This window comes from Homalodisca vitripennis, chromosome 7, assembly GCF_021130785.1.
Source record: "Homalodisca vitripennis isolate AUS2020 chromosome 7, UT_GWSS_2.1, whole genome shotgun sequence".
NCBI lineage: Eukaryota > Metazoa > Arthropoda > Insecta > Hemiptera > Cicadellidae > Homalodisca > Homalodisca vitripennis.
Genome location: NC_060213.1, coordinates 129,495,925 through 129,606,617, shown reverse-complemented (window position 1 = coordinate 129,606,617; position 110,693 = coordinate 129,495,925). Strand labels below are relative to the sequence as shown.

The following is a 110,693-nucleotide window of genomic DNA, read 5'->3' as shown; positions in this document are numbered from 1 at the left end:
AAACAAAAAAACTATTAAACGTATTACTTATTTCGATAGGATCAGCAATTGTTTTACCATTATAGTCAATTTTAATGTTTGAATTTTGATTTGATTGTTTTTTTACTTGTAATTTTATTAAGTCCCATACAATTTTAGCGCTATTTCCAAAATTTTAAATTTTACTGTCAAAGAATTTTTTTTTTGTCCCTCTCTATGCATGATTTTAAATCCTTTTTCTGGTTTTTAATAACTATCTTTAATTTTTCATCTTTATTTTGTCTAAACCTTTTTTCTAACTGAAAGATGTTATCCTTTTTTAATCTTATCTCATCTGTCATCCATTGGTTTGTATCACCTTCCCTCAACGAAGTAATAATTTTGGGAAAACAGTTGTTAAAATGGTAAAAAAAGGTGTCAGAAAATTGATTATACTTAGAATCTACTGGTGCCTGATAAACATTCAACCAAGAAGACTGTCTCTCCATACAGATTATTCAAGAAAAGGTCTATATTATTCTGTGTAAATTTCCTACAGTATTTCTTTAAGATTTTCCTACTATTGTTTACTAAACCAAATATTTCAAAGAGTTGAGCATCATGGTCTGAGATATGTGTTATTAGCCCTGTTACCTTACATTCTTTATCTTTAATGTTACTTACAATATTGTCAATAGCACTCTCTGCCCCCATATATACTCGAGTTGGAAAGTTAACTCTGTAGGTTAAGTTACATAATTTCAAAATACTAATAAATTTGTTATATAGTCTATCCCTTTTTAAAATATTAATGTTATAATCTCCTACTAAAATTATATGTTTGTACTTATGGGTTAAGATACTACACATTGCTTCAAATTTAGACAGAAATCCGTCAACAAGGTTTTGTAAGGGTGATCTATAGATACATCCTAAAACAAATGTAAAATTAGGCAAAGAAATTTCAGACAGACAGCACTCAAATTCTTTTTCGATTAATAATGATTGAACAGAAGGCATTAAAACTCTTTTGCATTTAATATTTTTATGTACTAAAATCATTACTCCGCCCCCTGAAAAGGAAGATCTTGTAAAATAGGAGTTTAACTGGTATTCAGGAATGTGTAATAAAGAAAGCTCTGGTTCAGACATTTTATGCTCTGACAGAGCTAAGACGTCAGGTTTTATTTCAATCAAATTTAGTTTTAAAATTTCAATTTTTGAACTTAGGTGTTGAACATTTTGGTGGAATATGGAGCATTTAATTTGAGGGCTGTCTGAAATATTTTCCAAGTCTGTTACAATGGTGGAAACAGGCTTAGATCCCTTAAAAAAGCAGTGTCCTGTTGATTGGTTGAAGTTTGCTCTTCAGAATGTGGATGAGATGTGGGTTCAGAGTCTAAGGAGTCATCGATTAGGGCTGGTGAGGCAGGGATTAAAGTTCGGTCTTGATCACTGACAGGTGAAGTGTTCTGAAGGTGTTGAACAAGGATGATGTTTTTAAGATGCCCAACAAAAGAGTGATGTGATAGTCCATTCCACAGAGTCCATTCCACTTAAGATGCAAGTATATCAAAGTGAGTTTATAGCCATAATGAGCAAATATATTTTACTGAAAATTCTAAAAAAGGTACATTTTCCTGCTACTAAAAAGCTAACTGACTGTCTTGCAATTCAACTTAACAAAAGAAAAGATTGTTGCAACACTATAAGAGATTTTAGATTTTCAGAAATTTCCTTGAAAAATATGAACTTTTCAGGAAAAAACTTTGGCTAAAGGCTACTCAAATTATATAGATAAAAATAGTTTTGTTTTGGAATGCCAGCATTTCAAAATGAATGTGAATAAAAAAAATTATGCATCCACTATTATATGAACTTGTATATATATATATATATATATATATATATATATATATATATATATATATATATATATATATATCACAAAATTGTATATTTATGAACTATTTTAATCATATATTATTTGTTTCATTTAATTTGAAAAAAATGAGTTTGTATATGCCTGCAATAAAGAGAGTTTTCTATTCAATTCTAAACACAAATAGTGTAGTGTAAATGTTCATGGCTTTGCCTGTAATAAACTGTACAGCACATTGGGGAAAATGTGCTACTAGGACCTCAAAACTAAAAATTAAAAGTCATGTTAAAGGAATATGAGAATGAAAATATTATGCAACAGCTAATAATTTTGTTGATCTAAATACAAAAACCCAAGCACAATTATTATTAATTGACTATATTTAACTCACCAATTGTTATTGCTAAATTATTTATTTTGGCTTAAGTGTTGTAATATTTTAACAGTTTTAATTATTATTATTTAATATTTATTTGTTGAAAAATTGTTTTAATCTTATTATGAAATACACACACATGCTACATAATATTGTTAATTATGTTATAACTTTGTTAGGCTGAATTTTTCATTTTAACTAAGGTGTTAGAATAAAGGATATCACTTTAGAAGTGTGTTTCATTTAAATGGCAATCCGGAGGACATTGTACTCGCTCTGGAATTAAATAGCCTTACTGGCAATAATCCCGGAATTTATTTTGAAGTATTGTCTGCACACTTTATAAATTTGCTTCGTTTTGTGGACAATTTTAATGTGGAGTCAATCGCAAGGGAAGAGCTTCAATCTTATGAGCAGAAAAAAGTGCTAGAATCGCAATTTTATCTAGAGAAAGACATTAAACAATTTATCTGGAGGAGATGGATACGTCTTCAAATTTAAGACCAAACAGCACGTGAGATTCAGTCATTAAACGAGCGCATGGAAACACACAGAGTGGCACTGCAGCAGCGAGACTAGCACATTTCATCCCTAATTGCTAAAAAAGACTCCTTTAAACATATTAGTAAGCTAGATGATATGCACACTAATATTAGGGATCTAAATTTTGACAATGAAAATAAAAAGAAATAAATAGAAAATTTAATAGTTAAGTTCTGATTTGAAAAATAGAGATTATCAATCTAAAACATGTTCATTGATAAATTGCTGGAATGATATCAATGAGTATTTTCAATCCATACAAAGTACAGCTAGGAATTTGGGTAATCGTTTGCATATTAGTCCGGTCATTTCACTTTCAATAAAATTTGGAAACAAACCGATCTTATCTATGTTTTCCAGCTCATCAGTCATGTAAATATTTGTTATGGCTGTTAGTGATAGAACTAATGAAATGAGCTGGGAAAGTGGCTCACACTGGTCTCTTATCTTTGTAAATAAATCTAGAAATTAGGCATATCATCTGTATTAAATTTAAATACTGCCCCTGCTCTAACTGCAGCAAGTAATTTTAATATTCCTGATGAGAATTTTTTCAATAACAATTGCTTTCAGCAGAACAAGATGTGATTGTACATGCTAAGCTAATATTTTAACGATTTTTTTTGTCCTCAAGTCCAGAAAACGTAATATATTGAATGGTTTTATGGTTATTCAATTTCTGGTCTTGAGCCTCTGATAACTCTGTAAATAATACTGTGGCTAATAAGTGCACTGTAAATAGGGAATCTACATGTAATGATGTTGATAGCTTTAGCAATACAATTTGCAATACAGGAAGTCCTCTCATAATTAAGAAGTCTCAAGTGAAAATTGGAATTTAGTTAATTCCAAAGAAGTTATATCTCGTCAAATGTAATAATAGATTCACTGGTTGAAGAGCCACAAGACGTGGAGGCATCTTATGAAAAATTTCTCTGGAATATGAAAATAAAAAAGTCTAATCATGAAAAAAGTTAAAACCAAAGCTCAGTCTGTAACTGAGAATAGAGATTTGCGTTGTGATGTTCCTGGTAAAATGCTTGTGACATCTGGCGCAGTGAATGAGAATGATTGTAATCCTCTCCAATCTGACGAAGACGGAAAGGTCGCCGTAACTAATGGACCTAACTTCAGTAATGTACTATTGATAAGTCAATTTTTAGTGATAGGTGACTCAATCATTTGTTTTGGTGGTGAAATGAGGTTTATAAGAGGAGCTATGTTAGAACTTTGTCCTGGTGAATAAAATAAAGGGTATCAAAAATAGACTGTGAAGTACACTAATAAAACTTTTTCAGTTACTTATTCCCATGTAGATAATATCTTAAAAAGTAGTATAAGGGCCGAGCGGGTTACAACGGAGCCTAATGCTACGGTGTTTTTAACAGTATATTGACAAGATCGGGCACATTGCACACAGCTCTCTTTGACTTTAATGAACAAGTAGAAGTGATAGGCAATAGTTTTTGTAGAGGTAAATTGTTGGGTAAAAAGATATCATATCGAGCTAGGGATGGAAGACATCTGAACAGAAGAGGTACCTGTGAGCTGGGGAGGTTGTTCTCGGATGGATGTCTTTGCTACAATTCTTGATCGAGAGCAGAATTGTGACACTGGTAGTTTAACCTGTAGTAATGAAAAGGATGTTTCTGTCTGTAATGAGCCGTGTTCACTAACCGAAGCAATTCAATCTGAATATTCCAATACAGAAAGTTTTTTTTTAGAGGAAAGAACGTCTCAGGAAATACTAGAGCCACCCGCAATTCTCTATGCAGACTGAAGGTGGTTTATCATAATGTGCAAGGCCTTACTAGTAAGCTTGACAGTTTCCAAATTTTTGTTAATTCTGAGGATCCGGGTATTGTATGTGTAACAGAACACCATTTAAGAGATTTTGAGTTTGAAGTTACATCCTTACACGGTTTTAATGACATCACAGCCTACTGCCACAAATATATATGCAGACCTTCAATTAAATCCGAGTTACTGTAATTAATGTTTCACGTTTTTGCCTGGAGGGTAAGTGTGAGCCTGCTGTTTGCTAGGTTTAACGTTAACAATACCACGTTCTTGATTGTCACATTTTATAAGCCTCAGCCATTTTCTTCCTCAGTGCAGGATCATGATGTCTTTCAGGTTGTCTTGGAAAGATTATGAGTCCAGAGGTTAAAACAATTGTCGGTGACTTTAATGTCGATTTGTCGGTTACTGATGTTAAGGTTGGCATCATGTACATCATGGTTTCCCATCATTAAAAAAAATAATGTAATATCTTATATCAGGGAATTTAAAAGCTCTATGTCCTTGATAGATCATCTATACACTGATCTTCCTGATGACATGTACAGGTGTTTTGTTTTAATAACTTCATTGTCTGATCACCATTCACAGGTTGTGATGAGAAATTTTTCAAGTGATGCTAAACACACTGAATTCTTATTTATGCGATTCTTTTTGAATGACAATGTTCGCACCTTCAGAAATTCACTGAGTAAAGAGGCATGGTCCAGTGTCTACTAGGTATATAGTATGAATGATAAAATGTGTCTTTTCTATTCCTTGTTATCATTTTGTTTTGAGCAGGCATTTTCAGAGAAGAAAACATGGATTTGTAAGAGTGCCTATCGTGGCAAGATGTTTTTAAGTGATGATGTGATGATGTTTCATGATGATGAAGTTGCCCAGTGGTATTATTTGAATAAAGATTTGGATTCTTCTGATGTAAGAATACAACATTATTTATCCTTAAAGTGACAGTATGTCCAGTATTTACGGTCGCTAAGTCTTCCAAAGTGCTTGGTGAAATACAAAATTCTTCTAATAAAGTAAAAACCATGTGGGAAATAATAAATTAAAACTTAGCAAGAAAGGACCTGAGGGGTTTTTGTGCTTCACAGACCATTAAAAATTAAAAGGCCTTGTTATTAGTGATCCAGAACAAGTCTCAAACTTGTCCAATAATTACTTTATAAGTATTGCTCAAAATGGTTTGACCTCCTCAGGCACCATTAGTTCGTATTTACGTGGGAGTTACAACACTTCGTTATTTTCATCACCTATTTCCAAGAGAGAGAGATGCAATATATAATCAGGTCTCTTAAACAAAAGGTATCTTCAGGTTGTGATGAAATGTTATTTAAACTGCTGAAACCATGTTGGGAATTCCTAATCGATCCACTTGTTCACGTAATTCATTTTTCTTTTGAAAGTGGAGTTTTCCCAAATGCTTTAAAATTGTCTATCATAAAACCCTTGCACAAAAAGGGAAAATGGATTAAATGACAACTTTAGAACAATCTCTATTACATCGTTTGCTACAGTTTTTGAAAAAGCAATTCTTATTAGATTGTGGTATTTTATTACTCGAAACAATGTTGTGTTCAACAATCAGTTTGGATTTGTCAAGCGTGGGTCAACTGTTAGTGTGATGTTCATACTTCTCGATAAAGACAAATTTGTTTCAGGTGTATTTTTGATCTACGAAAGGCATTTGATGGGAAACCACCATGATCTTTTGATAGATACACGAGAGCATTGCAGTGCATGGTGCATGTAAGAAATTGATTTATCATATTTGAGGCAATATGACAAGCAGTTGAGATATATTTCGTTCATGGTTTCAATTTAAGGCGTTGTTATTCTGATATGCAAACAGTGAAGGCGGAAGTCCCCCAAGGCTCCACTCTAGGGCCTCTTTTGTTCATTTTATTTATCATTAGCATCAGGGGTTGTGTTGCAGATCTGATGCCCATTTTTGTTTGTTTGCAAACTACCCGTAAATTACTTTAGACAGTCAAAGTCGTGAGAGACCTTGGACGTTAAAACATGTGTGTAATGTAATATTATTGTCCAGTGGCTTAAAGAAAGATGTTTGACTATAAACACAGATAAGACCAAATTACTAGATTTCATAATCATAGGGAAGCGCTATGATGGTCTCGGTGTTTGGGTTGATGTGGTGGAGGTCGTTTCTAAAGACAATGTTAAGTTCACACACGCACACAGAGGGAGAGAGAGAGAGAGAGAGAGAGAGAATTCTAAAGACATTTTTAAAACACGTTTTCACGACGACCAATATTTACTGCAGTTTCTAATATGACGACGCCATTTTAGGTATAGTATGACCTGTGGACGAAATTGAGATTTTCGCACAAAGAGGCCTTTTATGACTATATAAAAGGCCATGCGTCATCGAAAACTAAAAATATTATTGCAAACATATGATTTTCAAAATTTTTTTGCGTGACCCACACCGGTGAGTCACGCTGTATTTCAGCTGTTCTCATAGCCCACGTGTTCCGCGCTCCGTTTCGTGCTCAGCCAGACTGCTTGGCGCCACAAATAACACGTGAGCCAATCGTTTTTGCTCTATTTGTTCCAATCGTTTTGCTCCATTTGTTTACAATGTAATTTATTTGTTCTAACCTCACTTACACCAGTTGTACTTCGTGGTCTCACATCGTTTACATTTATTTTCGTTTGTGAACATTGTAGGTGCAAAGTGACTGGTAAAAATGGATGACTGTGATATAGAAGACGCGTTTGTTCTCTGACATTTCAGAACTTAGTAGAACTTCAATACTCTGGAAGTGAGTATGTTCCATCGGATTCTGTGAATAGTGAATCAGAAGATGAAGTTACGATAAATACAACTGCACTATTGTCCTCTGTAAGTAATTGTGTAAACAAAACACTGTAAATAGTTTAGGTGCCAGTATTCAAAACTATGGTCAGGCTAATGATAACCGACCTGGACCATCACATACTATATCTCCTGCATCTAATGAATTTACTGTGGATAATGCAAATGATGTAGGTATTCAAAACAATGGCAGGCCTAATACCAACGAACCTGAACCATCACGTACTACATCTCCTGCAGTTGATGAAGCTACATGGTAGTGATAACTGGAGTGACTGTACATTAACTGAGAGGATTTCCCTTTCACTGGAGAAGAGGTTTGATGTATGACTATGATAGAAAACGATCCCATGACAGTTTATACAGGCATTTTTTTACTGATGAGGTTTTACAGTTAATAGTAACTGAAACCAACAGGAACGCTCGTAATTACTTATCAAGTCATGAGGTAAGAAGACGATCTCTAATGAGAAACTGGTTAGACTGTGACGAGATATAAATTATGAAGTTTTTTGGAATCATTTTGATAATGGGAATATGCCCTCTTCCACAACTCAGACTGTATTGGTCCAAGAATAAACTTTTTGAAAATGAAGTAATTAAAAAAAAAAACCATGAAAAGGGGACCGTTTTGAGGCAATTCTCAAATGCCTCCATTTTTCTAACAATGAGGAAGTAGCAGAAACAGAGCCAAGGCTTGCCAAAATTAAGAAAATTGTTGATATGCTGAACAAAAAATTTTCAATCAGTTATGAAGCCAGGAGAAAACATTGTCATCGACGAAACAATGGTGCCTTGGCGTGGGCGCCTTCATTTTAGGCAATACAACCCCAACAAGACACACAAGTATTGAATCAAAGTGTACAAGTTGTGTTCTGGTGAAGCATACACGTACAATTGTAAAATTTATGCATGTACAAATGATATTACAGGAATGAAGGACATGTCCAGAAAAATAATACTTCTGTTAGCTTCTGATTTGTTGCTTCAGGGTCGCACTATATTTGCCGACAACTTCTATAATTTCTGTTCCTCTCGCAGAATTTCTTCTCCACAAAAGAACATACTTATGTGGCACCCTTCGTGCAGACAGGGTCAATAATCCAAAAGAGCTCGTCAAGAAAAATATCAAAAGAGGCGAAGTATCTGCTCTTCAAAACGAAAGGGGAGTCAAAGTTATACTCTGGAAAGATAAAAGGCGTTGTCCTCATGATTTCTACCCGTGCAGAAGACCAAGGGATTTTAAAAGACACTGGTAGAAAAATAGCAAAGGACAACCTATTTTAAAGCCGTCGGCAGTGCTAGTGCTAGCATACAATGGAGCCAAAAAGGGAGTTGATGTTTCTGACCCAGCTGTCCGTCGTATTATACCCCTCTCAGAAAAACCATTCGGTGGTACATGAAAGTAGCATTTGAGCTTCTTCTTGGCACATGCGTGGTTAATTCACTTGTAGTATACAACCACGGTAAACCTAAAAAGGACCATATGGACATGTTAGGCTTCCGGTTTAGCACTTATAAGTAAAATGATTGCTAGCCCAGTGACCAACAGAATACAAACACCGGCTCTGCGTGCACAGATGGAGAAGTAAGAAGGCGGCCTTTGTTGACCCACAAAACTATCTCAGCGGGAAGGACCTGCCCGGGACTTCTCGCAAAAAGATGTCTGCCGTGTTATAGTGAACTGGCCGACAGACTTGGAACTAGTGAAGGCGAGGAAGAAAGCAAGAAAAGTCACTACTACATTTTGCAATGATTGTCCTAATTCTCCTTCTATGTGTATCTTATGTTTTAACTCTAAGCACAAGTAAATTGTAAAAACATTACTCACTCTTGCATTGTTTGCCATATAGTTATATATCTTACTATGTTTTCAAAGTTAATAACGTTTTTTTAAATCCATGTTCTGATATTACACATGCTGCATTTTATAATAAACCGTTGTCCATATGGCAACATGAAAAAATACTAGTGTTTATATTTTTAAATCCTATAATATCACTGTGTTAGTAAACGTGTTCCTGATATACCTACATGTTCCCACAATCTTCCTGGTGGACGTGGTTAACATTAAACGGCCAAATTCTTTGGACTGTATAAAATCTACAGCCATATAGAAAACGCATTGTTACGTGACATCACCGGTGGGTCACGTCGTCCTTTACGAATGGGCTCGTGACCCCACCGGTGGGTCCACGTCGTCCTTTACGAATGGGCCCGTGACCCACCGGTGGGTCACGTCGTCGTGAACGTGTTAAATTTCATTGCTTGCCAATAGGTGATAGCTAACCTAGTTCACTGAAAAAGGCATTCCAACTTATGCTAACAGAGCCAGAATTCACGCGTTTGAATTGCATAATGTGACACAACTAAAAGCCTGCGTTTTTCGTCACGACGCGATGCTCGACGACTCTGACGCGGCGATAAATACTCGTAGTGTAACATTTGCCAATTTTGTCTTACCGAGTGAACACTAAACGTAAATGTAGTAAAAAAAAAACTTGACTTGTTTTTAGTTATGATATATTAATTATTTTTTATCATAAACTTATTTGAACCACTATAAGAAGTACTAGGTGGGGCACAGTTGCTTGAACACTGTAGACCACTGTTTTCTCAACACCAAATTATGATAGTGTACAATGTATATATACATTGTTGTGTCACATTATGCAATTCAAACGCGTGAATTCTGGCTCTGTTAGCATAAGTTGGAATGCCTTTTTCAGTGAACTAGGTTAGCTATCACCTATTGGCAAGCAATGAAATTAAAAATGTCTTTAGAATTCTCTCTCTCTCTCTCCCTCTGTGTGCTTGTGTGTGTGTGAACTTAACATATATATAATTAAGCATAAAGAACATGACTACATCACTAATGCAGGTGTACATAAGTATGAAACCAGGAAATGCCTTGATGTACATGTAAATAGATCTATGTTACACAAGATCTCAAACTGCTTCCCTATATAGCCACTAAAATGTTCAACTCCATACCCCTTACAGTTAGACAGCTCCCGGTACAGAATTTTTGGGCCTGTCCTAAAATCCTGGTTGTCAGATATCCCTTTCTACAGCCTAACTGAATATTTGGAATCTGACCATTCCCTTCTGCTTGGCTATTTAAATTAATTTGTTTTTAATTTCTGCATGTGTTTAGTGTTATTATCTGTATATTGCATGACCCAGTACTCTTTAGATTGATATATGTACTTGAATTAATGAGCCCTGATTAAATAATGGTTCTTAGTCATATCATGACTGTTTTGTATTCTTAGATGTAGTCTTTCACAAAATGTATGACTAATTTTAGTTTTAATATTCACATTTTATGCCTAGTTATATTTATATTTGTATTAGTGCAGGGCCTGTTATATATTAATTAATTAATTAGTGAATTGACATGAACTGATGCACGCTGTTTGTAACTATTAGTCAAATCTTTATTTTCTTACATGTAGTCATTATTTTAAATGTTGGTTAGTGTTTAATTTTAATATCTGCATAAATGATTAGTGTTATTTATATTTTTAGTACATGACCTGATGGACATTTATTGGTGCACGGACTCTAACTATTTCACGGACTCTAATTATTGCACGCAGCTAAGTTTTGTAGTTGAATGTTGTTTTCACTAGACGTAGCCTATTACAATTTGTAGATCGGCTGGATAAATCATTTGAATCATTTGAATTTACAAGATGGTGCACATTTTGTAAATTTGTGATCATTTTAAAATAGTTTATTCCCCCACCAGCCAAATTGTTGTCAACTGTCAATTGTTGTATGATTTTGCAGAGTTTGGCGGCGCTGATGGACAGAAGCTACCATTAATTTTTGGACGAAAACGAATGTATAAAAAAAATCTTCGATGTCTGACATTATTTTACAGCGCACAAAATCAAACAGTTTTTTTTTTAACTCATTATACCTATTTACAAATTATTTGATATATTTTGCCATTTCATCTGAAAGTTCTATTGTTGGTGTTAATAATAGGACATATATATATATATATATATATATATATATATATATATATATATATATATATATATATATATTATATATATATATGTCCTATTATTAACACCAACAATAGAACTTTCAGATGAAATGGCAAAATATATCAAATAATTTATATATATATTCTATAAAATCTGGTTATCTTCAGTTCAGTTTAAAATGTTACTGTACTTAAATTTGGTTAAATTTACTTAATTTTAATATATTACTGTTACTGAAAAGTTGTTAAATTTATTCGGCTACAACCTTTCAGTAGAGTACGTCTTGTAGTATAAAAAGGGAACTGAATCTTCTAGAAAGAATTATAAAATTTATTTCTACCTCTTTGCTTGATGACTAATTTTCAGCTCTTTTAGCCCGCCATGGATGAAAATAGACAGAGGTGCTGGAAAAGAGATTGAGAGAGTATTAGTTTGGTGTGAAAAGTGACGGGAATGTATGATTTGATGACAAGACGATGGATAGCCACTAATTATTTTAAGTATCCTGGTTATCAATTTAAGCTGAAATAGTTCTTGACTATTCATTTATAGTAAGTAATGCTATGAATTTTAAATATTAGTCTTCTTAGTTATTTACAATTAGGTTATGAATTTTAAAGCTGTAAAGAAAGATACGTCACAAGTTCTTGGTTTCAGCCAATTTATAGAAAAACTTTAATTTTCCAAAAGGAAAACCTGTAAGTGCTAAATATATTCACCTGTAGTACTACGGGTTTTAGGAGTTTTACAAGGATATGTTAAAAGTAAGTTAAACAATAAGTATACAAAAATTACCGTACTATATATTTGTATTATAGGAGGCCACTATTTTTGGAAAATATATTTTTTTCTTTCTGGGGACCATAAAAATTACATTATAAGAAAGAAGAGACTATGTTTGATTTAGTTACTGTGAAAACTACATGCCATTATGACGATCCATCTGTTCTTTTTTCTGCCTCCTAATAGAAAGTTATGTCGAGGAGGAGGCCACTCTTTCCCTGTCTACTATTTGTTATTAGGCTATATAAGTATGTTTAGATTAGGTTATCATAAATATGTTACTAGTTGTACAAAGTTATAAGATAATCCTTATGATCGTATACGTGATGTGAGCTTGAATTTGGTTAGCCTACTAGCCTATCTCAAAAGAGGTTTTTAATTTTTTTGTGTTAAGTGCGAGGTTAGCACCAACCGAAGTCCTTACTTATTGGCTGAGGAATTCCTGATTGTTACTTTCCAAACCTCTAAACATATCCCAAATAGTCTAACATCAGAAATTTGTCTTTATTTTGTATATTACGGATTTTTATTTGAGTACTATGCTGTGTCAATTGTAATAACTTTTTAACATGTAATTGTAATTATTATTTTGGTACTTTGGTGTTATCAGAAGGCCGCTATTTTTGTAGGAGTTTGTCTTACCTGAGACCTAAAAAAACTATTATTAGAAAGAGCAGACTTTATTTGACTTGCTGTGAAAATTACATTTCATTATGACGATCAGTTCCTGTTTTCTGCCTTCCAAAAGGAAGCAATGTCGCTGAGAAGGAGACCACTCTGTCTATATTTACTATTTATTGTCAGGCTATAAATAAAGTCAGTTCTTTACAATAATGTAGTTTTTTAAGATCTCCGGTAGGAAGAAATGTTCCAAAAATAAGAGTCCTTCAGATAATACCAAAGTACCTTATACACAAGGAAAGTGGAAGGGACAGAAAGCAGTTGTTCAATATGATGAAGAAGCTAAAGTATTGAAAGAGAACTTTTTTTCTGCCGTGCACAGACAGATATGAGCTTACTGGAAATGAAAATGATAAAACACTGATGGTAGATAAAAATAAAACCTGCAACTTTCAGCTTAGCAATCTAAAAGTGAATACTGTAGCAGATTATATTACAAGTGCTGCTAAATCCAAAGTTATTTGGTAAATAATCAACTCAGAAAAACATTGCAAGCAGAAGAAGAAGCCAAACCTACAATAGGAAATATATGAGAACGTAGTAGTAAATAACCCTGCTGACATTGTTGAGTACTTTAACCGATACTTTGTAGAGATATCAAATTCCATTTTGGAGAAAAACAGAATTCAGTTCAATAACAATAATAACCCACCCAATGTACAGCCTTTAAGTGTACCACCCACAACTATTAATGGAGTACTAGCAGTGATAGCCTCACTAAACCGTAAGTTATGTGAAGTGGACAAAATTCTATCAAAAGCTGTAAAACACTATGATAAAGAAGGAGCTGCTCCACTCTTTGGTATAATAAATAAATCATTCAGTCTAGATCAGTTCCCCTCAACTTTAAAAATAGCAAAAATATATCCAAAACACTAAAAGAGGCTATACAAGAAAATTACCATCCTATCTCATTAATATCAACCTTCTCAAAAACAATAGAGAAGGTTGCATTGTCGAGAATGCTAAACCAACTGGAAATGCATGACCTCATTGCAAAAAAACAGCACAAGTTCCTCAAAGGAAGGTCCACCACCACTGATGTGCTTAGTTGAACATGTTATTAACCATCTAGAAGCACGAGGCAGCAATCTTACTAGATTATAACAAGGCATTTAGCTGCTTGGACCATAACCTTATTTTAGGAATCTTTCAACTCTGGGAATAGACAGACTGGCTAAAGATTGGGTGTCAGCTACTTGAAAAAAGACAAACAAATAGTTGAAATTCAACAAGACACAAATGGAAAAACACTGTATACAGGTCCACACAACTCTGTCAGCAGAGGAGTGCCTCAGGGCTCTGTCCTGGACACCTCCTTTTCATTCTGTTTACTAAAGATTTCTCCAAACTTTATTAAGGATGACAGTATCGAAACCATAATGTATGCAGATGATACAACTCTTCTGTTTACACATGATACGCCACAAGAATTACACGCAAACATTTTATCAACAGATGAAGCATTGCAATGCAGTCTTCAAAATTATATTTCCATTTATCTGTCCAAAAAAAAACACTGACAAATTTCAGCAGAAAGCATGACAGAAATCACAGTAGAAAAAGTGCAAAACTGTTTGATCTAACAATTAATCAACTAATGCTGACCTCTCTTGTAACGATCATATAATTGACCCGATCAAAGAGCTTTAATCCGGCATTTATGTAGTAGAAGATGAAGTGAATAGGAGGTTTGGAAACAGCCAAGACCGCATACTATGCAGTAATAGATTCACATATAAGGAAGGTATGGGCTGATGTCATGGGGAAGAGCATCTGAGGCAAACTTAGCAAAATCCTCGTTCTCCAGAAAAAGGCTATAAGGGTACTCTGAAGACTTGGTCCTACAGATAGTTCAACTAGAAACCCTCGTACATTGGCCGTACAATCCTAAACTTGCTCCCAGGCAGTCTCAAGAACACAACAAGGAGTAGACTGAAAATCCCGGATTGGTTAGTGGAATGACCAGTGTATACTCAATAACAAGTTAGAAATTTTTCAATTTTAATGACACCATTGTATTTTTTAAGAAATTGCAAATAAATGTTATATCTATTGATACATTATTGGAAATAAGAGAGAATATTTTCAGTTTCCACACTGGGGCTTGATCTTACTTTATTTGAAAGGCGTGTGCTGCTGCAAATAACTCCGCCCGTGAGGTGCCACACTAAGGTTTTTCACTGCTCGCATATCAGGTTAATGTTGTACTTTTTCATCTGCTCTTATGAAGCAAATATTACCCTGGTGAAATATCAGTTATTATGTTAACTTTATCACTACTCCATGTATGTGAGGCTTTCCTCCCAAGTTATCAATCAACATTTCTGACTCGGAAGACTTCACAACCTTGTTACTATTTATGCATCTTTTTACATTAGATAGTTAACAAAATGACACGAAAAGAATTTATAAAAATACTACCTTTAAATGTTATAAAACATTTAAATTTAGTTTCAGGTGCAGTATCTTTTGGTACAAAGATTCTTAAAGCTGCTTAATTAATTGTCAAGTTTTTATTAACTTAATCTTCAGCCCACAATAAAGTTTAAAATAACAATTTTTAAAGTTAGTTATTTTTAAGAATGTACCGAAACCAAGGGTATCTAAACAGCATCCCAGTCTGTTATTGGTGCAAAAAGTACCATCTTCAAGTATCAGTAAGTTTAATGCTACAGCTAAAGAATTCTCATTAGAATATAGTGATACAAGTACAAATCAAAAGCTTGTTTCTGTATGTATATTTGAGATACAGTTAAACGTTATTAAAATTGATTTCAATAGCTTAGCATTTAATAAAGAAATAAAACCTCTTTTATCTGAACCTACTAAACTGTATCTGATTATAGATTCACTGAATCCAAAATGTACACAGTATATTGTTTACATTAAAATTAATAAAAGATTTAAAGGTGTTTTATTTTTGTAATTTCCATTAAATATGTGTTGAGGCTACACTAACATTATGGATCAAGCTTTTGGTAAACCTAAATAGTGGCTTTATTTTCACGATTTTTGAGAAAAAGAATTGAAGTATTAATTTGTAAAAAGTAATTAAATGTTATCATTATAATTTTACACAATGTGGCAAGGGTGTTGGGAGGCTTTTGTCAAATTTTATTTTTAGTAATTCTAAAAACCTCATTTCATACTAATTTTAATAGCTTTGGCAAGCTGAAAGGTTACTTGTATCTCTCTTAATCAATGAAGATAAAACTTTTTTTAAGGTGTAAAATTAATAAAGTAACCATTAGTATGTACTTTATAAAGATTAGGTTTAGACATGCAAAAAACGTGTGAACAGGATGTTCCATATCTGTGGCATGGAATACAGTATAATAGCCTGAAGTTTCAAGGCTAACGAATAATAGTTCATTAAGACTATAATACTTAACTAGTTTCAAGGCTAATAATAATATATCATTTACAAGCTGGACTGAGACGTTCAAGTGCAGGTACGAGGGTCATTGGTTATTTGTCAATATCCAGAATAGTGACCTATGTCATAGTGTTTCTATTTTACCCTGAAAATCAGGCCTTGTCTTCAGTCTGGACTTAACTTATCCTGTACTCTAGTTGATAAGTAATTTTCAATGTGTCTCCTGATGCTAAAGTTGAAGTGAAATGTGAGTGATTTTTAGTACAATTTGTTTGTTTCAATTTGCGAAAGAAAACAAAAGCGTGGCGAAAATCATTATCCAATTTACAACTTTGTTTTTCAGTACATCAATGTTTCTTATATAGCTACAATAAAAAAAAAAAATAGTAGGTAATTCTGTACGTCTTTGGAAGTCCCATTGAAGAAGTGCAAATTAACTCTGCAGATCAAAGTTATATTAGGCAAATTGATCTTCGTCCTATTATGGCGTAGCATCCATAAAATGTTATGAAATTAAATGTTTACTCTGACTATGGAAAAGCTTAAAGAAAGATTTCAGAATGTCTTGCTTTATACTATGGGGTGCATTATAAAATAAAAAAGTATTGGATATAATTTCAAGAACCTGGATACAAAACTAGATCTTATACAATCAATTTATGTTGCTTTCCCTCCCTTTGTACATATTTGGTTAGGATAAGCTTTATTGAAATAATATTTTTGTACATATTTGGTTAGGATAAGCTTTATTGAAATAATATTTTTGTACATATTTTGGTTAGGATAAGCTTTATTGAAATAATATTTTCATATAGTTAATGCACAATTTGTTATTTTTTAATCTTAAATCCTCGTGCAGTTTTACTACGTTATATGTGATTAGGCATATGATACATTGTTATATTCTTTTCACTTACCACCAAGTGTCCTGAATTTATAATGCTTATAAATTTATATTTCTGTTCTCTTTATTACATTTTTAATCTTAAAAGTTCTTTACATTCATTTATAGTAAAGATAACATGAAGAAATAAAACTTGTTTCCAAAACAACAATGAACTATTAAGATAGCGGATTTGCCTTAAGTAATTTATAACCTAGGTGTCTAAAACTTGTATGGCAGTTAATATTCACACAGAAGTATTATACAGCTTTTACATTGTCAGCAGAAGAAGGTGAAGCTTTTATATACGGTACTTGTTTTCGTCCTGTAGACAAAAAAGTCATTGAATTTGGTTAAAAAGATTTAACTGTTATCTAAATATTGAGAATAAAACAAGATTTTCTTTGTCATTAATTTGTGGTATTAAACTTGAACAAGTGGGTTTTTTCATGTTGATTCACATAAAAGTTATACACTTTTTGCATCAGTAATATACTTACCAAAACTTTAGTTGTGTGGTAAATAATGAAATACAGTATTTTGTTGATAAAAAAAAACGAGAACAACTTTTACACTGTTGTTTAATCTGTTAGCTTAAAGAAAGAGGGTGTTAATTAATCAATAATATTTTATTGCCATTAGGCACAAAATTGTTCATGCAATATATAAAATTAAAATATTTTCTTTTACTTATACACATTATATCTAGAATATGTTTCTATTAGTGAGGGTACTGAACATAATAAAGTATTACAGTCTAATATTTACTAAGCAACAAATAGTAATGAACAGGAATATAAATTTGTAAATTAATAAGAATCAATAAAATATTTTTAAAATAAATTAATAAAAGCTTAAAGAACTATTACAGGCCACGTAATCACTGACAAAATAAAATGTTTTGTCCATAAGCCATTTTTCTATACTTGTTTTAAATTTATTTCATGTAACATTCCATGCCGTTTGAAGTAAATTATGAAATAATTTAAATCTTAAAATAAATGGCTAAGTCTGGTTTTTCCAAGTCATATGACTAGATCAAGCAAATATTTTTCCTAATCCTATAGTCTTTATTATCCTGCTTACTTATAAAGCTTTCTAAGTTTTCTTTTAATTGAATCAAACTGTAATAAATGTAAAGACAGGGTAGGAACATGATCTTGAATTCTTGTAACACGTTCGCCACACTATTTGTCACGGGTGACTCGTGGCTTTAAAGCCTTAACACTAAACATGGTGGCACTCCCCAATTGAACACAATTTGCTAGTTCCACCAATTTCACCTAGAGCACTCTAGCACTGATTTGCTCTAAACTATCAGATGCCAAAGCAGGTTGAACAATGACAGATCATCTTTCCCAATGATGGAAATAGTTGGACGAATTGTTAGTGGTCAGGTTTAAGAGTCCTTTCTCAGATTATAAGTTCCTCTCTCATTTATTTCCTTTTCCCATTAAAAAATTGTATTGCTGATATTGTAGTCATATAAAAAATTATTATTCATTTGAATAATCTAAATCAATACAAAGTACAGTTTTTATCCTCCCAAATTAATTACAACAAATATTCTTATATTTTGAAATATGCCATAATACTATTTTTGTATAATGGCCTTATTTGGAATTTCACCTTTAGTAGTTTTTTTTTTTTACCAAAAATATGAACTTATAACTGCAAATAAAAATCACAGAAAAAAGTAAGTCATAAAATAAATTCCTCGTAGACAAACAAACCAATGATTTGTAAACAAGTCTAGATTTGAGACTATTCATGTCCCAAAATTACTTGTACTTAAATTTGATGGAATCTTTCTGATTAAATATTGATCATAGAGTAAAACATGAATCAAAACCCAGCAGTTAAGAACAAATTTATCAATAATACACTTAGCCAGTATTTTTATAAAATATTGCAATTATATTATTTGCCATAGGTGGAATCATTTTTGTGGAATAGAATATTGCATTTTTCTAGCTATTAGTAGTATTTTGATATAATCTGAAATAAATGTTTAAGTTGGTTTTATTTTAGCATTTAAATGGCTCAGAAAAGATATTTCACAAATAGGTGAAAATACTTGCATATTTGTTTCTGTTTTACATATAATTAAAGCATTTAATATTTTTAATAATAATGCAAAATGTACATCCTTTTCTCTAAACTATCAGACGCCAAAGTCCACCATCTTCATGAGTCATTCATACAACACAGATACAATGCATCTTTTTGATATACATACATACAAAGGTCTATTTCTATCAAAAGACAACAAAGATGGATTTTTATAACAGTTTTTAAATTTATAGTTGAGTTATAGTTTAGATAGTAACTTTGGCTTTGATATCTGCATTACAGTACTGACCAAGCATTATATACTTAATGTTTACAAAAATGTACAGTTAAAAGTATATTTTTACTAAAACTTTTAATTTTTTTATTTGGATATTTTCTTATTGTGCTCAGCAGCAGTTACAGAAAAGGTTGAAATAAGTTGTTACTATTAAGCTTACTCTATGCTTTCAAGACTATAATTAATGTAAACAAGCTTTAAAATAGTGGTTAAATTAATTTTATTTAATATTTTCTGGTAATACTACATTAAATAATTAATGTATTAATTACAATTAATAACAATGTTAATTACATGGTAATAACAATGTTTTCTGTCTGTCCTGATAACTCAGAACTATTTTACATACTACTGTACATTCACCTGACTCTACTAATCTGACTATGTCTGGTTTAAAAAGAATGAACATCAGCGTACTTGAAATACCTAATAGGTTATGTTCAATGTACAGGACAGTATACAGTACGTAAATGGATGGCTGAGTAAGAATCCCAGGGCGGTTTACAATGTACATCTACCGGAACGCCTGAAATTAATCGTGCAGCTCTTCTGTTGGACAAACGCTAATCCAATAACACTCCACAACAATAAGTCCAATAATTGTGAATATTAACGTAGTAGTATGTTTTCAACGCAACATCAGGTGTAACACTATCTAAGATCTCCTTAGCCAAACAAGCAGTGACATGTTAACATGCGAGGTATTGTAGGACATGAGAAGATTGACTAATGTTCTTTTAGTGTATAAGCAGGGTTGCACATAAACACGTGTTACAGTCTAAAGGTATTATGATTTTGTAATCGAACTGACTTATTGTGCTGTTTAACACCCAATAACGTATTAATCTTTCCACAGTGACTGCGTTCAGAAGGGACTGGAAATGGAAAAGAAGGACAGAGATAAAATCTTATCAAATATGACTACATTGGTGAAGCGTACACATAACTTTGATGCTGTGTTTGGGGCACTCAGAGAAGAGAGGGGAATGTTCAATGACTTTATGGTGAATGAGATTCTTGTAAGTACTCTTCTTGTTTTGTGTGCCCATATTGTGATTACCCAAAAGTTTGGATTTTATTATAAATAAATGATAATTATAAATGTATGTTATAGAACCATCCGAGAAAAGTTATTTTCACAAACATTACATGTATGTGTGTAGTGGTAATGCCGACTACTCTGCAGGATCTATTTAGTCACTAAAATATACTTCCTGTATTTTTTTTTTTGAGTTAATTGTTCTTGAGTGCACTAAGATGTTTTGGACTAGATCTCAAAGCATAGTGGAGCATCCGAGTGTATACAAGATCGTGTATAAAACATCGTAGTGCACCTGATGGGACAATGAGAATGCTTATTCATCTAGTTTACACTTGATTTTGTAGTTTAGGTGTCTCTGATGTTGAAACAATATAAAAAGTTCGTTTTGAGCTTTATCATTGCCGACTTGTGGATCTCTTCAGGCAGACGTTGACTCCAGATTCCAGGAGTCAAGTCTGTGACAGCGTCAGGTTTCAAACGATGCACTAATCGGAGGTGAATTGGAACTGAAGTGAACAATCGTAATGAATCAATCATTCCCACCTTAGCTACGGTGTTTGTTGTACTTTTAATTGTATAATTTGATAACCAGTAATAATCTGTAGCTTCGGAGTTTAAAACTTGTGAAACATCAGTTCTCTTTTAAAGTAATGTCTGTCCAATTAAAAGCGGTTGCAAGTTTTACACTTAAGTTTTATTTCTGTATTCGGAATTTAGCTTGTTTATATGGCACTCGCTCAATTAGTAAAGTAACAATGTGTTCTCTAGATCTTACTGTTCCTCAGAAATTTTGTTATTTTCTTGCTTTGTAATGTCCCATTTTCAACAGTAAAACGTTGTCTCTGAGGTAATTATTGGCACTGTTTATATAAAATTTATGATCTCTGTGTTATGTATGCACCTCTTTTCTAATATTCTTAATGGTGTCTTTATTGTCAATCACAGTTTCTAAAGTACTCCGTCGCTAAAAGTAAAATCTTACTAGTAATATTTATTGTCAATCACAGTTTCTAAAGTACTCCGTCGCTGAAAGTAAAATCTTACTAGTAATATTTAAGAAGTAAATAATAGAGTTTAACCCTTTGGACGGTAATCCCACAACGAGGTCGGGAGCGCACTTCGTTTCACTTGCAGTAATCCTGATAGCCGTGCAGAAGAGTTACAGGATGTTTGGTGACGAATAATCTCACCTAAATATGTATGCGATCTCACGGAACGGATAAGAAACACTTTCTTCACGTATTTTCCATCGATCCTACTAGATCGCAGTTACTCTTTAGTTTCTTTCTTTTCAGTTCCAATTTACCGCCTTGCAACGGTGTTCAATAAGTTGTTCCAAGTAATCAACTTATTTTAGTTCTATTTGTGTACAATTTTGTTGGTATATCTGATATATGTTGAAACCTCATTTTTAAGCTGCCGGTTGCGGAATGTTTATAAGAAAATGATTACAATATTTTATTTTATATTCATAATTTGTAAATAGAATACATTTTGTCCATAATTATAATAACACAACACAACTTCAAAAATGTTAAATTGAGTGTTTTTCATATTGTAAAAATAATAAAAACTCACTTTTTAGGGCACTCTTACAGGGGAAAACCCACCAGTCAAATGTTAAAAGTAATCATTAGCATTTATTCATATGCTGTATAAGACATAATAATAATAATAATAATACGTACTTTAGAACATAATTTACAATTACAATTAAAATAATAATAGTATACAAGATAACTACCTACCCCTAGTGTAAAACAACCTTAACATAATATTGACTTTAATTTCCTTTTAAAGCCAGTGTAAACCCTTTTAGGCTACAAGGAAGTTCATTATACGATGTAGGTCAAAATAATGAAACCTTTCCAAGTTTGATAGAGGTTCTTTGACAGAATAAATTTTTTTTTTTTTACCTTCCTGAGGGAAGAGGACAATTTGTCCCTGCACTTAGTCCTAAAAGGACCTTTGTGCCTCCCTTACTTTAATTTATGCCCTCAAAAAACCTGGGCTTTTGGAAAAAGCCAATCAGATTTAAGGGCTCCTGTTCTCTAATGTCCTTGGGACTGAGGAGATATGCTCCCAAGTATCTTTTCTTAGTTTCTACGATGGCAGGACAATCCATCCAAATGTGCTCTGCTGACTCCTCCTCTTCTCCACAGAGTCTACATTCGCTGCTCTGACTAAGGCCTACCTTCAAAAGGTGCTTCCTCAGAGGGCCATGTCCTGTCAACCTTCCTAATATCAGTCTTATATCCTCCTTATTCTGGTCTAGGAGAGCTGTCCACCCTTTTGCATAAGGAGAGATAAACGTTTTGGATATTCTTAAACCCGAGGCTCTACTCCAATTCTTGTGTCTTGTCCTCTTTTCCCAATCTTTGACCAGAGCTTTAATGTTGGAGAAGGCTATCCCACAACCTGGCTCAGGCCCCACCAATGTGGATTCTGCTCCCTTTTTGGCGAGGATGTCCGCTTTTTTTCATTCCCATGAATACCTTCATGACCCGGCAACAATAAATTAGTTATAACTAAAATCTTAGTTTTCCTATTCACAACATCGAAACCGTGCTCACTTGACATAGTTGTATGTTAGAAAAGCTATAACTCAATGTTTCGAGGATTGGAATCAACACAACACTTCGGGTATGTTTGAACCCTTTTCTTCCCTTTTTTTCTTCTTTCTGTTCTTTATTTCAGTACGTATTAATACCTCACATCCCCTTGACGAAGAGGATAGATTCGAATCCTCGAAACTTTTGTAACATATAACGATGGCAAATGTCCGAAATCCTGTTGTCCTTTCTGACCTTCCCCACCCTCAGTAACAAACTTTAAACAAAGAATTGCTCGCACAATTTAATTCTTGTAATAGAGTTTGGGTTTAACATCTGTTGAAAGAAGGTGGCTCTCCACAGTGAGACCAACATATTCCAAGAATTTTAAACTGTGTTAGCAATGTTTCTACACAGTGTGAACTGGGAAACTCGGATGTTATGATATTGGTGGCACAAGCCTGAGAACTATATAAAAAAAGTGTTATTAAATTTTTCAGCTGACAGTGAAATTGGTGAAGGTAATTGTTCCTGTGTTGAATATTGGTCAAATTATCAACAGTTTGCGGAAAGCTTCGTTTTCCATTTCATCTTTACAGTTTTTTTAGACAATCGACAAATTTCTTTGTTACATATTCATATAGATCAGCAATAGTGTCATAAGCACAGTGTAATATAATTATGCTACAAATGTGAATTATGATGATTGCATTGTAGGTCATCTTCTCTTGCGCTTTAAATTGTTCTAGTGTGTATGCTGGTCTGCTCACGAGGAAGTCGTGTTGTGTTTTTTAAGAGCTGTCCTTTAAGCTGCTTTATTGATGTTGGTAGAAGAATGATTCCACAGTTGCCAGCCATTTTAAGTTGGACTCTTTCCATACAGGGCTGTGCATGTGGTGCATTGGCAAGACAGTTTTTGTACTATATTTGTGGTGGTCTATGTTAGTTTGCAGATTTAGCTTGTCAATATATAAAAACATTACCATTATAACTGTACAATTTTACAAAAAATTACAATTTGATCATGATATTTTTGAAAAGAAGTCAAACCCTCATGGTAACAGTTATTGCTTGAAGGTTTTCTTATGACTTTGGACATATTTTTTCTGCACTTTAAAAGTTCAGTTTAAAAAAGTTCTGATTAAATTTCTGAATATTTACGTTTTTGATATTTAATTGATTTCAAATTAGTTTTATTTAATTATATTGTAAGTTAACAGAGAGCTAATAAAAAAACTAAAGCTTTGTTAAATTGTGATACCACAACATTATTTTTTTAATTTTATCTCTCATTGAATGTATTTATTTATTTCTGCTATTGTTGAGTTTTAAAATGTTATCCTTGTTAAATATGTCAATATAGTGTTATTTAGTTATTATTGTCAATTTATATAGATCTGTTGGATGTTTGGTTACTGTTGTTATTAATTGTGTAGATCTATATATTTACTGGTAGGCTGGATTGAGTAGGTAGAATCTGAATTGTTTACTTTTAGTTTTAGCTTAGAATATTTTAGTAACTTGACGAAGTCTATTGCACTGTTGAATGTGTTTAAAGAACAACAAAGATCTTGAATCTTCCCTTCTTGTTCCCACAACTCTGGCCACTACTAATTAATACAAATGTTGTTCAGTCCGTGGAAGAGAGCAACAGGACGGAGTATCTGTATCGTTACGTGACAACCCGGGGTCCTCGTGCTTTCCGCCATTTATTGAACGCCTTCAATAAGACCGACCATAACGAGTTGGCAAGCCTGTTGAGCAGTGGTGACAAGTAAGATTTGTAACACATTATTTGTTTTAAATCTATTTTAGTTCTGTTAGTTTAGATATATATGAAGTTTGCACTGATTAATTTATTCACTTAGAACCAAACATTATTAGTAAAATTAAGGAAATTTACATTAAGGTATAAACAAATACTTATAGTTTTGTAACTTCAAATTATAAGATTACCAACTGTATATATTTATGTCTGTATGATGGAAATCTTATTTAGGTAACTTTCAATACCAGCAGGATGTATGGATACATTATAAAAGGCCGAAATATACGAGAGTCATCTAGAAAGTAATTTCCAAGTTTAAATAAAAACTCAAGTTTCACACATTAAACTATTTTACTATATACAACTTGAAACTACAGATTTTTAATTTTTTCTTATAATTTCCATACAAATTAAATTATTTATTAATATATTAATGTAATGAAAAGTAACTAAAACCCTTTTAAAAATCTTTTTATTGACATACACGTGTTTCGGTTTTTAACCATCTTCAGTGTAAATTAACCTCTCTAACATGTACATTATAATAAATAATATAAATTATTTATTATAATGTTCTACGTCTTTCAAATACCCTCTGCATAAAAATCTGCCACCAAGGAACATACCCAACAGGTGGTATGTTCCCATACCATTGCTTGCTGCTTTCTCCCAGCATTCACATTTGCCACACATGTCACATCACCAATAACAACATCCTGTTCAAGAATTTTCACTTGCATACCACAAAAAAAGTCTATAACAGGTATCGTTTTGTTGTTATTGTGAATATTGATTAGCACTTTTGGTACCCAACAAGGACAAAACGTTTGATAGCCTGTTTTCTTCAACAATCTCGTGTAAACTCCGAAAAACTTGGAAAATTGTTCGGAACGTTCCGAGTTCATGAAGCAAGAGTTCTTATGTACTTCCTCGTGGTCATCACAGACAAGAAAAAGCCTACCACTTTTCTCTTTGTCAACCCATCACACGTCACTCTGAATGTTTGGGCTGTAGGCTACCTTCAATCATGATGGAATATCGGCTGCAGAGTGATATTCAGCCTATACAAATCGTAGAATGTCTCACACACACTTCCCATTTGGCGGGATCTTCTATGGTGGCACTCATGGTTTTGATATAATTATGTATAAGTAAAACACACAAGACATTGCAATGTTCTGTCTTACACAGATGACAGCAAAATGAACCACTGTACACCCCAATATGAAAATGGCAATGGGTCTTCCATCACTTCTTGTGCTAAGTAACAACAGAGAACACAATTTAAGTAAGCAAGCATTAGTGACCAATAAAGTATCAAAGCCGGCTGTAGTGAGACAACCTTTTTCCCTGTAATAACAATGTTCCATGCCCTTGTTTTTTATCGTAGGGTTATGGGTAATGACTGATGTTAAAAATATTATTAATACACATCCAAACTTTGTCATTATTTTTTTTGTAGTAAAGTGAATACGTTTTTAATATTTAAATGATTAAGTGCACAAAATTTTGAAATTTATTTTTGGATAATTAATATTTCCCACCAAATTGAAACCCCCTACGTAAAAAATATTCTTGGTGTTAAAACTTGGTTTTTTGTAGTCTCAGATTATTTATAGTTTCAGTTTGTAAGTGGACCGAGTAAAAACTATTGTTACGGATAACTTCAGCACCACTGTACACGTAAAAAACCTTCACATATTTCAGTTGTCAGAAAGAATTACATCTTAATACTTTTATCTTAATAATGAAATAATATCTGGAAGAGGGAGACTTCTCAATATCTTCATTATAGTCCAATCTTCAATATCTTCTCTCACTGAAAATAGTCCAATTCATCCAGGAATTTAGATTTATAAATGGTTCCAATTTTATAAAAACATCCATTTTGAAAAAGTAATAAAACTAGTGTTGTGTAACAGAATGTATAATACAGCTTGACGAAGGATTTGTCTGTAATTATTTTAGACCTTTAATTTGCCTATTTTTAGTGGCTTTATAATAGATTTGGTTGTTTTTTGGGTTTTTTTTGTTTGTTTAGTTAAACTTGGGTTTTTGCTTGAACAGGGCAATGTGTTCAGAATGCATGCATGTTTTTGTGCAAGTTAAACTCTTATTCTTTCAGTCTTCCATAGTAAATCTGCTCTTAAAATTATCGTTGTTGTTATTGAAAGTATACATTGTAATAATGATACAATAGTTTTTAATCATGACAAAACTGTTATGAATTTATGCTCTAACAAAGGTTATGTTTGTTTAGCTCCACCCGAGTTTTTATAAATGGAAGCGCATCCAATGAACTCTCATTAGAAGAGGAGTATCCTTATGGCGCCAATTACTGGGAGGTGAAGAAGAACAATGTCACTCGGAAAGACTGGGACTTAAAGAAAGTGAGTTCTTTTCTTTTGGGCTGGAAATGCAACGATCAGGTGGAACATCTTTCAGGCAAATTATGATAATCGGATCTGGTTTTTATATTACCCAATATAATCATTGATACTTCATATATCGATAACCGAACTATCAGTGTATCTAAAATACTAAACAAAGGTCATGTATTTGAAATTTTTAAAATTCATTTCATATTCACAGTTACATAACACCATAAGCAATTAAAGAGCCATTAAACAAACCCATATGACAGGTAATAAGTAAAATGTAATTTAAATATTATAAACATCGTAACAATAAAACAATCTCGTGAGATTAAGAAAAACGCAGTTAATCATGTTCCAGTGCTCAAGTTTTCTAATGTTAACTATCTTTCTCATTTATTTGAAGTCATTCCAAAAAAGAGATTTTGTTTATGGTGTGGAAACGTCTTTGCAGTTGGAACCGATGATTTAAGTAATTGTTCAAATTAATTAATCAGTATCGGTTGATTACATTGATGGATGTAGTTATGCAATATTGCTTGTTAATATTTCTATTTAAAAAAAAACCAATACCGCTTATCGAACTGTATCCCAAAATTCTCCTCCATCACCAATATCACTTAAAGATGAACATTAGAGGTTAACCGATTCCAGCATGTACTAGAGTATGAGCTGACCAGACATGAATTTTGTATAATTTGCCCTGTTAGAACTACTAAGTGAAATCTTTCAGTGTTCACTTAGCAAAAACTTGGGTTAAAGTCACATAAATTACAATGTCGAGTATTTTGTGGAAGTCCTCAATATTTTAAAATGATGCATCCCACTAATATTATAAATGCGAAAGTTTAAATGTTTGGATGTTTGGAGGTTTGTCCTCGAATCACGCTGAAACTGCTATATGGATTGTGCTGAAATTTGGAACAGGTATAGCTTTTGGTCTGAATTAACATTTAGAGTGCTTTTTACCACCCATAACACATTCATTTCGTCATATAAAGTCGAATTCAAATTGAAAAATTAGTTTGTTTACATTCGAATGTTATGATAAGAACGAAACGTATTTTTACAGCTATAGTTCAAAAAACTTTCTGAAACATCTGTTTAAATTTGAATTTGATCAATTATAAGTAAACAGTGCTTGATCGGTAGTGTAATGCAGATAGTAAATAAAACATTAATATGTACATTTTACTCCAGATTGCGCCAGTGACGAATTAAAATCATCTAATGCATTAAAATACTGTTATAAAACTAACCTTAATGAACAAAATTATGAATGTTTTCACATAAGTTACTTTAACCCTCCAAGTGATACTCATATTACTCTACAGTGATAGGCCTTTTTATGATGATGCGCAGTGTTTTTTGTTTTAATTCATAAAACATATCAAATATACCTGAAATATAACATATTATATATTAAAATGTTCACTATAATATGTACTAAATGGTAATGATACAGAAAAACTTAACAAGAAAATTTTTTCATTGTATTATTTACTAATGACCTTGAAAAACAAATTTTTCCAATAAAAATTATATTTTTGAGGCTATTTTTCACAATTTCCATAGTAACATATTTGAAATTCATTATATACAAAAGATTCACAATTTAAGTTTGAACACAAAGATGTATAACACTTGTAGTTTATATTTACATGAAAAATTGATTTTGAATATGTTTTTCACCAGCATAAACAAATCGAAAACTGCCAAAAAATGTACTTTTCAACAACAAGTTCCATATAATGTTAATTTGTATCTGCTTGAAAATATACGACATAGAGTATCAAGTAAAGGAACTCTTTCTAAACCGTTTAGTATAAAATATAGCTGAATTCCGATACTAGTTATTATTTTACATCGTTTTTCACGAACGGCTCGGACCGAGCCGTTATCGATTGAGACGGGGTCCCTAACGGCTCGGTCTGAGCCGCTATCACTTGGAGGGTTAAACTGGCGGGCTTCCTTGACATTATGATATTACATTTTAACAATGGCTAATGGAAAAACAGAAAAATGAATACTAACATGCCTTAACGATTCATTCTTTCCCTGGCTACAGTCCAAAAAACAAGTGTAACGCAAATAATGATTATTTTGGAAAGTTGCAAAACCTTAATAAGAATTTCCCTCTTATACCGAAAGTACATAGTAAGTAGGTAGGACTCTCCCCTAGGTCGTAGTAGGCTTTTCAGTCCTACTTATGTGTGTATTTTCTTCGTCAGGACAAGGTAAACTCAACTAAGTCAACACGATTTTGACCAAAGTAGATTTCCGAGAACTAGATAATTGAACGTATATAAAATTTTATCGAGGCAATATGGCAAGTTAAACTGTGACATAGTAGGTAAGTGAATTTAAATGGTCTTAAGTAGGCACTATTTAACCGAAGAAGGCATCTTGGTCCTACATAAATATATATATATATATATATATATATATATTTCTTCTTCGTCAGAACAACAAGGCAAACCCTACTATAGTACTGGAAATATCTTAAACCTGAAATATATGACAAGGACTGGAAATATACGCTTTTTGACCGAAGTAAGTTTCCGAGACCTGTTGATCTGAGATTTGTGTTTTCTTGATCGGGATGACAAGGCAGCTTCAGCTGTGGCGTTATGTACATAATTAATTAGAACCAGAAATGCTCCAACACTTGCCAAACATGATATAATAATTAAGTTAAACTCTGATACTATTTACCACAAACTTAAATAATATCTACCTGATGTATGCCTACTTACGTTTTAACATTTTTATAGGACTTCCATCATATTACATCATAATTGCTTTTACTAAGTAATATAAGGACTTTGGTTCTAAGATTGCGTGCGAAGCCATGGGTAGCTAGTATTTAAATACATTTTCGAATAATAACAATATATGAAGTATTTTAATTTGCTTCTGGGTATGAGGTTAAACTGCCTAAGAGGACATCTTTTCCAATCCTCAGGTAATAGAGAGGCTAACACAGCCTCTTCTATTGCAAGACCTTGGTGCATGGTGAAGAGCCATGACTGCCAAGTGCAGGACACCATGGATCTAGACTGGGAAGTCAATAAATATCCCTGGGTGGGTGAAAGTGCGTGGGGCCCACTCAATACGGGGCTGGAGCCGAAGAGGAGTTCTCTGGAAGGGTCCAGTACCTGATGGCGGTCGGCGAGTACACGTTTTCAAGACAAGGACATCGGCGGGCGCTCCCACAAACAACTTAGGATGGTGGTGATGAATTACAATATTGCAGGATCAAAACAAATTACCCCAGGAGGGTAGCCAATCAGGTGAATCCCTCTCTGGTGTCTTGACACCAGGCTGTCTCACGGATTCTGGGGGAGACAAATTCTGTGATGGAGGAAAGAGTGGGAAGCGGGTGGTAGGCAACCAGGCCTCCGCTTTTCAAAATGCTACTGGAAGAAGCCAAGAAGAAAAAGACATGGAAGAGGGCGCAGTTGTGGAAGTGGTTTAGGCTTTTGCCAGGAGTTCCAAGCCGCAGCGTTCCCCAGTTCGGCAAAAGAATTCCTTGCCAGAATACATTTGGAAGATAAAGCATCACAAACTACGCTTTTCAAAAAAGTGGACAAGGGGACTGAAATGCAGAAGGCAGGTCCTTACACCAGGAAAAAAGAAGGGAAAAGAAGAGAGATGCGGGATGAGATGAATCCTGGGATCAGACTAGATGATGCTACGTTTGGGCATAAACCCAAGCACAAGCGGTCTCATTCCGGGACTGATAGTACTCCAGGTATTTCAAGGACTGAAGAGCAAGCCAAACCAAATCTGACAGAGGTAAAGCAGGGACAGAGGTCTGATAAAGGACATACGCAGAAAGAAACGGACGACGAAGGCTACCGTATCGTCACTAGGAAAAGACAGCCGCGGCAAAAAGTTGAAGAGATTGTGGTGGTGAAGTCAGATACCAAAAGAACCTATGCTGCTCTGGTGAAAAGCCAGGTGGACATAGAGGAGACTGGTGCTAATGTAATGTCTCTTCGAAAATCTAACAATGGTGATCTAGTCATCAGGCTGGGGAAAAAACAGACAAGGCCGAAGCATTGCGAGAAGCAATCACAAACAAAAACATCGAGGGAATTCATGCAGTGGCTCCCAAGAAAAAAGCAGTGCTCCATATAAAGGACTTGGAGGTGGATGTCAATGAAGAGGAGATAATGACTGCACTTGCAGATTCGTTGAAAGTCAGCATCTCAGCCATGGATGCAAAGGTTTCCTCATTAAGACCAGCATATGGACGCAGAAAGCAACAGTCATCCTCTCTAAATCTGCAGCAAATCAACTCGAGCAGATGGGGAGAGTGAAGGTAGGATGGGTCTACTGCAGAGTGAGACTTCGAGAAGAACGTCTACGTTGCTACCATTGTCTTGAGGAGGGACACATTGCTTCTGCAATGGAGCTGACTGTCCAGAGAGTAAAAGAAATGTTTTGATTTGTTCAGCTAAACGGAATGAAGAGCCAAACTGCAATAGATTTACTGCAGGCCGTGGCCAGAAAGAAAATGCTGGATGTCATCATGCTCAGTGAGCCTAACATCTGGACAGCGCATAATGGAACTTGGTCAGTTGATGCACATCGAGGGTCGTGTGTGAAGAGCTTAAGCCAAAGCCAGATGGTGAAAAGTCGAGGACATGGAAACACATTTTCATGGATTGAATTTGAACGTTTCTACGTCTGTAGCTGCTACCTCCCTTCTGGAAAGGCAATAAGAGAGTTAGAAGAGGGATTGGAGGAATTGGCAACTTTTAGGAGAAACAGTAGAAAGGGAGTAGTGATTGGAGGTAACTTCAATGCTAAGGCCGAGGAGTGGGGGAAGACCGTCTCAGGAAGAAGAGGAAGATTAGTCATTGACTGGGCTGCAGAAAACAACCTCATAGTGTTAAATGAAGGGAGAGTGCCAACTTTTCGGAGAAGGGAGCATCATTCCATCATTGACCTCACTTTTGTGACAGAGGACCTGGCCGAATATGCCAGTGGTTGGCATGTTAGCGAGGAAGAAACTCTGAGTGATCACATGCAAATCTTTTTTGAGCTAAACATTGATCGCAGGGAGCAGAACCGAACATCATGACCAGCAAAAGGATGGAAAGTACGGCCAGATGAAAATAATGGAAGCATTAGAAAAAGCTTTGAGACGGCAATTCAATTGTGTAAAAGGTAGAGATACACAAGAATTGACCCAGGGTCTGCAGAAAGTGTGCGAAAATGTACTTGGGACAAGGAAACATTGCAGGAGAAGATCAGTTTACTGGTGGACTACAGATATGGCATCTCTTAGAGCATCATGCATGTCCTTGCGAAGGCGAGTCACCAGGGCAAGAGGGAGATTGGGACCAGATGCAGGTGAAGTCCAAAGGCTGGTTACACTGCTCAGACAAGAACGCCAGAGATACAAGAAGGAGATCCTGGGAACCAAGAGACTAAAGTGGCTTGCTTTGTGTGACCAACTTGAAGAAGACCCATGAGGAAACGCTTACAGGATTGTTATGAAGAAGTTTGGATGCAGTTTGCCAGTGCTGGACAAAGACACACTAACACAATGTGTTGATGCCCTTTTCCCCGAGCATCCCCCTGTAGAGCACGAGGAAATCGCTGCTCTGGAAATCCCACCCTTTACAAAGGAGGAGCTAAACACGGCAGGCAAAAAGATAAAGCCAAACAAGAGCCCAGGGCCTGATGGTATACCGCCGGAGGTGGTAAAACTGGCAGTGGCTATTGTCCCAGATAAGGTTCTTGCTATCCTAAACACAGCCTTTAAAGAGGAGATTTTTCCTGCAGATTGGAAGACAGCGAGACTGGTACTCATCCCTAAAGTTGGTAAGCCAGAAGGCAGGACAGACTCCTACAGACCTTTATGCCTACTAAGCACAGTGGGTAAGCTGTTTGAGCAGTTACTGGTAGGAAGACTCCAGGAAGAGCTTAAGAGGTCTAATGCTCTGTCAGAGAACCAGTATGGATTCAGGTCGGGATGCTCGACAGTGGACGCAGTGAATGCAGTTGTCAAACTGGTGCAGCATGCTGTGAGTGGAGGTCAACACCACCGATAGATTCCTGCTGTGATTCTCCTGGATGTGAAGAACGCTTTCAACAGTGCGTCGTGGCAAAAAATCCTGCAGCGTCTGAAACAAATAGGAATTTCTACATATCTCAGACGCATGATTCAGGCCTACCTAGGGAATAGAACTCTTGACCTGGGAAATGGAATCTCAAGAAAAGTCACCAGTGGGGTCCCACAAGGATCCGTACTTGGCCCGACCTTGTGGAATGTCTTGTATGACACTGTGTTCCATCTGGCTCTCCCACCTAACGCAAAGGTTGTTGGGTACGCTGATGACCTTGCACTGGTTGTGATTGGAAGCACAGAACGTGTTCTAATGGAAAGAGCAAATGAGGCCATTTTGCGGGTCGGCTGCCACTTGGAGGAACTGGGACTAGTATTGGCCCCACAAAAGACAGAAGCAATCATTATGGCTGGAAGGAGGAGACTTCACCCAATCACCTTTTTGGTGCAAGGATCAAGTATCACACCTAAGACCAAGGTAAAATACTTAGGTATTTGGTTGGACAAATCAAGGACCTTTATTCCCCATGTTGAGGAAACCGCAAGAAAGGCCTCTGTGATGACAGTAGCTATAAGTCGAACAATGAAGAACATTCGAGGCCCAAAGGAGGAAAAAAGAAGACATATTCTCAGCAGCTCGGTCTCTGCTTTTGTATGGAGCACCGGTGTAGCAAAGTGCCATGCAGTTTGCAAAAGCAAGGGATGTGGCTCCCAGGGTGCAACGGAATGCAGCAATGAGAATAACATCGACCTACAGAACAATATCTCTGGATGCGGTTCTAGTGCTGGCCAGTACTCCACCTGCCCACCTACTGGTGAAGGAACGAACAGACCTGTACCAAGGCGAGAGGGACAGGACGATGTTACAGGAAAGACTGTATGACAGTTGGCAGCGGGAATGGGAGGTTTCAGCTAAAGGCGCCTGGACAAGAAGGCTCATCCCAGACGTAAGAAGATGGGCAGAACGAAGGCACGGAGAGGTAAATTTCCATTTGACACGGATTCTGTTTGGTCATGGATGCTTCCGGTACTACCTTGAAAAGATTGGAAAAAGCGAATCAAGCACCTGTCGTTACTGCAAGGAGGAAGACACCGCAGAACACACCTTCTTCCACTGTGAGAAGTGGGCAGAAGCACAAGCAAACTGCTTTGGTACTACCGGACACCTGATACCTGAGACACTAATCGTCTGTATGTTGGAGTCTGAAGACAAGTGGGCTGCAATCAGCAGGATGGCCTTTTCCATAATTCGACGAAAAATGGAAGACGAAACAATGCGGCAGTAAGGTGGTAGCACAAGGCACTCACTTAGCTGAAGCGGTGTCTGTCTTCACAGCTGAATGCTATGAAGCGGTTCCGGCTAGGTGGGCAGAAAAGAAAAGGGTGGGTTTTAGCGGGTCGGCGATCTTTATAACGTAGTCAACCCAGCATAACCTGGAGTAAAGGCAAGAAGAATAACCTCCAGGGTATCTGGCTGCAGATTCCCCATCCTTGCCCCCCCCCCCCCAAAAAAAAAGTATTTTAATTTGTATATTTAAGATTTTCTAAAATTGTGTGTATTTTTTATAAATATGAAGAAAATATAAGTCCCATTTAAAATAACTGTATTTTGTTAAAAGTATTTCACTAAAATGCGTGGAAAAATCTTCAAATGTGTAGGAGATATTGGGTTTATTGTATTAACTTACATGTACGGCTTATAATAGCACTAACAATACATACGAAAAAAATGTAAAGACTACAAGTTTTTTTGCTAAAAACCATATACGTATATGCAACAACCACAAAACTATTTTCCGGTATATTTTAATTATAGTGAGTTGTTTCACTAATAGTTTCAAAGTGTTTGGAGGATCGCAGTGGCGTAGCGAAGGGGGGGAGTCCAGGGGGTCCGGACCCCCCCCCCCCCCCCCCCGAAATTTTAAGACATTGAAAAATGAAGCATGGAGCAGGAGAAAAAAGGAGAGTTATCATTACTCTTGTCTACAAACATTAAATTGATTGATTTAATTGATCAAAGTGACCGTTGTTAAAAATATAATTGTCCTTTCGTTTAAATCATAAAGTATCAAACGATACTTTTGGGCTCGGCTTTTCGGATAGTGTAGTGTAATCACAGTATTTCTATAGGGCGCGGTCACGTGACGTGGCAAAGTAACCTGAACCGTAACATGGCAAACAGTTTAAATTAGCGACCACTTCGTTCAAATTCGTCTTGGGGACGAAAAATGACTGCTTAGAATTAAGTTACGACGTTGATTTTAGGTGTCATTAAACTGTAGACGTGTATATAATTATCGAACAAAATAAAAAAAAATCACTTTTGGTCGGAAAATACATTTGAAAAACTCTACTGATTAGAACTTCAACTAATTTGGACTTCAGTGATTGAGGTAAACGTGGTGTTTTCGGTTGAGTTAGGACGACGATTTTTGTTATCATTAAACTGTACACTGTACCTGTATAATTATCGAGAATAAAATCACTTCCGGTCGGTAAATACCAAAGAAAAGCTATTCAAGTTTTGATGATTTTGGATTTCACTGGTTGAGTCGTTGAGATAAAACTGGTACTTAGAATTATGTTAGAATATTGATTTTGGGTATCAATTGAACGCCGACTAATAACTACTTAATTATCGAAGAAAAATTGAAAAAATCGCTTCCGGTCGGATAATACACAGGAAAAATTCTACTGATAAGAAGTTCCGACTACTTTGGATTACACTGACTGAGGTATTATTTCATTTTCCTTAGTATATTCCGATCGGAATTGATTATTTTTGTTTTTCTTGATAATTATATATTTATTAGTCGGCATTGAATTAATACCTAAAATCAATGCCGTAACATAATTATAAGTACTACTTTTACCTCAACCACTCAACCAGTGAAATCCAAAATCGTCAAAACTTGAATGTGTAGAGAGCTTTTCTTCTGTATTTACCGACTGGAAGTGATTTTTTCCTCAATATATATATAGTTAGTCGAGTACAGTTTAATGATAACAAAAATTCGTCACCCTAACTTAATCAAAAATACCACTTTTACCTCAATAACTGAAGTCCGAAGTAGTTGAAGTTCTAATCATTAGAGTTTTTCATGTGTATTTTATTTCCGACCTAAATTGATTTTTTTTTTCCGATAATTATGTACTCGTCTACAGTGTAATGATACAAAAAATCGTCATTATAACTCATTCATAAATACCTCTATCAGTGAAACCCAAAGCAGCCGAACTTCTAATCAGTAGAGTTTTTCCTGTGCATTTTCCGACCGTTAGTTTGATCTTTACCCAAACAACGCTAGAAAATTGACCACCTTTTCTAAAGGGTTTTCGGTCGTCAGTGGCCCAATGTCCCCGAAGGGGTATTTCATTTTCTCCACAGAATATAGTTGTGTCAATTATACACTTGAGTGAAGCTCTGTTTTGTTCTTCTTTCTTATCCAGTGAATGCAACATCACATTGGTGCCTTCTACTCGGCCAGAATCGAACTTCGTAAAGTTTCTGTAGCTATACAAGAAAATTTGTGGTAAATAAATAAATAAAAATGCCTTTATTGCAAGCATTTCTCAGTATAACAACTGCTTTACAGAACAACTCTTGTCATATCTTACACTATTCATAATACTGGGAAATAAAAATAAAAACTAAAACCTATAGACTAAAGAAAACACCCAAACAAGACAAATAAATTACTGTACAATCATTTGTCACAATCATGCCACATGTCACGATCCTGCATACATTTTCCATGGGGACAAACTGACAGCATCTCGGAAGGGTGACACATGATCAAAGCCCCTCAAATTGAAAATGAATCGAACTGCAGAATTTTGCAGTCTTTGAATCCAATCTATGTCTCCCCTAGAGATACTGTTGCCATATGCAGGATAGCAGTAATAAAATACAGATAGAACAAGGGAACTCATAAGCCGGAGCTTAGCGGATTTTGGCAGCAGACTTCTAAATCTGTACTACTAAATCTGGTACTAGAGTTGCTGTAAAAGTTGAATTTGCCTATTACATCTTTCCACTTTCTATAAGGCATAGTTACTAAAGCTCCACATTTTTACCTTTTACCAGTGAACTCATTGGCAAATAACACACAGAACGTCCCCCGGATCCCCGGTTTCGGACCCCCCCCCCCCGAACGAAATTTCTGGCTACGCTACTGGAGGATCGGAAGAAAAGTATATATTGAACAGTCGGATGTATAGACTGTGCCATCAAAAGCATTAGTAGTGGTGTCAAGTGCATGTAGCTTAACAACCATATATTGTGTGTATTAAATTTTTTATGTTACTGAATTTTTACTCAATAATATACCTTACTTATTGCTATGAGCATAGCATTCACCAAATGAAGGATTAAAATTTAAACCTACCACATTTATAACTGTGACATTGACTATGGATTATATTGGTTTTGTTTATATTCACATCATTAGTTTCCATTCCATTCTTTAATAAATTTGTAGTTCCCATTTATTGTACTTTCCATAATAATATCATATAGGTCATTATAATACATAATTTATCACAATTGTGACTCTTGTATTACAAAACAATAACAAATGTAACAAATTGACGTTTTTTGTTATAAGACGTAGTTTAAAAAGGTATTTTATGTCGACACCTGTTACATTAACTCTCCATCAGGCGCTTAAAATTAGAAACACCATCAGGCGCTCACGGAGGTTTCCTCCAGGGTAGCGAATAATGGATATCATAGTCGTTTAAACTGTTTTTATTTGTTTAAATATTCATACTGATATAATTACAATGTAGTATATTCATTTTTAGAAATTAAATAAAAATTACTCTCTTATGTAATTAATTTTCCAAATAAGAAATTCAAAATCTTAAAAAATGTTATTTTATAATAACAATATGATTAATTTTAAGGAATAATGCAATTAATTCTAAAAATGTTTAACCTACTGTAATAATATATGGAAATTAACTTAGTTTTTAACTTCTTACAAAAACAACTTACTTCAATTTTTGAGATAATATACAATAATTGTTGTATTATTGTAATGTCAATTATTACTCTGAAATCAAAATTTATTCTTTACTAACAATTTTTTTACACACTACATAAAGTTTCAAAACATTTTCCTTCTGGTTCTTATAACGACAATGTTCACTCCATAAAGAGTACTGAAATTTTTCCTATCACCCTGTTACTGTACTGACAAGTATCTCGTCTTCATTCTCCATTTCACAAAATTCAAATAAAATATATTGTAAAAGTTAAAAAGAAACCATCACAGGTCACACATTTAGGCGCACATGGATTATTACTCCATAAAAACTAAACACAATAAGGCGCTCACGGAGATTTCGTCCAAGAACTACAAACACACCATCGGGCGCTCACGGAGGAATCGTCCAGTCTCGCACGGAAGTAGACCTCACACTGACAGATTTTGACAAAGATAAGCGGGAGGCTATTGTTTCGATTCCCCGAAAGATGCTCGTGAAGTACACTGTGGGAAACGACTGCCAACATCAGAAAAGTAGTACTATTTTTAATAATAAAAAATACACGGAGGAAAACTCCGATTAGCGCCCGATGTAGGGTTAACACCAAATGAATATTGTACCATTGTTCTTATTAAATCAATAAATTCTTTAGATAAAGTCATTCCATATAAAACTAATTATTGTACACCTTGACCAAAATATAATCATACAACACAATGCAGAGCGCTAAGTTTAAATGTATTATGATCGTACAGGTGTACAGAATGGGCTCCAAACCCAAAGGATTGGCTTTGATCATCAACATCCGAGATTATGTGAATAAAATAAAAGATCTCCGTGAGGGATCGGAAGAAGACGTTCGCAGACTAAAAAGTACCCTGGAACAGCTGGACTACAAAGTCACTATCTGTGAAGATCCTACAAAAGTGGTGAGTAACAACTTGAATATTTTACACTACTCTGTATATTTGTGAAGCCATAATAGCATTAAATTAGCATCAGTTATATCCGCTGTAACAGACATTTTAAAATTAAGACATTTTTAAAGTCTTTAATTAAGGAACAAGTTTAAAGCCAGGTAACTACCAAGCAAATGTACCTGTTGTCAATATCTGAAGATCATTTTGATATGTAAATACAGTAACGTTTTGAGATTTATTTTATTTCCGTGCACATTAAAGTCACAATAATTCTAGTCTCGTGAGAACAAGGAACTGTGTATTTAAATATGCCTCTTGAATAAATACATTTTTAGTTACAAAGACTGTACTGCAAGCCAAAGTACATATTAACGGTTTTCTTATTTATTGATTGCCTACTCGGACTTGTAGGCGTTGCACGACAGTTTCTGCCATCTATAACTAATTTGCACTGTTTATTAGCATAATATTTTCAAAGTTTTTTTTTAAGTTTTAATACCGTCAGCTCTACAGTTAACTTGAATGTTTTTGACTTTATAATATTAAATTATTATACTGGCTTTTTGAAAACACATTGATGTTCTGGAGAAATTGAGCAAACTATAAGTCCAAAGTTGTATTTAAAGCTTACCTATTGCCATCCCAAGTAGATGAGTGTATCACCTGAAGGACAAGTTCAAATCTTGGTATAGCCACTGTATTTTCATGCATTAGCAAATAATGCTTGGAACTTAGTCTGAAGTAGTGTGTGAATAATTCCGAGGTAAAACTATTAGAAATAACTATTGCCATTATTTGTGGAATGAAAATAAAATTGTGTGGAAGATTCGAGAGTTTCACATTTATGTTTTATTTATTCTCGAGGGAAAGAGACGGTTGTTTCCGCACATGGTCTTGAAAGGACCTTTACGCCTCCCTTACTTATGTTTGCGCCCTCAATCTGAAACATGTTCATTGCCCCTGTGATGCTTACACAAGCTAACTTTCAAAGACTCTGTAGCTTTGTAGCGCTGTTTTTTGTTCTAATTTCGGCCACCACACAAGAGCAGTGTACGTGACCGTTGGATTTATGATGGCTTTGTAGATCCAATAAATCATTTTAGGTTTCAGTCCAAAGAGTCTTTTACAAGCTCTGAAGGCCTTTCTTGCTTTGGGTAATATGTTCTCAATATGTGGGTTCCATGTTAGCCTTTTATCTAGGACTACACTTAGATATTTGTCTGCATCAGAGTGTTATCCTGATTATCTTCTGGAAGAAGTTGAACAAGCTGGAACTTTTTTTTCCTCTTGGAGTAGGACTGGGAAAACTCCCTCCGTCCCAGGATATTTAAATGGTTTGAAGGATCTTATTGCCCATTTAATACTTTCAGATTAAAAAATTCTTTTTGACTGTTGTCTGGTTTTTGCAACCTCCTGACAAGATCTCTCCTCCGCCAGAGAATGAAAATCCTCATTTCAAGCAGAGAGACCACCCGGAAAGTGTGTGTCCAGCAAAAATTCTAAAGTCTCTTTGTTCACCCTAAGGCTACCATTAGCCTTTAATAAAGACTCCAGACGGTTAGAGTGATCAGTTTGGGGAGTTTTATGAAGCCTGGCAGCCTCTGGTAGGCTTTTTATGTTTTTGCAAAAGTTTTTCAAGTTTTTATTTTGATTTTTCTAATTTTTTTAAATTTGTTTAGGGCATTTTGATATAGGAACCAGTCATCTGTCCTATTTGCCCATTTAAGAAGTTTTCTTGTTTTGTTTTTTTAGTGTTTCTAGCCTTTGAGTCCACCAAGGCATCTTTCTTTAGTATATTTTGTCTGAGGGAGCAGTTCTTCTCATAGGCCTTTATGATGGCAATCTCTACCAATTGAGCCGACCTCTCTAATTCAGATTCTTTTTCTAATGGGGTTTTATTTCCTCCAACTCTTCTGCTAGGGACACTTTGTATCCCTCCAGTTGGTGGATTTTGGAACCCTAAAAAATTTCTAAAATTTCTAAAAAAATTAAGGAAACTCATAATGGTAAAAGGCAAAAGGTGCTTATATGTTCTGACAGCCATGGACGTGACTTAGGCTATTCAAGTGAATAGTTATTCAAAAACATTGGATGGTGTCGGTTTTGTGAGGCCAGGTGGTTTTAGCAGAGGAAGTGTTAAATTTTGCAAACATTGATGGTGAAAAAACTTGGGACCCGAGGATGCCCTTGTTGTTATATGTGGTGCCAACGATGTTGCTCGCAACGAAGCAGAGAGAGCACTCAACGTAATCGACAAGGTCACTTTGCAAACGTATTGTATTCCCAAAATAGTTTTGGTGGATTTTCCAATTAGATTACGATTTAAAAATGTGGTCATGTGTTAACAAAGAAATAATAAGGTCAAATGCAGCACTTGAAGCTCTTAGTAAAAAGTACCCAAATGTCTTGCTGGTCAAGTCAAGTATGGCTGGGGCAGAAACTTACACACACAACATGGTATGCACATGAATGGCTTGGGAAAACACTGGCTTGCAAGAAGAATCTGGTGAAGTATTGGTGGAGAGTAACAAGGTCAGTCTTGATCCATAGATCAACCAGCGGCAGAACACATCAACTCCAACATCACCCCTCAAAGATGAGTATAGGAGCAATGAACAACAGTTACCAGTCAATGAGTCCAGCTCGATATTGGGTCACCCTAGATACAGGAATCCACTTCAAGCTGCGAACTGTCTGTGGTTGCAGAGCCGGTGAAAAAGTTAGCTTCGGGAAACTTCTCACCCCTCTGTCACACTACACCACCGTTAAAAACTGCAAGTCCTATCAATAGTAATTTAATTTCATGTTATACAAAGTCTGTGGTAAGATACATTGGTGTGAATGTAATGCATTTAAATATACAGTCAATAAGGAACAAAGTAAATGAATTGTCAGTATGTTATATGAAGCCCAATGTGATGTTGTGTTAGTTAATGAACACTGGCTTCTTAATGATGAGGTGACTCTTTATGTGCCTGAGGGTTTTTAAATTAGCTGCAGCATACTGCAGGAATGAGCCCTACGGGGGTGCCTCTATTTTAGTAAAGTATATATATTGCATACGAGTTTATTGATATTGCCCACTTAAACTATTACTAGCATTTTTGAAGCTGTCTGTATTTATGTAAGTACCTTTAATGTATTATTTATTTCATTGTACAGGACTCCAACCTCAAGTTATGATATGTTTTTTGATTACCTTGAAATCGTTACTCATTTTTATTAATAATAAGAAACCAACAGTTAAAGTAGTACTTGGGGCAGATTTCAATACAGATTTTTTTAAAGTAAAAAAAAATAGAAACAGTAACTCTCATTAATGTACTGAAATCTTTTAATTTGTATCAGGCAAACAACCTTCCAACCAGACAAAATAGTGGTTATAGATAACATAGTCACTAATATAGATAAAAACTATTTTGAGTGTAGTTTGTGGAACTACGCTATTTCTGATCACAAGGCAATTAACTTCAAGTTCTCAACCTCCTCAGTTTTTTCCCATACAAAAATATCTCTTATAGGAAAGTAAATGATAAAATATGTATTTGTTTTTACATCGCTTGTGTCTCAATTTGACTGGGATCCCCTATTTAAAATGACTGATACACATGCTGCTTTTGAATATTTTGTAAATACACTCTTCATCTGTGTATAATCAGTATTGTCCAAAGAGTACAAAAATGTATAAGGTACAAGATAGAAAGAAACCCGACCTGTTCAAAATGGTTTGACGATTCACTAAAGAAAACTAAGAAGTTTTGTAAATATACTAAGAGATATGTTAAAATTACCAGCATATAAATATGATTGTAAAATTGAGAAATTGTTATAGTACACAAAGGAGGTTGTATAAGGCAAAAATTAAAGAAGCAAAAATTAATCACAATGATGAGTTTATGAATAAAGCTAGTAATAAGTGTTTAGCTGCTTGGAAAATTATTAAAAATGAATCAGGGAATTTCAAATCAGATGTATCTCTTCCTCCTATAACACCAGATCAGTTCAATGACCACTATATACATATTGGTAAAGAAATATTGCAGTTTAAGTCAGTCTACTAGTAGTAATAGGTTTAAGTCATGAAGTGTTTTTTTAACAAGTGCTTAAACGTCTTCCTCCGGTAAAGTTCTGTTGGAAAAGTGTGGATGAGGGAGAAATATGTGACATTGTAAATTCTCTGAAGATGTCAAAATGTGAGGATATTTATGGATTTTCAAAACAAAATTGTGAAACAGATGTCTCCATTCATAATTAAACCTTTTAGTGTATATAGTTAATCTTTGTCTGTCGTTTTCTGTCTTTCCAACTGCTTAAAAACATCCAAAAGTTATAACTCTGTTTAAGAAGGGTGATAGAATGTGTATTGATAACTATAGGACCATAACAATTGTATCAGTATTTTCAAAAAATTGTAGAAGAAACTTGCGTTTAAAAAAACAATTATTAGATTATTTTGATAAATATCAAATTCTTTCATGTAGCCAGTTTTGGTTTTCGTCCAGGATACTCTACAGTTAAGGCCCTAGATATTGCTGTGACAAAGATTTTAAGGAGCTTTGAGGATCATGAACTTGTGGGAATGACCCTTTTAGACCTAAGCAAGGCCTTCGATAGAATTTCTCATGGTGTTCTTTTGAAAAAGCTTGAATATTAGGGAATAAAATAACGAGCAATTACAATTTTTTTCAGACGTATCTGTGTGGCAGATTGCACATGGTATCGGTTGGAAATCAGATTTCATCTGCTAAGGAGGTTCTTGCTGGAGTTCCACAGGGTTCTGTCCTAGGTCCCTTTGCTATTTGTACTATATACTAATGACTTGCCTGCTTAATTTAGATTGTGATACCATATTGTACGCAGACGACACCTCTATCTTAGTAAATGGAAAATTGTTTAAATAAAGTGCTCAATCAAACTAATAGAGTAATTAACACAGCCAATGTATGGTTTGATTCTAACTATCTTAAAATAAATGAAAGTAAAACAGAACATATAGTGTTTACTTTAAGACAAATGCAGATAGATAGTAAAATGACAAAGCCAATAAAACTCTTAGGTGTCACTATTGATCAGAAGCTTTTATGGGAGGATCATACAAACAACTTAATCTCAAAATTGGCACGTGTTTGTTTTTTATTGAGAAAGTTAAAGACCTGTGTAAGCCAAGAGTTGATGAAAATGTCATATTTTAGTTTTTTTCATGCTCATTTATTGTATTCAAATATTTTGTGGGGAGGTAGTAACTGGTGCGGAAAGAGTTTTTTTTATGGCAAAAAAAGGCATAAGAATCCTTTTTGGTTTAGGGTTTAGGAGTAGTTGTAAGGCTTATTTTTCTTACTACTCATAATATAATGACTGTACCCTGCATTTTCCATTTTTCAAAAATTTAATATATGTAAAAGAGATATTAATGACTTCCTCTGTTTTAATGGTATCCATAGTTATCAAACAAGAAATGTAAACAACTTAGTCCTGCCTATTTTTATTCCTAGACTAGAAAAATATGCAAAGAGTCATAAATATTTACAAATAAAATTTTTTAACAAACTCCCTGGAATATGGAGAGTATTAGATTTTAATTCATTTAAGAGGCAGGTTTCTGGTTGGCTGTCAAGTCGTGCATTTTACTCCATAAGAGAATTTTTTAGAATTATAATATTAGTGACAGTTAAATGTGGGTATTTTAAAGATTTTATGTAATGTAGTATTGTATTATATTAGTATTGGTGTTTGTGTTATTTTATTGCACATAATATGTTATTGTTATTTTATGTATTAGCAAGCTGTGATATTTTTATTGTTGGAACTGACGAAGCCTATTGTAATTTTTTGTATTACTTAATGGGTCAATAAAGATCTTGATTCTTGATTCAACCCTGTGGGTCATGTTTGTCTCTACTCCCGCCTCTATGTCGCACCTAATAAGACAATATTCCGAGAGGGAGGCCTCCTGTGAGGCATGCCACCTTGCAATGTTAACGCATTTAAGGCCTTTAGATAAGGTAATATCCAAAACCTATTGTCGTACTCTAGTTATAAAAGTGGAATTAGACCCCCCTATTTTCCTCAAGATTCAAACATTCTTTATTCATATTATGTACAAAGGTGCAATAAATAGCGTCAAATTACAAATGGTCAATACTTAATACTAGATAGGACTTTAATATAGATTTTATTTATATTAAAATATATTATGTTATACCAAACATAGAATGGCCCCTCCTAGATTCTTTACAACAGTTAGGTCAGAATTGCTTACTTCTAGCTGAGAAAATATTCATCTAGCGAATAAAGAGATAAATTTATTAAATTAATAATCTTTCACCTCTTGGGTTAGCTACCCCACTAGGTGTGGTGCGTGTTGTAGTCACTGCCGAGGATGAGGGCTACACCTCTTTCTCCGCAGTATTGCAGTATACTTTCTACTTCCACTGATGGGCAGTGTGTTGAAGGGTTAGGGAAATATGCTGAAGCAAAAATTACACCTTACCCCTTGTTGTGAGGCTACTTTCACTGCCACAACCACCAGGTCTTTTGTAATTAGATTTGTAACAGGAAAACCAGTTAAATATTTTGAAAGTAAAACATATGCTCTTGGGTTTTCATTTGATCGATCATATATAAGATTATCAACTTGAGTCGTTAGGCCCTTGATGTAACCTTTGTTGATTTAAGGTTTCTGGATTAGGGTGATATCCAGGCCTGTTGTGATAATCCTCCTTCCCAAGATGTCAGTTGCACCCTTAGCATGGTGGATGTTTATCTGAATGAGGCGTATACTTACGCCTTTTTACTATCTCCCCAAGGTGGTCCACCCTTGTCCATCTTGGTGTGTTTGGGGACGAGGCCCACTTTTCTCCCTCTGGTGAAACCGATGGTCATTTCAGAGTGGGTCCCTTCTTCTGGAAAAGAGGTCCCATTTCTAATCCCTCTTTTTTGAACTTGAATCCACTTTTTGAGAGATTTCTCTGGTTTGGTTTTTTTTGTCAATTCATTGGTACTCATTGTGTTCCCACGAGCAGTGGAGATCAAGCATTGTCCCGTTCTACTTGGGAAAGGCAATGTTTAAACTGGAGATCGCCAGGTATCCAGAGTTCACATAGAGATCAAGTTCTCCCTTGACCACGCAACCCTCGGTATATGCTGTTCCACCTTGGAAAGACAGATAAAATAAGTCAGATGTAGAAAAGTATAGTAGAAGTTAGATGTTTGGGAGTAGATTTTCCCGAAAGCTGAGGTTAGACTGAAACTAAATGAGAGCGTGAAAGGTGATAGAAAAGAAGCCAGTCAGTTCAGCTGAGCCTGATCGGAGTTTGGTAGAAGGTAAGAAGTGGATCAGACAGTTCCCAGGTGTGTGTGCACGGAAGTACAGCACTAGATGAAGAGAGAAGGTGTGATTGTGCTTCGGGAACCCAATGACTTACTCATATATTGGGGTGTGAAGACCCCGCCACTTCAAACCCTTCACATATTTTATGTTATACCAACTATTAAATTTTTATTTGTACTCAGATTTTAAAATCATCTTAAAACATATAAAATTGTAAAATAGCCGATTTGTTGGCATAACCGATTAGAATAGAATCTTAGATATTCATATCATTATTGTATATAAGATTGTGAACGACTGATTTGGCTCACAGGAAATCCTGGATGCAGTGACAATGTTTGCGAAGAATGATGAGCACCGACAGTGTGACTCGTGTATTATGTTTGTGATGAGTCATGGGGTTGACACCAAATACACACAGCTGACTCACACAGTAAACATCGCAGCTTATGATGGCCAGTATGTCAACTCACAGGATATCATCTCCCCTCTGATGCCCAAGAGGTGTAAAGCACTTGTTGGCAAACCAAAGTTGATATTCTTTCAGTGTTGCAGGTAAGCTGAAAATTTACAGTAAAAAGTTTTGTACAGTAGTACCTCGATTATCCTTCACCTCCGGGATGAGAGAATGGTCAAAACGCTAAAAAGATCAGATAGTCAGGGAAGAATGAACTAAGCCGTTTACAGGGATACAAACAATTTATTTGAGTCAAAAATACTTTTTTGTAACTTATGAATACATCAAGAATAACCATTTGTTTAAATTATAAGTAAAGAATGGAAACATGTTTCAATCATATTTTAATTAATTACAAAATCGGAAATTCTTTATTTTTAATTTTTAAAACCTTAATGTGGCTTCTGTGTTATGCCACCTCTTTGCCCTCATAATGTCCATGACTGCTGATTGTTGTTCCAATTATTTAGGGCAGTCTCAAAGGCATCCTTTGCTGCAGAGTGGCTGATTGATCTTTTTGTCTTCCTCTTTTTCTTCTTCAACTGAATGCTCTTCAATGAAAGCTACATCTAGCTTTATTTAATTTTAATATGAATTATAACCTGTACCTGTACCATTAGAATTTAATGTTATTTATATATATATACATACATACATACATACTAGATCACTGTTTGTGCCCTTTTAACCCTTGTATTAACCCTTTGAATGCCACAAGGCAAAAAATTTAGTACAAAAGAAATGCACTTGCAACTATATTGCAAGTCATATGCGAAAAATGCCAGGGAATAATAAGAAGTATTACCGGGCTTCCGGTTAAAAACAATATATTTTTTTTATTTTTCATACTATTTTTATGAAACAGGTATTAAAATGTTTGTAGAAAATTGTATTACAATAAAATGTTACAAAACAAATGAAACAACATAAAATAATATTAGTTTTGGCATGTCAAAACCAAAAAATGTATAAAGCAATTTTTATTTTTTAGTTTTTATTTTTTTTTTACAAATTAATAAGAAACAATTTTACTATGGGAAGAATTTTTTAAATATTCTTTATAACATTGTTAATGTGAAAAAAAATAATGGTTAACTTTTTTACATAATTACTATAGTTACATAACAATGCTTGAAATTATGTACATAATGAAAAAATCATTTTTCAGTACCGGTAACACAACACTAAAACAAAAATTATTAATGCATTACTTACATTTATCCTTTGGTTCTAAAGTATATCTAATATATGTTCTTCATATTTTCCCAAAAAATATGTACACACACACACACACACACACAAGCGCGCGCACGCAATCACGCACGTGCACGCAAGCACGCACGCACGGGAGATACCAATTTAACAAAATCATTTTAGAGATCCTAACCTCAAAACGATGTAAACACAACCATGTGACCGAACGTTTTATTTTAGATATTACGCATACTATACGTAGCGAGTTGTTTACGCGCCAACGATGTTACGCGCCCGGTTGATCACCGCCAGCTGTTGTTGCTTCTATTATTCTGTGATTTTTTTAACTTCACTAATATAAAGTACCATGTGAACTATTATTTATCTATTGCAGGATAGTTAACAAATAAAACAATATTGGTTGTGAAAAGAATTCATGAAAAATAAAGCGTTAAAAATTACGATAACAGACGGCGACGACGGATCGTCGCCTGGCACTTTTCGCACAGTAAGTCGGCGACGATCCATCGTCGCCGTGGCACTTTTCGCAAGGGTTTTTGGCGACGATGTATCGTCGCCGTGGCACGCAAAGGGTTAATTATGTTTATAACTTTTTTGTTTCTGTTAGAATAAGTATATTTTAAACTATATTGTTATGTCCACGTCAGCTATCTGAATTGAATTGAATCATAATTTATTTCAAAAAAATATTTACATGCGTGCAAATTTACTTTCAAATTTATATTATCTTATTACTACACTAGTTAAATGTTTACATAAAAATATTATATACATCAATTTAAAGTGGCCTAGGAAATGAGCTTACATGGGCAGAAAAGCCTGTGCGTAGGCTTGAGTTGCTTCCCTGGAGATTTTGGACGAATTGAATCTGGTGATTAATTATCATATAACATCAACACACATACAAGCCAAAAAACCGTATTTAGATAATGTGGTATTGAAATTTATTAGCATAAATACTACAAATAGTTTACAGGAAAGATTTAAAGAGATGAAAAAAGTTAAAGAAAGATGTATTTTAAGGATCAAAAAGTCAACATGCAGAACAGCCTAACATAGTACTAGCAGATCTTTTTGAACAGATTGCTGATCACGGACTAATTGCACAGTGTCCGACTCAGGAGTGTCTGCAGTTTCTGAATCTGCAAAGATGACATGTTAATATTTTAAAAGCCCTATAATTTTTAGACTTACGGATTACAAGCCATAGCAGTTGAGATCACCACTGGCTACGCTAGTCTGTCTTTCGCTAGTTTTGTTCTCGAGACAGTTTCATTCAGTGAAGCAAGACTTTTTTGCGGTAGCGTTTTATAGTTGATACCTCAAACAACAAACTCATAAATGTTATAGAGTTCATCTGTAACAAGTTTATTTTCTGACACAAATTTGTTGAACTTTCCAACAAAATTTTTAGCGGCATCATCATCAGCTGAAAGTTTTTCATTAGAAATAACAACTTGCCTAATGCCATATCAATTTTTGCATGGCCAAAGCCAACCCTTACTTGCTGCAAACTCAGTTTCTTCACCGGCCAAATTTGTGTGTAACTGAATTGCTTTTTCTTTTAAAATAGGCCTTGAAAATGGAGTCCCTTTACATCATTCCTGACAAAACCAGACCCATACAGCTTAGTGTAAGGGCTCAAGTTTTGGTTTTTTTAGATCTTTTCTGGTTTTTATAGCATGTTAATTTTCTTCTGTTATTGAAAAACTTCTAGATCTTTGTGTTATTTTCCTGTTTTTAATGGTTGTTACGCCAACATCTATTTTAGATGCTATCTTAGCAGCTGACTGACCTTACTCCAGCCTTTGTAAAACACAGTTCCTGCTCAATTGTGCACAAAATATGTTTTTTGTCTGTACTTAAAGCCATTAATACGCTTAAAAATTGACATTCACTTCCACTACTGAAATTTTTAAAACAATGTCAACATGAAACAATACTGTACACTGAACAGGTCAGCAGATATATGTCAACTAATCGATAAAATGGGCATGACTCAGATAAAGAAAAGAACTACTCAGACATCTGCTTGTGACAGGGAACAACAGATTATGCTGGTATGTCGCTCGGGTTGAAGCCAAATATACATGATCTGATGACCCGAGGTCAGATAATCAAGGTGCTACTGTAATTTTATTCTCTCATATCTGGTAGATGGCCTCATATTCCAGAGTTTACTCTCTGATTAAAAATTACAAACATGTTAATTCAAGTATTAGTACAATCTTATCTCTTTATCAATGGAATTAATAATTTATTTAATACCTGATGTAATAGTAGATTTATTAGATTTGAAACTGTGTAGTTGTTGTATTCCATTAGTTCATTAATTTTTACTCAATGAGAAAAATTATTAACCCTATGACAGGTGGGTTTTTTCTCAGTAAGCATACCCTAAAAAGTGAGTTTTTTTATTTTTGATTTTTTTGTGTGATTTGTGTTTACTGTAGTAGATGAGTTATGAAAAACACTCAGTGAAACGTTTTTGAAGTTTTTCTTTGTATTTACATTAATCTAATCATGCTCAAAAGTTATTATATTTACAAAATATGAGAATAAGATAAAATATTCAGTATTTTCTTATAAACATACTAAGGTACAAGTTAGTGACAGTACACAAGTCTCCTCAGAAACTTTTGATGATATGAAAGGTGCGAAAACAGTCGGACACACAAAGCGGAACGCCGAATTCCCGGCAAATCGTGTCCTGGCACTGCTGCTCATTGAAGCAGGTCTATCCGCATACTCTCTTCAGCCTGTCCTTCTTATCTGTAGCATAGATGGTGGCGGGAAAATGCCGAGCAGTAAGTCTCAGGGTAGCATCTTAACCAAAAATTCTTCTGTAAGTCTTTCTCACACCATTTTACCTAATCAATAATTACAAACAGCGACGATCATTTAATTCACAGTAGACACAACAAAACGTTTACAATCAGGGCAACCGGTAACGTAAAAGTAAGTAACATTATTGTGAAAACTGTTCAGCACCATAGCGCTTCCCTTATGGCTATCGGGATTACTACGAGGTTTGTGTAGCAAGCAACCCTAAATAACCCTTTTTCAAAATATAAGTCAGTAACCTTAAAACCTTCAACTGTGGTCATTCGTCATTGGCCAGTAGTAAAGACTGGGACTGTGGTTGGTCGTCACTGGCTAGTAGTAAAGACTGGGACTGTGGTTGGTCGTCACTGGCTAGTAGTAAAGACTGGGACTGTGGTTGGTCGTCACTGGCTAGTAGTAAAGACTGGGACTGTGGTTGGTCGTCACTGGCTAGTAGTAAAGACTGGGACTGTGGTTGGTCGTCACTGGCTAGTAGTAAAGACTGGGACTGTGGTTGGTCGTCACTGGCTAGTAGTAAAGACTGGGACTGTGGTTGATCGTCACTGGCTAGTAGTAAAGACTGGGACTGTGGTTGATCGTCACTGGCTAGTAGTAAAGACTGGGACTGTGGTTGATCGTCACTGGCTAGTAGTAAAGACTGGGACTGTGGTTGATCGTCACTGGCTAGTAGTAAAGACTGGGACTGTGGTTGATCGTCACTGGCTAGTAATCAAAGACTGGGACTGTGGTTGATCGTCACTGGCTAGTAGTAAAGACTGGGACTGTGGTTAATCGTCACTGCCTAGTAGTAAAGACTGGGACTGTGGTTGATCGTCACTGGCTAGTAGTAAAGACTGGGACTGTGGTTGATCGTCACTGGCTAGTAGTAAAGACTGGGACTGTGGTTGGTTGTCACTGGCTAGTAGTAAAGACTGGGACTGTGGTTGATCGTCACTGGCTAGTAGTAAAGACTGGGACTGTGGTTGGTTGTCACTGGCTAGTAGTAAAGACTGGGACTGTGGTTGATCGTCACTGGCTAGTAGTAAAGACTGGGACTGTGGTTGATTGTCACTGGCTAGTAGTAAAGACTAGGACTGTGGTTAGTTGTCACTGGCTAGTAGTAAAGACTGGGACTGTGGTTGATCGTCACTGGCTAGTAGTAAAGACTGGGACTGTGGTTGATCGTCACTGGCTAGTAGTAAAGACTGGGACTGTGGTCGGTCGTCATTGGCCAGTAGTAAAAACTGGGCCCGTGGTCGTTTGTCATTGGCCAGTAGTAAAGACTGGGACTGTGGTTGGTCTTCACTGGCTAGTAGTAAAGACTGGGACTGTGGTTGGTTGACATTGGTCATTATTGACAGAGGTGGGGATGACTTGTCTTGAGTAAGACGTGGTACAGTTCGGCTCCGTATTTTAGTTAATTTTTGGTGGTAAACTCGTTAATTTCTTACGCAAATCTTACACAATTGTATTCATTATATTTTTTTCTAAACATTGCAAGTAATATTTTCCCAATTCTTAATCTTTTTTGTTTCTATTCTTACGATAAAACGATCATTATTTCATGTTCCGTTCTCCGCCTCATCTAAGATCAGGTTCAAAGGGTAAACCGGTTCTCTTATCTTCAACTGATAAGCCCGTACTCCAGCGCTCGCTCTCCGCTTCTTCTGCTTCAAGTCCTACTAAATCGATAATGCCAGCTGATAACAAGCCCTCCAACACACTTGGACGCTGCCTTCGTAGAGAAGTGTGTCAACAACTACCTGTCAGGCGGTGAGGGACTGAGAGCGCTCTTCGCCAAGCTCACCGAAGAAGTCAAGTCTGCCCGTCGAGTCTGCAGTGACGAATGCCCTCGCCAACATGCAAAAAGAGGTTAAGAAGTTGCAGGATGAGGTGATCATCCTAACAAGGCGTGTGGGTGAGCTTGATGAGAGGCTGGGAGAGAGGTCAGATGAGCTGGAGCAATACCAGCGCAGAAACAACATCCGGATATTTCGGCGTAGAGGAGAAGACCGCTGAAGACACAGACCAGCTTGTGATCGATCTCTGCCGTGACCGACTAGGCCTGGAGATGACCCGAGAGCAGTTGAGTCGCAGCCCACCGCGTCGGGAGATCTCAGCCTGGACCAGCACCTGACGGCCGTAAGAGGAGTCGTGCCATTATTGTTCAATTCTGCAGCTACAGGGACCGGCGGAAGGTTTTTGATTCCAAGAAACGACTTTAAGGGATCTGGCGTCACAATCAGAGAAGATCTGACGGCCCCGGCGGACGGAGGTGTTGCGACAGGCGACGGCGCGTTTCGGGGCCAGGAGCACTTGGACCCATGATGGACGCGTGATGTGGGTCGACCATCAGGGCGCTCGGGGGTGTGGCGACGAGACTGGCGGACCTTCCTGTGGTGAAGATTGGACTGGCTGCACCTACGCCTACACCTATTACCTATCAGCTAAGAACCTCCTTTTACTTCTAATATTCACAATTATTTTGAAATTGTTTTATATTGCTAAAATATGTTTTACTATTATTTAAAATACTTTTGTCTTACGTATAGAATAGAAGTAAACCTTTTTATTTATTTTTTTATTCGCCTAAGTTGTGTATATGTGTTTGGCGTGTGTGTGTATGCGTGCATTGTATGTATGTATGTGAATATGTAATGTATACCCTTCAGCGAACTACATATTTTAGTTCAGAGTCTCTTACCTCAAAGTTGGAATACAGCCATACTATTAGTTACTAGCCTAATGATATTTATACTTGATTTGAAATTAACTACATTCGTTAATACCCTATTATTTTGTCTTAATAAGCATATGCGTGTCGTATATATGTATGTATACTATATATATAGCATACTTAATTCAAATATTTATAATTTTATGAACCTACTGTATTAGAGATTATTACTATATGAAAACAAAATATTTGCTCGGATCATATTAATTCATTACTAAATTAAATATTATTTATTACATATTTGTTTTATGAGCTAATCGCCTTAATTTTTAGTCCAAGTCGTTAGAACAGTTTTATGATCCCCCCCCCAAATTTACTTTTTGCCACTATTTTAAATTATTTACATTATTGGAGCTGACCAAGTGAGTAAATGAAAACTATGTCAGTACCACGTTTTCATTGCGTGAATGTTTAAATAATAAAAAATATTATCGATTTTTTACTGTCAGAATATGTCTTTTTTTATTAAACCGTATGAGTGTGTGTGGTTTGAGTGTGTAGCCGAGTCTTGTGCCTGTGTCCGCGTGTCGCTCCGCCTCGTCGTGGTCTTGTCACGGCTAGCCGTGCGGAGTCCTGACGCACCCGCCCGTGCTCGACGCGCTGTCGGTGCCTCTGCCTCACCTCCTCTTCCACCATGCTCTTCGCCAATCACTGTCATCTTTCCGTTCTTTTCTTAAATTGGCTCACGTCAACGCTCAGTCCTCTTCTGCCACATAGATGAATTCCGCACTATTTTCGATTCCATTCAATTTGATATCATTTTAGTCTCTGAAACTTGGCTTAAATCCCATATAACTGACAAGAGCGTTGAGCTTCACGGGTACAATATTTATAGAAACGATCGCACTTCGAAGGGAGGCGGTGGAGTGGCCGCTTATGTAAAATCTCATCTTCCTGTATCTGTCCTTTACTCTTCCGATAACTCCAGGTTAGGGTGTCCTGAGTACATGATTATCGATATTAGTTGTAATGGGATACACGTTCTAGTGGCTGTGTGCTACAGGGCACCTGGCCTGGATTTTCATGTGGAATTCGAACACTCACTTATCAATTTTATGGCTCCTTATCGACATGTCATTGTGATGGGGGACTTTAAACTGCAATTTACTGGGACCTGATAACTACGACAAGACCAACTTGACTAACCTCTTCCTTTCTTGTAATTTAATTATTCTTCCACTAAACGCCACTCACCACACAGCTACTGCCGACACATTGCTGGACGTTATGGCAGTTGCTGACCCGGATCGCGTTGTGCATCATGGACAATACCCTGCCCCTGGCCTTTTCTCGACATGACCTCATCTTCTGTGTTTACAGACTATCCATTCCTAAGGCGTGCCCCAAATTCGTATCCTTCAGAAATTACAAATATATTGATTCAGATGCTCTTCTCAATGATGCGTGGGCTTTTACCTTGGAATGAGGTAATTCTAGCCCCTACTGTTGATCTTATGGTCAAAAAATTTAGCTCTTTTGTTTCTTCACTTTGTGACCAGCACGCTCCACTGGTGACAAGGAGGGTTACTAGGCGGCCAGCTCCCTGGATCACAGATGATATACGTAATTTGCAGGGCTCAAAGAGATTCTGCATTTCGTAAAGCAAAACGTACTAAGTCACCTTCTGATTGGCTAATATATAAAAGACTAAGGAACAGAGTCAAGCAACAATTTCGCAATGCCAAAATAAGATTTTACTATCTACAATTTTCTGTTCAACAATCAACAAAATCGTTATGGAAAAAAGTGAAAGAGCTTGGCATAGGTAAAGTTAACTCTGATAAACCTATCTCAATTGATCTAAATATAATCAATAACTACTTTGTGGATATCCCTATTGATCTATCCGGGGCCCGTGATTATACCAATGAGTTGAGTGTTTGTTCCACTTAATCGTGCTCCGGCATCAGTTCTCTTTTGCTAGTGTGACTGAGACTGACGTTATGAGTGCGATCTTGAGAAATTTCTAGTAACGCAGTTGGAGCCGATAAAATACCTATGAAATTGTTGAGATATATTCTTCCCGTAGTAGTTCCTATTATTACAAATATTTTTAACAGATCTCTTTTCTTCTTCAAATATTTCCGTCTGTTTGGAAACTCGCTATTGTTCGCCCACTTCAAAAATGTTCATGCCCTGCTGACCCCTCAGACTTCAGACCTATTAGCATTCTATCAGCTTTATCTAAATGCCTTGAGAGAGTGGTGCATCAACAAGTATGTTTCTTTTCTCGAATCCAATAAACTTTTGTCCAACTTTCAATCAGGATTTCGTACTAATCACAGTACAACGAGTGCTCTTTTAAAAATCACTGAAGATATACGTTCGGCAATGGACAAAAGGCTTGTTACTATTTTAACGCTTTTTGATTTTTCTAAGGCTTTTGACTGCGTTTACCACCCATTGCTTCTTTTGAAATTGTCTAAAATCGGATTCTCTGATGGCTGTGTGGAGTGGTTTGGGTCGTATCTGTCGGATCGTCAGCAGTGTGTTAGGTCTAACGACAAAGACTCCTACTGGAAACCTGTGAATCGAGGGGTGCCACAGGGCTCTGTCCTTGCCCTCTTCTTTTTTCAATTTACATCGACGATTTGACTGCTATGATCAAACACTCATTTTTTCACCTGTATGCCGACGATTTACAAATTTTACAACCACTTTTCCATTTCGAACTATCTAAAACATTGTTGCTGACATGAACACTGACATTGACGCTATTGCAACGTGGGCCTTCAAACACGGACTGAAACTTAACGAAAGCAAGACTCAAACTATTCTTATTGGAACTTCCAGACTTCTGAGCGGTATCGACTTGAACAACACTCCTACACTCATTTTGAACGGTCAATCCTCTTTCATACAGTGACAAGGTCAAAAATCTTGGACTGACTATTACAAAAACTCTTAGTTGGGCCAATAATGTTACTGAGACTTGTGGCAGGGTGTTTGCTGGTATTCATAGTCTTAAGCAATTTGCTATTTATTTACCTTTGAATTTGAAAGTAATGCTAGTGAAGACCCTGATTTTCTGCCATTTCAATTACTGTAGCGAAGTTATAAATGACATGACGGTTGAGCTTTCGGACAGATTACAACGTGCTCAAAATTATTGTGTTCGCTTTATCTTCAACCTCAGACGATATGACCATATAACACCTTCATCAATCAGTTACATCTGTTAAAGTTGAATCTACTCCGTCAGTTCCACATTCTCAGCATGTTACATTCTATTTTGTATAACGATCATTCCCCTTCCTATTGTCTGAACGCTTTTCTTTCATTTCTGAAACAAGCAATTGGAATACTCGACGTGGAGCCTCTCTGTTATCTATTCCTGTTTCATAGATCCTCTATTTACAGTAAATCATTCACAGTCTCTGCTTGTCGACTTTGGAATAATCTCCCGGATCATATTAGAGGTATTCGTAGTCGGGAACGGTTTTCGGGGGGTGCTTAGGGGACCATCTGTTTTGGGCCTCTTCGGGTTGACGATATCGTGGCATAGGGTATGGGACGATGGCTTTGTATGAATGGTGATGGATGAATGTCTGTTAAATTCCTTGTAAGTTTTATTCTATGTATTTATTTTTAGTTTCATAGAAAACCTTTGTTTCATTTTATTACCTTATATAAATAGATATTATAATTTTCGATTGTAAAATAGTAATGTAAACTGTATTGTGGCTCTTATTTTACAGTAATAGTAGAGTTTATTAATTTATGGTTAGGTGTAAGAGAGGACTTAATAGTCCTAACCTCGCCAATTGAATATGTTTTTACGTTGTATTCAATAAAGTCATTTTTCATTTCATTTCATTTCATTTCATTTCATTTCATTATTAAAATGACAACTGTGGTCGTTCGTTACTGGCCAGGAGAAAGATTGTTGAGGAGTAGAGTTCTCAATAATGTCTCTCTGTATCTCAGTATAATTTTGTATATAACAGCAAACTTATAAGTACTTGGATAAATGTATTTGTACTTGAATATTTTATTTTCCAGGGGTGATGAACCATCGTACAATGTGGCTAAAGAGCAGGAGGAAGCCCCTGATCGGAACGATTCTCTCAGCCATCATGACAACTATACAACACATACTGATGGAGAGATGAAAAAACCTCCCATTGCTGAGCATGTCAAGGTTATTTCTGATTTGTTGATCGGCTATTCCACTTCTCCAGGTAAGGCACTTTGTCTCACAGCATCTCCTTTATAGTTTGTTTTACAATTTTGCAAGTATCTTCGGTTTTCAAGGCAATAGAAAAATACGTTTATTTAATCAAATGTATATACAACAAATACCGATCGGTAGGCCGTACTGTAAACTGCTGAACAAGTATCACACTGTGGAACAGGAATGAACTTTTAGAAAGAGTTGAGGAATGGCGTTTTGCCTCTATGTGTGCATGCGTGTGTGTGTGTGTGTGTGTGTGTGTGTGTGTGTGTGTGTGTGTGTGTGTGGGAATGCATTAGGATCCAACCAGAAACACATATGACCTAGGGAAAAGACCTGTGGGAGGTGAAAGGAAGGGAATTGGTTGTTGGAGCTGTAACATCAAAATGGCTCAAAGATACAATATTAATATTCTTGTGATGATTTTCTTTTACAAGGTGGAGAAAAAATTGATCAAGTAATATATTATGGATATTTCTTTTCTCGCATGAAATATGACTTATTGGCATGAAATTCTTCCTCCAAAGCAATTCAAATGTTTAAGTACAATAAAGAATAATATTTTAGATTATCCTCTACTGTTTCACTTATAGTAACACTTGTTATATAATTATGAAGGTTTTAACGTATACTTAAAAAAATTTACCCACTAATACCACTAAAGAGATCATATTAATTAAACTAGAATGAGAGACAATCTTCCATATCCAGCCAAGAGGGTCAAGTTATTTCAAATATTTCTTTATTTCTAGGAATTCAGTTATATAATTAACTTCCAAGATATTTATCTTCCAGTCTAATTAATAACACTTTATTAGAATGTGCATACTGCGTTACATCAGCTTGCAATGTAAGTATGTTTTTATACCTTAACTAGTTTCTGAGTTATAATTTTTTTCATATTCAAAACGACCAACAATCTATGAATGACCACTTGCATCAGGATTAAACTATTAATTATTGACAAGTCACATGTTTACTATAGGTATAACATTAATTTAAAAACATTCTTATTCAAATTTATGTTCTTTTCCATTTTGGATTTAAAAGGAAATTTATTTTATTGAAATAACTTTATTCCTTGGGTCTTTAGGTACAAAGTAGAGTAAAAAAGGTTCTCTGAATCAATATCGAGCAGTAGTACACTAAAGGGGAAAGCTTACTTCCTACAATTAGAAGCACTGTTGACTAAAGCACAAGCTGTTTTGCATTTTTTCCTCTACTGCTATGTATAATTGTAGGACTTTTTAAATTTCATTTCAGATGAACATCTTACAGATGTTTTCTTTGACAGAAGAAAAAAACTTGTTTTAATTTGTCCCATCCTAAGACAATTTTCTAAAAAAAGTTGATCATCTTAGTCAGCCTTGTAACTTTTTTGTTTCATTTTCTGATTTATGCGCAAACATGATGGACGGTAAAATCTTCATATTCTATGAAATCAAATTTTAAGAATTCTGTTAACACTTTTACTGCCGGCCATTTTTTTATTGTACCAGTCAAAATTGACAAGGAGGAAAATCGCTGTCGTGCATTCATTTACAAAAAATGCTGTATCTTTTTTATTTTTCATTAGATTTGCATGAAATTTTTATTTTATTTACTCTTATTTAAATTCTGTTTTTAAAATAATAAAAAGACATTTTAATTTGAAATAAACTCATTATTTAATTTTAAAAATGATGTAAATAAGAAATAAATAAAAAAATAAAAATTGTGTTTGGCATCTGATAATTTATTTTTCAAGTTATACTAAAATTATGAGCATGATATCATTATAAACTAGAGCAATTGCTTAGAACATATACCAAATTGCCTTGAAACATAGCTGCACTGTTTAAAACTGGTAGGCCTGAAAAAGGGTTAAAACTTCATATGAGATTTCAAGTTCTGAAGCAGTTCTGATAGTGGACTGTGCATGCCCATAGTTCTCTCAAATATGATCAGCATTGTTGTCTGAAGTGCAAGGGAGCACTTGTAGGCCAACTCCATTTCACTGTGAGACCAAAACTGTTTTAGACCAACTCCACCTCAGTTTAGATTCACTGTGCAGACCAGTTCACTGTGGCAGACCAACTCCACCTCACTGTGCAGACCTGTGCCAAATCCATAGTGCAGCCCAAATCCACCTCACTGATCCACCTCACTGTCAGACCAAATCCACCTCACTGTTTAGACCAACTCCACCTCACTGTTTAGACCAACTCCACCTCACTTGTTTAGACCAACTCCACCTCACTGTGTAGACCAACTCCACTCAGTGTGTAGACCAACTCCACCTCACTGTGTAGACCAACTCCACCTCACTGTGTAGACCAACTCCACCTCACTGTGTACACCAAATCCATCTCATGGTGCAGACCAACTCAACCTCACTGTGCAGACCAAATCCACCTCATCGTGCAGACCAAATCCACCTCACTGTGCAGACCAAATCCACCTCACCGTGCAGACCAAATCCACCTCACTGTATAGGCCAAATCCGTCTCACTGTGTAGACCAACTCCACCTCACTGTGTAGACCAACTCCACCTCACTGTGTACACCAAATTCATCTCACGGTGCAGACCAACTCAACCTCACTGTGCAGACCAAATCCACCTCACCGTGCAGACCAAATCCACCTCACCGTGCAGACCAAATCCGTCTCACTGTGCAGACCAACTCAACCTCAATGTGCCTAATAACAAAAAATTTGTGTTTGGCTAATAACAATAAAATCTTGAATTTTGGTGTGGTTCGATTTCAGGTTTCGTGTCCAGAAGAGATCCAATCTTCGGCAGTTACTACATCCAGACTCTCTGTCAGGTCCTGTGCAGACATGCCCAGGACTGGGACATCAGTGAAATCTTGACGATGGTGAGATATTAAATCATCATTGTGTTTGAACTGTTTGGTTCTGAGAGTTTCAAACGTGCATCACAGTTATCACTCTAAACAATAACGTACGCAGTGTGAAGGTTGACCACAGAGAAGTGTTGTATAGTTTTATACTGAAACATCAGTTTTAAAAAGAATTTATTTTACATTTGGAGTAAAACCTCTTTTATTGTGAATATTTGTTTTACATCAAACATGATGTATCTATTTTCTGAAGCCATACACCACATATTACATTACCATAACCTGGGTATTATATCTATAGATATGAATGAAATAATCACTGTGTTCTATATGGTACACACGCATTGTCCAGCCTTGCTTTAAGTACAAAAAATGCATTTCTTCTAATCATAACAAATAAAGATTGGTATCATAAATATTTTATCTTATGGGCATTTATTTATTCCTTAAAAATTAAGTGAAACTTCCAAGTGAAACTAGTGAGTAAATTTCTTTGTTTGTATGATTCTATTGAACTACTAGGAATCTTCTATGTTGATACCATTATACGAAAGACCTCCGTTGTTTCCTGTGGTTAGTTGGTAGGAAAGCGCATCTATTGCTAGTCTTAGGAACTGAAACGTGCTTCTCAATCTGTGATGATTCTAGTGAACTACTAGCAATCTTCAATGTAGACACCATCGTACGAAAGAGCTCCGTTGTTGTCCTGTGGTTAATTGGGGGAGGGAGAGCACCTAATGCTAGTCTTAGGAACTGAAACGTGCTTCTCAATCTGTGATGATTCTAGTGAACTACTAGCAATCTTCAATGTAGACACCATCGTACGAAAGAGCTCCGTTGTTGTCCTGTGGTTAATTGGGGGAGGGAGAGCACCTAATGCTAGTCTTAGGAACTGAAACGTGCTTCTCAATCTGTGATGATTCTAGTGAACTACTAGCAATCTTCAATGTAGACACCATTGTACGAAAGAGCTCCGTTGTTGTCCTGTGGTTAATTGGGGGAGGGAGAGCACCTAATGCTAGTCTTGAGAACTGAAATGTGCTTCTCAATCTGTGATGATTCTAGTGAAATACTAGCAATCTTCAATGTAGACACCATCGTACGAAAGACCTCCGTTGTTGTCCTGTGGTTAATTGGGGGAGGGAGAGCACCTAATGCTAGTTGGAATGGGCTTCTTAATTTGGGATGATTCTAGTGAACTACTAACAGTCTTTGATGTTGACACCATCGTACGAAAGACCTCTGTTGTTGTCCTGGGGTTAGCTGGTGGGAAACCTCATCTAATGCTAGTGTTGAGAACTGAAATGTGCTTCTCAATCTGTGATGATTCTAGTGAAATACTAGCAATCTTCAATGTGGACACCATCGTACGAAAGACCTCCGTTGTTGTCCTGGGGTTAGTTGGTGGGAAACCTCATCTAATGCTAGTCTTGAGAACTGAAATGTGCTTCTCAATCTGTGATGATTCGAGTGAAAAACTAGCAATCTTCAATGTAGACACTGTCATACGAAAGACCTCCGTTGTTGTCCTGTGGTTAATTTGGGAGGGGAGAGCACCTAATGCTAGTCTTTGGAACTGGAATGGGCTTCTTAATTTGGGATGATTCTAGTGAAATACTAGCAATCTTCAATGTAGACACCATCGTACGAAAGACCTCTGTTGTTGTCCTGGGGTTAGCTGGTGGGAAACCTCATCTAATGCTAGTGTTGAGAACTGAAATGTGCTTCTCAATCTGTGATGATTCTAGTGAAATACTAGCAATCTTCAATGTGGACACCATCGTACGAAAGACCTCCGTTGTTGTCCTGGGGTTAGTTGGTGGGAAACCTCATCTAATGCTAGTCTTGAGAACTGAAATGTGCTTCTCAATCTGTGATGATTCGAGTGAAAAACTAGCAATCTTCAATGTAGACACTGTCATACGAAAGACCTCCGTTGTTGTCCTGTGGTTAATTTGGGAGGGGAGAGCACCTAATGCTAGTCTTAGGAACTGGAATGGGCTTCTTAATTTGGGATGATTCTAGTGAAATACTAGCAATCTTCAATGTAGACACCATCGTACGAAAGACCTCTGTTGTTGTCCTGGGGTTAATTGGGGGAGGGAGAGCACCTAATGCTAGTTGGAATGGGCTTCTTAATTTGGGATGATTCATGTGAACTACTAACAGTCTTTGATGTTGACACCATCGTACGAAAGACCTCTGTTGTTGTCCTGGGGTTAGCTGGTGGGAAACCTCATCTAATGCTAGTGTTGAGAACTGAAATGTGCTTCTCAATCTGTGATGATTCTAGTGAAATACTAGCAATCTTCAATGTAGACACCATCGTACGAAAGACCTCCGTTGTTGTCCTGTGGTTAATTGGGGGAGGGAGAGCACCTAATGCTAGTTGGAATGGGCTTCTTAATTTGGGATGATTCTAGTGAAATACTAACAGTCTTTGATGTTGACACCATCGTACGAAAGACCTCTGTTGTTGTCCTGGGGTTAGCTGGTGGGAAACCTCATCTAATGCTAGTGTTGAGAACTGAAATGTGCTTCTCAATCTGTGATGATTCGAGTGAAAAACTAGCAATCTTCAATGTAGACACTGTCATACGAAAGACCTCCGTTGTTGTCCTGTGGTTAATTTGGGAGGGGAGAGCACCTAATGCTAGTCTTAGGAACTGGAATGGGCTTCTTAATTTGGGATGATTCTAGTGAAATACTAGCAATCTTCAATGTAGACACCATCGTACGAAAGACCTCTGTTGTTGTCCTGGGGTTAATTGGGGGAGGGAGAGCACCTAATGCTAGTCTTAGGAACTGGGCTTCTTAATTTGGGATGATTCAAGTGAACTACTAACAGTCTTTGATGTTGACACCATCGTACGAAAGACCTCTGTTGTTGTCCTGGGGTTAGCTGGTGGGAAACCTCATCTAATGCTAGTGTTGAGAACTGAAATGTGCTTCTCAATCTGTGATGATTCTAGTGAAATACTAGCAATCTTCAATGTGGACACCATCGTACGAAAGACCTCCGTTGTTGTCCTGGGGTTAGTTGGTGGGAAACCTCATCTAATGCTAGTCTTGAGAACTGAAATGTGCTTCTCAATCTGTGATGATTCGAGTGAAAAACTAGCAATCTTCAATGTAGACACTGTCATACGAAAGACCTCCGTTGTTGTCCTGTGGTTAATTTGGGAGGGGAGAGCACCTAATGCTAGTCTTAGGAACTGGAATGGGCTTCTTAATTTGGGATGATTCTAGTGAAATACTAGCAATCTTCAATGTAGACACCATCGTACGAAAGACCTCTGTTGTTGTCCTGGGGTTAATTGGGGGAGGGAGAGCACCTAATGCTAGTCTTAGGAACTGAAACGTGCTTCTCAATCTGTGATGATTCTAGTGAAATACTAGCAATCTTCGATGTGGACACCATCGTACGAAAGACCTCCGTTCTTGTCCTGGGGTTAGCTGGTGGGAAACCTCATCTAATGCTAGTGTTGAGAACTGAAATGTGCTTCTCAATCTGTGATGATTCTAGTGAAATACTAGCAATCTTCAATGTAGACACTGTCATACGAAAGACCTCCGTTGTTGTCCTGTGGTTAATTTGGGAGGGGAGAGCACCTAATGCTAGTTGGAATGGGCTTCTTAATTTGGGATGATTCAAGTGAACTACTAACAGTCTTTGATGTTGACACCATCGTACGAAAGACCTCTGTTGTTGTCCTGGGGTTAGCTGGTGGGAAACCTCATCTAATGCTAGTGTTGAGAACTGAAATGTGCTTCTCAATCTGTGATGATTCTAGTGAAATACTAGCAATCTTCGATGTGGACACCATCGTACGAAAGACCTCCGTTCTTGTCCTGGGGTTAGCTGGTGGGAAACCTCATCTAATGCTAGTGTTGAGAACTGAAATGTGCTTCTCAATCTGTGATGATTCTAGTGAAATACTAGCAATCTTCAATGTGGACACCATCGTACGAAAGACATCCTTTGTTGTCCTGTGATTAGTTGGTAGGAGAAAAACTGGTTTTGCACCGAAATCAGTCACACAATCTTCGGATATCTGCGATACAGCTCACTTGATTCTAGTTACAAATTCCAGAGCAGTTACTATCCCACTTAATAATACCTTAAATGACATATTTTAAACCTAAATAACCTAGATTTTTTAAATTTTTACAATTATTATCTTTCTTATCCGATTCTAAAAAATATTTTTATGTTCATTTCCAATGGGTGTCAGTGAATTCTTTTGTTTTAATTTTAACGCTAGTTTGGAGGATGGTAAGCAATTCTTTAGGTACAAAATATTTAAACACATAAAAAATCTATACTGGCATGCTTATTGTAAAAAGCACTTTTAGAGAAAAACCTTCCTTTAGGCATGAGATTTTTATTGCTGTATTTGTGTAAAAAGTTCTGATGTTTGGAATAATAATAAAACTTTCCAGGCACCTAATTCAAATAATAATGTTAAGTATTACAATGCTCGTATTTTCCAACTGATAATTTCATGTTTAATTGTTTAGGTGGACAGTGAGATTAGTGAAACAACTCGCAAGCTGTCTGTAAACCAAACTCCAACCACATCCAATTGTTTAAAAAAAAAATTCTATTTCCAACCAGGAATTTACCATAGTTAATTTTAACAGTAGACACAGATTTAAGTGGAGCTAGTCTTGTAACATTCTGTTCTGTTATGTTATCACTGGTATATCATAGTACGTTATTATAAACAGGTTGGATCAAAAATATTACAGGGCTGTGCGAATAGTTTGGAAAACAAATCCAAATCTTGAGGAATAATATATGCAACCAGATAGTCAAATTGAGAGTAACAAAATATCTCGTCACTTTTAAAACATCACAAGGCTTTTAGATTCCTACTCATCCAGTCAGTCAATCAACTGAGAATCAGATGGGATATCAGCAAAATACCTGTATTTGAGTTTGATCAGTAATCTGTTTTGATTTGATTATTTTTCAAATAGAAGATGCCACTTGAACTTACGTTTGAACATCTGACGGATGGGAATGTTGAGTTAAGCTCCAGTTCACCTTCCTCCTACGTGCAGCATCTGAAATCTGATACTGTTGCAGACTTGACTTCTCATGTTTGTCTGAAGGGGTCCAAAAACAGTCGGCGATGAAGAAGCTCAAAACAAAACTCCCTGCATCGTTTCAGCATCAGAACATTACTTCAGTTTTCAGAAGTCAAGTCTGCAACAGTATCAGATTTCAGATGCTGCACGTAGGAGCAAGGTGAACTGGAGCTAAACTCGACATTCGCATTGAATCAACTCTTTCCACTGTAGCTGCGTTATCTGACAGAACTCTTGTAACCACAACACCTCATTCATGTTTGTGAAACCGAGAAAATACAAGATTTGTTAGAAAAGTATCCGACTTTCCACTGCTGGTCAATTATTAAGCAACTCTTCTGAGACCACTACCCAGTCTTGTATTCTTGTTTTCATTATGACTGAATATCTTGTAAATAGCTTGAAGTTTTGCCAGAAACTTGGCTATTCTGCTGTAGAGACAGTCTCTGTGATACCCAAAGCTTTTTGTGATGAGGTTATGAGTGACACTCAGATAAAAGAGTGGTTTGGGCAATTCAAAGATGGTCACATTTAAATGGAGAGTGACCGACCGCCTGCACAGCCAGACGTCTTGCAAATCGAAAACCATTGATTGATTGCAGGGAGTCTTGGCGTATCGAAATATTCAGTTTGTGAAATTTTACTTGAAGATTTGAAAATGAGCCATGTGTCTGGATTTCTGGTTGTTGCTGGCCTGTCAGCTTGTGGGTCACCCTCAATTGAAACGTGCCTATCTTGAATTGCCCTTGAAACCACTATTTTACCTTAGTATCACCCATAATGTCCCTCAATTGACTGAGTAGAATGCATTTATTTGTTAGAGGTAGTGTATATATCTATCCAAAATTATCCTTCTAGACTCAAACATATATTCCTTCTAGACTATAAACAAATGGTTTTGTTGGATAGAAATGAAATGTTGCTAAAAAATATTTGAATTCTTATTTATAATTATTTGTTATCTTATAATTTCAAAATGGATCTTAAAGTCCGGGTGGGCCTAATTTATTGTAGGCATTGATTAAAAATTAGAGTTTTCTCTTTTAAATAAAATAATGTTTTAAACTCAATTTTTAAATCAAATACTAAACACTAATAATTTGGTGTCAATAAGGATCCACCTAAAACGTAATCTTCAAGTTCAGTTTAAAAATTGAAAAAATGTAATATTGGCTGTAAGAGTTTTTCTATTTCCACGATTCATTCAGGTATTCCGTTCGTGATCGTAGCATCGTGTTCTTCTTTACGCATCTGATGAGAGATAGTAATCTTGAAGCGCTTATAATAAATGCGAACTGGCGACTGGAAGGAATAACAGCTGCTAAACACTCAAATTTGCATGTTTTTTCAACGGACCGAGAAAAATGACGATTTGGATTCACACAAGGACATGAGTGTGATTTGCTGTCAGGTTGTGCCCGACGCACAATTTTCTTGTACATGTAGCCTGTGCTCTTGGGAAGTGTGAACTTCCTGTCTGGTTGTGATCAAACAGTTTCTGCTCACACTGTAAGCTGAATTCAGAGCGTTGTACTCTCTGTGGTTTTCTGTATGGTGCATATTTCCTTCTCTTCACTCAAAGATACCACCTGTCACTGTGTTAAAGTGGATTCAGATGAAGATTGAGAGCTTGTTCTCTCTCTTTGAGTACAATACTAGCTAGTCTAAGAGAAAACTATTATTGTAGAATTTTCAATAATAATAAAGTTCATAGTAATATTTTTTAAATTCAATCGAAAAAAAGTATTTAGACTGGCTTGAGGTTGCTTTTAGATTTGGATTTTACTCAAATTTCAGTTTATCATTAAATCTAAGGATTCACACAGCTCTGGTTTTTTTTACTTGTGTTTGAAATATTATGTATTACCGTTATTGTGACTGTAAGAAACATCAGTTTTTTATTATTATTAATCCATTGGCGACTTATCATGGGAAGGTTCTCTTATAGCTGGGATGGTACAATTATGAGTATTACGATATATATTTCAACCTATAAAGTTTAGGTTATTCGAGTATAAAACCAAATTATAGTAAAACTCTGGTTAACCGAAATAAAGAGTTGCAGCTATTTCAAATAATGTACTTTGGTTTTTTAAAATCTCATCATGTACAATAAACAGTCTTAACAAGTTCAAGGAGGTCAAGTGAAAAAATAATAAGGCTCCAATGGGTTAATTATGTAGAAATTGGTACATTAATTAACAGATTGTGTAGAAGAGCAAAGGTCGTCTATAAGTGTTATTATTTTTGTCATTAATATTAATGTAGAGATTAATATTTTTTTAGATTGAAATCAATTTGGGAGCTTTATTGGTTTCATTCCTTTTTTTTTTTTTATTTAATCAACATTTTGTATGATACCTAAAACTATGATATTGCATAATTTTCTTGTGAGTAATCATATTTTGAAACCATATTAATGCTTGTTTTAAATTATTCCAAGATACTTTTACAGGCTGTATAAAGTACCTGATCTCAATCCGTAGATGAAAAAGTGTTGACAATGGTGCACTATTTTAATTATTTTATAGTAATATTTTAATTAAATTAAATTATACATGCTCTTCAGGAATTACAAAAGAATTCTTTTAATTTGTTTAATGTGAGATTTATTTATAATTTAACCCTTAAACTGGCAGTCATTTTGGAGTGGTTTGTACAAACCCGTACTTTAAATTTTTATAAAAAATACATTTTTACTACAAAACTATATGGAATACTTTTTATAGGTGGAATACTTTTTTTCCAGTAAAAAGTGGAGATAATTATGGTATAAAAAGATTACGCAATATAATGGTATTCAGGTTTACTTAAAGAAAAATTATATACCGGTATATTGTAAAAACCACAAATAATACACGAAAGGCTAAATTTGTGTTACTATGAGTACGATTATTTTCGGAAATTTACAAAAATGTAATTCTTACTCTTAATGTTTCCAAAATATACCAAAATTTATAGAATTATATACACTACAAAACAATAAATTAATTTATAACCAAATTCTAAATTTTTTATTTTTGAACAGTGGTGGGACCGAAGTTTGTTACTATGGCTATGATTTTCAAAAATTAACAAAAAAATATAATTTTTACACTAAATATTTCCAAAATGTACTAAAATTTTGCATAGTATAGCCTTAAACAAAGCTAAAACAAGCTATAAACCAACATAATAACCTATGATACATCATTAATTTTCAAAATGGCTAGATGAGGATGATCTTTCTGGCAAGTATTAAGTGGTGGTAGTGTTGATTTATGTACTATATGAACCATTAAAACACGTGCATATCAGATTGACATTATGATGTTGATTGCCACCCATAAATTGATTCAGATCGACATTATAATGTTGATTGCCAGTTCTAGGGCTAAAAGGATAAATAAATAAAAGCGTATACTTCCAGGAGCCTAGAGTCCGTTTGCACTGTAAAAAGTGTATTGATCATCTACGCTAGTTTTGGTGACGGTCGAAATATGAGGGTATCAAATGGGTTAAAATATAAAACCATACTTTTTCTCAGGTAATATTTTTCCTAGCTCAACATATTTAAAACCAACCATAAGACACGTAAATTAATTTTGATTCAGTGTCAGTTAACCATATACAGACTCTGAAAGTGACAATTTTGATTATCTTTTTACTTTGTTGTCTGATGGTGATTTGACTATTATTTTTGCACCAAAAGGTCAATTTTAAGTGTGTTAAGCTAGAAAGAATATGATTTGAAAAAAGTTATTGTTTTATTTTTGACCTTTTCTCCCATTTTGACCAACCACCAAAACCAGCGTATATGATCAATTTTTTTTATGTAATTTTTTTCTATTGCTTTCAAGTTGAAACAGATTGTGTGATGATAAAATGTAAGTTGGCCCTCCTCGGTTTTTAGACTATAATGGTTTATCACTAATTTCCTTTTTCATTAAACTCATGCTCATGGAAAGAAATCCAGTTTGTTTTTTGTTATTAATACAAAGTAGTGAAAACCTCTGTGAATTAATCCAGGATATATTATGCTTACTGTCCAGGTTACCAACATACTGGACGTGCGCAGCCCAGACGTAACCAGTCAATTTGACACTCAAGGTTTTAAACGCTTCTACTTTCAACCCAGCATATTTGCTTAGGTGGTAATACACCCTCAAGTTTTCATATGGACTCAAATTCATTATTCATGGATTTTTTGTAGGCCTTTGTATCAGCTGTAGGTGTTGAGGCTGTAACTGAGTTGACAAAAGTTACAATTTACAACCCTTTGATGTGTTTTTACAAAAATTAATCTTTGGGAGAAAAATTTTTGTTGATTTTATAGAAAATTGTATTCAGTAAATTAAACAAGCCAGTTCAGTTACTATGAAAATGTATCATGGTAATAGGATAAATATCATATACATTATCACTCATGTGTTATCAGCATCAATCTCTTCCCAACTACTTCTATCTTCTCTTTTCAAGTACCATCAACTTTCATGTTTCTCTGCCTTTATCACTAAACTTTAATTTTATATAGTTGAGCAATAAATTATAGATCATTTCAGCTGCGTAATAACTCCTTTGCTTAAACCTTGTCAAACTTTATTAACATTGGTTCTTCCATAGTCCTTGTGACTTCTATCGTTATTCTGTCTCTTCTAGTCAATTCAGCACTGCTCCTCAGTAACCTCACCTACTGCCTCTCAATCTTTACTAACGTTGACTCTGCTATGACTTATTTAGTGACTTCTATCCTTATTCTGTCTCTTCTAGTCAATTCAGCACGGCTCCTCAGTAACCTCACCTACTGCCTCTCAATCTTTACTAACATTGACTCTTCTGTTCTAACATTGACCCTTGTGATTTCTATTCTTATTCTTTCTCTTTTAGTCAATCTTACTCCTCAGATAGGGTGATGGTGTCCTTTTTGTTCATCTAAAATGTTTCTCGATTCCCAATTTCGATATAATGCAGAGTACAAAGTATTGGTTACAAAAAGGTTTGTCTGATTCTTATCAAGTATCAGTCTCGAGTCTCCTTGTGTAAGTATTACTACTTACATGGTAACAATGTTACCGCTTGCATGTGCTCGCTCCACCATGTACATTCATGTTCATCTCAGAACATGTCCTGTAACTCCTCACCATCAAGGTGGGTGAGGTCCAAGTAATTTACTATTTTCATACATATAGACTACTCATCTCTATTAATATCTTTTCGTTTGTCCTTAACTACATAATCCCACCGAGTGAGTAGGTTAATATTTTCTGAAGGACAAATATCATAATTTTATTAGCCACAAATGAATTTCCAACACGGGTGATTTGTCTTTTTACAGAACCATGCTATGGTATTGCCAAGCTTTTAAGTAAATTTCAGCCTTATAATGTTAAGCAATACGCTCCAGCATACTCATACTCAAAATTTTCCCATCTCCTTTGAGTGCTCATACAGATTCACCTCTGTAACAGTACAGAGTTGAGATGAACTTCAAATAATTCGTTTGTATAAAAATTTTAAATGTGTGAAAAACTGTATTTTATACAGTAAGATGAATTAATTAAATTATCAAAACTTATTATTTGTATTACACATGTGTACTGTATGACGAATAGTGAAGTCATCTTATGGTTTAATCTTGCAGTGTGCAGTTGATGTTCAAAAAAATCACAAATTTAATTTGTGGCAAAGTCTGCTCAAAACCATAACATACAAACCACTCTTCTGTACTGTTTTTCTCTGTCTTTTACAGTATTGTTACTTATCCCTTACAGTAAGGCTGCTTCAGGGGTGTGTGTTAGTGCATTGTTACCAATCGCACACCGAGAAAACGTTGACTGCACGGCGCAGTGGCACCGTGATATTGTATAGTTACTCTCAGTATAGAGCCACAGTAAATGTGTCAATGTTGGTTATCTTTACGATCAACTGAAATTAAAGATCTCTCATCAAATTAATGAGAAAAATTACCACTGTTGGAAACACATTACTGCAAAATATGCTTCTACTTCTTCTGTGGGGCAGCCTTAAGTTTCAAGGGCTTTTTGCACACCCCAGAAGCATACCATGAGGCATACCAGTCTATAATTTCAGCAGTTCCTTAAACTGCCGAAAACAACCTATCAGGTCCTTCTGTGGAAATTCACCATCCTTGGCCAAACTACCAAAGATGGCGTACCGTTCCCTTGCTATTGCAGGACAATGAAAGAGCAAGTGTTCAGCAGTTTTCCTCCTGCTCATCACAAATTTTACAAAGCGGATCCTCCCGAAGGATGCAGACTCTGTGAAAATGCTTCCTCAGGTGACCATGTCCCGTAATCCGACCCATAACCCTAAAAGTCATCAATCTACTTAGTGAGGGAAGGTCAGACACCACACTAGGGGAAGGCAATTGTAGTACCATTCTGCTCATTCTCATACCCGGACACAACCTCCACCTTCTCTCATGTTCAGTGTGAACCCATCTCGAGACAGCCCCAAAGTATTCAAAATATTCAATTCGAATTGTCTGTAAAATTATAAAAAATAGTTGGAATTCAGTACTAGAGATTAAACTCAGTTACAGCTAAAACAAAAGTGAGCAAATTCCTGAAATTTTTAATAGTATCTTGAAGAGCTAAGTATAATTTAATAGTAAGAAAACATTTTGTAATATTCTATTCATAGACATTCTCTCATTCACATAATGTTGAAAACCAGATTTCTGAGTGCTTCCTATAAAACAAGTGCAATATTTGTCAATTAGAAACAAATTAACACCTGTTGTCATGTACCTGAGAATAGTGTGCCTCTTTTCTATGTGTCAAAATTAAGTCTCTCATTACTTCTTCCGCTTATTGTAGATCAAAATATGTTTGCATGAAATTTTATAGCAGGGTTTTTAAAAGACAATGTTGTTACTGTGATCATAATAAAAGAACAATATTAGAAATAAGTAGCAAGTAAAAATTTTGGTTTGTAAAAGACTGTATAAAAGATCTGATGATTTGTTGGTGTGAAACATCTCAGTTTATCAAAGTTGTTTACAATGCTTCATTTTTCAATAATGCTTGAATTGTAAACAGAATTGGAATATATCACTACGATATATTTGTTAAACATTTTAGTAATATTTATAATCTTGTCTAGTGTATAACTTATGATATTATTAAAGTTTTCTAACTTTTTCTATGAGGAAATGTAAGCATGTGCATACTTATAGAAGAAGTCAGATGAACGCTATAAACAATTGTATATCTCTAAGCTAGTGTTTAATTATTGATGACTATTGTTAGTGATTTGGCTGTATTTTGTGGCGTTGAGGAATTGGTTTGGTTCTTGTGAAATCCAGCATGTCATAAACACCTCCAGAGAATAATATCATTTTTCAAATCAATATGTCATAGTTTTTACCTAAAGAATATGCGAATGTTGAGTAAGCTCCATTTCACATTCCGTGCTGTTTTGTTCTCTAAGGAGAAGAAGCTTAGAAATTGCACCTAGCTCTAAAAGAACCTTTCCAGAGTGACATGATTTTCTGGATGGGTAAAATTGAGGGTAAGGGCCACCTTCTGTTGAGATCCATGAGGAAGTATTTAGGACATCTCATTCATATCCCTTCGGTAGGAGGGGAAACCAGCTCTGAACCAGCCTCTCCAATCAAATCAGACAGAGGGTGGCACGCCCTTATTTCCAGGCTTGCAAGAACCTTTGACTCCTAGTGAACTCCACCAACTCCCAACAGTTATCTCCCGACTAGACCCTTGCCCTTGCACCTCAGAATCTCAATATTTGCGGTTAGTGATATGCCACTCCTGGACATCCATAAGGTTGCCCAAATTTTAGTGACACATTGGTTTTTGCTGTACCCAGTGTTAGTTCAGCTGGAAGGTATAAACCAGCCAGAAGTGGACCCTCCTGAGGGTTCAACTTCCGTTTAGTGCAGCGTCTGAAATCTGACTCTGGTACAAACTGAATCCAAATAACTTCCAGGCCCTAGTGGTTTTGATTCAGTACTCACAGTTTGTAATGTATCAAATGCCTAAAATTGGAAAATACCTATTTAGCACTACTCGTAGTCTAACCATGGAAGCGAACTCCAGAGTTCCTATTAGAAGGTTAGTAGTGATGTTGGATGAGAGATAATATAAAATATGATTAGACGATTTTTTAAACCTTTTTTCATTCAACTAACTGAAAATTTCCTTGAAACTTTGTGGATGTATCAGAATTTAAGTTTCTACCTTGAATTTAAATACTACATTCCAACTTCAAAGTATCTGGGTAATTCACTATTTCTGCCAATTCCCAACCCACCACAATGTGCCTTAGAATACTCTAGTAATATGTTCATTGTAAGTCAATGGGTTGACACTCAATCAGCAATTATATTCTATTTGTAATAGGTATATTATCACTTCTATTTTAGTAGTTAAGATTGTATCTATTTATAGTTTTAGTTATAGTATATTTATGTTCGTTTTTGTTTTAAATTATTTATTAGCAATAATTTATTGGCGAGTGATCAGTTTTAGTGAGAATTAATCGAATGTTAGTGATTATTTTATCTTTTTATAAAACTGTTACAGTTTTGTATTATTTTCAATGATGCTCATTTTCTATGTTTTGTAATATCAAAAGCGTGGTTCTATGCTCAAAATTTCAAGGTGCTTATGTGATCTCTTTTATATCATTCAGTTGTATTTTTACTGCCTTGAAATATTCCCTCCGATCATTGTAACAACTGCCTAAAAAACTGTTCTATGTTGGTTACAGCAGTATTGTCACAAAAATTTTTCTAAGTCATGAATTAATCATATAAACACTGAAAACAGTTATGAACCAAACCACATCCAATGTTAATAGAATTTGTAGCAGATTCTGTACATCTAGAAGAGTGATGTTTTTAATACTCACGTTAGTTGCAAATAATACAGGAATTGGTATTGAATTTCAAATCAAGAATTGATCACAATTTTGGTATCCACCTGGCGAAGAGGATAGATTCCAATCATCGAAACGTTGTGTTATCGTTAAGTGTGACCTATTACGATGGCAAATGTCCGAAACTCTGTTATAATAATGAAAATGTTAAATCTGTCATGCTTTAACCAACATGAATAGTTCATTCCACATGTAAACAACATATCAGGTTAAGTACAAATATTAACAATAAACATAATTTATGTATAACTAGACTGCTCAAACAAAAATGTCTCAGGAAAACAAACAACGAAATGTGTTCAAGTTTTTAATATTTAAACTTTACTAAAAGGTAGCAGGCTTAGTGGCATTCTGTTGAATTAACACTCACTAATGAATCTTGTAGTGATCTGTTAGTCTGTAGTAAGTGTGGTGATTTGAAATATATTGTATTTTAATTTGGAAATCCCAAACCAGACATGCCAGACAGATATTGTAGTATCTTACCCATAGAGTTAGAAGCTCTTTGCATATGTTAACAAATACTGCTTGATTGAACTTAAGTTTATGTTCTTGTTCACAATGACTTCAAATTGTGAACGTTTTACTTGTCTTCCCTCAGCGACACACTTAAGGCACATTCTGCTGGGTTTTTTATAACCTCAGTTATTTTTATGGTTTTGTCACAGATATCAAAACAACAGATATGCTCTGCGTTAAACTATTTTTTTTACAAACGTATGAGTGAAGTACTGGACCCTACATGTTACACTCACTGTTAACATGTACTAATGTGCCATGGGGAAGTTCATGATTAATATTTAAATTGGTTTAAAACACCTATAAGCTATCCTGTTTTTTGTACAGGTAGTAGTGATATGTAGGAATGTGTAAATGAAATATGTTCTAGTCAGACTTCAAGAGCTTAACATCTGCCTCAAACAGAATCTGAAATAGCATTACAAGAAGAACGCTTACAAGAAATTGCATTGTCCATTTCGATAATGTCAAGAGGAATATGTTGTTTTTGTATTAATATTGAAATTATATATTAATTGTGTTCTTCTTGTAAATTTAAAGAATTGAGAGGAAAACTCGTAACAATTGCAAGGTTGTTATTTCAGAGGCAGTGTTGTTTACCTTTGCTATCTTGGTTAGTCAATGTTAGATGGAAGAGTTGATTTTTTTTCTCTTGGTTCTAATGAATGATCACCCTATTAATTTTGACTTTAAAGTATTGTGTGTGACTTTTGCTGTTAAAATCCAAAGTAGAAAAAGATGAATTGTATAACAAGGATGGTGCATACAATCAGTTTAACAGTCAACAATGCTAAGTTACAGATTTATCTAATACGTCACCACCACATTTATGTGGTTCCTCAAATGTTTTACCATTACTAAAAGAATTTTTTAATTATAGTACGATATGTTTTTTGTAGTGATGTAAAAACTATTTTTCTGTGTGTTAAGATAGATAACCATTGAGTAGATATATTTTTTTACCTTCTCAGATCATTTTTATCAATAACTAGCTGTTCCGCACGGCTTCGCACGCTTTTTGTAAGCTTTGCTCGTGTATGAGCACTTCTGGTTCAAGTGACTTATATTGTCAACGCCGATGTAGAGTTTACCTTGTTGACACTATCAAGAAAATCTGCCAAAAGTGTATGTTTATAGCCATTGTACACGTACATGTACTTAATAATAAAGTGGTCTAACATTCAAGCTATAACGCCAGGCCAAACAGAAATTCATTTGAAAGACAAAATCCATAAAAACTTAGCGCCTTCACATAGTGTGTGGTTATTATACACAACTATCTCGTAATTGTAGTTTACAATGTGCAGGCGCTTTGATAACTTATATATTTTGCAGCGCCTCCTGGTGGTGAGTTACATCAATGGGCATGGCATATAAACCTTCTATGTGGAAAAATACATATACATACAAATTTTCATAATGATCGGTCAAATAGTTTCTGAGTCTATAAAGGACAAACACACAAACATTCATTTTTATATACAGGTATATAAGATTATTCTCAATTGGTAGTAATAGTTTTATCTAAAACATAATCTTGTGTAAAACACTGTGTAGTTAGGTTTTAATATGAAAATTATCTATTATTTTATAGGCTTTATGGATCTGCTATTTTATAGTCTTTATAAGACTTTTTAATAATCTTTAGATTTTAAAATGAAATATGCATTTATTTTTATGTGTTCACTTTTTATGTGCTGCAAATATGTACTGTCCATAATCAATAGTTACTTTTAATGATTGTATACATAATTATAAATGTTGATATTAACCCAAAAAAAATTCCGTTGAAACTGAAGAAATGTTTTTTTATTTCTATGTATTTGTACCTCCATAATGGTAGTAGTCCTTTCCTCTTCTTGAATCCTTGATAATTATCAAGGATTTGTTTCCCTGCCAAGCCTAGTTATTTATCAAGGTTTTCACCTTAATTAAATAACAATTAACCTTTTATAATTAAATAAATAAACTGAAGAAACCGTATAAAATGTATGCATACTTTAACAATAAATTCACAATAATAGAACATTTAGTAAAAATAAATAAAAAAATTAACAGCAACAGTGAACGAAAGTGTTGTCATGTATTGAATTAGAATAATGAATATTTAACAAGTAGGTTTGGAGGAAAATAGAATAATGTATTATAACTTAATAAGAAAACAAATCTTTCTAGAATGTAGTGTTATGTAAAAACGAAGACTGACACATGATATCAAATTTAGCACTACACTAGTCACAAGAGTAAAAAGAATTAATTTTCAGAGAGACTGACTGTAGATCTTAGGGTAAACGCGCACTAGCACGGCCAAGACCAAGACCAAGACCAGTACTGGTCTGGAACAGCACGGCCACAACCTCGACCAAGACCAAGACAGTTTTGTAATGTACTAAACAGACAACAGTCAGTCTGAAAATGGATGTCGAGGAAATAGCAGTGGCCGTGTATGCGTACCGTAAATATGTAAAAAAAAAAAAAAACTGTTGTACAGACATCGCCACCGAATAGCAATGTTATTTCTTCCCATTTTTTCCTTCTTCATTATTCTATTGGCATAATCATCTGATGAAAAATCCCACAAACAAGGCCTTTCCTTTACCTCCTGTATCAAACACTGATTCTGTTGCCATTTTACAATATTGTCTACTAAACTTGTTCACAAATCATAAACAACTCTATCGCACACACAACCTCTCTCAACTACTCCTGGTCGCAGACTGGCCGTAGGCAGTGCGCGTTGTTCTATAACAGCTCATGGAAGTCTGGCCGCAACGTCAAGCTGGTCTCGCGCTTGGTCTGTGCGGCCAGAGCGTACAGCTGTGGTCGTGCGTCTGTCGTGTCTTGGTCTGACTAGTGCGCGTTGCTCCACATCATTTCAGGTTGTCCTGGCTGCAAGTTCTTGGTCGTGGTCTTGGTCTTGGTCTTGGCCGTGCTAGTGCGCGTTTACCCTTACACCATATTGGAATACAGAAGTCTTCTCGTAAATATAGATACGCATCTTTAAAAATTGTTACAAAGTTTCATCAAGCGAGTAGAGAGGCATTTATAACTATGTTTAAATGGGTGTTTTTTGAAGCACGAAAATAATCTAAACTGCGCTGTTGAGAATGTTCTGAAGCACCTGTCACTAACTTTTTGCATCAGCAGGAAGTTTCTTCTTAGCTTTCAGAGGTTGGCGTTTCTCAGAAGAAAGCTAAGTGCCAAATGCACATCTGGTTAACAATAACTAAGTGCAATCAATAAATCCTATAAATCTGCATTCTTTCCAGTGTAGAAGATCTAAATTAATTACAATATTTAAAAGTATCATCATTTCAAAAGTTATATTTGGAACTAAGAACTAAACTTGTCACATCTTAAAATTTGGGTTGCAGTATCACTCGGAAGTTTTTGACGTTAGTAAAATAGATGCAATAGATGGGGAAACATGTTCAAAACCACTTATAAGAAGCGGACAAGCTGCTTGAAAATGTTTGATCAGCAGATGTTTGAGCTCAAGGACATGAGTTGTGATGGAACTCATGCTTGTGGTAATTATAGCAATAATAGTGTCTTCCCTCCAATTGTTTGAGTTCGCACCCTTGGATGACGCAAAGTGTATGCCATTATTTTTCTAAAAGAGCTTTCAACAGTTGAAATGGATTCCTCAATATATGTTTGAAGTGTGCAGTGCGAACTTGGAGGATGTTTGGTGGTGGCTATGGCAGAATGACTCTAGCCCCTCTCCTCGCAATTTTGTTAAAGTTAAAATTAATATGTCTTATTTTATTGAGTAAAGTTTAGGGCTAAGAATCCCTTTCTAACACAATCTGGCTCTGTTACTTAAATACCATATGCTAATAAGAAATTATAACTACAGGTGTAAAGCAGTGAGAGGTTTAAGAAAATATTAGTGTGAATTGCATAAAAAGAAAAGTGTAGACTAATACATGATTTCGTGAAATTCAGAAAAATATTCTATTGCTCCTGTCCTGTGGTGTGTGTGAAAAATGAAAAATTGCAATGATAGATTTGAGTTTTAATGTGTGTAGAATGTCTACTAAAAGGTACATGACATTGTTTATGATTCCACAACAAGAAGTAATGAAGTGCTCTCAGATAATCATTGGTGTGCTATAAATTGACTACCTGGAGCATGTTAATATTCTTATTGCTTCCACAAGAACTAAACATAGTATATTACTCTCCTGAGATCTGAGATGCCAGAGGAAACCGTCTTAGTTGGGTACGCCGATGACGCGGCTCTCATCGCCGCACGCAACGTTGAGCTGGCACAGCTAAAGTTGAACCAGGTCATGCGAGTGGTCAACGCCTGGATGTCCGATCACGGTCTTTCGCTTGCTCTGAGCAAGACGGAGATCGTGATTCTCACAAAGGAGAGAATTGACACCGTCGTCCCGCTACGAGTGGGAAGGGAAGTGGTCCAGTCAACACGTGCCTCCAAGTACCTCGGAGTCATGGTGGACAACAAGTTAAGCTGGAGAGACCAGATCTTCCGTTCAGCGGACAAGGCTGCTAAGGTGGTCTCTTATCTTAGTAAGCTGATAGCCAATGTCGGGGGTCCTCGGTCCAGCAAAAGACGGTTATTGATGTCCGCAGTCCAGTCCGTGCTCCTTTATGGGGCAGAGGAGTGGGCAGACGCTCTTACCAAGGAATTTTATAGGTTGCGACTCGCCCGGGTTCAGCGCCAAGCTGCGCTCCGGGTGTGTTCCGCCTATCGGACAGTATCCGAGCCTGCCGTCTTGGTGGTTGCCGGATTCATCCCTGTCAAGCACTTCGCAGGGAGAGGAAGGCGATTTATCAGAGACAAGGCGAGATCGGCAAGGACGCAGCAAGATCCCGAAGAGCGTGCCCGAACCTTCCAGCAGTGGCAACACAGCTGGGAGCACGAAACCCGAGGACGATGGACTGCGCGACTCATCGAGCAGGTTCAACCATGGGTCGAAAGGCGGCACGGCGAAGTGGACTACTACCTCACGCAGTTCCTGACAGGTCACGGCTATTTCAAGTTGTACCTGAACCGGATGGGCAAGACCGGTTCACCGGATTGCATCTACTGCCCGGGCGTTCCCGACGACGCGGAACACACCTTCTTCCGCTGTCCGCGTTGGGAAAGGCCCCGCCTGGAGACCACAAGAAAACTCGGGGTTTTTTCGGTGGATACGGTCTGCGAAAAGATTATGGAGGATGAGGGGAACTGGGATTGTTTGTCACAGTTCGTCCGGGGCATCCTCCTGGAAAAGAAATCCGATCTGGACCGCGAAGTGGCCCAGATCCCTTGACCGAGCGGCTGGATAAGGAGCGAGCCCCACGGGCTTAAGCCAAATTTAGGCCTAGCCTGAAATAATGTGATAAACAATCCCAGGTTAGAATACTAAAGAGTAGAGGAGGTTTTTTAGTGGGTAAACCCGTTTTTAGGGGAGTCCCACACTACAGGCTGGCCATCTGCGTGCGTAATTGCATTTTTCCTGCCTCTCCCTAAAAAAAGTATATTACTCTCAGTTAATCATTAGAATGCTCTAAATTGGTTGACCTCAATGTTTCTACAAGAAGTAAACATTGTATACTACAAATTGTGAAGTACTCACAAATAACCATTGATATGCTATAAACTGACTACCAGGAGAATTCTGATATCAATGCTTTCACAAGGAGTAAATATCTTATACTAAATATTGTGAAGTACTCTCAGTTGATCATTGATATCCTATAAATTGACTACCTCCAGCAGTCTGATCTTCTCAATGATTCAACAAAGAGAAAGCAGCTTAAACTACATATTGTGAAGTATTCTCAGTTGATCATTGGTGTGTTATACATTTGACTACCTGGAGCATTTGATCTTGTCAATATTTCTGCAAGGAGTAAGGAAACATCTTATACTACATGTCAAGAAGTAATGTCAGTTAATTTATTGGTTTGTTATCCATTTAAAAACTGCTTCCACAAAGAGTAAATAGCGTGTACTACAGATCGTGGAATAGTATCAGTTAATCATTGATATGCTATAAATTGACTACCTGGAGCATTATTATCTCAATGCTTCCACAAGCACAAGGAGTAAACATACTACAGATACTACATATACTACAGATTATGAAATAATACAGATTAATCTGTAATAAATAATTAATGAGGGTCAGAGAGTACAAAAAGCAAAAGAATTTTCATCCTGCAGAAAGAGGCCATAAGACTCGTTTTCGGCTTACCAAGAAGGCAAAGCTGTAGAGGAGTATTTAAGGAAATAAACTTTTGACATTCCCCTCAATCTACATACTCGAGTCACTAGTCTTTGCAAAAAAAATCTACACCTCTTTTCTAGGCCTTCAACTCTCAGAACCCTTAGAAACAATGACTGCCTAGCCATTCCTTCTCACAGAACAGCCTTTTCCCAAAAGCATCCCATATATAACCGCACCATCTTCTATAATAAACTTCCTTCAAACCTAAAATGGGAAGCAAACCTAGATGTTTAAAAATATTTTAAAGGGAATTTTAATAAACAAAGAGTATTATTGTGTTGACGATTTTATAAAAGATAGACATTTTAGTTGCTAAATTTGCACAATACCATTGTATATAAAATATGTTCAAGACGTTTGCTATGAATTTATATGTTTTTATGGTAATAAAGATATTTGAGTTTGAATCATTGGTATGCTATAAATTGACTACCTGGAGGATTCTGATTTCGAGTCTACCTGTAGTAGATATTTAGCACTCTAAAGGTAAACATTTTTAGTAAAGTAACAAATACATGATTTATAAGCCAAATTTAATTGTAAATACAATAACACCAAAGCTTTTTAAAACTGATTTCATTATTTCTTCATTCCCGAATTGAATTTATAAAAAAAGTTCAAACAAGAGATAAACTAAAGAAATTCATAATCAGTATAATAATTTCAATAACTAATCGTTCTTATTTAGATTCAATAACAAGATTCTCCATATAGATTGGTCTACGTTAAAGGACAAATCCAGATTATTGATCTAAATCATCAGGATTGTAAAGTGTCCAATTTGATATGAGCTCCATAGGTTAGTGGAGTACTCTCAAGACAGGTGGACCAATTTTACCAATTTCGATATAAAAAACCGGGTCCGCTTATCGCACCCTACCCTTACTGGGAATTAAACAATAGTTATATTACATTTCGTTAAGATAGCGTACAGTAATTAAAAACCTATAATATAGATAGTTGTTTACTGGCTATGCAACCAAACAGGTTGAAAACACAGACTATATTTTTTCTACATTTTGAGAGTTATAGATTTCATTACGCTTTGCCTCAAAATATTTTCAAGCCTTAAATTGAATTTTCAACAGTTTTATTTTTTTAGTCAACCTTAAATATAGACTAATCTTTGATTATTTTTATACACGTGCTTCAAATGAATGTATTTCAATTTAAAATGTCATTTTTCTAATAGTTCATGAGCCGAGAGCCAATTTCCATTGTATGAGCGTACAATTTTGATTTTCTTGAAATCGACCAAGGAACTTCTCTATAAAAATACTGATCGCCAACCGCGCTAATTATGACATGAGTCGAATGACGGAAGTGATCAAAACGGTTAAACATATGAACCAAAAATGTTTGTCTGAAGGTTGGTTTTGAGTGTGTCAAGCTGAGAAAATTATAATCTGAAATAGTAATATACTGCTTGATCTTGCGTCTTTGATGTATTCTAAATTTCTAACAGTTTTACACTGTATTATTATGAGAACAATAGCCCATTTCCTTCTTCCCTAGTGCATACCTAATTGGGGAGAAATATGTATTATGTGTCTTGGAATAATCATTGTCAATGGCCTCAACTTTGGAAGGATCTTGAGCTGCTACAACCATTACTTGCCCAGAAATCAATTGCCATCATTGGAGTGCATACGTTACTACTGCCCATTATATTTGGTTGCACACGAACCGTTATGATTCAAATGTCAACAATTTGTTCTCTGCTAGAATTATAATGGAAGGAGATGTAGAGTTATTCATCCAAGTGTAAAAAAACTAAATTTTCCTACTATAATTTTATTTAATCGCAATTGATACCTTCCATAAACTCCCTCTTTAATTTAAGTTCTTGATACATTTGATAATAGAATTATACGAAATGTTGAACAAAAAAAAAACAGTCAGTCATAGGTGGTTAGTCGGCGAATGCAGACCTATTGTGTTTTCAGTTTTAATAATTAGTGTTGTGTTGTGTTTTGTTATTATTACGTGCATGTTACAGAGTTAGTGGAGTCGACGCACAACATAACGGTTGTGATTCCTGATTTATGCGTGAAACAACGCTCTGGTATGATTTGTTTATCTTAACCTAGATTTTAATTATGTCTTAGGTTAGTTATTTACCTGAAGAAGAGATCAGATTGCAGATCTGATCTCGAAACGTAGGTTACTGATTTTTTTTTGTATCACCGAATGTCCGGAAAAATCCTGTTTCCTTCATAATCCTTCCATCGTCAAAAAAATTATGGTTGCCTGTAAAGTCGGTTTTACGGGCGAAGATTTTACGTGACAACGTCTTTTTCTCGGTAGAATATTTATTGATATGAATATTATTAAATTGCACAATAGGAACAAGGAATTGAATGAAAATAAGAATTGCACAAAATTTTAACTATAGAAATATATTTTGTTTACTAAAACATTGTACATAATTTGAAATTAATTAAAATTTGTTATTGTAAATGGTAAAGTTGAATAAAACATTTACTAAAATTGGAATTTGAAATTCTTGCTAAACACAGTTAAATTTTAACTCCGCGCGTGGTGATTGGTCGGTTTAGTTCGTTTGTTTGGTCGCATTGTTATGACAGGTTAGAGGTTATAATTTGTTATTTTAAATGTTTGACTAGCAATACGCGCTGTTTCTTCTCAATCGACTGAATTACGATTGATTGCAGAGTGATTTAAACTAATAATTTACTTAACACTATCAACATTTGTCAATAGTATGACATAACCTATAAAACTCAGTTTCTCAACTTTTGTGTCAATCTAACAATTAATCAATCAATCATAGTTTACGATAATGAAATATCAGTGTACAATTCTTTACCTTTATTGTTGTAGTTGTAAATGACGAATCTAAGCACTCCACATTTTCACGAATAAACATAGTTATCTGCTTTATCCCGTGCGGCGGACCCACAGTTATCTGCTTTATCCCGTGCGGATCCCGTGCGGCGGACCCACTGGACGGGCATCGTAACGTTACCGGGCGTTACACTTTTTCATGAGTGACTCCGAGCCGCAACCTAATTTAAGACGTTGTCACGTCAAAAAACTTCAAACAAAGAACTAAAATCCTGTTTAACGTCTATAAAGCAATGGATTACACGTGAAGATTGAACAATTCCTCCCTCATGCTATAATAGAAATTGTTACGTAACGTGTTTGGCTCAACAGAATATTTAGTTGATATTAAAGCATATTTGTGTCAATGCAATTACTGAAAGATACTCTTTGTGGACAGAAATAAGTACATTGGAGGCTGCATATATAAAAAATAGTTTTGTTTTTACAAGTACAGTTTATTTTCTTCGGTGTTTAGAAGTACTATATAGGTATTGTAAGTTAAATATTACATTTAATTAGCAATCTCTCGAAGTACAGAGACCCCCTCCCCCAAAAAATCCAGGAACCTAACATTTCAGTTCGGAGTTAAATTCCTTTAAGGAATTTCTTTGATGAAATTATGTGTTAATATTAATTGTCTATACGCAGTTTAGAGCTATATAATGGGGACAATACTTAAAAATATGTTCATATAGTACTACAATAATTTACAAGTAATACTTTCTGTGTTATCATAAAGGCAGCGAGAGTCCAATGTTCAAAATCTGTCTGTATCGGCTATCTTCATGACATCTGACATCTCTCTACTGACATTACTATCGACCTTAACCTAAGTGTAATTCATTTTATATCAGTAGCTCTAGGTAGTAAATTATTTAGTTATGTCCTCAAGGAAAAACGTGTTAACGATAAGTAATAAAGCCTTTCATTGTTTTTGTCGGCGAAGCACGAGTCCAAAGGTAGTGTTCAGGTGAGAAATATAATATTTATTTTTAAATTCCTAAGACCTTGAAGATAACCTTAACCCAAAATCTGTTGGGAAATGAGGTTTGGCTTAGCTTCCTACCAATTGCTGCTTTATAATGTTATTTTCTTCCAAAAACTGAATACTTTCTTTTAATTTAAGCTAGGTTTGTAATTACATTCCAATGGCAAAATTATCTGCAAATTTCCCTTCTATACCTAAGCCAGAAAATGTTTTGAAAAGAGTATAAGTTAGTGGGAGTCCAGAAATTCTCTACAGTATTGTAATATTTTATCTTTGTTGCTTAAGCAAAATGCATTATGCTGTACCTTGGCTGATGTAACAAATTCCCCATTTAAATAGTGCTAGGCCTATTTTCAATTTTTTTAAGGAGCCACTCATATACCTATACACTTTATAAGCAAAGATTCAAATACCTTGACTAATATAATTTGGGAGCAATATAATGAGTGGGTACCACTACAATTGAATCATCGATATTCGTGAGTAATGAATCATCAACATAACTACTGAAACAAAATTAAGTTATATAGGTATTTCAAAGTATAATATAGTGTGGTTGTTATCATATCTTAAAAGTAATAACTTGAATAAAAAGCTATCTAGGCTATGTATATTTATAAAATGTAACAAACAAAGCAGTGTAACATTAAGTTACTTTTGTATTTACGTGTATACCTTGTGACAAATAACATATATGTTCATCACCATTTTACTTGCCTCTATTAGAGATGTGTGGTATATATTATATTAGTGTCAGTAACATGGTCATTCAGTGGTATTACAGGGAAAACATGTATCTAACAACACCCTGTTATTTTAGTAACAGCTGGGCTGAATAATTTGGCGTTCTCATAAAACCAGTAACAGCCAAGACAATTTCATGCAAGCAGTGAGATAGTAATGAACCAGTTCTGATATCGCTTTCCTGGTATTAGGATTTTTTTGTTCTCTTAGGACAAGAAGCTTAGAAATTGCATGTTGTCCTAAAAGGAATTTTGTGCTGCTTCCGGAGTGACAGGATGTTCTGGTCAGCTAAGGTTAGGGGTAAGAATCGCCTCCTGTCAAGATCCATGAGGAAGGATTTTGGGCATTATCTCAGTCATGTCTCCTTGAAAGAAAGGGAGGCCAGGTCTGTACCAGCCTCTTCAGTCAAAGCGGGCAGGGGGTTTCACTCCCTTATGTCTGGGCTAGCAACAGCCCTTAACACCTAGAGAGACCCACCAACTCCAACATTCATCTCCCGCAGTAGACTAGACCTATCGATCTACCCTGGCACCCCAATATCTTGACAATTGTGGCTGGTATTGTGCTGCTCCTGGACATCCATTGGGTTACCCAAATTTAAGTCACACATCGGTTTATGCCGCACCCAGTGCAGGTTCAAGTGGAAGGTATAAACCAGCCAGAAGTGAACCCTCATAGAGAGGGGTTATGTTAGGTTACTGAGAAACTTATAACATAGTGGAACGGGCCGGATGGAGCTGGAGGAGCAGGGACCATAAGACCAGATTATTAGATAGACCAATATATTTATGAAAATAGAAACAGACATATACAGACTTATTTCTGGAAAAATAAAAACAAACCCAACTAATTCATCATTCACTCATTCGTTCACATATATCATTAATTATAAGTAGTCTTTTAAAGTTGTCTACTAGTCTAAATATTACAATGTGATGAGTTATTTTAATTGTTGTATATGAAACAATAATTGATACTACACAGAGGTATTATTTTTGGAACAGTTTTTCCAAAAAAACTACATAGGAACTAAAAAAACTACATAGGACCTAAAAAAACTACATTATTAGAAAGAATAGGCTTTATTTGACTAAGTGTGAAAATTACATATCATTATGACGATTGAGTATACACTGTATAGGCTACTGATTTGTTTATTCTGACTTTTTCTTGTGGCCAACATGGTTACTCATAATACCAATATAACCAGAGTCACATTTTGGTAAACATAAATTGAGACTCTTAATTTGTATGTACCATTTTCAATACTTCTTGGGAGATAGCAGAGGTTGTTTCACTCAAAATTTCAACCCTTTCTAGGTCAACTCGTTCAACAAATAATGTGCGTACAGACAGACAGAATCAGATATCATTCGACAGCGACTGGTGGAAGAGGTTTCGCTAAATGTTTAGACAATTACTTGTTAAACACAAATATGATGTATATGGCAGGAAAGTCCCTTAAAATAATAAAATCAATAATAAATATTGCAAAATAAAATGTTGAATAATCAATGTGGTGATGTTCTTTTGTGTTGTTAATGAATAAATATAAGTTATTTTTATGGCCTATGTGATTTTCTTATAGAGAGATATTATTGTAAAGGAAAACCCCTACTGGTTTTTTTTTATTTGTTCTGTACTTGTAATACAATAAAGGCACATTTTTATGTCATTGTTTAATATAATTGTATCATGAATAGATCGCAATGTAGCATATGGTTAGTTACAAAGTGATTCTTTTTCCAGTGAACAACCGTCAGATGTGTCGCTGTCTGCAAATGCTTCCCCCGTTAGACGTTGCGAGAACAAGGAGCTGTTGCCAGTGTGCAGGACATTCTTTACGTTTCCGGGGTCACAAGCAAGCCGCCAGAGAAATTTTACAGGTCGAAAGCTAGTCGGGTAAGAGCTTGTTGTTTATTTCTATTACATTGTTTCATAGCTTTTTAAACAATAGAATATTTATTGTACAATACGTTTTTCTGCTATCAATACGTAATAAAAACTGGTACATAGTCAGTGATTAAATACTACATAACTAAACTAAACTTATTCTAAAACTTTACTTTTAATACATATAAAAAATCACTTTTGATACATTGATCTATAAAATGTTATAAAACATTTAAAAAATTGATTAAATGCAAGGCTTAAACCCATTATTCATTTTTTTAAGATATATTTTTATTATTCGTTTTCATCATAAACTGTCTTTAAATAATTTATTTACACTATAATATGATTTTTGACAAAAGGCTTCTTTTAATTTTTTTGTAAATGTAGATGATTTTTCTCAATAAACTGCTTACAAGTTGGCCCAAAAACACTTATGATTTTGAATATTCTTAAAAATATTCCATGCTAACAGTGGTTTACCACAAGTTTAAATTCACATTAAATTTAACTCTTTATAATGAGTTCAAAATCCCCACTTGCTGAGATTGTTTAGTATACATTTTCTGTTAAACATACGGGAACTCTAGCCATGTTAATCGAGTTCACATTTTGAATCATCGACCACACTGCAAAACTAGAGTTTGTAAACTTGTCAGACTTGGTATTTATAAGAAATTGATGTAACGAACAGAAGTTTTATTACACAATAGTTCCTGTACATAGCAAGGATAGAGAAGAATAATTTACATATTACATACTTGTTTGTTCGCCATTACCTAACCACCTATTGCTGTAATATCTCTTAATCCTTTTGGGACGAGACATTATTTTTGGATTGTGCAAAATTGTTTAACAATCATTTACTTGACAGGTCATCTAAAAATACCAGGGCTAAACATTAAAACTTGGTTAATGTTTGGTAAAATATTCGTGGTTTACTTTTCATGAAAACTGGATACAATTTTCAGTATTGAAGTTACATAAGTACATTTTTATTAAGACTTACTTTTGTAACCAAATCATAAAATATATATTTTTCTTATGTAAAATATGTATATTTTTACAACTTTATATAGTTTTTATAAAAAATATTGAAAATAGATTTAATATAATAGACATTTTTGCATTTTTAAACTTATTCTATGTAATGTTTGAAAATATTACAATGCTAAAAGGCAGTTTCATTCTGAGTGTTCTAAACATGTGGTACGAATACAATAACATGAGTAAGCTGATCTAGTTATTTTAAATATAAACAGATATGTCAACAATTAAAATTCAGAAAAATTTATGAGATACATTGGGTAGCTTATTTATTTATTTATTTATTTATTTTTATTTTACATGCTCCAAAACAGGTAACAACCCAATTACATTGGGGCAGTTCTCTTATTACAATACAATATATTGTGGGTTAAAGTCCCCAACCACATGCAACAAGCAATAAATTTTAAAAGCAATAATAATTGAAACTACTACTTAATAATAATTATACCTACACCTTAATTTTAAGGAATACACACGCATATATATATCCTTTATGTAAATAGACATAACTCACTCAAATAATATATAAATACAACAACAAATAAATAACAACAATAAGTAAATAACAACAATAAATAAATGGCCAGAATAAAAAAAAAAAATAACAATAACAATATATAAACAACAACAATATGTGAGTATAACATGCATTTGGAATTCACAAATAAATCAATTGTACTTTAGTTAATAATCAACAAACAAGCAACATATTTTAAGTTGTACATTCAACTTATGGAAGAAGTTTGTTATAATTTATTATTAACTAAAAACATATTTACAAAGTTGCTGTTGGTAACAGTCTTAAAACAGTTTTTTTACTTTATATACATTTTACAGCACCTCCACTGCACCTTGAGCTGACCGTTGCCTTTTAAAAAATATTAAAACATCTACATTATTAATTTGTCTTTTGATCTATTTATTTATTAACTCTTTCTTTGCCCCTGCTTAACTAGCTATTGATATAAATAAATAAACGTTTGATTTACAATTATTATTGAGTTTATTTGTCACATGTAAGATACAGGGTTTCGTGAATTATACTGCCATGGGCACATACAAAAATTATATCCAACATAGAAAAGGTTTTTGTGCATATTAGGTTTGAATTTTTAAAGATTTGGAATCATAAATTGGGTAGATCTTACTTAAGTTCAAGTCCAGTTTTACTTTGTGTGTTCCATTGACATTTATTCATCTTCCAATCATCCTTGTCGATTTAGTGTGGATTTAATACTAGCAATATTGATCCTTGAAGATTTGGGAGTTCTGGTTGCCATCCAATATTTGAGTGGTCATCATCTAGTAAATGTCTATTCTGTTCTTTTACAAAAATCGAGATTCACCAATTTAACACAAATAATCAAATGTATGACTGTATTTAATAACTCAAATGTTGATTAACTTTGTGTTTTTTAATAAATTTCTTGATGAAAAAAGGTTCTTCTCAGTCTTATTTTAAGTCATGATTCAAAAGAATAAATTCCATTATTGTAAACATTACCAGCTGATCTACATTCTTTTATAACTCCAGGTGTTGTAAACTTACTTTGTATAACAATCTCCTTGTTTTTCATATTAAGGTTTAATGTATTCTATGGTATTTGGTCTAAAGAAATTACTTTATTTTATCTGATGATTCAATTTTACAATAGTTTATGTATTTCTATCTTATATGTATGATAATTCGTTTTATGTTAATTTTCACTCTAAATGGGTTGCTAGTTTATCTTAATTTTAAAATCTATTGACTTATATATTATGTTTATTGTAAGTTATCGAAACTGTATGGGTGTATGTTCTTCTTGTATGGATTCGCTTGTATGGTATAGCTTAATTGGAGGGTTCAGCAGACAGAATCACAAAAAAGGAGGTGTTGCTGTGTTTGCAAAATCCAATGTGCAAAATGACATAACACTTGTCTCAACATCGAACCCAGCCTCAGAATGTATATGTAAAACAACCCTTCTTAAAATAAAACTGAAAAAACAGCAACTGTATATTCTAGGGGTATACAGATCACCTAGCAGTAATCTTGACCAAGCCATTGAAGTACTCATGGCTCAACTAGACAACGCTCTTACAACAAATAACCCTATGATTGTAATGGGTGATATAAATGTAGATGCCATGACAGTGAATGAAAACGCACTGAAACTGGAAGAAGCACTCTTAGGATATGACTTGAGAAGACTTAAATTGCCCCCCACAAGAATAACGCATAGTAGCCAAACCTCCATCGACTTTATATGTACAAACATGAGTGAAGCTGACATATCTACCCAAGTCCTCGACACAGGAATATCCGACCACTGTGCCCAGTTATGTAACATCAATACAGACAAAAGACTCATCCCAGCACAGACACTGACAAGAAAAATAAACAAACATACAATGGAGGACTTAAGACTTTTACTGGAAGTAAAGGACTGGAGTAAGGTATTACAAACAAGCAATGTTGATGACGCATTTGAAATGTTCCACAAAACACTTCAACAAGCATTAGACATCTCCTGTCCTCTCTCTATTATGAAACTAAAAAAGAACAACCTCAAAAAAATATGGGATGCAGAAAGCAATGAGCTCAAGGACAATTACCTAGAAGCCATAAATCGAGCAATTCTCACAGGGAAACCAGAGGATAAGATGGAAGCAGCACAAAAGAAGAAAGCCTATGATCTGAAATTAAAAACACTTAGGAAAGAAGAGATCGCAAACAGATTTGAGGAAGCAGACAACAAGACCAAAGTTTTATGGAATATAATTAACCAGGAAAGAAAGTCTCGTACCTCAAACGTGCAGCTAGACACTCTCATCGTCAACAGGGAAACCATCTCTTCACCAACAGAAATAGCAAATCATCTCAATGAATTTTTTGCAACCACAGCTGAAAGAACACTCATGAACAGTACGCAGAATAACAAGCACACGAAAACAATAACCCAAGACACCTCAAAATCCAATTTGTACTTCTATAAAACAAACTGTGATGAAATTGGCAAAATTATCAATGGACTAAAACAAAAGTCCTCAGCAGGAGAAGATGATTTTTCATCAAAATTGGTTAAATATTGCAAAAATGAAATTCTCATCCCACTAACAAATTTAATTAACAAATCTCTTTCCCAAGGAATATTTCCAAATTGTTTAAAAACCTCAAAAATATATCCCAAATATAAAGACGGTCAAACGAATGAACCATGCAACTACCACCCCATTTCACTAATATCAACCTTCTCAAAGATTCTAGAACGTGTCATCTTGAAAAGACTTCTAGGCCACCTGAATCAAAATGAACTTCTTACTCCAAGACAGCTTGGCTTCAAGAAGAATAAATCAACAACCACAGCAATAACTCAGCTAGTTGAATCTATCATAGACAAACTAGAAGAAGGTTGTATAGCCACAAGTATCTTCCTAGACTTCAGTAAGGTCTTTGATTGCCTAGAGCATGGCTTAGTAATTAAAAAACTCAGATCATTAGGAATTGAAGACAAAGAGGCAGACTGGTTCAAAAGCTACTTGAGCAACAGGAAACAACTCGTAGAGCTTACATCATCAAGCAACGGAATAATTCACAAAATAAAGTCGGAACTGTTACCAGTAACAAGAGGCGTACCTCAGGGATCTGTGCTTGGTCCAGTGCTTTACACTCTTTTGACAAATGACTTCCCACAATATCTGGAGAAATACTGCAAGGTTGTGATGTATGCTGATGACACTGCCCTTATTATTACTGAGAAAGACAAAGAACAACTTGACATCAATTCGTATATAGCTTTTGATATGGCAAAGTAATACTGCCATATCAATGATCTGGTACTAAATGAGAAGAAAACACAGCAGCTAATTTTCACTGCCTCCCGAAACCATCACAGGGGTCTCCCAGAGCTAGAGGTAACAACATCAACAAAATACCTAGGTCTGACTCTAGACAACAAACTATCCTGGGAGCCTCATGTGGATAAACTCTGCAAAAAACTTAGCTCCTGCCTTTATGTAGTACGACGAATTAAACAAATTAGCAATATAGATATGGGTAAATCAGCCTACCATTCTCTCTTTGAGTTCCATCTGAGATATGGATTAATTGTATGGGGAAGTACAACAGCAACAAATTTACAAAGAGTATTAGTAATACAAAAGAGAACTATCAGAGTTCTTACTGGACTGAGACCACGAGACAGTTGCAGGGAAGCCTTCAGAGAACTGAGGATTTTAACAGTAGTAGCTCTTTATATAATTGATACTATTTTGCACTCTGTAACAACTGGACAGACTAGAACTGGAGACCATCACTGCTACAACACAAGAAATAGACACCACTTTGCTCTTGAAACACACCATCTAAGTTTATATGAGAGGAAACCATCATACAAAGGAGCAATCTATTTCAACATTCTATCAGACTCACTGAAGAAAACACCAGTCAAACACCTGAAGAACTCACTCAAAAGTTGGTTTCTCTAGCAACCCTTCTACACTATTCAAGAGTTCATAAACTGGAAATCAATTGCATCATGAACTGATATTTTAAATTTTATGTTCTGTATGACCTTTATTGTATTGACAAAAATTCTAAACTCAACGTTTATGAATAAAGAATATTGTCTGTTGTCTATTGTCTATTCCTTCATTGTGTACATATGTGGTGTAAACTCATTTAGTTATTATTTATTATTCTTTTATAAACAAACATAAATAATATGAACTATTAACTTTTCAAAACAAAACTGTAATAACATTGTACCAGCTTCTTTCTAATCGGATTTGATTACTTAATTTAAAACCAAACACTCAAATAATAATTCAATACAAATAATAATGGGTTAAAGTAATAAAACAGACAGTTTAGTACTTTAAACACGTTATTAAAAATACGAGATAAAATTGTAATGACCAGGAAGTATGTTTAATATATATATGTAAACATAATATTTAATTAGATTAAAGGCAGTAACGGTGAATGTTGGAAAGGACAAGATTTATTATTCTCTAAACCATTTTGGTTCTTCTTTATAAAAATTATTTCATAACCATTGAAGAATTTTTTATTTTGGCTTTCTTTTAAGAATTTTATTTGTAAAAAACTTTGCCCAGTTTGAAGTACATGTTTTGCCATAGCCGATCTTTCTTTTTGTTGATATTAGACATGCTTTATGTCCCTTAACTTTTTCTACCTTTTTGTTTGGACAATGTATTTTAAATTGCAGTTATCAATTAATTTGACATATACATTAGACATACTTCATGGTCTTTAAAGTTTTTTCTACTTGCATTTTTAATGACGTGTTTTTATTTAAGCACTAAATTGTTTATATTATTACTTTAACCACTTTTATTTCAGTAGAGTGGATCTGATGTTTTCTTTGAAAACGAAAAGCCCTGCAGAAATGAAATTGAATTATTATATGAGTGTTTGTTTTTTATGTTAAGTAATAAAACACCTTTTCCTAGATATTTCACCATATTTCTCTTTAGGTGAACATGCCTAACATGTTGTTTTTGTTCTGAGGGAAAAGGACAGTTTGTCCCCATGCTTAGTCCTAAAAGGACCTTTGTGCCTCCCTTACTTAAATTTGTGTCCTCAAAGTCATGTTGAGTTGGCTTCTAGGTGGAATAGTAACTAGCCGTGATATCCAACAATTAATGAAATCGGTTAGATATTTTTTTAAAACTCAATTTTACTTTCCAAAATAGTCAACAACAAATAAAACTAAATCAAAGTAACTATCCTATGTGCTTAAACGTACTTTCATCGTAGTATTGTACAACATAAAGGTGTTATAAATTTAAAATAGAACCTATTAAATATATTGCTACCTGCTCCTCAAATGAATGTATATTTTTCTGAGTTGTTTAGTCTCCCTCTTCCGATATACACCACAAGTTAATATGAAATCAAAATGCTATTACAGATTCACCATGGATGAAATGTACAGTGTGGTCTCGGATGTGGAGAACTACAAGAACTTTGTGCCGTTCTGCAAACGCTCAGATGTATCAACGCGGACGCGTGACTACTTGCGGGGCGAACTCGAGATAGGTTTTCCTCCTATAGTAGAAAGCTACGTCTCCCACGTCATTCTCCAACAACCGCGGCTCGTCATGGCCGAATGTAAAGATGGGAAACTCTTCGACCATTTGAACACCACTTGGAAGTTCAGTCCAGGACTGAAGAACAAGAAGAGGTCGTGTGTCATCGATTTCCACGTGGACTTCCAGTTTAAATCCCTACTGCACTCCCAACTCGCACATATGTTCTTCAATGAAGTCGTCAGGCAGATGGAATCGGCATTTTTCGAAGAGGCGAAGCGTAGATACGGTGAAGCCTCGCTAGAAACAATAAAGTTAAAAGTTGTTACATGACCTCAAACTACTTAGGATTATATTAAATTACTCGTTGTATATTACCATATTTTAATTTATTTTAGGTAAATTATATTTTTTTAGGTATCTCATTTTATTTTTGTACTACCAATTTACTGAAATTATTTTACGTACAACTTTACTTTGCAATTTAAAAACACACTAAAATTAATTTTTAATTACTTTCCATTTGAATTTTGTTGTCCGAGTAGAATATGTTTAGGGCTTTACAAATTTATTGGATTGCCTCAAATTTTAGCGTTTCTGTCTCTTATAAAGATCTGTGATATTGAGATAATTATTACAAGTTATTTATCATTAAGTTATATACTCTTAGTACAGTATAACCAAAGATCTTCGATATTCTTTCTATCAATAGATTATTTAATGGTTGTTAATGAGAAAAGAACAAATCTTCAGTGTTACGTTCTTTGTACCTTACAAGTTATAAATGAAATTTTTTTGACAAACTTTTTGAATTTTTTTATGCATCATGTTGTATTGTTGTTTGAAATAGTTGTGTTAAAGAAAACAATTAATCTTGAACGTTAATTTAATTCATAATAACGACAGTAATGTTGAATCCGAGTGTTTTAAAAGTGAAAGAAGTCTAGATTTAGACATCTTACAAGTCATACAGTTGTGTGCACTTTTCATAAACAAATCAAAATTTTTTATATTAGAGTTATTATTGGTTATTACCGGTTATTTACCTAAACTACTTGAGGTAAAATAATGTTAAATTAAGTGTCCAGTATGGTAATTCAAGAACTAAAAATTATTAATTTTTAAGAACAAAATTGTTCTCATGCCCATTCCTTTTTTTGTGTGTGTTAGAGAATCTATAAAAAATTCTTGTCACATATTAATAAAACTTATGGTAAATAAAGATATTTTTATTCTATTTCTAAGCTTTTAATCTTTCATTTAGAGACAGATTTATAAGAATGAACGTGTTTAAATCATTATAGAAACACTGAAATAAAAAATATGAAAACGTTGATGAGAATGTCGATAGATATCAAGCCGAATTTCAGATAAGAAGTGCTTTTCTTTATTTCTTACCACTTTCTGACAAAACTTTAGAATTGTCAAATTTATGCCAATGTCTGTTGTGACTTCATTGTTGCAGTAAAACAATAGAAGTGGAAAAGATTCTGTAAATACAGGTGTCTCGCTTTACCTATTGTCTCACATAAGATATATAAGTACTAACTCTTTTAGGACCAATTAATGATGTATCGCTAGTTTGTCTTTTAGACTAAAAAGTCCAACTAATAATATATTGTTATTACGAGCTAAAAAAAACGTTATTCACTTTTATTTATCTAAATTTTGACCGCAAATCTATTAATAGCTTTTTTATTGTGAAAAAGGCTTTGAATTGAGTAATTATTCAGTCTGCACAGTATGGAAAAAAAGAAATTGCAAAGTTGACAGCACTCACTTTTATGATGACGCCTAGTAATACTCACTTGCTGTCTTGACTAACAAAAGTAGCCAGAAGGCTGACGTTATGTTGAGATTGTTTCATGTTATTGTTTTGTCTTTTTATATTGAATTATTGTATTTCTAAACAAGTGTACCTTTGTGAGAAAGAAGAGATCACAAAGCAATGCTTGGTTTGACACTTGGTAGACTTGTTGGAACTTATTCCCTATAGTCAGCTACCTGAATTGTGATGATTTTGTGACATTGCGACTGTGCCCTCTCATGGCAATATCCTAAACTATTATCCTTTAAGGAAACCACTTTTGTATTACTCTTCTCTGCAATCACGCTGTTATTGTTTTTTATTTTAGTTGGTTCAGTGAAAAAACATGGCTGGGTCTAGTTGTCTACTTTGTGGTGAAATCAATTTTTTTTTAAATTTGTTGTGATGGTGATGATTGGAGTAAATGTAGTGATATTTGTGTTGACCTATTTCTGGCAAGGTAGTAAGAAGCTGGACCTACAAACATCCTTGCTTCTTACGTATCATCGTCATAAACACACTTCGTTTTATAGTTTATTTCAAGTAGTAAACCCCGTGCAGTGAGTTATGTGTTCTGTGTTGCTGTAGCAAATTAATACGATCTATTAGCACCATAGGTGCCTGGAGTTAATATGAGCAGGGTAGGGTCAATGTGGTTTATATTGAATTATCATATTTCAAAATTATGAAAAGACATTAGTATATGAATAATAAAGTTATTCAATCCCTATGTTAACAATTTTAATTGTTGATTCACAATTTCAAATATTGATCATTATTATTTCTTTTTTTTTATTTCAGTCAATACAAAAAAATTGTTCGGTTGTTTCATATATATGTGTGCATTCACACTTTAACATTTTTAAATATTTCCCAAATTCGTTTAAAAGGTCGAACTTTTGAGGTAAAATATTATTGTTTATGCACAAATACAAAATTTACTTTTTCTACAATGCAATGTATTAATTTTTTATAGTTGTTCCATTGTTTGCATCAATAAACATTTTTGATGCGTTATTTGAATATGTATAAAAAAAATTTAAATTTCAAATTAAAAAAAATTAAAATAATTAATTATAAAAATTAATAAAAAAATGAATTATTTATTTATTATGATTATTCAATTATTTTTTTTATTTTGTTTTTTAATTTTAATTTTTTTTTGTATGTGTAAGAAAATTTTTGATGCGTTTTGTTTTATGTATATTGTAGAAAATACATTTTTTTTTCATAAACAATTACAATTATTTTGGTAAAAAATTGGACGGTCTCTTTAGCATAGAAAATTTGTAATCTTGTGGTCCTAAAAGGGTTAAGTTTTAATTGCAGTAAACTTCCATTAATCTGGCACGGTCAGGACTTTTGGCATATTGAATTTTATCAAATATGCCGGGTTATTGGATATATATCAGAGAAATAATGTAGACATAATAAATAAACAAACAATAACAGTAAAACACATTATTATTATTGAAATATAACCCAGGTAGTCTTTGTTAAATGTGGATATATAAGAACAAGTTTTTAAAACTGTTTATTTAGAGTGCGTAGTCTGTGTATCACATCAATTTGGCAGAACAGGGTCAAGGTCGAGGACGCGCCACTGCCAGCTCCTCTAGACAAGATGCTTACCTATCTTAGAAGGCAGTGGTGAGACATCAGTTGTTAAGAGTTGTCCTTCCATCACGAACTTATGCTGAGCACATTAACTCTGAAATTGACCTACCATTACTAGATTCAATTGAATTGATACGAAAATAGGAAAGTACAATTGGTTACACAGGCTATAGTCAGTAAATGACTCAAGTCTAATCGGTATCATCCGTCGGCCAAGTATGACCTCTTTTCCACACTCGCCTAAATGCTATGTCCACCACAAATGGTAAAAAACATCGTTGTGATTGATGTTTTGCCTTGTTCAGGAAAATGTTACTTTTTCTAAAAGACCAACATCACCAAGCATGTGAGACTATAGGATGCCAGATTACTAGATTTATAACAATAGATACCAGAGTCTCAATTGTGTTGAGGAAATGTCTGTTCAAGACTTGCATACATCTCATGGATGAAATGGGAATACTTCCTAACTCTTGTTGTGATTTACACTGTGATCACAGACAACATTTAGGGTCACTCTGGGTAGAATATCTAGTCTAGAAAAGACACATATTTGTACCCTACATTGCCAAAAGACAAAGTTAAGTAGAAACAGGAAGACAACGCAGTAAAAATAGTTTAAAACTGCTAAATATTAAAACCTCAAATTATTTTTACTATCTATTACATGATGTATTTTTGTAGTTGAATGAAGTCTTAAAGCTGTACTTTGGGAGGCAAAAAATCTGTTTGCCTAAAAATGATTTCCAATTGGAAAAAGTGCATTGGTTTTTTTTTTTTTTATTGAATTAAAAGTTTATTAGTATTTGACTATATACTTCTTTGTTTGAAGGTTATTTTTGACGATGGAAGGATTGTGAAGGAAACAGGATTTTTCCGGACATTTGCCATCGTTCAGTGAAACAAGATATCAGTAACACTACGTTTCGAGATCTGCAATCTGATCTCTTCTTCAGGTAAAGACCTAACCTAATACATAATTACCCAAACTAGGTTAAAATTTATTTATTTATTGTTATTAATTTATTATATATAATTATTATTTATTTTAACCTAGTTTGTAATTATGTATTAGGTTAGTTCTTTACCTGAAGAAGAGATCAGATTGCAGATCTCGAAACGTAGTGTTACTGATTTCTTGTTTCACTGAATGATGGCAAATGTCCGGAAAAATCCTGTTTCCTTGACTATATAACTGCTAGTATCAACCCATGTTGTCTTTGTCCGAAATACAAAAATGTGCATTAGGTTTTATGGTAGTTTATGCAACTATTACCTTACGATACACCGTAATGCACAAGACTGAAGTCAGTTATGACTTGAACATAAACTCGTCCTGTAACACAATGAGGGCTGTTATGATGTGTTATTGTAACGTGACAGTTGTGTTCAATAATTGTAGTACCAGATGTTATAAATATCCATATAAAACTGTTACTAAATATTCCCATAAACTTTACTCCTGTAGTTCACCCAGTTAAATAGATTGAACAGATGTTCGTAGTCTGTAAGTTAAGTAGTTGTACCACAAGCTGTGTTGAATACTCATGTTAAGAATCTGCCACGAGGCCAAAGCAGTTGCAGACAATTAAAAATGTTGAATTTTATTTAACCCCTTCACGGTTTATTACGTAATATTACGTTAGCGATTACGTAAAAGAGGACTACAGACGTAATGTTACATATTGTTCCTGTTTATTCCGTTGTCTTTCGTAATATAGTGCAAGAAGCAATTCTATGTCAACCGTGTGTCACGCAAGTAGTTTTAATGTTTTCTACTAGATGTCAGCACTTCCTCTGTCATGAATGTTTGCCCCTTAGTGAGTTTCCTGTAGTCACACAGTGCAGACAGCTACCACATGTTGTTATTAGATATCATCCATCTTGGAGTATTTTATGGTTTTATTTCTAGTGTGTATTGTACCACGAAAATATTTTACACACAGATAGACGATTGGCTTTGTTTGTGTGATGTAAGAACATGGATACTAAAAATGATTTAGTGAACAATATGTAAAAATTAACAAAAAATACTAAAAATAGCAATGTATGTACGAAAAAGTATATATCTAAACACTACAAAAACAATCTACCGTCTCTGTAAAAAGCAGCAAAAAATTGAGCAAAACAACATAGTTTAAAGTACAAAAAGAAAATCGTTAAGGGGTTAAGTGAATTTTATTTTTTAATATTAGAAAATCCTTCAAATTATTTTTTTAATTTCAATATTGCTTATATGACAAAATATAAGAAATGTACATAATTTAAAATTAATTTGTTTTTTATTTTATTCGAAATGTAAAAATAGTTTCATTTTCACATATTTACTAATTATGAAAACTTCATACATTTTAGTTTTTAATTAAACGTTATGCAAAAACTGTATTTTATTATGCCTACACCTATCAGACGCATGAAAATTATATAATTAAATATATATATATATATATATATCATTGCAGGTACGATACACAAAAAGCACCAAAATTATCCTGTTCAGTGTTGTTCAGAAAAAATTAGTTTTACGATGTATAAACTTTAAACTGACAAACTGACCTAATAAATCATTAGAAGTGGCAACCCCAGTTTACAAACAAATAATGTTTACATCACTCAACTTTTATCGTTGAAGGTGTTAATGCATTAAAGTAGGTTGGAGTGTGAAAGAAATAGGGAATCCTATTTTAGCAGAGTCACAAGACTCGGAGACAAACAAAATCAGGTGGTCAAGGTTCTGTCGGTTATAATTGGAATTGGACAGTATAACCTGACAGAGCCTGGCATAGTGCCACGATATTTATCTGCCACGTGGCATTGTACAGCACATGAACACAGACTGCATAAGGTCACACAGCTGATTTTTTATAAAAATAAAACCTGCGGACTCAGTATACCAACATATGAAAGTAAAAATACTCCATTCCCCTGCAATATAGGCTGATGTAAATCTGATTCAAAGTTTGAATAAAATTTAAGTAGGTTTAATTCTTATCTCTTTTGATAATAATATGTACTTTCCCTTTAGGATGGACTTGTAAAGTGTGAAAGTAATTAATTTAGAAGTGAGCGTTTATTGAATTTCACTGCACAATTTACGTATATGTAGTAATAAAAATGGATTACTGGTTAAAAAACTGAGAAAAAAATCAGAAACTAATATAATATTTCAGCTTTTTAAATTGAGTAACATTGAATTTTAATGAGTCACAAGTTTTCACAGCAGTTGTTAAATTGACATACATTATACAACATTTAATGTAATTTGTAAATTTAATTTTAATGAAAAAAGATTTAGGATAATAGTTCACTTATCACCAAGATTTTGACTAACATGATTATATGATTTGCTTATAATCACACTGTTTCTTTTTAACCCTTTAACCGCCACACCGGAGAGATACCTTAAAACTGTAGTTTTGTGAACAAACACTACGCCCAAGTATACTTGTTTTCAAATTATCAGCTGTTTTATGTTTGTTGTATTGTACCGTTATTATAGTACATATATTTCTAGACTTTGGAGCTAATTTTCTATAAATCAGAACAACTTTTTGGAATCACTTAATTTATTCCGAATTTAAACTTCACCCAAAATTTAACAAAGTTTACAAAATCTTGATTTGACTTTCTTCAAAACTTCTCTCAATCGGTCAAATCTAATTAAGAGTCTGATCAAAATTAAAATGAAACTAAAAATGTATACTTCTCCAAAATGGTTTAAATTAACAAAAAGTTCTCTTCTCAAAATATTCAAAATCAAAATAACACAAAACTTGATGTTAACTTTATGATCAAAATCTAATTTACAATACTTCAAAAAATTGAATTAATTCTCAGACTCTAATATGGCAAACTTTAGAAATTTAAACACAACAGTATAAAATAAAAGATGTTAAACTAAACGCTGGTACGGGACTTACTACTTTGAAGACTATGGAGGCTGAAAAATACTATTACGCACTTAAAGAAAGAAAATAAATTTAAAAACTTGATTTAAATCACACCCGGTAAAAATTTACTCTATATCCCAAAAGTATAGGATTAAAGGAAGTACTACTGCTTCTAAACTGCACTCGACTCGAAGACTGCCTCCTCTCTCAAGCCAACCGACTCGGGAACGTATCACCCTTGACATCTCTAACAGCTGTTTTACTGGTCTAACCAACAAACAATGTCCACGCACCGCGTCTAGTTAACAAAGAGCCTACTTCCTACCGCGATTCAGCAAAATGATTATAACTATGGTACATTATCAGCTATTGTTTTGTGTTCTATTATGTTAGAAACGTCTAGAAGATAGCTGTCCTGTTGGTGGTGCATCTTGTGGACATTACTAAACTACTTGGAAGTCACATGCTATGTATCGTAAACATGTTCGGGAATGGTTACGTAGATATTTCACGATGATTTTTCCTATTTTTACTCGTAGATAGTTGTACAATAATGGTAATATTTTGTAATTATTTGACAAAGTGGCATTATTTGAGAAGTTTGTAAACATTGTTAGTTGTTAACTCATATTTATTACATTTTAAATGATGGTTTATGTCAAAAACTCCTAAAAATGGGAAGTATATTTGGTGCTGTGGGGTCTTAATAACTAGGCCCGGCGTTCGGGTGTTGTGAGGAATGCGGCAGTGAAAGGGTTAATCAATATTCAGCTTGGTGTGCGACTTTTGGTTCTATTTTCCCTAACATCTCATTTTTGTGACACCCCCGAAAACAAACAAAATTTTTTTGTAAAACAAGTCACAGCTTGTTCATTTACATTTAGCAACAACATGACTTACGTTAACATAAACGGAAGCTAAGTATGGAAGCAAATAAAAATTAAGTGTAGGACAAATAACTGTAAACATCAAGCAACATTATTGATTTTTAAAATTAACTTTTAGTGAAGGATTTTATAAAACTGCTATTTTATTATCCTCCTAAGTGAGTAATTAATATGTAAATATCTGCATTATATTTTGCCTTATTTTATCCCCCAATGACTGTATACGAAATTCCACTTCAAATCTAGAACCATATCGGTATATAGTAAAAAAACCATGTTTTTGTGATGAAGTGCTCGTATTTACAAGTAGTGTTTTCATGTAGTAGGGCCTAATTGTATTCAAAGTATGCAATGATTCAAATTTAAATATTTGCAACAAAATTAAGATTATAAATATAATTTATTTCAAATAGTTTTAAAATCTGTTTTACTGTCCAGAAAAATTATCTAATAATCCAAATATGCTTTGGTATTCTCAATTTTTAACATGTTCACCTATTAAACATAAATTTTTAGTTAATATTTATTTTCTTGTCTCAAATTATTTAAGTCCCTTTCCTTCAGTTGTTGCTCTTAGTAGTAAGTAGTAATTAAGACAATGTGTGACCTGGCAGAATGCTGTAACTTCTGACATTGTTAATGATTTGTCAAAATTCAAATTACAAATTTAAAATTATTATTACTACCTACAGTATCATGGCATGTGTGATGAGTCTTCCTCCATTATCACATGACTACAGAATTTAGGCTCTTTATTTAAAGGGAGATGTAGTTGCCTTCGGTAAAACAATTTATTTTTTTTATAATCTTCACTTTCTACCACCACTATGGTCTGTCATCAATGTGATACCAGTAAGATCATAAGCAAAATGCATATGTGTGTAAACTTCACTATAACTCATGTCATAAGTGTCAATATGTAGATCAAAACATTTTGGGCTTGAAACTTAAAACATATCACGTTGGGTGTGGGTCACCAGCAGCTTCCCATTGCCTCAGCATTCAGCAGTGCTGCTGAGTGGTCGCATCAGCAGCATCCCACAAATTAATGATGTCACATCCAGGTGAAAGGACAACTCTATCAATTCTATTCACAAGGATTTCAGTTAATATAATAAATGAAAACTAGTATGACCAAAAATCATATAATTGATATTTATTAGTGAAAGTGATAATAATATTTAATTGCCAAATTGAGTACTGTGCTTGATATAGACATAAATAAACATTTAGTAACTGAAGAACCTAATTTGAATAAATCTACAATGAACATGTCAATGTTACAATAACAACATTTTGTAACAATAAAAATGTTCAACAAAACTAGAAGATGAATTAATGGTTATATCATTTATAAAAAACAATGTACAACTCATATAAAAATTATTGTGAACAGTCTGTAATAGCAATTCTTAGAAAATTATTTAATAATATGATGTACATTTTATTAATGATCTACCATTGTAATCCAGACTAAATGTTGCCCCCACAGAATCTGTGTATTAAACTTAACATTTTAATCAAATTTAAATAACTTTAAGATTTATAGAAACAATTAAAGTAATTTATTCAGCCAAATTAACTAACAATATTCCATTAACTAAGTCAATACTTATGGTTAAAAGAATATAAAGAAACAAATCCCTTATAAAGATAAAGCGTTAAAACTTTACACATTAATACTACACATAAATATATTACTTTTTTACGGAAATATCGTATTTTTTTATTACATTAAGGACAGTCCACAATGAGGCACATGCTTTAAATTAAGAATTTCATCTAGTATGGACTAGCAATAAAAAAATCTCAAGACTTGAAAAAGTTAGGCCCAAAGATGGCAAAATGAATACAGATGCAAATAATAAATATGTAATAAGGATTTTAACTTTACTGTGGCACAAAAATTTACCAAACGAACCAGAAGAATAATTCCTAAGTAAGTAAATCAAAATAGTGATACATTTGCGTTTATGTCAATCCCTTATGTGCCGGGATTATCAGATAAAATTAGAAGAATAAATAAATAAAGAGTAGTTAGAAAGTATAATATTAAAACCACATTTAGAGCATACAATATTCTTAGACAAAGTCTCTTATAAACAAAACCAAAAAATGGCACACAGGATTCCAAAAACTAAGTTTACAGTATAAAATATAATTGTAATAGGGAATACATAGAAAACAAAAAAACCATTAATTGTAAGGATTAAAGAACACAAAGAAAACACGAGAAAAGAGCTAACAGAAAAGTAAAAAATTGCACATCATTGTTGGTCCGAAAACATTGTATGAATTGGGGTGAAGCCAACTTAATACATCGGGAACCTCATTTGTTTAAAAGGAAATGAATCAAGACATCATAAGAATTCAATTTTCAGAACAACCAATCAGTCAACCTTCATGCGAGATTAATCAGCTTTGGTTACTTATTCTGAAAAATGAATTAAGAAGAAAACCAAAAGTATCAAACAGATTAAATATTTGTAATAAACCGATGCAGCGTCAAGTATGGTTTTATGGTAATCTAGTATGAAACAAGAATGAAAAGGCCTGTTCCCTCCTTTTTTTGCCGCCATCTTGTTTCTGATTACTGTTTACTAATGGCCTCTGGTCAGTCATAGGTGGTTGGTTGGTTGATGCAGACCTATTGTGACCTATATTCTGTAGTTCAGTTTTTAATAATTAGTGTTGTTTTGTTTTTATTAAATGCATATTTTAGAGTTAGTGAAGTTAACACACAACATGGTAGTTGTGAATCCTGACTTTTGCGTGTCATAACACTTTGGTATGATTTTTTTATTTTAATCTAGATTTAATTATGTGCTAGGTTAGTTTTTTTTACCTGAAGAGATCAGTTTGCAGATCTTGTAACGTAGTGTTACTGATTTTTTTGTATCACTAGACAATGGCAAATGTCCGGAAAAAATCCTGTTTCCTTCACAATCCTTTTATAGTAAAAAATAAGCTACAAATAAAGAAATGATTCAATCTACCAACGGCAGTGTTTTAAAGTTACAATATTGTCAACTTGTTTAAAATATCTTTGTATATAATATACATACAATAATAATATATAATACAATAATAATGTAATATATATATAATATATTCTTTCAGTTAATAATTTAGTAAAAACACTAACAATGGGCACTGAAAATAAGGAAAAATATTAAACAGTCAAGGATATTGAAACTTTAAGGATTTAAAAGTTATAAATTAATATAGACTTAAATAAAAGTCAATAAATTTATTTAGTTACCATTATAGGTTTTGTTAACTGGGCAGAAATGGGAGGATGTTAGTTTCATACAAATATTATTTGTTCTCTATAAACAGATGTAAGACAATATATAGTCATTATTTACTAAGACAATGAATATAAATTTTACTATCAACAAAATAAAATCAGACTGCATAACACTGAGCTCTGAGTAAGCTTCTTCACAGCTGTTGAAGAGGGATTGATATTGGAGGGGGGGGGGGTGTGAACCACCATCTTTTATTAGAAATAAATTCATCAGTAAATTAGCTTGATTCTCGGGATGAATAGATAGTTTTCATTAGTAATAAGTGTGTCTATAACAGTGATTGGAATGAAGTTACTCTCGCCCCCAAAAAATAAAATTTTGAATATGCCTTTGTTTCTAAAAAAGAAATAATTAAAAAATTAAAAGATTGCTTGACAGTAGATTCACAGAAGTATAGCTGGTTAAGTAGTTGAGAATTATTCAACTAACTATAATGCAGACAGGTGTGTTTATTACATCAAAGCACAATTATACATCTATGGTGAGTTAGTTACTCTATATAAACAATGAAATCATTTTATTTTAAATACAGTGGCTCTAATGCAAGGTTCGAAAAAAACTTTACTCAAACTTAGTTGTAAGGAGGTCATACAGGGATGCTACAGGTCAGGGAAAAAAAAAACAGGACTGGAAATCAGGGAAAAGTCAGGGGAATCCGGTCTCAAGTCGGGGAATTTCGACGTTGGTCAGGGAAAAATATAAAATCCCTTTACACAAATAAACTTACTGCCGCCGCGCCGAGTCCAAGCCTGCAGACGAGTTCACTTTATTTTTTGCTATTTTATATTTCCCACCCTGTTAGCCTCAACACCGCTTTTTCCACCCATTAATTGCCAAAAACCCTGGGGATTGCGTCGAAAAAAGTCAGTGGAAAAATGAAAAATTTTGTCTGGAAATCAGGGAATTTCATTATTGGACTCCTTTAGCAACCCTGTCATAAGTAAACATATAACTATGTACTGTGCAATATCTTAATAAAACATTGGTAAATAATGGTGAATGACTAAAATTTTAAATGAGATTCTCACACCTTCTTTGAAGATTAAACATCCACATGATCACAAATATTAAACTGGCTGATTTCTCCCAACTCCCTATGTGTTACAATGGCTGTTTTTCTGTGTGTGTTCTTGTTTTTAGGACCTTTCATAAACAGATTACTTGATTTAAACTTAATCATTTCCATGATGAACGCACATGTGGCCAAGACTATGCCTACCATGCATATGATGAAAGCTCCATAAAGCTTGCGAAGAGTAAGTGATACAGGTACCACTGGAGGCTTTTCTTTCGGAAATGTATGCTTCATCCTCCAATATTTCATAAGGCCTGCTTCGAAAATTCTGCTGATGAAGGTGTACAGAAGTTCTGACATGATAGAGCCCTTTCGAATGAGCAAAGGTGCAGCGTATGTCTTCACCAAGCAAGGTTTCATGACCACAGCCAAACTGTTGAGGCCTCGAGCTCTGGCGAATATACCAGAAGATTGTACTGTATAGCGATTGGGCTGCAATATTGCAAGGTTCCGATTGTCATAAAGATCATTCAGTATCTCTCTGCCATCGTTAGGAGGCAGTATCTCAAACTTTTTGCACAGTTCTTTCGAAACTTCGTTGGTTTCTCCTCTTTTCAAAATTTCATACATTTTAACTCCTCCAGCCACTCGGAGTTTACCTTCAACTATTTCTTTAGGCGATTTCATATCTTTAGGCGGAGTATTAACTGTCATTAAACTTCCGAGAGATGCCTCATAAGCACATCGCACTATGAGACCCCACACTGACCATTGCAACAGGAACAGGTTCACAGAGACAAGATTCGATTTTAATTTGGGTGCATCGGAAATCACAGAGAAGGTCATAGTTATCAGGAATTCTACAAATTGAAATACACTCAGATGTTTGCTTTCTAGTAGTCTCGCGATTAGGATAAATTTTGTTGCTGTGAACACTGCAAGACCTATGAAACACCAGACGAGGAGAGGAAACTCACTAATGTAGCTTTTCCAAAGAGAAGGAGCTTTGCCTGCAAACAAAGGAATAGCCCAAGATATACACTCAGGATTTGAAGCAAACGAGTAATCCAAATCCGGGTTATTCATGGCATTTAGGATTGTGTACGAGCCAAAACCGAATTCGTAGGTATTGTTTTCATACTGTTGTATCAAGGTTTGCATGGAATTGTTGTAGTAAAACCAACCATACTTGTCATCAAAAATACTTGTGTATATTAGTGACACATTGTAATGTTCTTTAAACGTGTTCAGTGCGTACACAATATTACCCTGTACGTTCCAATTTCCATTTGTGTCTTGGATAACCACACTTTCAGGATACTGGTTGTTTCCAAAACATCGCACGTCACAATTATGGAAATTCTTTAGTTTTGAAAGGCCGGAAAATATTGGGAAGTTTTTCTTAAATCCTTTTGATGTGCACTTCTCAATCAATTTGACGATTTTACCACTTCCACAATGTTCCTCACTGTACGGGAAATAGGAAAATATTTTAAAACTTCCTGAAGTTGTAGGAATAAAGCTAGCCACTCTCAGGATCCTAAAATGCCAAAATCTGTCGTGGAACTTTGAGATTTTGTCCAATGATGTACTTTGAGGCCACAGCAACAGAAATAATGAAGACTTTTGTGCTTTCGATAGGATCCAGTCATAAATGGTGGGCTCTGCATATTTAGTAGGTTGTAAAACAAACATTAGCCTCGGTTTGCTGATAGGCGTGGTGACGATATCTATAGCAGCGTTGATACCTCTTATGATTAGTTTTTCGCCAAGTGAATCCGCCATTTCATCCGCCAAAAACACCAACGTTCTTCCTTTGGAGTGTTTATTGATGGTTTTAGTCAAACAGTTGTACGTTCTCTCAAAGGTCTGCCTTTCTGGATCACTACTTCTCTCCTTAAATAGCAGTGCATCTGATACATAACTGAGAAGTAATAATTGCACTAGAACACTGTATACTGTGCATAACATGCATTTTGAAAAACCCATATTAACATCAGCTACAGTTCACATTGGTTGTACAAGTGTTGTTGAAGATAAAAAGGAATTATAAACATGAAATTCACTTTATTGCGGAAGTAATCCAAATCATCTTCAATATACCAATCCTTAGATGCTTGACAGTTCCTTTAATCACACTAAGAGTTCTATTGTATAAGGCTCTGCTATTGTTTAAAGGAAATCATTCTGTACGGTTTATTCATTCGTATTTAATAATGGTGAAAATGTTTTCACAACAGTATGAATAAGCAGGAACAAGAAAATTACAAAGACATCCAGCAATAATAAATTAAACTAGTCAACAACATACATAGTTTAAAATTACATTTATATTGATTCCATTTCCACTAGAAGAGCTCAAAATTATTTCTATAAAAGCAAGTTTTAGTGATAGCTATTTTAATTAAATAATTATGACACACATATCTAGGTGTGTCATTGTAATTATATAATTAATATGCATTTTTTAAATTTTGTTATATTTTTATTGTTTTCAGAAAATCTTAAATATTTTTGTACTTTATTATATAAATATACAAAAATTGTAAAATTAACGAGAATAACAAAATAAGTGTTTTGGATAAGTTCTGGAACTATCAGCTGAGCAAATCATCATGACCTATAAATACTTCTTGTATGAGAAAGCTCTACATCGTATTTTTTTGTTCTCTTAGTACAAGAAGCTGAGAAATTGCACTTAGCATTAAAAGGTCCATATTATAAAAGGTAACTTATTACTGGGATTACAGATAACCAACAACACCTTGGGACACATCGGTTTTTGCTGTACCCAGTGTAGGTTCAACTGGACAGCATAAACCAGACAAAAGTGAACCCTCCTGGAGTATTCTCATCATGTGGTCTCTGTTTTTTTATGGATGCTGAATGGAGGAGCTTTCTTAGATGAAGGATTTTGGGCATTAATCTCAGTCACTTTTCCTTGGAAGTTGGGGAGGCCAGCTCTGTACCAGTCTGTCCAGTCAGAGTAGGCAGGGGTCTAGGCCCCTTATGTCTAGTCTAGCAACTGCCTTTAACACTTTGAGACCCATCAACTCCATC

General features: G+C 34.7%; 2 protein-coding genes across 3 annotated transcripts; both read left to right on the top strand.

Annotated features, from left to right (window-relative positions):
- Window positions 1-11,788: 11,788 nt before the first annotated feature.
- Window positions 11,789-74,533, top strand: LOC124366320 (caspase-3-like). 2 transcript variants are annotated; one of them, XM_046822777.1, is made up of 9 exons: window positions 11,789-11,956; window positions 20,338-20,500; window positions 24,710-24,849; window positions 27,104-27,233; window positions 39,048-39,221; window positions 46,856-47,097; window positions 57,777-57,955; window positions 60,698-60,807; window positions 69,918-74,533. In XM_046822777.1, the coding sequence occupies exons 2-9, from the start codon at window positions 20,363-20,365 to the stop codon at window positions 70,014-70,016; spliced, it is 1,212 nt and encodes a 403-aa protein (XP_046678733.1). In that variant the 5' UTR covers window positions 11,789-11,956; window positions 20,338-20,362; the 3' UTR covers window positions 70,017-74,533. The 2 variants fall into 2 exon arrangements, with proteins under 2 accessions (XP_046678733.1, XP_046678732.1); XM_046822776.1 differs by having other exon boundaries at window positions 65,314-74,533.
- A 10,639-nt stretch (window positions 74,534-85,172) lies between these two features.
- Window positions 85,173-96,343, top strand: LOC124366319 (coenzyme Q-binding protein COQ10 homolog B, mitochondrial). Its single transcript, XM_046822775.1, has 3 exons — window positions 85,173-85,365; window positions 87,877-88,029; window positions 94,989-96,343. The coding sequence occupies exons 1-3, from the start codon at window positions 85,277-85,279 to the stop codon at window positions 95,437-95,439; spliced, it is 693 nt and encodes a 230-aa protein (XP_046678731.1). The 5' UTR covers window positions 85,173-85,276; the 3' UTR covers window positions 95,440-96,343.
- The last annotated feature ends 14,350 nt before the right edge of the window (window positions 96,344-110,693 follow it).

Coding starts and splice junctions, on each gene's coding strand:
- LOC124366320 (XM_046822776.1), top strand. CDS start 20,363: ATGGAAAAGAAGGACAGAGATAAAATCTTATCAAATATGACTACATTG. Junction 27,234..39,047: donor AAGACTGGGACTTAAAGAAA/GTGAGTTCTTTT, acceptor ATGATCGTACAG/GTGTACAGAATGGGCTCCAA. Junction 47,098..57,776: donor ATATTCTTTCAGTGTTGCAG/GTAAGCTGAAAA, acceptor TTTATTTTCCAG/GGGTGATGAACCATCGTACA.
- LOC124366319 (XM_046822775.1), top strand. CDS start 85,277: ATGTCCTCAAGGAAAAACGTGTTAACGATAAGTAATAAAGCCTTTCAT. Junction 85,366..87,876: donor AGTCCAAAGGTAGTGTTCAG/GTGAGAAATATA, acceptor TTCTTTTTCCAG/TGAACAACCGTCAGATGTGT. Junction 88,030..94,988: donor ACAGGTCGAAAGCTAGTCGG/GTAAGAGCTTGT, acceptor ATGCTATTACAG/ATTCACCATGGATGAAATGT.